Below are 144,179 nucleotides of genomic sequence, written 5' to 3'. Positions count from 1 at the left end.
AAGAAAAACCTATGCTTGGTAGATATCGCAATATAATCAATTGTTTGGCCAGTCAACAGCTGTATCGTTATGTAAGGCCAAGTGTTTTTTAGTAAACAGATGGCTCGTACGCTATATGCACGTGAGTAAGAAAATGGTATTGATTTCCATAACACAAAAAGCAAAAATCATTTTTAAGAAGATTTTATCTTTATTGCAATAGCAATATAGTAATGCCCCCACAAAACACCGGAAAACGGTAAGGAATAAATATTGTTGGACAACGTTAAAAGAAGGGTTTATGTATAAAAACTATTTGAATTGTAAAAGTATAATCGTACAATTTCTAAATGTACATGAAAGTTGAAAAAAGAAAATTTATGGGGGGAAACATGTAGAAATAAGACTGACTGCAAAAAAAAAAAAAAAGGAAAAATAAAAAAGGAAACAGCAAAAACAATTTTATGGGGAATAAATCAATGCTATAGTTAGCACAAATAAGTATAAATGTATCTGGAAAAAAGTGGGCTGCCGGAAAGTGGTAAGAAAAACGAAATAATTTTTAACTCCTATAATTCGAGATAAGTTCAAATATGAATTTATTTAGACAGATTTACCGAAAGAAACTTACCAAGTAATTTGTTGAAAAATATCTATCCAGAATAAGTAATAATTCGTAATGGATGTAATCTTGGAATTTAACTAAAAAAAAATGGAATATTGGAATGCGAGATGCTGTAAAAAAATTTAGAAATAAGATTGACTGCAAAAAAGCAGCAAATGTATTTTAATGGAAAAAAGAAACCTACCAAGGAATTTGTTGAATATCCAGAATCAGTAATAATTCGTAAAAAAATAAATAAAAAATAAACTGATAGAAACGCCTGTAACACGTGAGGGAGGAAAAAAATCAGGGGGGGACAAAAATGCGGTAAGTTTTTACAGCAAATAAATTCGATCGAAAAAAAATGGATGCTATTTTTTATTTATTAATATTTTAAAGAATTAAACAAATTTATTTTAGGTAGGCTTGGTTTTAATCAAAACATTTCTTGGAATTTAAATAAAAAAATGGAATTTTGGAATGCGAGATGCCGTAAAAAAATATAGAAATAAGATTGAATGAAAAAAGAAGAGCAAATGAATTTTTATGGAAAAAAAGAAACTTACCAAGGAATTTGCTGAATATAAGAATAAAAATAAAAAAATAAATAAAAAATAAACGGAAAGAAACACGTGAGGAAGAAAAAATGCGGTATTTTTTTACAGCAGATGAATTCGATCGAAACAATTTTTAAGAATTAAACAAATTTATTTTAGGAAGGCTTGTTGTAATTTAACTTTAAAAAAATGGAATTTTGGAATGCGAGATGCCGTTAAAAAACAAAAATGTAGAAATAAGATTGACTGCAAAAAAAAAATAGAAACAGGTAATGAATTAGTAAGAAAAAAATTAAATCCTGTAATTCGAGATATGTTCAAATATGAAGTTATTTAGACAGATTTACAGTAAGAAACTTACCAACCATCACCTGTAACACGTGGGGTAGAATGAAAATGGGAGGGGGGAAATGCGGTAAGTTTTTACAGCAAATGAAATCGATCGAAGCAAATGGATGCCATTAATATTTTAAGAATTAAACAAATTTATTTTAAGTAGGCTTGGTTTTAATCAAAACACTTGGAATTTAAATTTAAAAAAAATGTAATCTTGGAATTTAAATAAAAAATGGAATTTTGGTATGCGAGATACCGTAAAAATGTAGAAATAAGATTGAATGAAAAAAAACAGCAAATGAATTTTTATGGAAAAAAGAAACTTACCAAGGAATTTGTTGAATATCACAATAAAATTAAAAATTAAATAAAAAATAAACGGAAAGAAACACGTGAGGAAGAAAAAATGCGGTAAGTTTTTACAGCAAATGAATTCGATCGACACAATTTTTAAGAATTAAATTTATTTTAGGTAGGCTTGGCTTTAACCAAAACTTGTAACTTAAATTTAAAAAAAAAATGGAATTTTGGAATGCGAGATGCCGTAAAAAAATGTAGAAATAAGATTGACTGAAAAAAAAAAACAGCAAATGAATTAGCACAAATTGCCGGAAAGTGGTTAAATCTTGTAATTCGAGATAAGTTCAAATATGAAGTTATATATGAAAAAAAAAATACAGCAAATGTAATCGATCGAAGCAAATGGATACTATTTTTTATTTATTAATATTTTTAAGAATTAAACAAATTTATTTTATGTAGGTTTGGATTTAATCTAAACACTTGAAATTTAAATTAAAAAAATGGAATTTTGGAATGCGAGATGCCGTAAAAAAACAAATAAAACTTATTTTTTGATGGATGAAATAAGCAAATGACTTATAAATGTAAATTTTGGATAAACAAATTAAATAAAAAATGTAAAAATAAGAGATGCTTATTATACTTAGCGATGTAACACTGAAAATGTTGTCATGCGAAATCGTCAAATCGTAGTGAAATCATTCCAGCATGCATTCTACCGGAAATAAAATTTGACCACAGGTTCGCATTTAAGAAAAATATTTTTATTTTATTTTACATATTTTTATAATTTGGGATGTTAATTTATTTTAATAACATATAGACTGTCTGAAGCTTTCAAATAAATTGGTAATGTACAAATATGATTTTATTGATAACGAACGAACCCAGAATTACATTTCTAATTCGAAATTCGAAATTGTCAAATCGTCGTGAATTGACTTCAAACCGGAAATAAAATGGAACATAGTTCTGCATTTACGAAACATATTTTTATTTTATTTAATATATTTTCATAATTTGCGATGTTAATTAATTTTAATAACATGCAAACATTCCTTGACTTTACAGATAAATATTCTGAAAATTTCAATTAAATTGGTAACGTAGAAATATGGTTTTATTCACTTATAACGAACCAAGAATTACATTTGTATATATATATATATTTATATATATATATATATATATATATATATATATATATATATATATATATATATTTAAATTTGACCCCAATTTTGACCCCTTAACATTAATTGTATTGGACTCAACTTAGATTAAAATGTTTGATTATGTCCAAGTAAACTATATCTAAAATTTCAAGTATTTAGACCACAAAGTTGACCGAGGAGTTTGGTAAAGTCTGCAAAGGTTACGAGGGGCGTGGAATAAGTAATGCCCCTGGCCCACTTTTCATAGCAGTAGAGCAACGAAACTTGGCACCGTTATTAATCTTTCTTTACATAGATTCATGCATTTCTCCCATCGTTTGATGCAGCTCTGGAGACCCTTTTGTAGAACACCTCAGGTTAGTCCTGCAACCACGACATGACGTCAGAAATCAAGGCTGCATTATCTGGGAAACGATTTCCTTTAAAAAGAACTTCATGGCTGGGAAGAGGTGAAAGTCAGAGGGTGCAAGGTCAGGAGAGTAGGGAAGATGGCGGAGGATTTCATAACCACACGCCCGTGCTTCTGATCTGGCGACATGCGAGTTGTGAACCGGAGCGTTGCTGAACTTACCCCGCCTCTTGATTTTGATTGCTTTCCTTAATTCCCTCAAAAGTGAAGCATAATAGGCTCCTGTAATTGTGGTACCCTTTGCCAGGAAATCTGTCATCACTACTCCGTCCTGGTCTAAGAAGACTGTGAGCATGACCTTGCCAGCGGAGGTCTGCACTCTCTCCTGGTCCCAGAAGACTCTGAGCATGGCCTTGCCAGCGAAGGGCTGCCTTCTTTGAAGGTGGTGAGTCCAAGTGCTTCCACTACATTGACTGGGCTTAGGTCTCTGGATCATAGTGATGGGCTCATGACAGTCTTTTGAAAAACTTTGACTCATCTTCTTGGCACATCTCCAAATTCATCCTCGAGCACTCGACGCGTTTTCGCTTCTGGAATGGTGTGAGCAACCTTGGAATTCAACTGGCAGACACCTGCATATGCAAATGGTCATGAATCATAGTTTCCACAGACCCTATACTAATCTTAGCATCTTGGGCTATTTGACGAATAGTAATGCGCCGATCTTCCAAAATGGCAGCCTCAACTTGACGGAGAAATGCCTCATCAATGGGAGAAGGGACGCGACCAGGTTTGGGAGCCGTTTCCACAGACTTCCGGCCATGTTTGAATTCACGATGCCGGCATTTTACAAGGTCATATGATGGGACATTATCACCATAAGTTTCTTTCATTTCATCCAAAGTCTCCTGTAGTGTGCGTCCTTTCAAATACAAAAACCACAATTAGTTCAAAGCTGTAATTTATCACATGACCCGTAGAGATATAATTCATTGCACATGCAAAATGTCAGCTAGATCAGACAACTGGAAGTGGGTCAGGGGCATTACTTATTGCATACACCTCGAAACTCTTTTAACTTTGACATCTTGACAACCAAATGTTTGCCCAAAAGTAGATTAAAATCTTGCTGCACATCTTAACACACTGTATGTTACATTTCAAATGTTCAGACATTATCTTAATAGTTTTCAAGAAATATTAGCTTAATAGTTTGCTAAAATATTAGCTTAATAATTTGCTAGAAATATTAGTTTAATAGTTTGCTAGAGATATTAGCTGAATAGTTTGCTAGAAACCGAACAAAATTAAAAGATTTTGAACTTTGAGACACTGGAAGCCATATTTTCAGAAAAGAAAACGAGGAAAAAGTTTGTCGTATATGTAATACACTTTATGTAAAATTTTAAATGTTTAGACCAAAAATTGGTTGAGTAATTTTGTAGAGACCGAAGAGATCAATTTTGTTGTTAATTTTGACCCCTATAGTGACACGTTAGCATTTATTGTTTTTCGGTTCAAATCTAATTATAAAGTTGGAGTCAGGCCCAGGTGGCCTATGTCTAAAATTTCAAGTGTTTAGATCCAAAATTGGCGAAGTTATTGCGTAGGAAAATGTACACCTACAGAAACACACACACACACACACACACATACATTTTCACTTATATATATATATATATATATATATATATATATATATACATATATATATATATATATATATATATATATATATATAGGATTGCTGGTATTGTGGTTTCACGTCATACACATTTATCCTTTTAATATATTCTGATATTTTCATCTGGTAAAGTATTTGTTCTTCAATAATATAGAAGTTCCTGCATAAGGGATTGAATTAAACATATTATTGTTCACAGCTGCATAACTATATATGATACGATATTTCCAAAGCAACATTCAACTATATGTTCCTTGAAATATCTATAGGACTATTTTATTGCGTTATTATTGTCTGCACGAGAACTTGAATAAATTACTTTAGTGTCAATATTCAATGGTGTAAATATCTGACTTCCCTTTTTTATAAGGACATCTCATTTGATATTCAGTAAATTAATAGGTAGATTAAGGTTTTACATAATTTTCTGCCATAATGAATTTTTATTCAAGTTAAATTATACAGATAAATATATATGAATAATTATGTCGAATGAATGTAGCATTGAATTAAAGTCTCCCTTGACATTGAAATGAAGCCGTGCGTTGGAATTAAGGTTAAGTAAAATATGTCACCATATGCTTTATTTTTTGTTCTCTTTTCAAAACAAGAGATAGTATAAATAAAATAGAGAAGGGAATAAACAAACCCAACTCATCAGGAAAACGCGATATAACGAATTCAGATTTTGAGAGGCGCCGGTGTATTTATAAATGCATCTATCACAACTAATAAATTGCTAGGCATGTCTCGGAGTAAATGCAAGATTTGCAATTTATACATTTCACAATTATTTATATCTATGTATTTATTCTTCTTTAGCAAATGGCATGCTTCACTTTCTAAATTAATAACAGTTCGCGCTTGTCAAGAAGGTATCTCATTTTGAAAGAAATTATCCAACTGCAAATATGGAAATTAAAATATGGACAGACAAAGAACAGAATTCATTTTGCTTAGGATTTTTTATAAGTTTTTCCTGTCCATAAAGTATGGTAATTATATATAAATGAACAGAAAAACGGAAATATTATACCTCTCTGTTTAAGTTCACTGCGAAATTCATAGATTGATATTATTTTAATCGATAGAATATTTGGCATTTTGTGGAAACATGTATTTAACATTATTATATAAAGCAAATATTATGGATTTTATAAATATGTTTCTAATATTTTATGTAGTTTCAAAATATGGTATAATGTTAATGTCGAAGTGTATAGAAACGTAAGCTTTTTATTTTATGCTTGGAAGTACCGAGTTCTGATTCTCGCATCTTCCCCAACTATTTCTGTTTGTTTCATCATTTGTCCGTGTATCTCAGCATCTATCTCTCTGTATCTTTGTGTGTCTCTCTCTTCATTTCAATATGTCTCACTGTATTTATCGCCGTAGTTCAATCCGTATCAATCTGCACTTCACTTGCTTCCCTTCATCTATCTTCGCATCCCTCACTCTATCTCTTATACATATATATACTTATACATTTTTTGTATACATCTTGTTATCATTTAAATACCTGCCCCGGCCGTCGATTGCAACACTTTAGCTTGAAGATGTATTTCATTGCTTGTAACGTTTCATTTCGATATAGTATGCTAGATTCATTCAATTATCTGTAATATATATATATATATATATATATATATATATATATATACATATATATATATATATATATATATATATATATATATATATATATATATATATAGGAATAGCACGTCTTTCGGCCACATATATTTATTAACTTATTGCATGAACGATATTACAAAAACCTTCTAGCAACGAGACCCTAATAAAACCAGAACAAAATTTTGAAAACGACTTTCATGCGAATCGCTGCTAACTGCATTCGCATACAAACACTCTTGTTCACGTTTTACAAAAAAAATCCTTTCTAGGACGTGATTGTCATATTATAACATTCTCCTAGAGATCTCTCTTATTGTAGTAAAAATAAATCTATAGACACATCGAATCCAACAACACGCAATAAAGAAAAAAGCTTTGATTATTTTTCTCCCAGACATAAGGACACAAATGGCAAATCTTAATATCAAACAATTTGAGGAGAATTAATGGTTTGTATAAATAAATGGCGAACATTATAGATTTTCGATTTTAAAACTTGGATAATGTATAGCTAAGCACTTCAACAAATGATGATAATAGATTATGAGTTACCTTGGATTTCATTTTTTTCTATACAATATTTTAATGGAAAACAATACGAAGATAGAATGATGTCAACTAAATGTAAATCAAAACTTCGGAAACGTTGAATACCTGTAGAAATTGGAAAGTCTGATACGGCTTACGACATAGGAAGGAACAATGGAAACCAGCAACCCTCACTGGAGAGAGTAAAAATAAGACAGAGAAAAGGATGGGTAATAATGGGTAATAATAATGAAGCGCATATTCCAGGCGACGATTACCTACTATACGGACATAGTATAGAATTTAATGCAATAGGGAAACACGTAATTACGAATAATAGCTTAAAAGTCACAATAAAATATTTATAAAGCTGAACATTGAAACTATTGAAAAACTCTGAACATGAACATTGAAACTATTGAAAAAAACTCTGTTCCGTCTGCCTGCTTCCCACCTGACTACAATTTGGATGTCTTCAAGTCCAACGTTAACAAATTCCTAATGAACCTCCTCCTTAAGTAAACACTTCATCAAATCTCCACACTAACGTACTGTACTTGGAATTAACCCTTATCCCTGAGTGGCTTCCGCACCTTGATAAGTGGTGACCACCGTGTAAAAAAAAATCTTATTTTCATAAAGAAATCTATTTTAAATTTTGTTAGTTTTTGCAAACAAATCTCCATTATTTCGGCATATTTTGTTGAATTTGCAACAAAGAACCATGAAAAGTAAATAATCTCTTTGTAGTTAAAAACCCTCTGTGTCACCTTCACCAGCGTTAATAAAAATATATAGATAACCATAGATATATCGCAAATGGACTTCTGACTCTTTTGTCTGAAATCAAATGATGATTGAATCTATTCTTTTAAATCAAAAATAATATAACGATGAAACGTTGGCCATGCACAGATATCTTGCATGTGATTCTGTAACAACAGATCATCATATTGAACAATGTGATAAGCTGACTCGAATAGAACTTATAAATTGTTGCTTAATCATTTTTGGGCAATCAAATAATCTTGATCACTAGAAATAACATAATGGAATTTAATCAAATGCTAATCTATGAGTCATCTGATGAAATAAAAAAAAAACATCCAGACGAGAACAATCTTGATCGATAAAACAGGCACATGAACTGAGCACATAGTAAAATGATATAAACATTACGATATATTTTAGATATTTGCACTGAGTAGAGAATAGGAGAAACATTTTAGTATGTTCTGTATGTTTACGCAAACACCCTACACTCACTCATAACAGGCTCCTTTAGTCTGTGATAGACTATTGATTCCCCGAAGGGGTACCTGCCCGTGAAATGTTTGTGTCAGCAGGTGCGCAATCTCCAACCACACCTCTCCTGGGTCGACACTGTTAAATACCAGTTGCAAGGAAGTGTATGTACAAAACGACTGGAAACAAATACCGATATAAGCGGAGAGCACATACAGCGCGTAGAATTCCCAAATGGTCACCCATTTGGTACTAACCAGGCTCAACGTTGCTTAACTTCGGTGATGTGACGAGTATCGGTGTGTGAACGTGATTATACCGTATATATATTTTTTTCTCACCCTTTTTTTAACCAAGTAAGATCTGTAACTTACTTGTAGTTTCATTAAATACTTTTATATGCAAAATCCGATCCTGCATTTTGCTAATTCCTGCCCTCTGATTAGAAGGAGGGTATTTCTTCGAAACTCCGCGGATTAAGGACTATCCACTTATCTTGTGCTTCCTTTTTTAAAATTAAATATGTTTTAACTCTTTTTGCAAGATGTCTTTTAACATGTTTTATTAATCATTTGTTCATATATATATATATATATATATATATATATATATATATATATATATATATATATATATATATGCATATGAGCAAACAGTTAATAAAATATGTTAAAAACACTTTAAAATGAGTTAAAAACATATTTAATCTGAAAACGAAACGCTAGATAAATGGATAGTCCTTAATCCGCGGAGTTTAGAAGAAATACTCTCCTACTCATCAGAGGGTAGGAATTAGCAAAATGCGGGATCGGATTTTGCATGCAGAAGTATTTGATGAAACAACAAGTAAGTCAAAGATCTTACTTGAAAACAAAATAAGTTAAACAGAGGGAATATGGTAAAGAAAAAGGTGATTACACATGAATGGATAGTCTGGTGGAAGATAAAAAATCCAGTGACGGTAAAATCCAAATGTAAAACTTAAAGAAAGTTAAAAGAATTTCCATTTGTACAAGTAAAATCCAAAGAAATCCCGTAATTGGAAGAAGATGGTCCATAATAATCCAAAGGCAGAAATCCATGGAATAATTCACAAACATGTGTACAAGGGAAAAATATAATATTGCTAAAAGAAAAATAAGATGTTCTTTTCACTCTACTTCCGAGACATAACTATACATAAATATATGCATATATATATATATATATATATATATATATATATATATATATATTAAATGGTTGATACACTGTACTTGCTTATCATTATACTGAATTTTAATCAGCGGTTTTCCCCCTAAAGCTTTTCTTATATACATTTATACTAGATATACTAGAACATACAAGCTAAAATATAACTTAATTATTTGATTGACTTTGTATAAGAAAGAACGTTCCTGTTAATTATCATCAATTTTTTATTCGCTAAAAACAAGTCAGTTTTCTCTTCGCCATCTGTGTGCTGATCCCTCTCTTCTCAGTTCATGTTGATTCTTCTTTAATTTCTGTGTCTTTTAAGATATAGATTAATTCCTTTTTCAGCGAGCGATGCTATCTATTTTGCCTACGTGTGTCTATACTCATCAGAAATTTGGATGTAAATTAGATACAAAAACATCATATTTTTTTTTTACTTTATTATAAAATAATAAATAATAACAATACTTGCCGAGTTTAATGATAGTCATAGCAATACTTCCAATACTACTAATAATACTAATAGCATATGGTTAATCTATATAAATAAAACAATAGATGCATGTATACGTGTGTCGGCGCATCACAACCGATAAACACTTAATAGACTAGAAACAAAAAACTGCAATCAACAGAAAATAGTAATTATACACTAAGGATTGTTTATAACGAATAAAATCTTTGTTCAGATAGATGAGTAACGCATACAGAACTATACCATTTAAATTTAAATGTAAAATGCCCATTTTAATTTGCCAACATTTATGTATTACTTTTACGCATGCGCAATTTTAATCATAGCCATCAGTGGTTTAATTCTAAATATTATTTCTGTTTGTCTGGTAAGCTCAAACGGTAGGAATTGCGGTTGGAGCGCTAAATATTTTGATTTAGATTGTAGCAGATAATACCCATGTATTTAAAAAAAAAATCTTATGAAACACTACGTGTAATAGAGTTTGCTATGGGAAATTGGCTCTGTAATAAAAAAAATATGAATTTAAATATATTTAAATCTATTTTATGACAGAACAAGGCCAGGCACACCATCAATAGTAAAAAATAAATAAAAATACTATTATTAGGCAATAGACCTTTATAAATTCAAAATTAAACTAAAGTAGAATAAATAGTAATTGAGTGTTTAACCAATGGCCCACAGCTACGCCAAATATATAATTTTTTTTTTTACACAGTGATCACCACATATAAAGGCCCGGAAACCACTCAGGGATAAGGGTTATTGCAAGTACATTACGTTAGTGTGGAGATTTGATGAAGTGTTTACTTAAAAGGGCCGTTCATTAGGAATTTGTTAACGTGGGAATTGAACACATCCAAGTTGTAGTCCGGTGGGAAGCAGGCAGACGGAACAGAGTTCCACAGGCGTGCAGTTCTAAGAAAGAAGCTTTGTTCATGGAATCCATACTTATATGTCTGTTTGGGTAGATGAAATAAAACAGAAAGTTCTAAGAAAAAGATCGCATTCAGAAATCAAGTGGCAGCCTAATATTTCTCTTTTTTTAATTTGAATATCAAATACATCAAATATTAACTAACATAAAAGTAGCACATTGCTTGACACACATCACAGATAATAGAATAACACAACCCACAACTTAAAATAATTAGTTTAACAAAAGGCACTTTCAGATTTGTTTCTTCTAAAAAAAGATATCGCATTCTCCGTACTCAATGTTTATTCTGTTGCACACCTTTTCTGTCCTTATTAAATATATGAGTTTTCACCCTCACTGACTTATTAACTCTTCCCGTGACATGATTACCCATCATCATTATTCTCTCACGGGTAATCCTCATTTAATCCTAACAGTAATCTCCGCAATAAATACTGTTGGAGTTGTTTCGAGATATTATCAGTGCACTGGATTTAGGTCTCATACCAGAATATATGGCATGCGAACGGATTACATTTTCATAGTTAAAATATCCATCAAAGGGTAACTGGGTCGTAGGCAAACAATCTAAAGCTCAAATGATGAGGTTACAAATGAACAAATAAGTCTTCATGTAAAGTGTTGCAATTATAGTTACATACCTGGAACCTCAATTAAGAAAAACTTATATAATTTGAAGTCAAATAGTAATGTTTATTCAAAGCAAGTCTAGAAAACTAGTAAATAGGTCTCAGTATATGTTTGATTTATTTTACATATTAAGTTATTATTGGGTTAATATAATTTCGTACATTATTTTCTTACTAGTGTTTTATAAACAAGGAAAGCGGCTCAGTTCAGGCTTGGGTGATTATGGATACCCACTGAAGAGCACCTGCTTGTGAAATTTCTGTGGCATATGCTGCACAATCTCCAACAATACCGTTTTATGTATGTATGTACACATTAAATGCACAAATTTTTTTTTTTATTACACATAGAATTATACTAGCGGGGAAACCCGTCGTTGTCCGTAATTGAATGAGGATCAACAAATGTTCCACCTTGCCATACGTTTATTGTAATCGAAATCAGTGAAATCGTCATTTTCGACCAGATCAATTGACTACATACGCTAATAAGGGACATGCCTCACAACCGCAGTGTCACGGGAAGAAGATTTATATGCCTGTCTGTAGTGAATTAGTCGACAATACTTTGTAGTCTAAATTGCAATGTAAATAATCTACTAATGGTTTTATAAAATTACATTTTAACAATGGCTACACTAAAAGTTTAAACTGCAAAAGTCAAGTATTCTCTAAAAAGAAACATTCATTTTGAACGCGTTCGCATCTTATCAAAGAACCAACTGTTGCTTTCATGAAATTATCAGTATATTATTACGCTTATCGCTCCGTCCGTTATTATGCTGTGCATCCCTAAAAAAGGAAAGTGGAATATTCCAAATAAACCATGTCACCCTTGAAAAGGAAATTGAAATTAAAAAAAAATTGGTGTCGGTGTTAAGGCAAAGCTAATAAAAATGATTTGTCTTTCTTGGACTTTAGGCTAAAATCAAAGTGTAGTATCTGGTCTTCAGGTGCTACATTTCAATTTCTCTTTCAGTGGAAGAGAAATACTTTACGACTAAGAGAAGAGTTTTTATTTAAATGGTTTCTTTGTTTAAATATAAATGTACAACGTACCTTCTTATAAGTTTCCAGATTTATTTTGTACAGTCATTTATAATTGTAGTAGACGCTTAAAAATTTAGTATGTTATTGTTATACATCTTATGAGATGACTAGCCAGTTTTTATGATTTCAGGTTTAAATAAATATTACTAGAACAGGGATTGGAATAGACCTTAGTAAAGCCTGATTTTAACAACTGATGAGTTTTAAAACTGCAATGTGGACGTGATAGCACTTTAGAAGAAGAATACGCAATAAAAATTTGCTCAAAACTTGGAAAAATTCCGCAGAAACGTTTGGAATACAAAGACTGCTTTTTGGACCAGCTTACAAGAATCTAGCACCAGTTTGGGGGATCCAAGGAAGGCAAGTAGTCTGTGAGGCATGATGTGAGTGTGTGGGAGGGATCAGGAATTTATAACACCAGAGTTGATTGAGCAAATAATGAATTTAATGGATTAGGAGCGTTATGTGTCTACAAAGACAATAAGTGCACAGTTTGATGTCAGTGTAGGAACTGTACACACAATTATTCACGTCGAACTGAAGATGTGGAGGATTTGCCCTAATGCCGTAGCCACAATTACATCTTTGTCACAGACTATTTGACCACGATGGGCATGAAATTCCTCGCCCTTCCTAGACCATACCTATCTACTTGTGGCTTTTGTTTATGCTTTAAGGTCAAGGAACACGTTAGAGGTTTTCGTTATGAAACAATTTTTAGGAGATGAAAGAGGCTGTGACAAAGATAATTGACACGATCGCCCAAGAGGACTTCCATGGGGCTTTTCAGAAGTTTTTGGAACTGTAAAAGTGAATTGCAGCCGGAGGAGATTACTTAGAAGGAAATTTGAGTTTCATTTTTGTACTATCAATAACAGTGCTTACATGAAAAAGTCTGGAATCTTATTGAAGTCGCCTCGTATTTCATTGTAGTATAAAAATTAAGCTTATATCTCCGGTACTTGATTGATTCGTTCGAAAAATTACTATTTCCCTCTATTATTTGCAAAGGCACGTGTCGATTCTAGATAGTAGAAAATAATGAGATTATGGAGACGATCGTTTGTTAACTTTCCACGTCCAGAAACTCGTTAGGATTGCTGTTACAACTTTACAACTTCGTGTCCTTATCATTGAGATTGCCTATCAAGGTTTGATGAGTTATTATTACGATACTGATAATTATTTTTGTTAGTGCAATCCTGTAATGAGATAACGTGAATCGGTGTAAAAGCCTGATATCATCTGACATAGTTTGTATCTCAACGAATGCGTCGCATCGATTTTAATTTATGAGTTACCGGGAAATAAATGTCGTTTAATCTCCTTCTGTCACACGAAGGGCGACCAGCGTGCATTCCAGACTACCACAGGCCACTAATTTGCATGGCTTTAATTGGTTACAGCGATGGGTCCGAGCTAGACAATAACTTGTTTGGATAATTTCTTTGTCTCCAGCTCCGTTATTTAACCATGTAATCACCAATGATATGAAAAACTAGGCTCACCGCCATTTGTGCGGACTGTTAAAATAAGTTGGAAAGAAACGGAGGGAACGGGCGACAACCTCGTGTAGACCGATATAGAACAACGAAAAGGAGACGGGAATGGCGGGCGTTAGAAGTAAGAATGAAATATGATACAAATAATAATAACAAATGGACAAAAGGAATCATAAATACAAGAAATAAAAATTCATAGAGAATTGGCGGGAATAGAAATGAAGAAACATATTTTCGTGGATCCCGCGATTTATGTGTTATGATGAGAAAGAATCTCGTAACCAGGATAGAATACAAACCTTGAATGAATTAATTCAAAACCTATCTTAATAAATAACTGGAAATTATACTAATAAAGCAATACAAAAAATATTTAAAATTATTTTATTATTAAAACAAAAGTCAGAGTTTATTTAATCGAATATAGATTATTTCAAAATAACTATCATTACCCCTAATTTCTAAAAGAACTGTTTCCACATTTTCTTTATTTTCTCATCATGTATATCTCTGTAAAAATAATGAATTTAAGCTTGCCTACATAATATATGCTTATACTATCCAGATTATACACAAAATATATAATTTCATCCTGTATGAATCTGTGTTGTACTCTTTAATTAGAGCCTCAAGAGATGGAAATGCATCCTGTAATTAAATTGATGCATTTATTTTATTAATTATAAAAGTAATAATAAATAAAATAAAAAAAACAGAGAGACGTTTATATTTTTATAGAATTGCTAATGAACCTGGAAAACAAAGAAGTCTTCATCACGAAATGTATTTTTGTTTTAAATCTTAATGTTTTTTTTTAAGTTTCTGTAATAACACGTAATTATAATTCCATCATTTTGTCTATGTGGTTTTGACATTAAAAAAGGATGTACGAAAAATCAATACAAAACTGATTAGATTTGGCAATTGTAATCAAGGTCAAGAGCGATTTGAGATATGTAAATCATGAAATAACAATTACATCACTCATTTACAACGAAGTGCCAACTCGGTGGAAGATATGGTTTTGGGAAGAGACGCACCGGCCTAAGTGAACAAAGCAACCGATCATTGTACATACGAACAAATTAGGAGAAAAATTGGTATATATGTATATATATATATATATAATAATTTTTTTACTATAATAATTAAATACCTACAAACACTAGTGTTTCATCCTTTCGAGAATCTTCAGTGAAGGGTGTCACGATTAATACCAGTCGAACTATTCGAATCCGGCAACATGAACCGTCTGGCTCGATTAGCAGAGACCGTATCAATTCGGCTATCATTAACCGCGTGAAATAATGTTACATTTAAACATTTTTAATTTTCAATGTTCTTTACGTCAGTCAGACAGTGATCTATGCATAAGAGCTAAATTGACCGACTTTAATTCAACTGAAAGTGCTCAACGATAAGAAACGAGTTTCTTAAAGGGGCTGTCAATACTTTTATCGTCCCGTCCTATATATATATATATATATATATATATATATATATATATATATATATATAGGACGGGACGATAAAAGTATTGTATGACTTTCAAAAATAGATTCTATGGACATACACGCTCGATGAATAATCAAACATATGAAAAGGACACTTCCTTATCGTTATATTACTGGAAATTAGTTAGAGAAAATAAAACACCTAGTATAGAATGGAATATTATTAGAAGGGCCAATACTTGCCACTCATTGAACTCACCATGTCTATTATGCTTATCAGAAAAACTTGAGATAACTAGGTTTAAAGACCGAGAAAAATTATTGAATATTAAACAAGAAACTGCTATATCCTGCAAACATTTCAGAATACATGCACTTAAGGAACTCTAAATTAGGATAATCGAACTGCTATAAGTACAACTAACCCCCATCAAATACCCCCCCACAAAGAGGATAAGTGAGGTCGCAACTATAATCATACCCATATGGGTTACGTAAGTCACTTAATATTCTACTTCATCGAGCAGTTATGGTATTACTAGCCGAAATAAGTACCTGTATGAAGGTATATTTAAACTAAATGAGTAATAGATCGTTTTGAGTGAAGCTCGTAATAATGTATGCATATGGATATTTTTGGGTGTGTGCATGTATGGATATATGATCTTTATATACCCGGGTAGGAAAAATAATTTATTAATATAAAAAAAAAAAAAAAAAAAAAAATAGATGAAAGAAAGTAAGGAATGAAGGGTGAATGGAAGAGAAAGGAATAAGGGTTTTAGAGTGAATAAGCAAAGATGAAGGTAAGTACTACAATATATAAGCTTATATACTAGGTTTGTATAACCTAAATACTCTGATTCCTGTCATATGTTATTATATATTATTATTGTGTCGTGATACATCTTATGTATATCTGCCTTACCATCGAAAGAATCTTTGTTAAATATGAGGATAACCCTATGAACTTCATGCTGAATTCAATATAAATTTTTACGTAGTGTCAATTTTTACGGTAAAAACCTACAACTTAGGAAAGTGTAACAAGCGGATGGGGCCATGAAACATAACTAGACGTGTGGAATTTGATAGAAAAAGTGAATTTATATAGTAGGTGTATTCATGTCTGTTTCTACTTTAGATGTATCATTTGGTGGCACGGTACATGTATGCATGTATATATATATATGTCTATATTTGTGTGACTTTGGATATATAAGTGTATTTTACGTATGCATGTATGTTTGTATGTTTATATATATATATATATCTGTATCTATGTATCTGTGTGTATGTTTGTATGTGGATGTGTCTCTGTGTCTATTGTATGTAGATATATGTATACACACGTATATTTCTGAACTATTAGAATAGGCTGCCTCGTATAGAATTGTTGTAACAATATAGATTACAAAAATGTATGGATGTCCGAATGTTGTTTATATATATGTTATATATGTATGTATGTGTGGATATGTATATGTATGTCTGTTGTGTGTGTGTTTATATGTATGTATGTGTATATGTATATATATATATGTATATGTATGTATTTATGTATGTATGTATGTGTGTGTTTGTGTATATATGTGTATGTATGTGTATATGTGTGTATATATATATATATATATATATATATATATATATATGTATATATATATATATATATATATACACACCCGTCTGTAGTCGGGTAGCATAATATTGCATATACGAAGATGTTACCACGCTACATAAGTAAAGAAAAATACTATTATTTGTCTCTGTATGTCTGAAATGTGTGTGTGTATATATGCGCGGGTGTAGATAAATGTTAGACATTTATAAGTGTATTGATACACGCATATAGGTACATGTGGGGTTTAGATAACTTTCGGGTTTATATTTATTCACATTTTGTTGGTTTATTTGTTTTAATTTAATTTTATTTTTATTCTTATTTATCTTATTTATTTATTTTTTATTTTTTATTATATTTTTTATATATTTTTTATTTTTTATTTATTTTTATTTATTTATTTACCTTAATGTAACTTTTACTTTATCTTCTACGTAGTTTCAGAATCATTGTCTAGTTTCAGTAAATAAAACAAAAAGTGTTCAGCATGGATTCGCTTTTGAATATATGGATTAATGTGTGTATGTGTGTGTTGGCAGTGTCTGTGTATGGATGTGTTATGTGTGTGTTGCGTGTATGTGTGGGTGGAGGTAGATTAAAAAGGCACCGGTCAGTACTTGGTTGACCATAGCTAAGGTTATTAACTTACAGACTCTAAGACAAGAAAACGAAACCCTCAAGTACCCTATGCCATAAAAAGCCAAAAGTTAAGTTAGATGGGGGAGGGGGAAAAGAAAAAAGATGTTTATCATCTTCATAGACCTCACTCATCCTTTTACCGGTTTTTTTTTTTTTTTTTTTTTTTTTTTTTTTTTTTTTTTTGACTCCCACCCAGGTTGTATTTTTAACTTGATAAACGAAATAGAAAAATGTATTTGGTGGAAATGTCACTTTTGAAGGTAGTTCTTGGCCTGAAGACGTAATCCCCCAACGTGGGTGATTACAGAAACATGTATGCACATATGTAGCCATTAATGTTTGTATAAATAAAATTAATATATATATATATATATATATACATATATATATATATATATATATATATATATATATATATATATATAGGGCGGGACGATAAAAGTATTGACTTGATACAAACAGTTTATTTAAAGACTTTTATTAAAAAAATAATTTAGGTAACTTGATTATGTAATATAGTTCATAGTTATTCAATGAAGCCTCCTTCAGCCTCAAATACCTCATCGATTTCGGACTGGAACAAGGAGCCTGCCTTTTCCACAAGCGCTGGCGGAAGCTCGGCGAATACTCGACGGATTGCATCCGTCATGCTGGCTTTGATGTTGACGGAGGTCCTGTTGATGTTGTTCTCGCCGTACGACGAAACGAAATAGTTCAGCGCTTTAATGTCGAGGAGGAGGAGGAGGCCAGTGAGAAAAGGCTACAAAGTCGTTGCACTCCTTTTGAAGTCAAGCCTTTGTCTAATTGGATGTTAGTCGGCGCCGAGTCCTGCTGTCAAACCCAAGGTCTGCTAACGGCTACCTGATAGCACCAGGAATCTATCACACTCTTCAGCACATTCAGGTACACTTTGGTATTAACATTCAAGCCAACTTCGAAGATATGACGTGACATGATGTTGCTTGATTCTCATTTAAAAATAAAGTATAAGACTGGCATATCAGTTTGACACTTTCTGGCATTGGAAAGGGTCCAATTAGTTCATCGCAGATTATTCCAGCCTAAAACATGATGCGTCAACTTTGCTGTTGATGGCGGAACCGATAAGGGGTAGGGAATCCAAGAGGACTCAAAACTTTGGCCCACCCGTCTGGTATATCAAGGGTTGCTCTGGCCTCATCGGCGAAAAGAACATCTTCGAAGTGGGTTTAAATGTATCTCTGAACCCGAGTCAAACGTTTTTTCCTATAAGTTTAGTTTAAAACTATGGCTTAATGCTTCTTGCAATTTCGTTTAAGATATTGCAGCATGCCTTTCTGGACAAGAAAGATATTCCAGCCTTATAGCAGCATTGTTGCTGCTCCGCTGCTTGATAACATCACGAGCAGAAACTGACTTGTGTTTTTGTCCTTCTTTGATTTGATGCTTGGATTTTCGACGAATGAAGACACTGTTCTTCGATCTCATCAAAGCTCCTTGTCTAGATTTACGAGAGATAAACTTTCTGCAACGCCTGCAACAACACGTTCCTTTTTACTAGCTTTCAAGCATCCCTGTTTAGGCATGTAAGGACCCGCAATAAAGTTATACACACTTGAAATTACCATAAAATAGAAAAATTAGCATAACTTCTAAAATATTTGTTCAAATTCCACAAAAATCAGGGAAATAAGGCAGATTGTATGTTCGTCTAGTATATTCACTTCTCAGCGTTTCATATCAAATTCAACATTAAAATATTGACCAGCAATAAAGTGATACACGAGGTTGATATATATATATATATATATATATATATATATATATATATATATATATATATATATATATATATACAGTGTGAAACAATAGAATTATCGCCTTTGAAAAAAAAGACAGTATTCCATTTCCGTTTGATGAATACCTATTTATGTTTTTCTTTCAGACGATCCACTTATTGGTCAGTTGTGTACAAAAGTCCAAGAGCAATAGAAGCCTTCTATTATGTAAAAGTGACACGATGTTCGACAAGCGAGATCGATATTGCGCCACTGTAAATCTTATGCTCACTACCGATTATGGTTTCTGGTGTGGTTTCAAGTGAGGGCACCGTAAATTGATTTTTATGCACGACAATGCGCCATCCCACTCAGTCAAGGCTATGATATCCTACTTAAAGTCATTAAGCATTAGTGGAGAAAATCTGATGACATGACCATCTTGTCCTCCACATGTAACACAATTGAGCAGCACTGGGCAATAATAAAAATGAAAGTTTATGAATGAGATGTTCACTGTTTGTCGAAGAACTTTTGCGTAAGATTTTGGAAGTTTCTTATAGCATCACATCATCTTAAATCCCCGATTGACATCATCAGTTGACAAGAGCCTATTCAAATTGATTTTGAAGCATGAGAGTTATGTTGATAAATAAATATTTTCTTAAAAAAACTAATGTGAATTTCGTTTTATTTTTGGTTAATATTGTTACAGGATATACTTTTATTTCATATGAATAGAATATTGTTTTGTTACCGAGAATATATATTTTTAGACACTGTAAATAAAGTGATGCACACTTAAAATTACCAGAAAATAGAAAAATTAGTATGCCTTTAAAAATGTTTTTTCAAATTTAACTAAAAATCAGGGAGGTACGGCAGCTTTTCATGCTCTTCCAATGTACCACATTTCACTTCCTGCGTTTCCTAGTGCTTTCAAAATTTAAAACAATATTGAGCTGCAATAAAGCGATACACCGGTATATATATATATATATATATATATATATATATATATATATATATATATATATATATATATATATATATATATAATATATTAATCTATATGTATACGCACATGTATATATCTGTAAAGACGTACTGTTGTACGCAGCTTTCCTCTATAGAATGAGAGGTATATATCTATATATCTATAAAAGTGAAAGTGTCTGCCTGTCTGTCTCTGTCTGTGTATATTTGCCTACAAAATAACTATGTCAATTCTCAGTCTACAGACGTGTAATTTGATATACAGGGGATTGAGATTTAAGAAAATCTTTGTAATCCGTTTTCGGCCAAGAATTTGGCTGTGAAGGGGTCAAAGTTAACGATTTGACCTTTGAGAAATCTACCAAACTCCTCCGCAAATTTCGGGTATAAACAATTGAAATTTTAGATATAGGTTCCTTGGGCATGGATCTAACTTAATAACTTGATTTGAGCCCAAAACAATAAATGTTAAGGGGTCATAATAGAAATAAAAAAAATTGACCTCTGCGGTCTCTATCAAATTTATGGTCTAACAATTTGAAAATTTTCATAAAGAGTATTCAGAGATAGGGCAAGCATTTTAATCAATTTGAGCTACCAATGTATAAATGTATGTATGTTTGTTTGCATGTCTGCCTAAAACTTTTGATAGAGACGACGGATTTTCACAAGATCAGTATCGTTTTTAAGCTTTTCACAAGATCAGTATCGTTTTTAAGCGTTTTTAAATACATAGAATAATAATGTATAACTGTAAATGACAGAGTTCTCTCTGATTCTCTCTCCTCTGATCTCGAGCGCGTGGTTCAGTGGGGGAAGATGTGACTGGTTACCTTTAATGCATCCAAAACCAAACTCCTATCCTTACATCATCAACGCTCTGATCCCCATCTGGCATCAATTGTGATGGATGGCTCTCGTCTGGGTGAGGCCCGTGTTTTGAGAAGCTTCTGGGTTTGACCTTTGCTCCTGATCTGAAATGGAACACGTACATCAAGTCTGTTGCCAAGGTCGCTGGAAAGATGGTGGGATCCTTCTATCGCTCGAGAAGATATCTCACTACTGATGCAATTCTCTATCTATATAAAAGCCAAGTACGTCCAAGGATGGAATACTGTTGCCATATCTGGGCAGGAGCTGCCAAAAACAGCCTATCCTGCCTTGACAGAGTACAAAATAGACTTCGTGGCTTAGTGGGGGATGCTCTTTTCTGTACCCTGCAACCTCTCTCCCACAGAAGAGACGTTGCAAGCCTATCCTTGTTTTATCGTAATTTCCATGGCAGATGCTCGTCTGAACTCCAATCTCTGGTCCCCCTTCGCCAATCTTTCACGAAAAACACCCGTCTGGCTGAATCCACTGTGAAAAATTTCCCCCACTCTATATCTATGCCTAAATCAAAACGCGGATTCCATGAACAAAGCTTCTTTCTTAGAACTGCACGCCTGTGGAATTCTGTTCCGTCTGCCTGCTTCCCTCCGGACTACAACTTGGTTGTCTTCAAGTCCAATGTTAACAAATTCCTAATGAACCGCCCCCTTAAGTAAACATTTCAGCAAATCTCCTCACTAACGTAATGTACTTGCAATGACCCTTATCCCTGAGTGGCTTCCGGGCCTTTATAAGTGGTGATCACTGTGTAAAAAAAAGAAAAAAAAGCTCGACCCTTCAAACGACAAATACTGAAAAATTGGTTAAAACTTTTATTTCTTCACCCTCAGCTGGACACTTTTCTATAGTGGGGTCGCTTTTTTCACCGATATTTTCGAAATTAATCCCCACTTTTCGATTGTCTAGCCTTAATTTATACCTACGTCACTTCCGGTTTGGCTGTGGTCGCAACAACAAAGACGTCACGTTTTTTCTCGTTCTATTCCGACATTTGCGCTACAGGTTCGAGCCTACCTTCCTATTTTCTTATGTTTTTGCTCAACAGACATCTTCAATATATATATATATATATATATATACTTGTTTATTGTTATATAAACATGCTCACATCCCGCTGCTACAAATAGCCACTTGTTTCAATCAAACAACAGATATCATCAGGCAGCGACTTGACTATTCAAAAGTTCAATGAATAACCACCAACCGAGTATATATATATATATATATATATATATATATATATATGTATATATATATATATAGATATATCACATAAAACATTTACGAGTTCTTGAATGTACTAATAAGTTTGGCTGATTTTTCATAGTTATTACCTTTGCATTTAATTAAATACATAGAATAATAATGTATAACTTAAGGAAAACTTTCAGGAACTATTAAAATTATGTTCTAAAATTTAAACTAAATTAGAGAAATTCATTATTAAAAAGGAATTTTGAAAAGACGATACGTATAAATGTATGTTAGTTTGTAGTTGATGAAAGGAGAATAATATTTAACATTTGTTAGTTAAAAAATATTAAATATGAAAATATAATACAGAAAATTACTATGAAAATATAAATCCAGCAAACCAAGTTGATATCAAACTTATGCCAATTAATGTCATAATCGTCTGAACTAAGAAATGGTAAACATCTGCTAGGGTTACGGAAGTTCTAATGTGACATCAGCAAAAGTGTACTGAAAAGGAAATTTGAGTTCATTAACTAAATTATACATACAAGATGGCAAAGGTTATGAATTTCAAATAGTTTTTCTATCAGTTCAATTGATGTAATGATTTCATAGTTGGCCACAAACACAGCAGAGGGAAATACACTATTTTAAAATAATTTTTGGAAATACTGCTTTTATTCCACGCTTCATAACTTGTAAAATATGTTTCAACAGTTATGTCTTCTAAATACACTCCTCAAAAATCAAACGACAAAGACCTCACTTTCGAATATGAAAAAATAATTATGGAATGAATATATCTTAACGACTATTGATTTAATCACTCATGAATCGCTGATTCTTTGCAGATTTCTGAAATGAATGTATCTTGTACAAAATTGCAATTAATGGAATACATAACAAAATATACGGATATTCACCCCGATTTAGTACAACTCATTTACAGTCTATTCCTTTCGTGTACAATAAGGAATATCTATTAGTCGTAGTTTTATCGCCCTTTAATGATATGCTCTAAATGTGTAAAGCCAATTAAGAATTCCGCTAACTACTAATGTAACAATCACCAAACCATTCTCGTGAGCCATTAAATGTGTGGTGAGTTGCAACCTCATTATTGCATTGTCTATAAAAGACACTTTCATTACTTTCCTTGAATAGGTTACAATATATAAAGATGTAATAATTAGACTTGGCTGGTTCGAGAATGAGAATTTACGGTTAGTCATGATCAATAGTGCGCTCCGCCTATTGGCGTTAAAAACATTGGGATAGTTGTGGACCGATAGGAGTGTGATGTGAAGGATAAAGCTGGCTCAACAGAATAGGTCAAGAGAGGTATCTCTCAGATTTAATGAAATATTTTACGTTGTATTCAAGTGTGTATTCAATGAAAAGATGCATATTTGACATATGTCAATGAACGGCCTTAACACGAAAAATGTTGAAAAGCATTGGTGAAACATAAAAGAAAGTCTGAAGTTTGTTTTTTCGTACCAAATATTGCTAGATTGCCGAATTTTTCTAAATTGTATTACTGGGTGGTATTTTCGAGGAATTATACTATATGAATACTTACGCATAGGTATAGTTATTTAATTAAACTTATATATTATGTTCTATAATCTATAATATAGCTCTCACCTGCCTGTTTAAATATATGTAGTTATGTATGTATGTTTGTATGTTTAACTAAAACTTTCGAAAGAGGCGATGGATTTTCACGATATCGATAACATTTGTAAGCTCGACCCTTCGGACGAAAAATACCGAAAATTGGCTAAAAACATTAATTTTCTTAACCCTCAACTGGGCACTTTTTACAGGGAACGGTGCTTTTCTACGCCGATATTTTCGAAAGTCATTCCTTTATTTTCGATTGACTAGCCTTAATTTAAACCTACATCAATTCCGCTTTTGCGATGGGCGCATCAGCAAAGACGTCACTTTTTCACGTTTTGTTCGTCCTTCACTGAATGGGTTCGAGCCTGCCTGCCTACTACCTCTATTTTTTTTTTGCTGAACACACACATCCAAACAACCAGGCAACGCCGGGCACCCAGTCTAGTATAATTATAAATCATTATAATTAATTAATTAATTGTTAGGATTAGCATTGTTAATTCGCGTTAAAATCAGATTGTTTCACTTAAGTAACAGTGTATTTTATTCATCTGTACATTTCATTAATTTTAGTATTCACTTTAATCTAGTATAGTGGTTTCCACGATGTTGTCTTATCTTTGACAAGAAATTTTATATTTTTGATGATTTAATGCCGAACGATATGATGCATCGAAACTACAGAGTAGACCGATTAAATCATTGCTCTAAAAAAAAAAAACATTACTCCATTTCCGTTTGACGAAAACCGGTTTTCTTTTTATTTGTTGAAGATCATCTGCTGATTGGTCCGTTGTGTACATATACCAACAGCGATAGTAGCTTCTATCATGTCTGAAAGTAACGCAATGTTCACCAAGCGAGATCGAAGATGCGCCACTGTACAAATCATGATTTTTGTTATGACAACATGACCGTTGCCAACACCATAAAAATGCATCGCTGGATTGCAACGACTTACAGCGACGTGTCCACAGTCATAAAGACAAAGTTTCCTATCACGGTTGTAATCTTCGGTGTGGTTTCTAGTGAGGGCCACATCATGTCACCTCACATATTCGAAGTCGGCTTGAAAATCAACACTAAAGCGTACCTTAAATTTGTTGAAGAGTGTGGTTATCCCCTGGTGTTATCACCTTAACGCTGATAGACCGAAGGAGAGCTACGACTTTGTACCCTTTTCACTGGCCCCTCTCCCCCTCCGACCTGAAACAGTTTGACTAGTTCATTTGATCATACGTCGAAAACGTCAACAACATGACCGCCCAAAAAACCAAAGCTAGCCTGATCGCCACGATCCGCCGAGTATTCGCCGAGCTCCCGCCTGCTCTTCTGAAAACGACATGCTCTCAGTTCTGGACGTGTATCGAAGCGGCTGCATTGAATAAATGTCAGTTCTTCTACAATATAAAGGTAGTTGATTTGTATTTTGACAATAAAAGTTTTAAAATAAGACTGTAGTGTTGTTTTATTTAGGGTGACAACTTTATCGTTCCACGCTTTATTCACTGTGTCAACATTGTTTTTCTTTTGTACAGATAGCTGGTAAAACTACGGGTTCATAATTTAGTTTTACACGAGGAGTATCACAGATACGTAACTTCATGACTAGATTAGAACGCACGTTTTAACAGACGGCTTTGTCCGTTTATCCCCGCTAAAAAGTTGCCCCCCCCAATCTGCATGTCATGTCGCTATCTTCAAATACGTCGGAAAGTTCAAACATGGCATTCTATTGTTTTCATTTAGAGTAGTTGAACATTAATAATTGAGCAGAGGACGATAGATTACTCCCCAAACTTCTCCACACGCCGAGGTCCATTAATGAAATATTTGGTGATCGGCAACGGAATATAAACACGCTTTTGAATTATGAGCGCACGAGAATCTCGGCTATAACCATATATTAATGTCAAAGGCTGAAAATACAGGAAGGGAGCGTGACAAATGGTTTTGGCTTGACTATAGTTTTGTTTGCCTAACCTTGCTAGTTTTAATGACTTTTTCTTAAGGGCTTTATTCACTCTGGACACACAATAGGCAACAGACGTTCATTAATGTGCTAAAGATGTGTACTACATATATACACTGGAAGGCACATAAAGTTATATAAGTTATTCATAGTCACATACACATTCATGCATGCACACGCACATACATACATACATACATACATATATATATATATATATATATATATAAGGCGAGCGGGGAAAGAGAGACATAGAATGATATCAGACATAAAGTACTCACATGTACTGGGCGCGGTGACAAGAACAAATGTTATTTTTAAAAAGACAATTTCTGCTTACTGTATAAAACACATATATTAAAGTATATATATATGTATATACATATATATATATAATATATACATATATATATATATAATATATACATATTATAAATGTATATACACGTTATAGATACGTATATTATATTATGCATGTATATACATATTATATATGTATATACATATAGATATGAATATATGTATAAGCATATTATAAATGTATATACATGTTATAGTACGCAGCAAATAAATATCTGGCATAATGATTTATATATATAGCAGAGATTCAACATAAGGGTTTCCTGTACAATCGTTTCTGAAAAAAGTATATGTTTATATTGGTATCGATATTCTTCAACGGTATCGCGTATAAACGCTAAGTCTGAAGTATAAACAGAACATCAAGTCTCAAACGTAAATAATTCTAAGTTATTTATCAAATATATAGAGTGAGAAAGGGTTTGGATAATAATAATCTACTTCAAATAGTACACAGAATAATGAGATTGAACGTATAAAGAAGTACATAAAGGGTGATTAAGATTGTCCACATTATAGGTACAATAGAAACATACGCTATCAAAGACATTTTTGTAGAATTATATATTCTTCAAGAGAAAAATTCAACATATGAGAATGTACAGTCAAAAGATGACTTAATAGATAATATTGTCAAATTAATCGAATAAAAGAACAATCAATACTATATAGCATATCTGTATCGAAAAACAGTATTGTAAGTTGTAGTTTAATAATCGAACAAAGTAGAGTTTGCAGTTGACAGATAATTAAAAAATAATAAATAATAATAAATAACAAATATAAAATAAACAACATTTAACAAAATTAAAACAATAAAATATGTTTGCTTATTACACTTTCTCAAAATGTGCCTACACAGTGAGGATAGAGTTAATCAAGTGTTGCATAATATCCAACCGCGCTTTTACTCGATGCATGAGTCTAATGTTAGTACAAAATAAAGATGGATGGAAACAACGTTAGAAAAGTAGTACACGATCTAATAGTTTCGTTCCTCGAACTGCTAGACATTGGAATTTCTTTCCAGTTTCTGTTGCCCTGACTGTACGTGCATACAAAAGTTTAAGTGGAATGTAAACAGATATCTTGTTGCTTAACTCCCTACAAAGTACCTCTACAAATTATGTGCCAGATAGTGGTCTCTTCATCTTAGTTACACTGTACCTTATTTAGGGTGAAAATTCAATTAAATGAATCGTTATTCTGAAATATTAAGTACTTTTAAAGTTTAGTAAATCCATCTATTAGTTAAAGAAGATACTTGAATTAGTCGCTTTCTCAAAATTATTGAAGAAAACTCTTTGAAACAAATTTCATTCCTAATATTCCACGAAGATACTACATTCCTATATCTATTACAATACAACACACGTACCCGCATACGCAACTATATCTACTATAGAACAATGTTGTACATTTTTGTAAGTTCGTGTGTGTCTACATTCCTCTACTACTTGTGTCTGTCTCTCTGTGCCGTGGCTAATTACTATTATTGTATAAGGACACTATTTTAAATAGCGAGTATTATCTTTACATGCATAATGCCCCAAATTTTCTTTTTGTACATTGTCCTGTTATAAACACATTTTGACAGAAGCTTAAACCCAATTGAAAAAGTTGAACTCAGTAAGATGTGAAACATTTGTACATCGGACCATGTTATAAAATTTAACAACTTGAAATAAATTTCGATCATAAAACTTGAGTTTACTTTGCATGTGTAAGGTGTTCCTCGTCCTAAAACATAAAAGCTCTATTTTTACCATAAATTTAGCGCATCTTGTATGTCGGATGCAATTTTGTATGTACATTTATCGATCCCAATTATCTAATAGCACATCACTATTAGGTGCGTATCCAGAATATATATATATATATATATATATATATATATATATATATATATATATATATATATATATATATATATATATATATATATATACTAGAGTACTCGTGACCCGTTGGTCAGTATGTTATATTAGCTATGACATTAATGTATTAGCGTGACACTTGTGGCGTAAAGAAAATATTTTTTGTGACACAACGGAAATATTTCTATGACAGTCAATTAAAATTAAAAAAAGTATATATATATACATAGATTCCTATGAGTCGTTCTGTTTTTAATTGTTTATTTTTGAAAATAAATTACAGCCATTGAATTATAAGTGGTTTGCCGTACTTTTAGGTAAATGTGCACTGAACAGATACCATAATACTTAAAGGTAAATTCAAATGTTATATATCTTTTAATTTAAAGGCGAAAAAAAAAAAAACAATTGGGACGCTGAAAAATGTACACAGTAAAACAATACGTTTTATTGTCGCGTTGATTAAATATATATACATATGAATAAAATAAAATACGCATCAAGTGCGCTTGAAAGCCAAATCACCACGTAATATTTTCATATTTGTTGAAGACTATATAAGAGTTGGGCAGTTGTATACAAATCACTCGAGCGATATGAGCATTCTATTATATCTGAAAGGGATAGTGATCAACGAGCGAGATCGGAGATATGCCGTTGTAGGACATACTTTCTACGGATCCGAATTATGACAACATGAACATTATCAGTCATTTAGCATTGTCGGGCAATTGTCGGGCAAACTCGGGCAATTTAACGCTTGAGGACACAGCTGAAAGCAACAGACGATCACGGTTTAGGTGTTGTTTCTAAAAAGGATCAAACCATTTAACCTTACATATTTGATATTTTCTTGAAAGTAAACACCAAAGTGTACCTAGATGTGCTGAAAGGTGTGGTGATCCCCTAGAGCAATCAGGTGGCCGCTCGCAGACACTGGGTGTGGCAGCAGGATTCTGCGCCGGCCCACGTCCAAAGAGAGCTAAACTTGGTTTCAGAAGGACTGCTACGACTGTGTATTCTTCTCTCACGAGACCCCCTCCTCCCACAACCTCAACCCGCTAGACTACTTCGTTTGGCCATAGGTCGAGGACATCACATACATGACCAAAGCCAGCCTGATCGCCGCAATTCGCCGAGGATTCGCCGAGGATTCGCCGAGCTAACGCCGGCGCTTGGAAAACGCATGATCTCAGTTCCGAACCTGATGAAGGCGGTGACTGAAGCTGAAGGCGGCTACATTGAATAAATGTAAGCTATATTATCAAGTTAACAAAACAGATTTTTCAATAATTTTTTTAAAATGATAATGTAGTGCTGCTTTATTTAGGGCGACAATATTATCGTCCTACCATATCTATCTATCCTCCTATAAATTCGATTTTCTTTTGTGTGTATTGATATTCATATTAAAACCCTCTTTTCTATTAGTATTTATTTGCTTTCCCACCAAAGAAAAATGTGACACGAGGTCGTTTTTAAAGTGGGGTTAAACCAGCTCCCGGAAAAAAAGAGAAAGGGGCACTGCGGTTGGGTTCAATAATAGTAATTGTCCCAGTATAGAGGGTCCCCCCTCCATTGACTGGGACAAATTACCTTAAGTGCAGCATCTGCACACAGATACTACACTTTGATCCCGGCCCGAAGGCCAAGAAGAGCAGGGTACTTATTTGCTTCCCCACTGAGCAAATTAGGCACAAGGCCGTTTTTTAATGTGGAGAGTGAAGGAGAAATGGGGACCAGCTCCCCAACTCCCCAGTGAGCTGGATAGTGGCAATTGGTATGAAGAGCTTCCCCTACATTGACCAATAAATTATATGTGGGGTGGGTATTTATTTGCTCCCCCAACGAGCAAATTAGGCGCAAGGCCGATTTTTAATGTGAGGGGTGAAGGGGAAATGGAGACCAGCTCCTCGGGGAGTAGGGGAGCTGGATAGTGACAATTAATATGAAGGGTTGCCCCTACATTGACCAAGGTCTTATATGTGGGGGTTTCCCCACATATGGTCTTTGCTTGCAGTATCTGCCGGAACAGATGGTATTTATTTGCTCCCCCACTGAGCAAATTAGGCACAAGGCCGATTTTTAATGTGAGGAGTGAAGGGGAAATGGGGACCAACTCCCCGGGGAGTAGGGGAGTTGGATAATGACAATTGGTATGAAGGGTTGCCCCTACATTGACCAAGGTCTTATATGTGAGGTTACCCACACATATGGTCTTTGCTTGCAGTATCTGCTGGAACAGATGGTATTTATTTGCTCCCCCACCGAGCAAATTAGGCACAAGGCTGATTTTTAATGTGAGGAGTGAAGGGGAAATGGGGACCAACTCCCCGGGGAGTAGGGGAGCTGGATAGTGACAATTGGTATGAAGGGTTGCCCCTACATTGACCAAGGTCTTATATGTGGAGTTGCCCCCACATATGGTCTTTGCTTGCAGTATCTGCCGGAACAGATACCACACTTTGATCTTGTCCCGAAGGCCAAGTATTTATTTGCTCCCCCACCGAGCAAATTAGGCACAAGGCCGATTTTTAATGTGAAGAGTGAAGGGGAAATAGGGGCCAACTCCCCGGGGAGTAGGGGAGCTGGATAGTGACAATTGGTATGAAGGGTTGCCCCTAAATTGACCAAGGTCTTATATGTGGGGGAACCCTTACATATGGTCTTTGCTTGCAGTATGTATTTATTTGCTTCCCCACTGAGCAAATTAGGCACAATGCCGTTTTTTAATGTGGAGAGTGAGGGAAAAGGGGACCAGCTCCCGATGGGTGGGAAATGGGAGCTGGGTAGTGACAATTCGTATGAAGGGTATTATATGTGGGGTCGCCGGAACAGATGGTATTTATTTGCTCCCCCACCGAGCAAATAAGGCACAAGGCCGATTTTTAATGTGAGGAGTTGAGGGGAAATGGGGACCAACTCCCCGGGGAGTAAGGGAGCTGGATAGTGACAATTGGTATGAAGGGTTGCCCCTACATTGACCAAGGTCTTATATGTGGGGTCGCCCCCACATATGGTCTTTGCTCGCAGTATCTGCCGGAACAGATTGTATTTATTTGCTTCCCCACTGAGCAAATTAGGCACGAGGCCGTTTTTAAATGTGGAGAGAGAGGGAGGGGGAGGGAAAAGGGGGACCAGCTCCCGATGGGTGGGATATGGGAGCTGGATAGTGACAATTGGTATGAAGGGTTGCCCCTACATTGACCAAGGTCTGATATGTGGGGTTACCCCCACAAATGGTCTTTGCTTGCAGTATCTGCCGGAACAGATGGTATTTATTTGCTCCCCCACTGAGAAAATTAGGCACAAGGCCGATTTTTAATGTGAGGAGTGAAGGGGAAATGGGGACCAGCTCCCCGGGGAGTAGGGGAGCTGGATAGTGACAATTGGTATGAAGGGTTGCCCCTACATTGACCAAGGTCTTATATGTGACGTTGCCCACACATATGGTCTTTGCTTGCAGTATCTGCCGGAACAGATGGTATTTATTTGCTCCCCCACCGAGCAAATTAGGCACAAGGCCGATTTTTAATGTGAGGAGTGAAGGGAGGGGGAAGGGAAAAAGGGGGCCAGCTCCCGAGAGGTGGGAAATGGGAGCTGGTTAATGGTCAGGTATGTGGGGTTGCCCCCACATCTGGTCTTTGCTAGTCATAGCTAGTCATAGCTTGCAGTATCTGCTGGAACAGATGGTATTTATTTGCTCCCCCACCGAGCAAATTAGGCACAAGGCCGATTTTTAATGTGAGGAGTGAAGGGAAAATGTGGACCAACTCCCCGGGGAGTAGGGGAGCTGGATAGTTACAATTGGTATGAAGGGTTGCCCCTTCATTGACCAAGGTCTTATATGTGGGGTCTCCCCCACATATGGTCTTTGCTTGCAGTATCTGCCGGAACAGATGGTATTTATTTGCTCCCCCACTGAGCAAATTAGGCACAAGGCCGTTTTTAATGTGAGGTAAAAACCAGCTCCCCTAAAAGTAGGCAAAAAGGGGGCACTCTGGTTACCAAAAATAATAAATGTCCCAGTATAGAGGGTTTCCCCTCCATTGACTGGTACAAATTATCTTAAGTGCAGCATCTGCCGGAACAGATGGTGTTTATTTGCTCCCCCACTGAGCAAATTAGGCACAAGGCCGTTTTTAATGTGAGGTAAAAACCAGCTCCCCTAAAAGGGGTCACTCTGGTTACCAAAAATAATAATTGTCCCAGTATAGAGGGTTTCCCCTCCATTGACTGGTACAAATTATCTTAAGTGCAGCATCTGCCGGAACAGATGGTATTTATTTGCTCCCCCACCGAGCAAATTAGGCACAAGGCCGATTTTTAATGTGAGGAGTGAAGGGAGGGGGAAGGGAAAAAGGGGACCAGCTCCCGAGAGGTGGGAAATGGGAGCTGGTTAAAGGTCAGGCATGTGGGGTTGCCCCCACATCTGGTCTTTGCTAGTCATAGCTAGTCATAGCCAGTCATAGCTTGCAGCATCTGTCGGAACAGATACTACACTTTGATCCCGGCCCGAAGGCCAAGAACAACAGAAAAAAAGTTATATATGGGTTGTGGAATTGCATTCACTAGCGAAAGATCTAGCTAATTTGTATATCATTTTAAACATTCATTTTAATTAATTCCCTATTAGTTGCTTCGGTTTTCTAATCGGATTATCATCTTTAGTTAACTATTACGTTTAAATTATATTCATGCACATATTTTACATGATTTATACTTGCGTAATATTTGCGTTAAAAGTTTATAGTAAACACAAATTTGTTTCCATATATATTTATGTATACGTATATATTTTTGTTTAAATCAATTTTGCCTACGCAACTCATCCTAGAGTTTTTGGTCTACATACATGAAACTTTATATATAAGGTATTAGAATTCATGCAAAACTTTATATTTGGGTTTTAGCCCGGAAAAATCGGTGCAAAACTGTGAAAATTATAAAAAATGAAATTTGTCAGGTGAAGGTCGAACGCCGGCATTACGAATGCATAACGTAGTAGTTATTGGATCATGCTTTAATTTTTAGCCTTGCAGTAAACATCGTTTCATAGCCCAGTCATTTATGACAGACGCAAAATAAATCGTAAGCTGAACGTTTTGGTTTCGATTCTCGGTGGTGGCGCGTGAGTCTTTTTTCATACTTTTTACATCATTACTCTATATTGCATCCACTCTATCTTTCTATCTATCCATCTATCTATCTCTCTCTCTTTCTCTTTATATATATATATATATATATATATATATATATATATATATATATATATATATACTAGCAAATCCCACGGAGCTGCGCAGTGGTAACATTTGCAAAGTATGATATTTTAATTCATGCAGATTTTATATTTTTTATTATAGAGCAAAATCTCTATTGATCATTATATTGTACTCAATATATATTAATGTTTTCCAAACTACAAAAAGATGAATTCAGTACCGTCATGTGGAATCGACACCAAATCATTCGGCACTACTGTCAAAATTGTTATTTAGCGCTTCAGCTGGCATCATTACTGTTTTAACTATCGCCAGATTGATTAAAAATGCAAAAATTATTCGACTTCAAGCTCAAAATATTATGTACGCCTGTTCAGAACATAGTCGACTTACTCTTGCCAAGGTCAACCTCTTTGTTTTCAGTTTTGACGACTTATCTGCTATTCTTACAGGATAAAAAAAAAACAAACTGAAACTATTATTGATTTATAAATACCCTATATATTAAGTTTAAAGTATGTTGTCAAAATATTCAGAAAATAGTTAGGTAGAGACGTTTTGCACACACACAGACAGTCACACACACACATATACGTCTTTTGACGTATATCTTAAACAGAAGAAAATTAATTCGTCCGGTCCAGAGTAATCCTTTTTAGTTAGAAATTACCTACATTATCTAAACACTATGTGACGCCTTTTGCTGAAAAAGAAGCAGTACATTTTGAATTACGAATTACATTAGTAAAACCGATAAACCATGATAGTTACAAATTTATGTAAATTTACAGGTAATTAAAAAAAATGTCAATCTTCTACATTGGGAAAAGAATTGATTGTCCGACATGATATTGGCACGGGGGTGTACTTTGCCGTACCGAGTTCAAATACCTGTATAATACGAACACTTGTAATTAATCCATTGGACATCTTTGTGGTAGAAAATTGCCTCAATAATGAGTAAACTGGTGTGCTTAGCTAACTGTACATAACCCATCAATTATACTAAGTTGTACATTTCAGTTTTATAGACAAATATGCAATCAAATAAGCATTTAGACTCTACAATTGATCATTACACGAAACTAAAAATAAGAGGTTTACTCGGGATCTGAGAAAAAAAAACGTATTGAAACCGATAACCAAAAACTGCGTTATGACCAAAGTACACCTTATCACTCTTATTAGAGTTTTAGATTGTCTTTTAAAATGGGTTCGATTGTATGCTGTTCCAAGTGCAAGTCCGCTGATATATATATATATATATATATATATATAGAGATATATATATATATATATATATATATATATATATATATATATAGATAGATAGATAGGTAGATAGATAGATATATATATAGATATAGACAGATAGATAGATAGATAGATAGATATAGATATATATATAGATATAGATATATATAGATATAGATAGATAGATAGATATAGATATATATATATATAGATATAGATATATATAGATATAGATAGATAGATAGATAGATAGATAGATATCCAATAACGGCAATATATGCAGCCTAATCAGGTTAGCTGATTGCACCTTCGGGATACGTAACTTTGACAATGAAAAACTTATATAAACCGGTAAGTAAATGGGGGATAATATATTGTTCTTCCCTGCCGTCTTGGCTCCAACGTTGATCGCTCTGAAACTAATATACTTATAGTATACATTCGATATAAATAATAAAAAAGCTACGTCATGTGCAATCAGGATCAAAATAGATTGCAATTTTTGAACCGATCACAAGCATTCTAGTGGTAAGCCTAGCGAAGGATACGATTTCAACAGAAAATATACGTTATGTCCTATGGCGACGCAGTAAATGAACCATATTTTTTCAAAGAATTCATAGAAAGTCAAAATTTATGCATTAGTTTTCAGAAGGCCACATTTTAATATTTCTATATATTTGCGTTATTGAAGAGCAAACAAATTCTATCTTGTGGAAATTGAATTAGTGATTTAAAAAAAATTAGTCTTACTTTATTTTATGAAAACAAAACAATGATTTTTATGCAAAAAAGAAATTTGTTGGGGAGAAAAGCTAAATTCACGAAAATCAAAATATCGAACAGAAGAGGACTAATCTATTTTAATAGCAGGAGAACATGCCAGTCATGTAAACATGGGCCAAAATCATGTTTGGGTTTTACTTCTCTACATTAGATAGAGTATTGCAGAGAAACGTAGAACACTCAGAAACGATTTATTTGTTTGCTGGAATTGTGCATGTCGTATTACTTTTATCAGAGAAATACTAACAATATATCACATTTGAATAATATTAAAAGTTTAAAATTCGTTAAAATTTTGACCATTGCACATTTTACAACATAAAAATCCAAATATAAGATCAAAATAATAGAAGATGACAACAATTAAATTAAGTAGAACGTCCTTTTGATCCAGAATACCGAAAGTATTAACAAAACTGCGCCTTTATTTCTCCCATGATCGTAAGACTGATATTTTATTGAAATATCCAGAAATTTAATCAGTTTAAGTTAGACAATAACCTATATTTTACCCAAATGTGGTGATGACTGGTTACGCAATAAAGATAAAAACAAGCACCAATGAAAAACGAGGTCACATAATTAACGTTTCTAAACGGCTGTATTTGAAATTAAAGGCGCCTATGCAAGATGACCTATTATTTCGAGTTAATTCGCCTTCTAATTTTTATTTCGTTATTTTTTTTTCAATCTCATAACATCTCTTTACATATAACCTGCATTCATACAGAATAAAAATTGCTAGATTCATCATTTCGTTAGAAAATAATAAGTAAAACTACCCGTTTTCAATTGGATATGCGCAATTATCTTTCATACATTAAACATTTTTTCTTTTCTTTCCATATTTACAGTTTTCATAGGAGTAATACATAGAATCACTCACATCTCTAATGTGAGTTTTTGCGATTTCTTTTTCTTTTTCGTAGAGTACATTTAACGGTCGCACTTTTATTTTAAAACCAAGTAGAATATTTTTAATTCAATTCAACATTGTTAATGAAGGATGTGCGTTTTTTTCGCACCGAAAATATTAAAAATTAATTTTCGGTTTAATTTATTTTTCATTTGCACCTCCATTATTTTGGTAAAATTTTACATTGTAAAGGTAAAACTGGCCTTCGTTAACCCCAGCACTTACCTTAGTCCGAGTTTGTAATTAGACTTTAAACTATTTCGTCATGTTTACATTACCTTCGTGGGGCTATTTTCGTGCAGGAAATTTTATACCAAATAATTAAATAGTTCAATGTCGCGGCCGAGAACTTCAACCTGTTGAATTACTTTCCCGGTCAACGCTAAACCTCTGGTCCCGATAGTCGCCCCCCTACCCTCAATCAGTGGAGGAGAAATCCTTCATGACTGAGATAACTATCATCCTTTCTCCCATACCTGTACCTCTCTAATTGCACCCTCCCCTCTGGGGAACGAGCCCTTAAAAAATACACATTGTTGGTGTCCCTCCACATTTAAATATACCCTTTTCTCTTGTTGGAATTTCTTAACCTATATATATATATATATATATATATATATATATATATATATATATATATATATATATATATATATATATATACACCATCAAGATCTGTCTACCAGCCTTGTCTGGTGGAAGATGATACAACGCCAGAATAGATTCGTTACCTCAGTCTTCAAACACAAATATAACTATGATAATCTGGTGCATTATCGGAGACTCAGTATACTTTATTTTGTTTAATGATGTGGTCGGTAAGTTAGGAATTAACTTTCTCAATAATAATAAAAACAAATGTTAAAAAAAGCACGCAAGGAAACGTATTGAAAAGCGCATGCCCTCTTCTCGAATAAAAGAAATTTATGATTTAATGTTTACGAAGACATATTTAAATAAAAATCAAATTTCTAACCGGTGTAAGAAAATAGTAATAATAATAATAATAATAATAATAATAATAATAATAATAATAATAATACAGTTTTACTAATAACAGCAACAGACGAAATAAGAAGCCCTCAAAGCAATTATTGCCTCTGAAAAAAAGAGAAAATCCTTGCAAATGAAATAATAATATTAATTTTAATCGCAGTAGTAGTCGCGATCATCCAAAACAACGCTAAGAGGCGAAGTTGAAGAGACCCTCTCTCTACTTACCCATATAAACAAAATTCATAGAATGAAAGCGCATGTTGTATGTTTAAAATTACTTATGTAAGGGTTTAGAATATATGATAGCTTTTTCACTCCATTTGAATACGTGTTTCGCCTTAGATTAATTGCCACAAATGATAGCTTCGTTTTTTATTTGAAAGAATACAATGCATTTTCGGAAAACTGTCTATCCTGTTCTCTAGCTTCAAACTGTAAAATAAAGTTTACGTTTGAGTAGCCAATGAAATTGTCATTACAAGAAGAAAAATGCATGAGAGAGTTTTTTCATTTACGTAGGGGATGTGTTTTAGGTAAAACACAAAATCACGCAATCCCAAAGTGAAATAATTAAAATGGAGCGCTATACATTTTTACCCCAGTGAATCATGGAAGATTGAAGGGAGAAAATAATAAGTGAGTATGTATCCTGATAATATCTCTAAATATGATTTATTGTGAATAGCGAGTCTCTTTAGAACTATGATACGAAATTTTGAGAATGAATAAAACAACTGATAATACCTCAACACCTTTATTGCAAGGTAATGTAACGTACCGAATTTATATCTCGCCTCTATTTGCACTACTCATTTTTCTATAAAAAAAAAAATGGTTTACATTTTATTTATTATAGGGAAAGATAATAGTTGGCCAATAGAAACATATTACGGCATGGCATCTACACAAACACTTTAGTGTATACATTTGTAAGAAAACTATGAAGCTAATTAATACGATAAGCATCATAATTCAACCCAGTAAACGAAACAGAGTCGTGGGTGTAGCTTACTTGCAATTAGTACATTTTTCATGCTAGTACGTCACTTTAATCACATATTCACTATTCAACTTATTCCTTAATCAAATTGTATACAAAATGTATCAAATTATTTTATATTACCATATAACTTCATATACATCAAATGGTAATATATATATATATATATATATATACATATATATATATATATATATATATATAAACGTACGTTAAGAAACACAGTCTTACTTATAATGGTTATATAAAAAAATATTCTAAATTGCTACACTAAATTAAGCTCAATCAGAATACGGTTTCAGAGCATAGAGACATTTATTAGACATTTCAATGCCACGATAGCGTTCGCTTAAATCACATTCATATATTTTATTGTTGTCTTACACGTGATTTATTAGATGGCAGGAATATACCAAACAACTCATCAGAGACTTACATTAGTTTTCCAAGAAAATATATAGTTTTTTTTTTATTTGGATTGAAATGGATAAGTAATGTTAAATGAAATGTGAAACTTAAAAAAAAAAGAGAGAATAGATAAAACATTGAATGTAAAAATCTAATCTTAATCATTATTAAAATATACTTAAAACTACTGATATAAAAACGTATACATTAATTCAGACCCATGAGCAGATTACATCTATCAATGGAAAAATCCGTACATTTTTCCTGGGGAAATAATGTAAATCTCTGATTATTTGTATGGTATGTTCATGTCATCAAATTGTAAGACGCAGCAGTAAAACACTATTATTGTGAATTAAGTAATTATTTCTGTGACTTTTGAATGCTTAATAAAGCTATATATATATATATATATATATATATATATATATATATATATATATATATATATATATATATAAGATGAGATCGATACTTCTCAAAGGTAAGGTAATCAGTGAAATATAACGAGGTTAATACAAGAGTGGTCAATGCCGGGGTAGAGAAAGTTACACTTTCAGTTTGTCTTTATGTACGCATTAACATGTTGTTACACAGTCGTGAGCACGTTTCGGTCTTCTAGTGTTTAGTAGCTAGAGACTTCTTCAGACAACAACGCTTATATTCAAAAGCAGAATTCTTACACACACATACACACACACACACACACATATATATATATATATATATATATATATATATATATACACACATGCGTATACCTATTCAGTTATACACAATACATGTGTGTGTGTGTACCTGTTTGAATCAATTTTATTTAGACTGGCAACAGATTATATTGAAAAGAATGAATAATTGTTCTCGCCCTTTATTTTTTAAAAATGACAAGTTGGGTTATCCTCCCGGGTTTTGGCTGGTTTTCTTGATGCAGCTCTAAGCAATATATTAAGTGATCGGCGTTTGAGAAGGAGAACAGGGAATTTAGCTGAGCGAGTTATCCAGGGCCTGCCAAACTTTCTATTGTTGCAAAATAAGTATTTCCAATTCATTCATTTATTTTCGTTAACAACGCGATACAATCCGCCTTATTCTCCCTCCTCCTGACATCTGTTTTCCATACACGCTCTATCTCTTCCATGTTTCTTATTTTCCCGAATTCCAAAACGCTGTCTTGGGATGCTGACAACAATTGTCATTGTCATGTATCTTAATAAAAACTTTCTAATTTCTCCTTCATTCAATCCCAGTTTATTTATGACTTAGCCGTTTCGTTTTAAACCCCTAATGTCTAATTGAAATATTACCATGTTTCTATCCATTTAACAATTATTATCAGTAATACTTTTACTCCTATCACTACCGCTATTACATAAAGGACATCATTTCTATATTACTTAAAACTAAAGAGAATATTTCTAAAGAAATCGTTTTTTTATAAAATGTAAATTTTAATAAAAAATAATGTGAAAATAATCATTATATTTATATTCTAAACATTTGTTCTGATAATTAATGTTTGATTTTGTGCCATTGTATAGATTTAATGTATTTAAGTTGTTTTAAATTAAAAGTTTCGCGAATTTAATTGTCTTCCACTGTTCTTAAAGGAATTATTTAAAAAAACCCAAAATAACAGTAATGCACAAATTAAAAGATTTATCTGTCGATGTGACGTTTTTAATATGTATAGATTAATAGAAATAATCAATTAACAATGTTGGCTTCTGACAAATATGGTTTAACCAGTTAATTTAAACAACCAATGCAGTAATTTTATGAATTATACGTTGTCATACGTTGCCATACTTTGGGGCGAGTTGGCATAACAACATTTAAATCAACATAATATATTTTTGAGATCTGTTTTCTTATTAAATTCGCGAGTGTGAGGTGCTCTCGTTCTGACAGCGATAACTGGGTTGAAGGATTAAGTAATTGGAAATTACATTCTTAATATCAGCCGCATTGAGGATTGAACTTACAACCTCAAGAAAACTGTCACTTATAATTGACTGCTATTCGCACAATATTCAATACGCTACGGGTATTTACGAACAATCCTGGTATAATTTTAGGAGCCGTTAAGCTAATCTTATTTCAGGTGCGGTACTTATCAATACGGCATAATTATGTTGACACTCTGGTTCCCGTTAGATCATCGCAGCCTGGCCAATACTAAAATGAGTGACCATTTGGGAATTCCAGGTGCTGTATGTTCACTCCGCTTATCTTAGCATTGTTTTCAGTCATACTGGCCTTCTCCTTTTAACTGGACTCAAGCAGTGCTAAATAAGGAGAGGGGTTGTTGAGGATTGCGCAGCAAATGCGTGTACTTTATAAGCCTCACAAATTACCAGAAGGATCCATTGTCTTTCGATACTGAATAGAAGCATAAATAAGTACCCATCAGTATAGATATTTCTTATTGCTATCATCTTTGTATGCATATATATGACAAAATGCCAATCTTCATCTAAAAAAATAAAAACAGAATTTTTCCAGTGCAAATGATCATATAAAATGATTGGTATTAGGTCTGAGTCTGTCTGTTTCGACTGCAATAGATGTTCGTAAGATTTGTTTAATCACGTCGCATAAGAAACATTTGGAATTTTATTTGAGTTGTGGCCTTCCTGTTCCTGATCGTACAAGTAAGATAGGCTTTGGAAATACCCGTTTCGACACGTCTTGGCATCGACCATACATTAGCATTATGCCGTAGCTACGGAAATAGATATCCATTGGTAAGATAAATGAAACATACTTTCGTGTTTAACTCAGCACCCTGAGAGCAGCACTTAAGAGAATACATTCACACCTGACTTACAAAGGGCATGCAATATCTATAGCATTAATAAATAATATAATTTGTTTTATAAGTGCAAACGGAAGCCGCATTGACAGGAGATTATCCATTCCAAATAACGGCTTGAGGTAGTTGCTTGTTTAGTCGCACTGATGAGCTGTGAAACACCGAAACAGTACTATATATATATATATATATATATATATATATATATATATATATACTTGTACGCATGAGCAAATATACATTTATATGTTTACGTCGGGTTATTTTTAACAATTTCGCATTTGTTTGGTGATAGCTCACACGGTAACGGCTAAGGCTGAAACGCTAAATGTTGTGGTTTCGATTCTAGCTGATAGCATACAAGTCCTACTCCTTGTCTTGATAATCATTAGAGAATTGGCTCTATTATGATTAATACGAAATATGTATGAATTAAAATATCACATTTAAGCGCACTGATAGATACATACACACATATATGTATGTGCGCCTGTGTGTATATTACCAAAGTTATTAATTCTAATTACATGACTCCAAATTGTTCTCAATGTGTCTATGATTATATCTATTCAAATCACGCAGTCTATCTTTTTTTACTCAGCCTTGCAGAGTGCCATCAGAAAATATATATTTTGAAATAATATTTTATGAACAGAGGCTAATGAAGTTTAATTAAGCTTGTATTGATTTTGTACAAGCTTCCTTAAAAGTGGTTTCTCCGAAATGGTACAATATTCCTGGGAGAATAACCTCATGAAAATTGCTGACTTAATATTAATTTCTAGCATACCGAAGGCGATGCCATAAGAAGGACATGGGGTTACTATATTTTTGCCATTTTCTAGGACTCGATATATATATATATATATATATATATATATATATATATATATATATATATATATATATATATATGTATATATATATATATATACATATGTATATATATGCATAAATGTGCCATTGTAGTTTATAATATTTTATTTTCATGTAAGACTTGATTTGTAGGTATCTATTTGCTTGCCACGAAAGCAAATGTAACACAATATTGTTTTTTAATGTGGATAGAAACCTAGCTCCCCAAAAAGGCACTCTCAAAGTAGACAAAATATCCTGGCCTGTACCCAGTCTATCTGTGTTTATACAGTATTATTTTACTTAATTTTATTCATGGTCTGTCATATTTACACAGTTATATCAGTTTTTCTTGGTAATCGATAATTTTTTAATACGGCTATTTCAACTTCTTCAAGAGTGATGTGCTTTCTATGGTGCCAATCATGGTTTTCATTCGTACATCTTTTACTCTTTGTATCATTTTTTAGAGTGTTCCTAGTGCTTCCACTGTAGTCGATATCACAATTATCGCTTTGTCCAATATCTCTATAGGCTTTCAAGCAATCTCTACTTATTTACACGAGTTTTCTTTCTCCGTAATCTTCACCCTGCAGTTTATTGGGAGGTCAACATTTACTATATTTTATTGTTTCTGCTTTAATTGATTACTAACACGTATCACGTAATCTCCTACTTGGGCCCAGTGTTATTAATGCTGCGATATTTAGATAATATTTAAAATATTTTCTTTGAGAATAAATCCAGATGATCGGCACGCAGATCGTAGTATGTTGTACAGTCGCGACTGCCATCTATTGTTGGTCATTTTATATTCAAATGGTTGATTTAAATGCTGTTCTTGTATGAAATAGAAATAAATGATATATTTCTGTATATTTTCCGTAAGTATTGTATTTCGAATACATAAAATAACATTGTATGCACTGTGATATCACGTGTTTTGTTCTTATTATATCTAAGCAATATCGGACAATACAACAAAGATTGTGACTATCCAGAAATTAATTTGTAAAGTTCGATTATGCTATAATTATATTTTTATATACTTATCTGAAGCAAAGTGGAGTTTAAAGATAAAGTTCGGCCGTTTTAAGATTTTGAATAAATTTCCCTTTCGACTGTCCTCTCGGCATTTTGAAGAGTTCTGGCTTTTAATCAGATTTTTGGAACGGTGTCATTATGTACGCGCAATGCATCACAGTATAAATGCAAAAATGTACCTTCAGTTTGAGTGGAATCAGCGTAACATCGTAACGCTGAGGAATATCGAAATTTATGACGCGATCAAGTCTGTGCATACTTGAATTATAGGCCAATATGTTCCTCTTCATGGTATGGGGTCATCTTCTTGCTTCCTTCGTCGATGGCTACCAAACATACATTTACAGACTCTTATATATGAACTTAGGAGCATTATTAATCCAAAGATCATAAAGAACACACGTGGTAGTTCGCCATTTGATTCAGCCTGCATTGATTTGAACCGTGACTTCGCTGAAGTTGCTGCTTCTGTCGACAGAAAGAAACACTGAATCAGAGTCTTTCATGTTTCTCGCATGTGAGCTCAGAGTCATGGAAAATATAGCGTTATGAAATTTACATATATATAAAAGAAATTTCTTCAATTTTAAATCATAATTCATGACAAATTTAAAAAAAATGAGACTCCTACTATTTTCTGAGACAAATATAATTTTCTTATAAAAATCAAAGTTAATAACTGTATAAAGAAACACAAACAACACAAACTAAATTAATTCCAAGAACACAGTTGCATGGTAGCAAACCATAGTAAACTCGCATATGTACCTTAAATTGCATTTCTCTCAAACTGGTTGATGTTTGTGATTCATCAGCAGGTAACCACGAAATTCTGAATCGATACGTCAACTCAAGGCACTGTTAATTCAGCTGATGATGGATTTAAACCGTTTGGACAAATATCTTTCTACTGCTCAGTAAGTATTAAGTAAGAATACTCTATTCGATTGCATTATTCAAACATATTTAGCTATGTATATCGTTAGTATACTCAGTAAAACGATTTTTTGCGCTTAATATTTTAATTAAAAATATTACATTTAGGATAAATACAAATTGAGAATGCCCAAATACTTTGATTGCACAAACACACACACACACACACACACACACACATACACACACACACACACACACATATATATATATATATATATTTTCAGCAAGTGTGAGAGAATATACAATTATTTCTACAACGTCGAAACCAACGTCGCAGACCACAAAATTCAAGAAAGCCAACGGCTGTGGAAATGATTATATATTCTCTCACACTTTCTGAACACGATATTATTGATAAGGTAAGCTTATCGGGGTGACACCGTTCTTTCCAGTATATAAATTCCTACTGGTGAGACGTCGACTTGGGTTAAAGTTGGTTTGATCCCCCTTCCCTTGGTCGATATGAGGTAGGTTCTTTCCACTGTCAGATCTGTGCCATGGATGGCTTGATCTGTGTAAGTTAATAGACATTCTTGTGTGTGTGGCGTGTTTGCTCAGTTGGTGGAGGGCTTGCCTAGCATGCAAGAGACTCGGGCTTCAAACACTGAGTCCGGATGTGTCTGACTCATGAGTCCAAATCAGAGTGAAACTCGAGTCTTGGATTTCCGGTTTATTGGCTTTCATAGTTCTTGCGGACTGCGACGTTGGTTCGGCTGTGGAAATAATTATATATATATATATATATATAATATCAGTTGATAGTAATGATAAAATAATAACTATCAGTATATTTCAAACTGTCAGTAAAACTAAAATTGAGAGGATCATGCTTCAGGAGTGTATTTTTACATTTGAGAAAGAATCTGTACATTTAACATATATTTGTGCGTTAATCCTGAAAAATAACATATTTATTGTTTAATATTTAAAAAAAAATTGAACTCGGAACAGGCAATTGTATCGGAATAATGAATTTAGTATGGAATCGATAATTTTTTCGAAATCGGTATTGATGATAACAAACACACACAGACACACACGTATACACACACACACATACACACACGGACACACACACACACACACACACACACACACATATATATATATATATATTTGTAGTCGTCGACATACAGTCCTGTTTCCTTGTATCAAAACTCATCAGTGTCGCTAGACTAGGACCTTTCCCAAGCCGATCATTGAACCTAGAACAATCGCGTTGATAGTCATTAGTTCTACTGATTGACATACGGAATCGGTGCCCGAAAATAACCTCGCCAAATGTCTATTTAAACAAACATCCGTAATTAGTAACAAAATACAGTACAAATAACAATTAGTAACAAAATACAGTACAAATAAAATACACATGTATATAATCAAATAGCAGTGTGAATAACACCGTAAGGCGGGGCAATTACTGAAACCAGGGGCTAAAACAGAGTAATCCAACATCGTAACCTGTAAAATCCGTATCCTAGCGCACCACCGTTCTACTGCAAATATATATATATATATATATATATATATATATATATATATATATATATATATATATATATATAGAGAGAGAGAGAGAGAGAGAGAGAGAGAGAGATGCACGACAGGCCGACAGTGACAGAGACAGAGAAATATATAGATATATAAACAGATAGAGAAAGGGAGTTATAGGTAAATAGGTTTTCGTTTGCGCATGTGCTACCCATGACATCGTTAGGAATGCATCTACTATTTCTCTCGGTAGTTGCTTGATTTATTTAGGATTTTCTTATCGGCCACCATTTGATTACATTGGTTAGTCACAGAAATGTCAAAGAAATTTGCGCAATATAACTAACAAAAGGAAAGAAAAAAGAATCAACTTAATTTTGTATAGATTACCGACAGAGAGAATAAAAAACAAAAAAATGAGATATGAGGGAAGAAACGAAAGAAAGAGAAGTAAAAAGAATGATAGAAGCTGATTTAACTTCGAGACTTGACGAAGAGAGGTCAGATTTTTCTTAGAAAAACAAAAAAAAAAAAACCAGAATGAATCGACCCGTGTAAAGCGCCTTGGAATTTGGACAGAATGTTTCTCGCTTGCACCTCAACTGACGCTTCATCTCATTCTTTTTCTCTCCCTCCCTCTTTCTCTGTCTCTCCATATCTATCTATATTTCTCTCCCTATCCCTCTCTGTCTCAAAGCTGTCCCAAAAAGAACGCAATAAAATATAGACTACGATGTGTCAGAAGAATATTTGCCAATTACCCGGCTTCAAAGCCAGCTGCCCCGGCGACGATGCCATCGACACCCACAGCCTGTGATGCTGACAGGCTGGCCGAAAAAGGTAAAATGGACGACTTCTTATCAGCTGCCACTCGCAATTCAATTACCTCCCCTTTCAGTTGAAAAAGGCCCAAATGGACTCGTTCACAGATAAAAAACAACAAAAAAAAAATCAAGCCCCTTGCCCGAGTACAAATGTGGCCTCGGCCTGAATGCAACATGTAATAACTGAAAGATGGAGGGTGAACAACAATATCAAGTCTAAAAAACAACAACCAAAAAAAAAACTGTGAGAACAGAATTATAATTATTATGAAGAAAGAAACAGGAACGAAAACCAAGAGATATATGAGAGAAATATACACATTCTTGGCCTGAAACACCATCGATGATAATCCTTCAAACTAGCTCAACGATTTAGTTCATCCCGGGTCTTACTGACCCAAATCTCATTTGTTTCTCATCGCTAAGCTATAATAAAAAAAATCAGACGAGATTTAAATGATATTAGTTACATGTTTTCCTGATATCGGTTGTAACGATTTAACCACGCTTTGGCCGTTATATTCTTTTGCCTTATTTACATGCACTTAGGCCATTACTGTCTGGAAATGTTGATATGAACACGGTCATGCACAAATAGATCGGACACATTTCGCGTAATATGTTTTATGTTCATTTACAATACAAACTCTGAAATAAATTTCTCTTAAACGTCTTATCAACAAACCGCAAATTTCGAAGGTTAAACATTACACAAATCGACATTATTATGACAAAAAAATGTGTGTATGCCATTCTATGAAAGTGTTGAAAAAATATATAAATGTGACAAATTTCACTAAATATAAGATAGCAATATAGAGATGTAAAAATGAAACCATTTACCATTGCTGGAGGAAATAAAATTTATAGGTAAAGACTGACATTTCAGCATTACATGCCTCAAAGAAGTCTTGAATATGTTTAGTAAAAATGGCCCCCAAGTTAGCATTATGTAGAATTATACACAATATAAGAACAAATAATTATACATAGTAAATCAGAACACGGTTAATATATATATATATATATATATATATATATATATATATATATAAGATATATATATATATATATATATATATATATATATATATATATATAACTACTTCATTTACTCACATAAAATTAAAGACGAAAGTATAGATTTATGCGTAAAGTTTAAGTATTTACTTCAAAAGTGCTCAATACGTAGGTACAGCTAGTTAGTAATTTGTAAAATATATATGGCGATAAAGCTACACTGATTATTCGGCGTTTCATCCACTCTAGGACTCCTCATGCTTAAGAAGATTAAGAAGCCTGAGGAGTTCTAGAGTGGATGAAACGCCGAATATTCAGTGTAGCTTAATCGCCATATGTATATATATATATATATATATATATATATATATATATATATATATATATATATATATACAAGATAACAAAAAAAACGGGCCCAACTCTAATTAGGCCCCGTTTCTTAGTGTTTTGTCCGAATGAAATGAAACTTTGGTCATAAATAGTTTATTCAAAACATCACATCAAAACACTAGGGTCTTCGGTCTTCTTTTCTCCGTTCTACAGCATATGTTCTAGATGGCCTCCATTTTGCTTTTGTTTTTTTGGGTCACCCTGTATATATGCATATATATATATATATATATATGCATATATATATATATATATATATATATATATATATATATATATATATATATATATATATACGTATGCTTTTTTCTGCCGAAATATTTTATCAATTATTTTTCACTTTTTTATTTACAAATCCTTAAATAAAGAAGTTAAATGTTATTACAGAGAATATAAACAATGAATGACTAAAGTCTATATTCCGAATCTTATGATGTTTCTTTATATATATATATATATATATATATATATATATATATATATATATATATATATATATACACGGAGAAAAGGAGAGTATAGAAACGTATATTCTATGGCCGATATCTGAAAAGAGTCATGTTTACAACTGTTTGATTATTTACCGAAAGATTAAGATATTTTAGAAGGTTTTGATGGTTTTTAACAAAATAGACAATTAATTCGTCTATTTCATTGCTTGTATGAATTTACTTAAGGTTTCTAGTTGGTTATAGCATAAGATTATTCATGTGTGTTACAAAAGACAAGTAGCAAACACATAAGCTAGTAGATATCAGAGATGTAAATGTACTAATGACACCTCTGATAACACATGTCTCCAACAGCTGGAAAGTAGGAAATTGGAAGCGAGTTACACAGGCGTACAGTACTAAGAAAGACGTTTTGTTACTGGAATCTGCATTTAGGTTTAGGTACGGATAAAGAGTGTGAGACATTATTGAGAGTGATTTTTGCTGGACGAGTGTTTTTTGCTGGATGAGTGTTTGGCGAGGAGGGGCCATAAATTGAAACTCAGCTGAGCACTGACCATGAAAATAAGGATAAAGCATAGAGGGGCTCGCAACATCTCTTCCGTGGAAAGGATGTTGTAGGGAAGAGAAAAGGGCATCCCCCACTAAGCTACAAAATCTATTCTGAACTCGTTCAAGGCAGGATGAGCTGCTCCTTGCGGCTCCCGCTCAGCTGTGGTAACAGTACTCCATCGATGGCCGTATCGAGCTTTTATATAGGTAGATATTTGCATCAGGAGTGAGATATCTAATGAAGCGGTAAAAGGATCCCACCATTTTTTCAGTGACTCTGGCAATGGATTTGATATACGACCTGTTCCCTTTCAGTTCAGGAGTACAAGTGAAGCTCAGAAGCTTGTCAAAACAAGAGACCTCTTCAAGACGAGAGCCATTCATTTCAACCGATGCCAAATTGGCATCATAGTGTAGATGGTGTAGCGATAGAAGCTTGGTTTTGGAGCACTTTCTGATTTTCAAATAATTTTAATTTACCTATAAAATGTCTTTTAAGATGGGGCAATAAGTTTCCTATAAAAAATTCGCGCCGACCGGCGTAATGTACACATCAATTCAAACTGACTACTTTTTTCAATAGGAACTAACTTCACGGAAATCCTTCGCATCTTCACGTCCTCGCGAATAATTGTGTGTACAATTCTCACACCAACATCAAACTGTACACACCTTAGCTTTTATAGACACACGAAGCAAAAAAATGCCCGTCATGGACGTGCGTTAGATGCAGAAATGCGTTATTTAATTTCTGGCAAAACTGCATTGAGAATCCTGTTTAATATATAAAAAAATAATGTTTTTACTGCACAAGTGGTCGTACATATTAAGGTACAACTTCTGTGTTTGTAGCTTTTTAACATTGACTAACAAATAGGTATTTTTACATTTGAAACGACATTTATATGACAAATCGGTTTGCGGAATAGTAAATAATTATCTAGCTTTATACTTATTAAATAAGCAAAGAAATATAGATATAGAAATAGTGTAATCGAATCCTTTGTATTACGAGTGAGATACCTGGTTAAAATATTTTACAATTGAAAGATTACATAGGTTTGTTATAGATATAAGGAAAACTGTTATTTAAAATGGTTTTAGTAAGTGAATGCAGTTATCTTTAAAATGTAAGCGATATAACTCATTTCTCATCGGATTAAGCCCCTTGAAATCACCAAATAAATGATATGATTTACCAGGCATTCATTTCCTACAATATACATTAAATTGTGGCTAACCTACTAATGTTAAGACAATAGAGTGTCATTTGAATACTAGCAGGGGAGCCGATGCCGCCCAGATTCTAAGTATCAACGAATATTTTATCCATCCACATTTTCTTGTTATCAAAATTGGTGAAATCGCCCATTTTTCTATGAAATCAATAAATTTTCTACGCCAGTTGGGAAAGCATCACGGTGCATCGGAAGAAAGTTTCACATGCCTCCGCGCAGTGACCTATTCTACGATATGTTGTAGTCTATATTGTCCTGTAGAGCATTTGATGTTGATTTTAAAAAATTATTCTATATAATGGCTTGAATAAAAGTTAAAAATGCGAAGCTCATATATGCTGGTCTAATTTTATTACAAACAAGAAACATTAATTTCGAATACATCCATGTTGACAAAATAGGTCGGGTTTTACTACATGTGCTGTGATAATGGCTTGAATTAATGTTTACAATAGAAAAGTCAAGTACCATTGGTTCAATTGTGCTCTAAAACGAAATATTTATTTTGAACGCGCATCTGTCATATCAATATCATAAACATATTATAAAATACGTATACATATATAAATATGTATAATACATATACATATATAATGCATATGCATATATAAAATACACATGCATATATACATATTATAAAATGACATTGGCGAGAACAGACTTTGTGGAAAGTAAAATATTTCTTCCTAAACGCGTTTGTTGAACTGATCGAAACCGAACAATATGTTGCTTGATTTCTGCTGTGAAATTCCTTGATTTTATCTCCCTCTTCTTTCTCTCTTTATATATATATATATATATATATATATATATATATATATATATATATAAGAAGGAAGACACGACGTTGTCCGGGATTAAATGCGGGTCAACAAATATTTCGAACTCTCAGATTTTTTATTATCATTGAAATCGCTGGAATCGCAAAATTCTCAATAAAATTGATCGGTTGCCTATTCTAGGACTCTTAGCGGTTCACTGGGAGGAAGCCTTGCATGATCCCCGCAAGGACTTCGTCTACAATATGTCTTAGTCTACATTGTTCTGTGGAGAACCTGCTGTTGGTTTTATAAATATTTTTTTATATTTAATGGCTTGAATTAAAGTTTAAATGCATGATTCTAGTATCGTTGTTTAATTTTGTTCTAAACAAAAATATTCATTTTCAACGTGGCCCTGTCATATAGATGAAACCACTATTGATGTCTAGATTTTCGGCTTGTGTGGTAATAAACTTCGGCAAATGCACTTGTGATGTTAGGCTGTGTAAGGTCTTAACTTGGGTCAAAAGCGTCTGTACGTTATTTTATCGGATTATTACGAGTATCGATTATCGATACTTATAGATGTCATACCGAGACTAAACTATATAAGAAAACTGCCAGCCACATAAAGTACCTTCGTATGGAATTTCATGAAAATCGGCCCATCTGTTTTCTTGTCCATATGACACGAACTCAGAGGTACATGCGCACAAAAAAGGTCCCCTTTTTATAATAGTAGAAATGTACATACAAGTTTTCGATACTTAACTGTCATGTCGGTCTAAAAAAGTCAAGGATTGTTTTTATTACTGCAGTCACGTTATTTGCACAAAAAATTGTTTGTTATTAGAATTATAGATCCAACATCATATTAAGTGTTTAAAAACGATAAGTAGTTGGTTCTCAATAAAATGGCTACTTACCTACTACTACTACTACTACTACTACTACTACTACTACTACTACTACTAATAATAATAATAATAATAATAATAATGATAATAATAATAATAATGATAATAATAATAATAATAAATTGTTCACTGTTGCAGATGAACATGGAAAACTGGAGGCATCATAGTGAATGGAACTGCCCAACCAAGAAAGACAATGGAAGTGAACAAGAGCCATATATTAATATATATATATATATATATATATATATATATATATATATATATATATATATATATATAAACAGTCACCATAAAATCTGAGGAAATTAAAGAAAAGATCGGAGAGAGCATAGGAACTCTTAGTAAAGAAAAAACTCTATTGTAGAAATTTAATTAAATAAATAAATATCTAGGCAGTATAACTAATAAGATACTCTGAATTATTTATAGGCTTAATCAAATAACATCAATATCAGAAGACCAGGAAACTGATGATCATGAAAAATACACTACACTCCAAAAAATGATATTAAATGACTCTAATAAACTACATATAGTAATGATAATCTATTAATGTTGTAAAAGTATGTTGAAGAACTAAAAACTGTTAAATATAGAAATCTGTGTGAAGATACAAGCAGAAAATAAATAAATCAGGACACAAAATACTTATTAGCGTAGTAAAAGACACCGTCAAAATGCACAATACAGAGGAACAACGACACTAACACAAACGAGGAAATGTGGGAAGAGAAACGGTTCTATGGGCGATTCATAAGCATGAGAAGAGAAAATAATCGTGAAAAGCCTTGGGCATAACTGATAAAAAGGATACCTGAAAAGAGAAAGCAAATTACTATGGAGAGGTACATAGTAAAATGCGATTAGCACTCGTTACATTTAAGCCAAAATAGATAAATCCCAGGAAACTAGAAATGTTGACTCTGCGTACAAATAATGGAGAACCACATGATAAACGACCGTGTGGGCGAATCAGAACATTAGAAAGTCTACACACAACCGCATTTCAAACATGCAAACAAATAGTACAAATACAAATCGAAAACAGTACTGAAACAAAAAAAAGGCACCAAATTCTCCGAGACATGGAAGTACAAAGTGATAACCTGATAAAAGCAACATCATATATTATAATAATTTAAAGAAAAATCTGCCGAATTCTAGGTTTTACTGTTCCTGCAGATCACAAGGTGGACAAAAAAACAAAGAAAACTGAAGCAAATATGCTGAAATTGCCAGAGATCTTAACTGTATATGTAACATAAAGAAAGTTAATATAAAACCATCATTATTACGATCACAGTGAATCGCCCCTAAAATATTGGAAATAATACTAGGAGAAATTGAAATTCAGGGCAGGATTGAGACTATACAATGAACCTGCACTAATGAGAGAAGCTGAGCTCTTGAAAGCAAACTTTCGAATTCGGAATCTAACTCACAGACTAAATACTAACCAGTCACATGAGAACTACTACAGAACTAAAAAAACATTTAAGAAAAAACACATAAACTCCAAGAAAAATAAAATTCATATTATTGATGCCTAAAAGGCATCTGCTAAAACTGGTATACATGATGCCAAAACACAATTATTAATAATAATACAACTATTAATAAAGTATCAACAAATATGGAAGCACCGAAAAGGGTTAAAAAAGAAATTAAGTAAAAGAGAGCGAAGAGTGGTAGGAGATTGGGGAGGGTTTTTTTTCACCAAAATTCAAGTTAGGACCAATGATCGTTGCCAATGAAAAAGTAAAAGTTTATCGCAATAACGAAACACCACTTGCAAAGATAATCGAATAAGAAAAAAAAATAAGATAAAAACAACAAGATAAAAAAATCAGATAAAAAAATCAGATAAAAAATACTGAAAATCTGGGTGGATATATTGTTACTACAAGCGCCCGACAATATTTTTTCGGACACTTTAGTATTCGATTTTCCGAGTACCATACAGTGGCGAAGTTCCTTCAATAGAATAGCATAAATATATAAAGACAATACCTGTAATAAAAATGGAAGGAAATCGATTAGGTAAGGAAAAATATCTAATTTTCATCATTTTTTACAAAACACGCGACATTATTTTTCGAACATCTTTGAAACACTGTTAATAGTCTGTAATATCATCTTTCTTCTCAATAACTTTTATCAATCTCTCTTCATAATGATCAAACATATGCACAATAACATCTCTACGTGTTTCTATAAGTTGTTTTTTTGTCATCTAGTATTCGTTCCCATAGTTGAGTTGCTTCCGTTATTTCAGGTCAATCATAAACAAGTTGCGCAAGAATTTCCCAAACATTTTCTATTACATTTAGATTTGGGCTTTTTGCAGGTCATTCCAAAATAGTAATATTTTTTCATGAGTTTTGACACATGGGTGCTGCAATTGTCTTGCTGTGGAACTAAATCATTTCCCATCTCTCTTCTTATTCTTAGTAGGGCTTTCTCGTCCAGCAACTGTTTGTAGCTTTCGCTCTCGTCCTTTCAACCACTCCAACCATATATTTCCATTAGCAAAGATCATATCCCAAACCATAATTCCTCCTCCTCCCATCTGTCGTTTGTTCAGTACAACAGGCTCACCTCTTCTCTTCTAGAGCAAGTACCTCATCCATCGAGCCTATCAAACTTGCAACGCTTCTCATCAGTAAATATAACCTTCTTAAAGTCAACATGCTTTGTTAACCACCTTTTACCACTCTGCAGTCTTGATCCCTTGCTTTTCTTTGTTAGTGCAATTTGTTCTTAAATTTTACATATTAAACCAATCCTATGCAGCGCTCTTTGTACTATTCTGACGTTTACATCAAATTCAGATTTCTCCTTCACTTTTCTTCCTGTAACTTTTTCTCCAGATGTCAAAAGCCGTGTCACAGTCTTCTTCATTCTCCTTTCAGTCCTCTTACCAATTGATCTCTTCCCTCCTCTCTTTTTTCCGCTCGGCGTTTGTCTTCAGCGTGTATCTGATCGTTGATTTTGACAGCTTCAAATCCATGGCGATCCTTCTGATGCTGAGACCATCTTCCGGCTTCTTCCCTGCCAAACATAGTCACAAAAATAAAATTATTAACACCAGATTAATAAATGATTAGACTAGTAGTGGATTTTAACCCTTAACTACGTAATTAAAATCTCAAAAGGTTTTGGCGCTAGTACCCACCGGAAAGTACTTTTTTCAAAGTGTCTCAAAATATTGTCGGGCCCTTGCAAGCCTGTCTGAGAACTCCTAGTGAATAATATTAACTTTTATACTAATACTTCTCCTCCTCCTACGACAACAACAACAAAAACTACTACTACTAATAATAATAATATTAATAATAATTCTAAAAGAGTTTTAAATGCTGAATATCTAATGGGGCTATTTAGCTTCGATTTGCACATCGATTTAAAATATCGATACGTTGCAGTATACTTTAATAACATTAACAGATTATCATTACTATATGTAGGTTATTATAACTTAGTATGATGATTAAAAACACTTACTATGCAATCAACGCAGATGTAAATAATAATAATAATAATAATAAATATATATATACGCACATGCACATATATGTGTGTGTATGTGTGTAATTGTGTGTATGATGGTCGCGTCTATGTATGTAAACAAAAGAGAAAGTAATCAAATGCCATCACACAAGTAATGAACATAATCACGGTGTAATTATCATTGATTCCCTTTTCTGCTATTGTCAGGATTCTCAGTCTATAATTGTGTTTTCCGTTCTTTGTTTCGTGTGTTGTTAAACCCGCCATTGTATCACTGTCTTCTCTAATCAAGCGACATCAGGCTGATTTTATCTAAAATGAATCACCATCACAAATTATTCTTTCTTTTTTCTTTCTTAGTGGAGAGTCAACTAGGCGCCATTTTGTTTCGAATTCGTTGTCTAAAAAGCGTGTTTCTTTAATGAACTTCAACTTTAAGCAAATGATCATCCAGGATTTCCACTCACCAATTTTAGTCTTTGTTTATCATATATGTACATCGATATTGAATGTTGCAGGTTCTTTATGTTTGTATCCGTCTCTATTTTTCGTAGCACAGAAGGAAGGATCCTCGTGAATATACTTTTATCACATCGTGTGTACAGTATTGAAGAAAACAAGCACGAATATTCACTTCAAATATAATTTTATCTCATTGGATATCCACTTCCTAATCTCGGATTTGTTTTTGTTCTTTATGCTTTCTAAAGCTTATCAGCTTTTATCAAAATATCACATCACATTGTTCTTCACTAAATATAGTCTGCAACTAAAATCAAGGTATAGTTAAGAATATAGTAAATAGTCGATGACTAACGATACCTCCTCATATCATACTCTCTCTATATATACTCCTCCTTTATGCGTTTTTGCAATATGAGGTTATACGTTGACTTCGTACTGTTCGCATTATTGGTGTATTTTTAAATGCCTGTAAAACTGCACTAGCTATGCAGCAGAGGCAGGCAAGGAAATATTGCATCGTACGGTTAAGCTCTCCATGTTCTCAGATGGTAGATCAGTCTGAGTATTTTCCGACTTCACTAATCAAAATGCAACTTATCCGTCTGATTGCAATGACGAGGTTATTATGGGTAAAGTGCAGTTTAGAATGATATCAAACGTACCACCTATGGAATTGACGTGGACTAATTTCTAAGATAGAACTCGTCATCAGGCGCAACTAGAACGACATAGTGAAAACCAAGAACTCCATATTAAGGTTCGAACTAGAAATATAGCGGAGACTTACTGTCGCATCTTCAAGTCTGCTTTATTTGGAAATAGTTTCTTATAAATATGCACTTTCAAGTTTGGGAATACATTACCTATTGGTCACTACCTCATGCAGTAAATTCTTCATTTCTATAGCTACAAATATATGTATATATATGTATATATACATATATTTATATACCTATATATATATATATATATATGTGTATATATATATATTACAATAGAAAAATTCGGGAATGTTTTGTTAAACATGGAAAAGTAATGGACTAGTTGATAAAACTGGAGAAGGAAAGGACAAGATGGTCTAGGAAGAAATATGATAAATTCATAATTAAATATTGCAGCATTAAGAAACAGTTTTGTAATTTATACATAACATTTTTTAAAATTCTTAATGCTGCAATATGTTAAGTTATAAATTTATTATATATTTTACTAGAATATGTTGTCCTTCTCTTTTCCAGCTTTAACAACTAGTCTTTTACAATTTCTGTTTAAGCTTCACCATATTACTTTTCATGCTCGCATTTTTCTATTGTAATCTATGATTCTTCTAGGCTTTCAATAAATTCGTTTGTTCTTTGTTTAATTTCAGTCTTATTTTTTGCCCCTATATGTGATAACAATCTACGTCACTCGTCTGCTTTTAATAAAATCCACCCAATTATCTCCTTTTCATGTTTTCATTATTTCTGTTTCACGTGTAAATTCTCTTTTCGAACTAGTAACAAGAGTAGTCGCTGAGGCGAAGTGGTTGCTATGGAAACCAGTCATTAGAAGCATCATTCCCCTCATTACACATTTTCACGATTTTGAACACAAGGACCTTCATCATAGCTTTTGTTTTACTGAACGAAAATTGATTTTTTTTCACGATATAGCTTAGAATGTGATCTATAAACTGTAATAATTACATTTTTTAAATTTGATCGAAAAATGAGTTAGCGGTAACATTTTAATATTTTATGTCTACACGACTTACATTCCCCATTGCTATACAGACCCACAATATTGCAATTTGTCTATTTCAAATTATCTTTTCTTATACATTTGTAATGTATGACCTGGAAAAAAATCAAATAACATACCGGAACATCATATGCAATGTAAAAGCCCTCGCACACGCATATGTTTCGATTTGTATACATGCTGAAATGTGTATACATATCTGCGTATACGTGTATATGTTATTAGGTATTCTATGATTGGCTTATTTCAAATATATTTGTCTTTTCATAACTTTGTAATGTTCTCGATAGAGAGAATATAAACTCACTTTTAAAAGTTGCTTATATCTGGTTTTAATTAATTTAATAGTTCTAGTTTTGTAAACACTATTATGCAGGTTCTTGTTGCATAGCATATGTGTCCGATGTATTTTAAGAATTTCAGGTTTGATGTTTTTGTATATTACGGCTGCACTTCAGTTCCCATAAAATTCGCTTACGTTCAGAGAACTTGAGTCTAGTTAGTACTTAGATTTTTACCAACTTTGGAATATCAGATACCGAATAAAATAGTTGATCTATGTGATATCACCACACTGCGAAAACAGGGAAAGCGTTCTGAACAATTTGTTGTGACCTAGATTGACGATCAGACTTACCATGGTGATAAAAGATCGATTTCAGATGTGCTTTCTTATATTGTGTAAAGCTTCCCAGTGTGTATCTTTATTATGGACCCATTATGTGATGATTACTCCAGCTACTATACATATGCAAAAAAAAAAAAAAATTACACACAGACATGGAAACAATATCTTGACTCCTGACAGTAGTAAATGAACGAAATACCACGTACTTTTAAATATAAAAGAGACTCCTTCAGTCTTTGACAGACAATGGATACCTACGAATGGGTGCCTGCGCGTGAAATTTTTGTTGCAGGAAGTGTGTAATCTCTAACCACACTTCTCCTGAGTCGACATTGTTAAATGCTGGTGGCAAAAGAAGTGTATGTACAGGACGACTGGAAAAATGCCGAGATAAGCGGAGAGCACATACAGCGTCTTGACTTCCCAAATGGTCACCAATTTAGTACTAATCGGACTACACGTTGCTTAACTTCGGTGATCTGACGAGAACTGGTATGTCAACGCGATAATGCCGTATAATAATAATAATAATAATAATAATAATAATAATAATAATAATAATAATAATAATAATAATAATAGGGTTTTAAATGCCAATCATATAATGAGACAATTTTGCTTCGATTAGTCCGGGGATTTAAAATATTGATACATAGCAGTATACTTTAATAACATTAATAGATTATCATTACTATATGTAGGTTATTATTACTTAATATGATAATCCAAAACACTTACTATGCAAATATTGAATATATTGAGACAAGAATTGATATTCTTATTTATATACTTTAAAATATTCATTTCACATCAATGAATTGCCGGAAAGTATCGAACTCGTCTTATTTATTATCATTTCTTACGTAACTCCGTTTAATATTCTGTATTTTCATTCTTTTATATATTTAAAACATATCAATTTAAACAGAGATGCATTTGGTTCGCAGATCAGAATAAGATCTCTCACAGCTGGTTTGACTCATTTTATGACCCTTTTCATTCATTTTATTTCATCATTAATTTGTTTTATTTTTTATTTGAATTGTTGAATAATCTAAATGGAATTTTGCAAATAACTATCTTTAAGTTTTCACCCGAAGATGACGACCGTTGAACTAACCCGAGGATTCGGTTCTAAACGGCAGCTAATGACTGAGACATTTGCAGTTTGAAATCTTCCCCGTCTTCAGGCGCATTCAGCTATGCGCTGCGTGTGGTAGGAAGGCCTGCGGCTCGCAACTCAAAGCAGCGAACGGTGGAAGGAGCAGGAATTATAATTCACTTGTTTAATTCGTTCAAATTTCGAGTTATACTTTTTTATTATTTTATTTCATTATTCAATTTTTCTATATGGTAATTGTGTTTCCTATATTACCGAGAGGACAAATGCTCTAACAAAGTTTAAAAACAGATTAATAGCTTGCTGGGGATTACAGCGTATCAAAAAACTTACGACAGAGGCCATGGCTCTTGTGAAGAAACATATTTTTTTATAGAAATATTAATTTGCTTATAAATTATATTAAATACGCATACATTTCATATGAACTGTTTATCTTGCAGCCATCATATATTAGATCCGTTTTGTCAAGCATAAGTAGCATAGAATGAATAAAAACCCAACTAGTTGATATATCCGGCATTGACCGGGTGGAACAAATGCAAATCAAGTTTTTCTTTCGACTTTTTAAATAAACCAAAACTTTTAAAATGCAATTAAATATTGCTTTTCCTCTTCAGTTGTTGATTTTGTTATAGAATATAGTAAATATCATACAAGGCGTTCATTTTGCAGGTAAAATAGTTTTCAAGTGATATGAAAAATGAAAGAAATGATGTATAAAGTTAGTTCATCTGATATAAAAAGGTTATGTCTACTTGTCTGTCTGTCTCCCTATTTTCAAACTCTATCTCCACCGAAACTAATTGTCGGAGAGCTGTGCTAGGAGCCTCAAATGATTGGAATTTTTACGAACCGTACTTTTATGGGTCTTTAGCCGGTTAAAATACTTTTTTAGGAGTCAAAAGTGGGTTAAAATAGAAAGAAAAATCATTATATATTTTGTACATTCATCTTAGTTTATTGTAAGTTTGATCAGTTCATATACGGATCACCTTAGTACAGTGGTTACGTCACCAGCTTTGACTGCTACAATTTGGGTTCGATTCTAGCTGATGGCACTCAAATACTTTTTTTACTTTAAAAATCACGACTTTATAATAATATATGCGCAATGAGGACACATTAAAATTATCATATTTAAAATATTATATTTAAGTGTATTTTACGCTCCGCTAGTATAATATGAACATACTTTCATTCATAAAATAAATCGCTAGTATAATATGAACATACTTTCATTCATAAAATAAATCGAAAATAATGGAATTCAGACCTCTGTGATCACAATAATTCACATAATTAGGAAGGAGCACACGTTATCTAAACTGAACCTGGTGTAATAACGACTCAAAGTAAAACATAGTTAACATTACCTGGGACAATTATGCTAATGCATTGCATATTTGGATAAAAAAAACAAACTTTCAGCGCATTTAGAATTAGCAATGTACCTAAAACATTTTCAATTCAAACTAAAATAGATAAAATTTTATTTAAGTCAATAGCCATTGATATATTAATCGCATAAAATGCAATATATATATATATATATATATATATATATATATACATACATATATATATATAATATATATATCTATCTTTATATAATACACATATATAAGGTATATATATATATATATATATATATATATATTGTATTGGTAGTAATTATTAAGTGTGTCTACCAAAAGAGTGCTCAATGTTTAGACAGAGCCAAAATAAGTTAATTTAGTATCCAACCAAATGGTTGGATACTAAATTAACTTTTATATATATATATATATATATATATATATATATATATATATATATATATATATATATATACTGCAAGATAATTATTCTCCAGAGGAAAAGTGGCCAATGACATTTTACTAGGTTAATACAAGGATGCACAATACCGAAGTAGGGCAAGATATACTTTTTTTTTTACATAAACAGTAATATGTTGCTACACAGTCGTGAGCAGGTTTCAGTTAGTTATTAGTAACTAGACATCTCTTCAGGCGATAAAGTTTATACTAAGGAAATCTTCTAATGAACATATCAGGGCTTTCACATGGCATCTACTAAATTTCACCCACATTTCAACATCATTTGCATTAAGTGATTTAAGAACAGCGTGGTTGGTCGGTCACTGTTTTGTTTCAAGAATTTTTTCAAGACCAGTTGCAAGCCATTGTGATGGGTTGTCTTACACTATTTAAATATAGCAATCTGAAAAAAATTACAGGTAGTTTAAATTAATTATCAATAGCTGATCTACATTAATTACATAGTGCCAATATTAACAATTCTGCGCAATATCTGACTAACCCATGTAACCAGTTTTACTGCAACTCCGCATCAAATATGCTGATACAATTTCAATGACAAGACAGTTAGAGAAAGTCCAGGTTTAGAAGAAGAGTAAATGAGAGGAAGTTCAAATGAGAGGAAGTCCAACTTTAGAGGAAGTTGAGTTTTACTGTATATATATATATATATATATATTGATATATATTGGTTGATCTTAAACCTGTGCTTTCTTTTTATTCGGTCCATTGTATCTCTGATTCTTTTCAATTCGTATCTCAGATACAAAAATTACCTTTATCTAAAAATACCGAGTTCTTGGCTTCCTTTGACATTAATAGTCTTTTTACTAATATACCTTTGGATGAAACCATTGGTATTTGTGCTGACTATCTATACCGTGGCCCCTTAAAATCTCCACAATTTCCTGAACGAATTTTCGTTGAACTAATGGAACTTGCTACTAAATCAGTCTCCTTTAGTTTCAACAACATTATGTACCGTCAAATTGATGGGATATCTATGGGTAGCCCTCTTGGTCCTCTTAGAGGGTCAGACGATAAGGCCTTAAGGAAATTTTAATTTCACCTGCCCATTTCTTGTTTTTTTTTTGTATTTAAATTAAATTATGTTTCCTCTGAAATTTCTCCTTCCATTTTGCTGTACCAAAAATTTACTTACATATTTTCGAGGTCGGTACAACTCACAATTTATCAAAACGTTAAACAAAGTTATACGTATTAAAAATAAGTTAATCGTTTTGAAGTGTAGGATGGAATTTCTGAAATCTTGCCGCCTAAATCATGTTGCTCCCGGTTATATCTGCCATCGTATTTCTAAAATTAAATGTAGAAATACATTGGCAGTTCAACGTGTTTTCCTACAAGATGAAATCCTGTTTAATTCTGATACATATAATTCGTTACGTAGTAAACACCTTTTTCTTTGGGCCATGGTTTGGAAAGAACTATCTTTCTTTGATAAACTCCGTTTTTCTAGGTTTTTATCCATCGGCGATAATTTTACCCGTATTAAATGTACTTCTTCTTATGATAAATATTTAAAAAATTTAATTACTAAGAAGTTTGGGATTATAACAAATTTGGATAAACATATATTTAATTATTCTTCTCATGTTTTGTCCAATACAGAAGAATTTGTTTTATCTGCTGGCTTACAATTTTGCATTCCTCCCCCTTCTGTTGATAAAGTCTCAGTATTTAGTGAAATTGAATTATTGTTTATTCAATTAAAACACCATTCGCCTATCTCTACTGATGAATTAACTAGTGTTAAAATTCAGTTGGGAGAATTAGGTCGGAGGTTTTCTGCCATAAATACTAAATCTAGTGATTTTGTTTGGCAGAAAAATCATTTTGAAGCGGCAAAATTAATTAGGTCTAATCCCGATATTTACCTTTCTCGCCCGGATAAAGGATCGGGCGTTGTTATACTTAACAAAACGGATTATATCTCCAAAATGTTACAAATCTTGGACGATAAAAGTAAATTTCTCCGATTGGGTGATTTAAGCCATGATGATACTTTTCGTATGGAAATAAAAATCCAGAAAAGATTTCTTCAACTTCATAAAAGCGGATTTATTTCTAAGGAGATTTATGATAGAATCCGACCCATCGGTTCTCAAAGGCCTAGAATGTACGGTTTACCCAAGGTCCATAAACCCAACATTCCTTTGCGACCCATTTTATCTATGTTGGGTTCTGCACAACACGAACTTGGTAAATGGCTGGTTGATCTTCTTAAACCTGTGCTTTCTTTTTATTCGGTCCATTGTATCTCTGATTCTTTTCAATTCGTATCTCAGATACAAAAATTACCTTTATCTAAAAATACCGAGTTCTTGGCTTCCTTTGACATTAATAGTCTTTTTACTAATATACCTTTGGATGAAACCATTGGTATTTGTGCTGACTATCTATACCGTGACCCCTTAAAATCTCCACAATTTCCTGAACGAATTTTCGTTGAACTAATGGAACTTGCTACTAAATCAGTCTCCTTTAGTTTCAACAACATTATGTACCGTCAAATTGATGGGATATCTATGGGTAGCCCTCTTGGTCCTTCGTTAGCCAACATTTTCGTTGGATTTTTGGAAAACGAATTATTTTCCAAAATTACTAAGCCAGCATTCTACACACGCTACGTTGATGATACTTTTGCATGCTGTCCCTCTCGGAGCGAAGTTGAACAGTTTCTTCGTCTTCTTTGCAACCTGCATCCATCTTTACAATTTACTATGGAGGTTGAAGACTGTAGCTCTCTCTCATTCCTCGACGTTCGTGTTTCTAAAGTTGGTACTACGTTTGAGACCTCTGTTTATAGAAAACCTACATTTACAGGGCTCTATCTTAATTGGTTTTCTTTTGCCCCTCAGTCTAGAAAAATAAACCTCATTAGCGCTCTTACGCATCGTGCACTTATGATTTGTTCACCAAACCGTCTTGATACGGAACTTGGTGAAATCACAAATATTTTTCTTAATAATGGATATCCCATTAATATAATAAAATCTACTATTGAACGTAAAATTACTACATTTAATAGTGGTAAATATATTGGTCCATCACGTTGTCCCATTTATCTAAAATTACCATGGTTGGGTCCTGATGGCCTTCATATTGTTAAAAGGATTTCTTCTGCTACTCAACGTTGTTTTCCAGCTACTATGCTTAGAGTAGTTTACACAACTCGAACCTTTTTCTCTTCTTTTCGTAAAGATGTTTTGCCAACCATTCAAAAGAACTCTGTTGTTTATAAATTCGTTTGTCAGTGTGGAGCTGACTACGTTGGCAAAACATCCCAAAGATTAGAAATGAGAATATCCCAACATATCCCTCGGGATATTCGACTACACCAGGTTTCGAGAACATCCGGGCACTCCCAAGCTCATGAGTCCGCCATTGGTAATCACCTGCTGAGTATAAATAGGTGTGCCGATCAATATTCCGATGGGTGGTTTTCTGTTTTATACAGTGCTAGGTCGAACTATCATCTCAATATCATTGAGGCGTTAGTTATTAACAACTCTCGACCTAGCCTGTGTAGACAAAAGATTCTGAAACACCAGTTGGAGATATTCATTGATTTAAAACCACCTGAACAGTGAGAATTTTTTTTTCTCCACTGTTCTTCCAACTGAAACCAAAATTCCCCTCTTCCCTCATTCGTTTTCTTAGTTTTTAATTTATCATTCTGACGTTTCCTCTTAGAGGGTCAGACGATAAGGTCTTAAGGAAATTTTAATTTCACCTGCCCATTTCTTGTTTTTTTTTTGGTATTTAAATTAAATTATGTTTCCTCTGAAATTTCTCCTTCCATTTTGCTGTACCAAAAATTTACATATATATATATATATATATATATATATATATATATATATATATATATATATATATATTGTCTGTTTGGATTCTTAATCCGACAGGGGGATTTGATGCGTCTACTGTGTTAAGTAAAAGTCAGGGTTAAATTCATGCTTGCATGCCTTCTCGCTTTCAGCTAACACCGCTGGCTAACCTCACGATGAAAAGGGGGCAATATGCATAAGTCTTCCCTGCCAGTACATAGCCTCTCCATCAGAAGACTCCTACAGTGCCTCCACGTTGGCCACACACGGAAACTGGGCGCCTTGCGGCCCTAGGCTAAACCTGTAGGAGATCTAAGAGTAGTAGGGGACCCAGAGGTAGTGCGTTATGGCCCACCGATGTTTACTCTTCAGACTTTAAATGTATTGTAATGCTTTTATTGAGGTCGAACACGTTTTTCAGACGCCATATTACATTACTTCTTATTTAACTGCGAGGGCAGAAGTAGACACGGGGTCGGTTTTTTAATGTAGAGAAGCATTTATTACTGAAAAACAAAATAGTGAAATATAAAAGCAAGTTAAGCTAAAATAAAAAAGACACACACTTCCAAGAATTAAAGAAAGACAAAATTCAAATAAATTTCGAACATAGTAAAACATAACGAACAAGAAAATCAATAAATAATTGCAACGTAAGGCAAGATAAGTCAACGTAAAAAGAGTCAATAATGATAGAAGCACCTGTGTCACATGTTACATGACCTTACTATTCAGATTTTTAAGAACGAGGCTCGTCGGCGGTACCTACTTATCTAAACTGCACCCGTATTTATATACGTAGTGCGTAGTTGTACGAGTGCAGCTTAGATAAGTAGGCCTCGCAGACGAGACTCGTTCTGAAAAATCTAACACGTATAGATGCAGAAATTAGGTATATTTTTGTACTAACTGTACAGACTATACGCCCGAGTTCAAGTTAATTCAAAGTTACAAAATGAACGCAATAGTTTTTATATACGGCTCATTATGTGCATGTGTTATAAGTCGACAAGGTTTATTTATGTATTGGTTTGAGAAATGACATTTTACGTATATACTATTTGCTATTTGTTTTTAATTTAAATGATAGTTTGAATTTTAATGTAGTAAATAAATGCGTTCTGCAATTTCGTTCAATTTCCTAAAAAGCTATATATTATTTTGTATATAGATGTTTCTTTCTTCAGAGTGATTTACTTGATTTTAAACAAGTTCCAAACTATTCTTCCATGGACTTAGTTTCTAAATTTGGAATAAAATGGCGAATTAATGTCGTTTTCCTCTTCTTAAACTATCGTCATATTTATTGATATCGAAATTATTTAAATCTAATATCTATCTCTTTCAATGAATATATGTTAAAGAAACGTTTATGTAAATAATTAAATTTTAAATATATATTTGTCGGAACCGATCTGATTGTATCACATTAAATGAATGAAAAAAATCTTAATTAGAATTAAGGCAAAAATATAAATTCCTTGAACTATATGGCAATAATAAATAAATCAATCTCTCTCTCCCTCTCTCTCTCTCTCTCACACACACACACACATATATATACATCTCTTTACACAGACATATATATATATATATATATATAAATATTAAATGATTCATTCTCACCCGTTATATATATATATATTTATGTATGTATGTATGTATATATATATATATATATATATATATATATATATATATATATATATACAGAATGATTTATGCGGAGCAGTTTACTAATCAAAGAGAAGCAAACACCAAAATCAAATATAAATATAGTAATTTATATTTTAATCCCAACCAAATAAAAAAGCTCAATACATTCACTAAGGGTGGTAGAGCTTAGAATAAATAAGAAGAAGAATAGATTTGCAAAGTTGAGTTCTACAAACGGTTTCTATTGTTCGGTGGAATAGTCCAAATATGGGTGTTCCTTAATCTGCGGAGTTTCAAAGTATGCTATTTCTTCTCATCAGAGGAAATTATTAGCGAGATATCTTTATGTATTTGCTGGTAGTTACATAGTTTGAAACTTTAATTTTATGGTTTGTAGTCACAAAACTTAAAAACATAAGGTGTACATATATGGAAGTGTTCATATAGAAAGTTCATTGAGGGTTTAAATTTACAAAGAGGTTCCTAACTATATTTAAGGATGTCCGGTGTAGAGAAGCCTAAAGATTTGCCGTTAAGTTAAGCGACCTGTGTCCGTTTCAATGTTTGAAAAATGAAGAATTTGGTCGATCACATTTGTTTTAATATAACGTATTATTCTACCCTTGTCTAGTATCAGTGCAATGCCATGGTACAATGTTTACTCTAACAGTTATCCTACTTAATTCGTCTCGAAATTTTATTTAGAAAATTTAAATTTTATTCATACAAATTAATAGTCAGTGTGAATAAGAACAATAATCTAAATGGCCGATTAATAAGATGCCTCAACCTTTAAAAATAATAGATACTTATTGTTTTCTTGTTTGTTCACAACAGAAGAAAAAAACAACAACCGAATCTATGAATTGGAGTGTAATTTGACTTGGGAGGTGTTTCAGGCCAAAGGTAGACGAAACTAAAGGACTTTATATATCATCTCTACCACCGACGAATCCGGGTTCAGATGACCCTAAAGATATTACAATGGAAACATGCCTATGTTTTCTCCTAGGCAATGCTAAAAAATAATGTATCGGAGCGTGTCTTTTGATTTTTATCTTAGCTGGACAGACAAAGGCAACTGACTTTTATCTAATAGTGTATAAAAATTATAGTTTATAAAAATAATAAAAAAAATTATAGTTTATAAAAATAATAAAAATATATTTCTATAATATTAAATTTTTAATTATCATTATTATTTATAAGCAAAGCATGGACTCTTAGCTTTCGTATTTGCAAAATACTACAATACATTTTAAGAAAATATTTCAAAGAAATTTCATCTTATGTCAGCTGATCAGACTAAATATCAATGAACATTTGCGGAAGTTCATACTGTTTGAGCGCTTTTGTTTAAATGTAAGTTTGTTATGAACGACAAAGGAAGGAAAAGTTAAGTCCCTCCTTAATTTCTGAAGGAAGACAACACAGCGAGTGTTATAAGTCTACTAGGCATTCATCATCTTCTGAATATTAATCAAAAATGATTAATGTAGAAAGCAAAACACTAGCGAATTGATGAGTCTTAAGTCATATTTGGAACGTTCCCATGGACAGTAATAGGAATGGAACGCTACCAAAAACAACACTTGAAAATCAATTCTTACTTCCCTGCCAAAACAGCTCTTCGGCCAAAAGATCAATCTGAGATTCATTCATACTTTTCATATACAAATAATTACCAGAGAAATTTTAACACAATCAACTCGGATGATAGAATTCGATAAAATATAATGATCATCTCTAATCACATTTGTCCTTATAGAGAAAATGTATTAAACTAGCTGATGTATGCGACATTTTCACCAAGTCAAGTTTGAACGTGTAAATGGTGTTATAATTGAAAAATTGCAAAACATTATTGCGTGTAAGCTGGTCTAGCATCAATCGGGAAAAGGTTCTAACAGATGTTTATTCTATAATCGTACTCACACGGAAATTTCTTGTAAATTAATTTGGTTATTAGTTTCGATAAGTGTAATCGTAAGCGGAAATCGACAAGATCGAAGCTTGTTTTTTTGTTTGTTTGCTTTTCTTAAAACTTACACATCATTTGCTGCTACTCATGAACAACTGATAAATATTTATTGATTTTAAACTACGGCAAAACTAAAATCTATATATCCTGTATTTTCACGTTTGCGAAATATGTGCAGATATTACTTGGATTTTTACGATAATCTGAAAAGAAACACAAAACAAATACATTGCAAAATATTTTGGGGTTTTAGAAGAATAGCAATCAGTAATTGCACTAAAATCGAAAATTTAGAACGAAATCGTTAACCGTATCGGAGTGAGAAAAATTGGAATCGCTTCATCACTAATATATATATATATATATATATATATATATATATATATATATATATATATATAAAACAATGCATTTCCTTACATATAATATTTTATGGTAGAATTATATACTTTTAAAAAATTAACAAATTTATTTCTCAGATATAGGTTGATAATTCGTATTATTTGGATTATTCGAACTATTGTGTCCAGCTTATTTTTTTATTGTCACAAGGCTTCAGTCGATATAATCTCCGACTTCTGCAAGCGTATTTCATCCAACTCGGAAACCTTTCTGTCAATTTTCGAAAACTTTACGGAATTCCGAACAGAACCGTTTATTCAATTGATGGGTAGTGTGTTCTCATTCGGTAAACCATGACAAGATGAAAATCTTAATTAATTCACAATTATATGCTAAGAATCGTCCGCACTAAGAATTGAAGCTTCAACTTTCAGAAGAGTGTCATTTACAAACAATTTTACTACATACTTTATCTGTTATCTCATTTGAAACAAAAAAAAACACCTATTACAGACTAACTCTATCTGGGATATCAATTTGCCACTGGATATAAGCAATTCACACTAAATATACAGTTAATGGTTGTGCATCCCTTGCTTCACTATAAGCTCCTCATAACAGTCAGAGTTTCCAGAGTTTTTTTTTATTTCCTTTCGAGACTGATAAAAACATCATATATACTTTTTAAATATAGTGGTGATTTATAACATTGTCCAATATAACATAAGATGCTTATGCTCATTATAAAACGGATATACGTAAATATAGCAAAAGTCTCTATCGATAAATGAAATTAACATGCTATTGTAACACGAGTTATACAGGATTAGAAACGAAGTGTTTAATGTCGCAAAGCTACACAAATCGTATTAGTGAATTCGCTTGTATTACTAATTCCAAGCTTATATGACTTCATCAAAAACTGCTTTATTGCCAAATCAACTTTCTTATTCAATATTAGATCGTAAGGGAGTGGCGGCCGTAAACAGCACAAAAAAAAACAGTAGGATTTTTTTTTATCTCACAATGAACAGAGTACAATGAATAAGGCAAATGGCTTATTATTAAAGACTACTCTTGCTCCATCCGTTCGATCAGGCGACCATTCATCGGAGAAGGGAAAACAGTAATTGGCTTGTAAGTCAAAGTCGTCTCGCGGCTGCCAAGTCTACCACTATCGGGTGCAACTTGGCAGCGGTCCCTGATTAGGTCTCACCCTTATTAATTACGCAAAATAAAGAGAACAAATAAGCGACGGTAAGAACTGACAAAAGGCTACAAAACGAAAGCAGAGACTTATCGTTGGTGAGGGAGGAAGGAAGTAATTCGTATGATACATTATACTACATTATACTGACCAAGATATTATACTGACCAAGACATTATACTGACCAAAACATTATACTAACCAAGACTTTTCGGGAAGAGGCTGCGTCAATTAGATGAGATTTCGTTCATATAGTCGAGTATATACACGTCAGTTATATATCAGTATATTAAACGGTGCTGTTTCGATGCATTCCGTTTATTAGTTTCGTCTGATCTTTAAGCTGCTAATAGGTAAAACGAAATAAGAATACTTGAGATGTTTGCAATTTTCTAAACGTTATCAACCAGATTATAAGATTATGTCTATATAAGTGGTGAGTTGGTTATTTTCTTGGTCATATCTATTTATTTGTGTACGTGCAAATATATGTTTTATTTTTGGAAGAGATTTGTAAGTTTCACAGTTGTGTAAATGTGTGTTGATATTTTTATCTTATGCTTTTATAAACCACTAGCGGGGGGTATCCGGCGTTGCCAGGGTGTTTGTAGGTGTGTGTATGGAGGGATAAGTAATAACCCTGAAACGATGTTATAAAAATCGGAAAAAAACAACAAAAAAAACAGCGAAAAGAAAAACGCTGTGTGTATAAGGGTGAAGTAAACTAAAGAATAAGCGAAGTAAAAAAAATAAAGAAACGTTGCCCGCGTGTCTAAAGATGTAAAAGAAAAAAATAGTTTTGGTCGTGAGGCTGGATTGAACCCGGGAACCTTGACGCGGAGGTGAAACAAACTCCAATCACTTAGCCGTGTAAGCCAAGAGTAAGAGGAATTGATTATAGTGCTAAAATAAGGCTTATAAAGCGAGTGAAAGAGGTTTGATTGACAGATAACCACTAAATGAGGTAATCGCGGGAGCGTTACGAGATGACGTAACAGTATTTTTTTTTTGTTTTACTTCACATTAGCGTTTAGTAAATTACGTATTTCGTTTCCTGTCCAGGCATCTCTCTCTATCTGTCTGTCTCTCTCTCTCTTTCTCTTTCTCTCTCTCTCTGTTTGCGTTTGTGTTTCTCTCTCTCTCTCTCTCTCTCTCTCTCTTTCTCTCACTTCGTCTTCCTTACTCTAAAGACTGTTACTAAGAAAATGGAGTTTGGCTGTTTTTTTTGTAAAAACTTCGATCGTTAATATTTTTTGTAAGCGTATTTTTTTTACTTCATATTTTTGGCTTGTTATTTTTCGTTTAACTATCGTATCTAACTATTTTAATGTGCTAATAACTTTGGTAACGTTGTCATAGCGTAGAAGTTAATAGTTTAGCTTGTGTGAGGGTTAATTTTTTTTTTACCGATAACATGCTTTTTAAATTCAGACTGCCATTAGAGCTTGCTGACGTCAAGATCACGTTACATGACACAGCGGGTTTTAAATACAAGTTGACCCAAAATAAATGGGCCCGTGTATACTTTATGTAGAAGAGTTGGCACCCGTATTTTGGGGGGAAATCATAAATCGATTTAAAAATATGTAATGTCTAACATTAAAATGTCACTTTTTTGGCCCCCCCACCAGCAGAAAATCGATCAGTTGACGCACTTCTGGTGGTCCTTTTGGGCTAATTTTTCGATAATTGTCGTCCAGAGGGTGGGGCTTTAATATGCTACCAAGTTTGTCAATTCTTGTTCCGTCGGTCAAAAGTTTTTAGCAGGGACACAAACAAACATACATATATACATTTTCGCTTTTATATATATAGATGAGTAAATTTATTAAAGTGATCATGGTTTAGCTAGATCAACTTCTATATAGTTATAGAAACGTAATCACGAATAAAACAGAAAAAAAACTGTGTATGTGTGTGTTTGTGTGTCTGCGTGCGTGCGTGCGTGCGTGCGTGCGTGCGTGCGTGCGTGTGTGTGTATCATTATTTTGTCTTTATATGGCGAGGAAATTTATAACCAATTTTCGCCTATTCTGTCTACATTATATATATATATATATATATATATATATATATATACAGGGTGTCCATAAAGTTCGTGTTCACTCTAAAAAATTTTATAACTTCATTCATATTTGCGATAGAAATTATCTGTAAAAAATGTTATAAAGTTTCATGTATCTTGTTTTAAGTATAGTTATTGAATAATTTTTCACCACAAAATTCGTAACAATATTTAGATAAGTAAAAACTAAGTAAAAAAAGTATTTTGTTTTGTGTTTCAGAATCAATTTTATCGCAGGATCGAATGTGTTGCCTCTATAGAAGAATCTTTTACTGCCAGTCTAAGAAAGTCTCTAAGACGGGCATCATTGGAGCTCGAGCTGCCAAAGTCGACTCTGCATAAGATTCTGCAGGCAAAACTTCATATGAAAGCTTACAAAATTCAATTACATCGACAGTTGTTAGAAGAGAATTATTATGCATGGCTAACTTTCTGTCACCAGTTCAATGAAAAACTTTGGAATGATGATACATATGTGAGTAATTTACTGTTTTCTGACGAAGCAGTATTTCACATTAGTGGCAAGGTCAACAGGCATAATTGCCGAATTTGGGGAACTGAAAACCCAAATGAAACTGTTGAACATGGAATGGACTCTTAAAGTTAATGTGGTGTGCTTTGGGAATAAATAGAATCATAGGGCCATATTTTTTTAAAGATCGTGATATTAACAGTGACAACTACTTAGATATGTTGCAGAATTACTTTATTCAGAAACTTGAACAATTAAACTTGAAAGATGATACAGTGTTTCTACAAGATGGAGCTCTTTGTCACTGTGCTCGGCGTGTTAGACAGTTTCTAAATCAGGAATTTCCTAACAGATGGATCGGAAGGGGTGAACAATTTTATTGGTCTCCACGTTCGCCAGATTTGACTCCATTAGATTTTTTTTATGGGGACATGTGAAAACAATTTTGTATGCAACCAAACCTAGTTCACTGGAAGATTTGAAAGCTAGAATAGCTTATGTGATTTCAGGCATTACTATAAATCATTTGGCAAATGTTTTTCGTGAACTGCAAAATCGTATTACCCTTTGTATTTCTAACGATGGAGGGAATGTGGAAAGTTGAATGAAATTTCAATAAAAGCTTAAAAAATATAGGTTTACTTCTTCCAAATCCATTTTACAGATTATTACTATTGCAAATACAAATAAAGTTATACATTTTTTAAAGTGCACACAGACTTTATGGACACCCTGTATATATATATATATATATATATATATATATATATATATATATATATATATATATTGCGAAATTTCAGAGTGAAAGATTTTATGTCTTAGAAATCAGTTTTTCTAAGAGAAAAGCATCTGTAAATTTCAGATCTGTTTTATTTATGGAGGTAAATAGACGTCATCTATATGTCAATACTTAATATTTCCTTGATGGAGTCACCAGAAACTTTTCAACGAGAAAAATTCATAACTATGTAACAGGTAATATGCAAACAGACACAAATTAACTCACATCGAGCCCATTTACTGTAGAAAAAATTGTTTTGCTATTGCTATCTACTATTACCCGCCACTTAGTTTTAGGAAAACAATTTATATTATAAAAAAAAATTATGATAAAAATGATTATTTAATGATGTTCTATTAATTTAGTTTGTATTACATTTTTTATATAACTAACCTATATTGTATGGCAATATATAATATATACAGATGTAGACCCAACAAGTTACTAACTGATATGCATAAAATATTCTCAATTACAATAAAAATATAATTATTATGAGTAAGCACAGTCGTCAATAATATATGCATATATGTATATACATTTATATATACACATGTATATACATTTGTGCATATTTATTTAATTATTTTTTGTGGTTCAATGTCTATATCTCTATAAGTTGGAGTTTCTTGTCGTACTTATTTTAGTATTACCAGCTTACGTATATATTTAAAAATATTACAACGATTTCATATACTCAGTCATGTATATGTGAGCTTCTAAATTAAAGTTAGCTAATTTGAAGATTTTTTGAGAAGCTTACTTTAATTAGTTATCTATATTTTATGGTCTTATTGTATAATTGGTTTCATTGAGCTATTGCGCTCTATTTTATTCATGAATGATTTCTACATGAAGTATTTTATTACATTAGTTGAAGATTGTTCCCATGATCAATCACATATCTTCTGAAACTAGCAGTAGACTTGTAAACTTTGCTGCATATTAAACAGATCGTTTTGTTCGGACTAATAGGTGCAAAGTTGACCTGAACAGAAATTTTGTGCGACTTAAGGTGGTTGACGTAGCCAACGTTTGACAAAAGCACTCGCTCTCAAGTGTCGCATTTCCAGTTCTGTGTGTCACGGTTAAGACTATCAATTAAACCTTTGCGAAGTTCTCGCTTAAGATTGCTACGGGCCTGCTTTCTTTTCTCTAGAGCATCACAACTTTCACATACAAACTTTCGCACCTTCGGCCTTTGCAGAGTAAGTTCTACACATGTGTTGATGTCGACTTTTAAATTATTCTTTGTAGAGTTCCTGAACCTCTTCCTAGGCTTGTGCTGAGGGGGCTTGCCATTTTCTAGCTCCCCATAAAATTGTCTTGGCAGTCTACAATCTTTCATTAAAAACAGATGGCCGACCCAACGCATATAAAATCGGATTGCGCGGGTTTCAACACTAGAGGAACATGCTCTCACAAGGACTTCAGTATCGGGTATCTCTGCCAGACCTACAGCTTGCCACTTTATGTTTAAGAGACGTCTCAAGCATTTTTGCTGAAATCGTCCAATCCATTTTATGTGTCTTTGATGCAATGCCCATGTCTCTGATGAATACAACAGTATGGTTAGTACACAGATCTTGTAAAGGCAGATGCTAGTCCTTCCTGTGAGGCCACGATCAGACCAAACTCTATTCGCCAACCTTCAAAAGCTACAGATGCCTTCTGAATTCGTCTCCGGATTTAAGAGAGAAGTATCAAAGTAGACAAACGAATCAACTACTCCTAGTCTAGCACCGCATACCATGATGTTCGGCTCCACGTATGACTGGCCCGGTGCTGGAGTTAACATCACCTTTGTTTTAGTCAGACTGATCCTCAAACCACCTGCAGTGCAGGAGTCAGCAAAGCTTTCCGTGATTTGTTGTATATCAATGTTAGTGTGCGACAAAATCAGCATCGTCTGCATGCAGTAACTTCTCGAGTAAGACATGATGCAGCTTCGTTCTTGCATTAAACCTTCTAAGATTAAAAATACGACCAGGACACCCTTACCGCAATCTCGGAACGCATAAACAAGAACCCCAGCAACATATATAGAGAAAAGAGTAGTAGCTGGAATATCACCTTGTTTGACACCATTGTCAACTAGGATTTCATCAGACACTCTTTCGTTAAATACTCCCTATGCAATTCCTTGAATATTCTTACAAAGCTTGGAGGACATCCTACTTTCTTTAAGATCAACCAGAGAGCATTCCAGTTGACGGTGTCAAATGCTTTGGTCAGATGCACAAACACTTGATACAGCGGTATCTGTTGTTCAATGCATTTCATCTGGACATGTTGGCCTAAGGAAATCATATCCATATTCTCTCTGCCAGACCTACAGCCACTTTGTGACTCTGAAATAGCATTAGGACAAACATCTGTTTAATAGAAGTCTTGCAAGAACTTTCCTAGCAGCTTCCAAAAGCGTGATTCCACTGTAGTGGTCACAAACATTCCCTTTCCTTTAAACACGATCACTAAGAAACCATCAATCCAATCATGTGGAACAGGAGCACCTTCCCAGATTTCCTCAACAAAACTAAGAAAAGCATTAGCAATATTCACACAGCCAATATTAAGAAGTTCCACTGGAACATCATCCAAACCAGATGCCTTACACCACTGACTTGTGCAATAGCTAACTGAACCTCATCCAGACTAGGCAAAGATCCATTCTGAATATAATATCACATTGTGGTAGGCTATCATTTGCATCAGTTTCTACTGCTGAGGGATTGTGAAACACATCAATAAATCAATAAAGTGCTCTTGCCATCTTTTCAAAATATTTTCTGGATCCCTAATGACAAAATAACCATCTTTCGACACCTATATAAAGTGATCTTGCCTCTCTGTGTGCGATAAGTCTCTACCAAACTCTTCTTTGAATTTTTAGTCTGCAGACTTGAAACTTTATATATAGAGGATTTGAATCCGTGGAAGAATTTCCATTGTATCTTTACCCTTTATATAGCTTCTGTGATGAAAATTTACAAAAAAAAAAAAAAAAAAAAAAAAAAAACAGTTTACCTATGCAGTGTAGTTGGCAATCCTGCTATTACTTATACTCATGCTAAAAATTAAATATTCATAACTGAAAGCCGGTAAAAAGTTTCGTATCCATATATCGATAACTCAGACGGTAACATAAATAATGGCAAAAGCTATACATTTTGTTTTCGGTTCTACCGAATGACATCTATCTAATATTTTTATATAATTTTTGAAATCATTGCTATATTATTGGATAAAAATTAATAAAATATGGTTCTATAATCATGAATATGAAATTTGCATAAATTAAAATATTATATGTATGCGTATAGTACAACCAAGTAATGCCGGCAAACCTGGTAGTATATATATATATATATATATATATATATATATATATATATATATATATATATATGCATATATACATATATATATACATATATGCATATATATATATGCATATATACATATATATATACATATATGCATATATATATATATATATATATATATATATATATATATATATATATATATATATACGCCCGTATGTCTGTATGCGTGAATTATGTGAGATGAGTGAGAAAGTGAGTGGTTACTTCATTAAGAACAGTTAGACGTTTTGCTCCGAATGAAAAGTTCGGTGTGTTCCTGCAATAAATCTAGTCTACAATTTGCAGGATTAGCCGAGGAGGCACGGCATGGATTCTCTGCGAGTCAATTAGATAAATATAGATACTTTTGTGGTTTTCTCAAAATCACGAGGACTTATTTCTCTCTTTCTCTCTCTTTCTATTAATCAATTTATCTATCTCCCTCCAACTCTCTCTTTATCTCCCCCCCCTTTCCCGTCTCATTCATCTGGGCCAACGTATAAATCTTTGCCGATTATGCGAACAATCACTACGTGTTTCTACTAGAAATACACAATCAATAACTTTATGACATGCTGGATTATCTATGAGACCACGGCATCCACTACAATCAACGACACCATACACTACACATTCACATTCATACATAAGTACGCTGATATTTAATTACATAGATGTATATAGAAGTACATAATATATATATATATATATATATATATATATATATATATATATATATATACTTATTTGTGTATAATTTGTGCATACATCTATTTGTGAGTACGCATAATGTCTGGTTGTTTATAATGAATAGACAGTTTTGTAAATTATAAATGTAGATAAACAGTATTTGATCATATATAGAGAGAATGTTAAATGTATGTGAGTAACGTCAATTAGATAAACACACTATTTAAATTCTTATAAACAACATACGCATCATAATCATATCTATATATATGAATATACATGCATATATAGCAAATATACACAGATTGCTCTTATTGTATGAGTATCAACGAATGCCCCACACCTCCTATAATTTATTGGTATCATTAAAGGTAAAATAATCCATTATTTAATTAAATCGATTGATTGCTTACTATCGTAAAGAACCCGCCGTGGTGCACCGGGATGAAGATGCACATATCTTCCAATACTGAGTTAATCCACAGTATATTGCAGTCTACATGACATAGTAGAGAAACTACTGTTAATTTTATAAAATTGCTTTTATATAATGGCTTAAATTAAACTTTTAAAATGTATCATGGTTCAATTGTGCTTTCATCAAAAATATCGACTTCGAACGCGTCCTAGTCTTATCAAAGAATTACTGTTGATTTTTATGTGCAGAACCTATTGCTTGCGCGCTGATAAAACATCTCAGTTGCACTCGTGATTTTAGGTTGTGTTAACTTAGGTCAAAATCGAATTATTTATTCATTAATCGGATTTTTTCGATTATCGATCTTCAACAATTACCTGAGATATTCGAAAACAAGGCCTATATGAGAACATTCCAGACAGACAAAATATATTTGTGTAAAAAAAAACAAATATTTTAACCATTTCAAAGTTCATGGACACCGAACTGTTTTACATAAGGCCCACACACAAAGTGTTCTTGTACATATACACTTGCAAGCAGCCCACGTTTTCCGATCATAAAATACGCTTAAACATGATATTTTAATACATATATATTTCGAATTTATTATTACAGTACCTATTCTGTATTGATTAGTACATGGTATTTAATATATAACAGAAATTTCCAAACTTAATGAAATTATTCTGGCGCCATACAAACAAAAACATTATGTATTTAGCGTTATTCACTATGATCTGAGCTAATCTACATGTATACAGAAACTTTACAAATTAACGTACTTATAAGTATTAATGCATATTGGGCGTGCGTAGAGGTGCCCTTTGTGTTGACTTACAGACGCAAGGTTCAAATTGTTATATTTTGACTCCGTCGTAACTATTTTCACAGGCTAAAAACCAAATCGAATTTGGTAAGCGGGTCCAAGTTTGAAGAGTGTAGACCAGAAATTGACAAAGTACTTTGATAGAGATCGCTACGCACACACATTTGTACACAAACAGGTTCACTTTTATAATATACAAGCAGGCCGCTCCGCGTTGCCTGCTTGTAATGGCCGCTTGAATATCATATTCGTATGTATGCAGTTTCGTGTTTATTATCATAAAGCTTATTCGCTAGTGACTATTATACTCTCCCCTATATATAGTATCGATTCTAAAAATGAAGAACAGCATATAACTTGGATCCCGTCAGTTATTATGTTGGTGCAACAATAATGTCGTTTTTATCATTAAATTTACAGTAAAAAAACAATATAATTTTTGCACCGACCCAATAGAATTGACATCAAAACATTTAGCTCTTCATCCTTATTCTCTACAATCTGAGATAATTTCACGCTAATATTAAAACTTTACAAATCTAACGACTTTAACGTGTAAATATATATTTGCGCATGCGTAAAAAAAAAACATTAGTTCAAATTACTCTTGACCAGTCCCAATTTTTCAATTTTGGCCTATTAGAAATTTTGTCGTCTACGAACAAATCGATTATTTTCCACATGTCTTAATATACCATGTATAAATTTCAAGTCTGTAGTGAAAAAATAGACAGAGTAATTTGGTAGAGACCATTGTACATATTATATAGACAGTCACGTATATATATATATATATATATATATATATATATATATATATATATATATATATATTGATGTGTTCTTTTTTGTAGCGATATTTAAGTTAACCCTTTTCTATTTATTTAAAAAGAAAATAACATTTTGTTGTATAAGGGTTGTGGCATTGCATTCACTAGCAAACTATCTAGCTAATTTGCATATTCTTTTAAAGATTAATTTTAATTACTTCCTTATTGTTTTTTTTTCGTTTTTCTTTTAATGATTATTATCTTTAGTTAACAAGTACGTGTAATTACATTAAGACAAATATGATTCAGATTTGCGTAATATTCACGTCAAAAAGTTTTAGTAAACACCAGCCTCTCTACATATATTTACGTATGCGTATATATATATTTAAACTTAAACTCTTACCTATTAAACTCCTCTGTCAGTTTTGGTCTACAGATATGAGACTTAATATAAATGGTATTCGAACCGATGCGAAACATTATATTTGAATTTTAGGCTGGGAAAATCGATGCAAAAGTATGAAAATTAAAAAAAGCCACAATTTGCCAATGAAGGTCGAACGACAGGATTACGAATATGCATTTGCAACGTAATAGCTATTTGTTGATGTTTCAATTTGCTTACGATTTACTTTGACTTTTGCTTTAACGTTTACTTTGATATGTTTGCCATGCAGCAAACATGTCTTGCAAGCTCAGGCATCAACGTTAAAGGAAATCATAACCGAAAGGTTCTGGTTTCGATTCTCGGTGGTGGCGCACAACCCGTTTTTTTTAAATTCTTTTAAATAATCACTATATATAAACTCAAATATAATATAATACAAAATACTATATTTGCATTAATCAAAATATCATGCCATATTGTTTTTAACGACCGGCCTAGGCCAGGAACCTGTTAGTATATATATATATATATATATATATATATATATATATATATATATATATATATATATATATACATATCTCTCTCTCTCTCTCTCTCTCTCTATATATATATATATATATATATATATATATATATATAAGCCTGAGGAATCCTTGCGTGGATGAAACGCCGAATATTCAGTGTAGCTTAATCGCCACATATATTTTATAAATTACTATATATATATATATATATATATATATATATATATATATATATATATACATATATATATATGCACACACACAAAATATATACATATATATATAAATATAAATAAATAAATAAATATATATATATATATATATATATATATATATATATATATATATATATACTAGCATGGGTGCCTGAAGATGCCCAGATGTTTGGAGGTGTGTGTTGAGCAAAATAAAAAAAAAGTGGTAGTAGGAAGGCAGGCTCGAACCCGTACAACGAAGCAAGGCATCCCTGTACAAAAGTGCCCACTGAGGGTGAAGAAATTAATGTTTTTAGCCAATTTTTCGGAAAACGATACAGATCTTGTGAAAATCCGTCGCCTCTGTCGAAAGTTTTAGGCAGACATGCAAACATACATACATACATTTATATATTTGTAGCAAAAATTTTCGACCCAAACCGATAAAAAACTTTCTCTGTTTCTGAATACCCTTTATGTAAAATTTCAAATGTTTAGATACGAAATTGTCTGAGTAATTTGGTAGAAACAGCAGAGGTCAAATTTTTTAAACTTTGACGCCTATTATAACCCTGAACATTTATTGTTTTGGGCTCAAATACAGTTATAAAGTTAGACCCCCTCTATTCGATTGTCTAGCCTTAATTAATACCTGCGTCGCTTCCGGTTTGACGGTGTTCGTAACATCAAAGACGTCGCGTTTTTTTTCGTTCTCTTCCTCCTCCGCGGTACGGGTTTGAGCCTGCGTTCGTACTACCACTTTTTTTTTGGTCAACACACACCTCCAAACATTCGGGCAACGCCGGCCACCCATACTAGTATATATATATATATATATATATATATATATATATATATATATATATATATATATATGATGGCAAGCTTTTGTCCTTGGAAGGCTATGGTGTTCTGCATCTGCATCAAAGCTGGTGTACTGCGATCTCTTCTGTTGCTGTATAGTGGAAGGTGGAGTTACCTCTTTAGATGCTGGTCTTGTCGGCCAATAAAGAGACCTAGGCTTTCCTAGTTATGCGGGCTTCACTATCGGCGTCCAGAGGAGGTGCTGGAGAGCTATTGCAGTTCTTCACCACCAGCCTAGCGGAACTCCAAACACGATTTTTTTGTCCGGGCTTACTTTATCCTTATCAAGATAGTGAAGCTATTTGAGCATAGCTGGTGAAAAATTTGGAAATATTTCCAATTTTGACGAAAATAACGGAAATCTTCATCGTAGTTATAGCTGTATCAAAATAAAAGCGAAATCCTTAAGCGGTAATTAAAAAAATGATCCAAGCGAAAAAAACGCGAATATCGTAATTAGCAAGTTTGACTAAATATATCAGTTAAGTACCTGTATATGTGCTTACTTTTCATAGAAATGATAGACTATTAAAACAATTAAACATTATTGTCTTCAGAATACAGATGTTGGGCTTAATGAATCATAATATTGGGTATATTTGGTTTAATTCTGTTTATAGAAAAAAAGCCTCATGTGAAAATGTAGATGATTCAGATTATTGCGCAATTTTTACTATACGTGTTAGTTCTCGTTTCTTTGTCTTTTAACAACACACTGATAATACAAGATGTAGCACTTTGTATTATTTGTTCATTTTTAAATTTGAAAAACAGGCAACACACTGTTGTAAGGCACGATTCTGGTGAAAATATTTGTTTATGAATTTCGGAAAAATATTCAATTAAATTTGGAGGTAAGTTCACTTTATTTAGGGACGATGAGTGTTTTGTATTACTTATAATATCATCTTTGTATTTTCTTAACTCATATTTGTAATTGACCTGTCAGTTGCAAATAATGATTAATTAAAAAATTAACATGAATTAAAACAAAAAATTATCATGTTTCAACTCAATGTTTCGATTTTCAGTATTGACACACAAACGGGCACACACATACACACACAGATATGCGGATATATATAAGGGGAAAGCAAGTTAGTGAAAGAGACATACAGAAAGACAAAGAGAGAGCGGATAAAAGAGAGAAAGGAGAGAGAAACATGCGGGAGATGTCGAAAACAGATGCGCACCGTGTATATATATATATATATATATATATATATATATATATATATATATATATATATATACATACATACATACATATATATATATATATATGTGTATGCATACAAGTTTATTGGCACTCGTACTCACATATAATTAAGCGATTCTTATTTTCTGAATTAGGAACTAAAAAATCATCAACTCAGTAAATGGAACTGAAGACTCCATTACAAGATTAATTCCACAACAAAAAAGAGCTTATCAATTATAAGGCATTAACGGAAGAGTGGTTCTATTTCCGAGAAACTTGTGAGGCTTTCCAAAGTATGGAAGCTTTCCAATATACATCGCCTAATTGAGTTTGAGAACTGCACATTGTTTTCTTTCCCATGGCAATATACTTTTAGGTAGCATTAGAATGCTGTAACGAATATAATCTTTACACTCCCACATTTGATTACTGCGCATAATTTTGTTCATTTACAAATGAATATTTGATTTTCTTCCGGGGCAAATAGATTTACAAATAGACACACACATCGATTCAACATTTGGATATTGTGTAGTATTTTGCAACAACAGATGGCGAGTAATCAATGGAATATCTCTATAACTATTAGTTGAGACACTACAATGGTCCACAATTAATTTATTAATACATTATTTGTACAATATTAGACTTAAAAACGTCATTTAGCTGGACTTACTTGTAACTTTGTGGTAATATATAGACTAGTAAGTAGACATTAGGTTTATTTTCTGTATCCTGGATATTTCACTTTTCTTATTTTCTCTTTTCATTTTCGTATCCCTTCAAAGCATGAAGCATTGCTGTTTTCTGTGCTATAATCTATCTAAATAATCCTTATAATTTACTAAACGTTGACCTTAGAATGATACTTAAGCCACATACTACATCAAGAGGCTTTAAACTTGTTCGTAAGAATTTTTAGTAATAAGATTATCGCTAGATAAAATATATATTAAAACTGATATATTGAATACTATTTGATCTATAGCGGCGTTGGGTAATCTATATTAGACTGAATTGTTGAACGCTGTTCTGACAGTCTATTACAATATCTGGCTGTATAAACGGAAATGGACAGTAATCTCCCCTTTCTTGCCTCATTAGTGGAATTTTATTCTTGAGAGATAAAAAGTTACATGGCTTTGGAGATAAAAATATATTTTACCTGTTAATTCTCTGGAAATGAATGAAGAACAAGTAAATGTTAATAAGAAAAGAAAATATATCTATATATCTATAAAAGTGAAAATGCCTCTGTGTGTGTGTGTCTGTGTGTGTCTGTGTGTGTGTGTGTGTACATTTCCCTACAAAATAACTCTCAATTTTCAGTCTCGGAACTCAAAATTTAACATAAGGAGTATTGAGATGACGGAAAATCTTTTTAATCGGATTTCGGCTAGAGATTTGGATGTCAAGGGGTCAAGGTTCAATGATTTAACCTTTGAAAAGTCTACCAAACTCGTTCGACAATTTTGGTTTTAACACTTGAAATTTTAAATGTAGGTTAATTGGACATGGATCAAACTTTATAATTTGATTTAAGCCCCCCCCCACCAATAAGTGTTAAGGGGTAAAACTTTAAAAGATTGTGACATCTGAGGTCTCTGCCAAATTACTGCACCAATTTCTGGTCTAAACATTTGACATTTTTCATAAGGGTATTCATGGATAAAGCAGGCTTTTTAATCGGGTTGGGTCGAAAATTTGAGCTGCCAAGAGGTAAAAGTTTAAAAGATTTTACCTTTGCGGTGTCTAGCAAACCACTCAGCCAATGTTGGGTCTAAACATTTGGAATTTATACATAACGGGTGGTCAAACATTCGACAAGCATTTAAATCAGTCTTGGGGCGATAATTTGGTTGCCAAAAGGTCAAAGTTCAAAGAGTTGATCTTTGCAGATTCTACTAAATTCCTACGCCAATTTTTGGTCTAAAGACTTGAAATTGTAGATGTAGGTAACTTGAACATAGGCAAGACTTTTTTTATTTGAGATCAAAGTAATAAATGATAAGTGGTAAAAGTTGGGGGCAAAGTATATATATATATATATAAATATATATATATATATATATATAAATATATATATATATATATTTATACTCCTATAAATTCGTTTTTCTTTTGTGAGTATTGATATTCATATTAAAAACCCCCTTTTCTATTTATTTAAAATGAACTACAATTTTATTATATTGGGTTCTGGAATTGCATTGACTAGCAAAAGATCTAGCTAATTTTCATATTCTGTTAAACATTCAGGTTAATCAATTCCCTATTAGTTTTTTCGGTTTTCTTATGTGATGATTATCCCCAGTTAACTAATACGTGTAATTATATTCATGCATATATTCTACATGATTTATACTATCGTAATATTTGCGTAAAAGTTTACAGGAAACACAAAATTGTTTCCATATATATTTATGTACACACATATATTTTTGTTTAATCTATCTTCATATCTATCTATCTATCTATCTATCTATCTAATACATATATCTATAAAAGTGAACGTGTCTGTGTATCTGTCTGTCTGTGTATCTGTCTGTGTGTGTGTCTGTGTGTGTATATTTCCCTACGCAATAACTCTTTCAGTTTTAAGTTTACAGACTCGAAATTAGATATACAGGGTACTGAGATTTGGGAAAAAATCTATGTGATCGGTTTTCGGCCAGAAATTTGGCGACAAGTGTTAACGTTCAACGATTGGAGCTTTGAGAACCCTACAAAACTCATCAAACAATTTTGGATCTAAACACTTGAAAATTTAGATATAGGTCTCTTGGACATGGATCTAACTTAATAATTCAATTTGAGCTCAAAACAATCAATTTTAAGGAGTCATAATAGGGGTCAAAGTAAAAAAAAAAATCGACCGTTTTTTTTGCTCAGCATACACCTCCAAACACCCGGGTAACGCCGGGCACCCATGCTAGTATATCAATAAAAGTGAACGTGTCTGTGTGTGTGCCTGTGTGCGTACATTTCTCTACGCAATAACTATGGCAATTTTTAGTCTACAGACTCTAAATTTAATATACGAGATACTGAGATTTGGGAAAATCTATGTGATCGGTTTTCGGCCAGAAAATTGGCTGTTAATGGGGTCAAAATTCAACGATTTGACCTTTGACAACTCTACCAAACTCCATCGAGAGTTTTGGAAACACTTGAAATGTCAGATTTAGGTTACTTGGACATGGATCTAACTTAATAGGTTCATTTGCGCCCAAAACAATAAATGTTAAGGGGTCATAATAGGGGTCAAATTAAAAAATTTGACCGCTTTTTTTCTCAACATACACTTCCAAACACCCGGGCAACGCCGATCTGAAATGCTAGTATATATATATATATATATATATATATATATATATATATATATATATATATATATATATATATAAGTGTCTGTGTATCTTTGTGTCTGTGTGTCTGTCTGTGTGTGTACATTTCCCTACGCAATAACTCTGTCAATGTAAATCTACAGACACGAAATTTGATGTACAGAGTACCGAGATTTAGGAAAATCTATGTGATCTATGTGATCTATGTGATGCTAAAGGGGTCAAAATTAAACGATTCGACATTCGATAAGTCTACCAAACTCCGAATATTTCGGATCTAAGCACTTGTAATTTTAGATATAGATTCTTTGGACATGCATCTAACTTATAACTTGGTTTTAGCTCAAACCAATAAGGAGTCATAATAGGGGTCTTAGTTAAAAAAATTGACCTCTTTTTTTTTCTCTACATACACCTCCAAACACTGGGCTGAAATGCTAGCATATTATGTATATAAAAGTGAACGTGTCCGTGTGTGTGTTTCTGTGTACATTTTCCTACGCAATAACTCTGTCAATTTTCAGTTTACAGACACGAAATTTGATATACAGGATACTGAGATTTTGGAAAATCTTTGTAATCGATTCTCGGCCAGAAATTTGGCTGCTAAAGGGTCAAAGTTCAACGATTTAACCTTTTCGAACTATAGCAAACTCCTCCGTCAATTTTGGGTCTAAACACTTGGAATTTTAGATATATGTTCATTGGGCATGCATCTAACTTAATAACTTGATCCGAGCCGAAAAACAATAAATGTTTGCGGGCCATAATAGAGGTCAAATTATAAAATAAATTGTCCGTTTTTTCTCCACATACGCCTCCCCCCGGGCAACGCCGGGCTGAAATGCTAGTATATATATATATATATATATATATATATATATATATATATATATATATATATAAGTGACCGTGTGTGTGTGTGTGTATCTGTGTACATTTTCCTACGCAATAACTCCGTCAATTTAAAGTTTACAGACTCGAAATTTGGAATACAGTTTGTGAAGATTTGAGAAAATCTTTGTAATTCGTTTTCGGCCAGAAATTTGGCTGTTAGGGGTTAAAGTTAAATGATTTGACCTTTGAAAACTCTACCACACTCATCCGCCAATTTTGGGTATAAATACTTGAAATTTTAGATATAGGTTCTCCGGACATGGATCTAACTTAATGACTTTATTTGAGCCCAAAACAATAAATTTTAAGCGGTCATAATAGGGATACAAATTTAAAAAAAAATACCTCTGCGGTGTCTAACAAATTACTCAGACATTTTTTAGCCTAAACATTTGAAATTTCATATAAAGGGTATTCAGAGATAGGGCAAGCGTTTTACTCGGTTTGAGTTGAAAATTTTCAGTTACTAATATGTAAACAAGTAAGAAAAGCATTTCATCCAAGGCATGAAAATTGTTAAAGAAAATTGTTTTACTATAAACTTTTAAAATAAAGGTACAAGATTCAATTTGAAATTTTTTTATCTTAAAACTGCACTTTTATAAATTTTACAAAGTAAGGTATAACAATTTAATTTAAATTAAATCAAAAAATTGCCTTGGATTTATTTTTATGTAATGTATACTCTGTTGAACTTTAAAAAAAAACATTGAAAATTTTATATCTTTATCATTAATTGCTAGATGAAAGATAATGTTTTTAAATTGCAACAAAATATACTAATTATTATTATTTAAAACATTTTGTGTCCTGCTCTTTCGCGTGAGGATGTATGTAAGTGTGTATTTTTGCACGTCTGCCTAAAACTTTCGACAGAGGCGAGGGATTTTTACAAGATCAGTATCGGTTTGACGTTTAACATTTTAGACGACAAATATCGAAAAGTGTGCTAAAACATTAATTTTTTCACCCTAAACTGGGCACTTTTCTACAGGGGGTCGCTTTTCCCGATATTTTTGAAAATACACTTCTCCTGTCGATTAATTTAAACAAAAACACTTCCGGTTTTGCATTCGTCGTAACAGCAAAGACGTCAGGTTTTTTCCTGTTCTTTTCCTCTTTCGCGGTACGGGTTTGAACCTGCCTTCCTACTTCCACTGTTTTCTCTTTTTTTTTTGCTCAGCAGATACAACCGAACACACGGGCAACGCCGGGCTGAAATGCTAGTATATATATAAAAGTGAATGTGTCTGTGTATCTGTGTGTTTGTGTGTGTGTCTGTGCTCATTTCTCTACGCAATAACTCTGTCAATTTTAAGTCTACAGACCCGAAATTTGATATACAGGGTACTGAGATTTGGGAAAATCTATGTGATCATTTTCGGGCAGAAATGTGGCTGTTAAGACGTTGAAATTCAACGATTTTACCTTTGAGAACTCTACCAAACTCCTCCGACAATTTTGAGTCTAAACACTTGAAATTTTAGATATAGGGTCCTTCGACTTGGATGTAACATTATTATCTGATTTGAGCTCAAAACAATAAATGTTAAAGGATTATAATAGGGGTCGAATTAAAAAAAAATGTACCTCTGCGGTCTCTAACAAATTACTCAGAAAATTTCTGGTCTAGACATTTGAAATTTGACATAACGGGTATTCAGACATAGGACACTTTTTAATCGGTTTTGGCCAAAACGTTGGCTGCCAAGTGGTCGAAGTTCAAAAGATTCGAACTTGGCGATCTTTAGCAAACTATTAAGCCAATTTTGTGTCTAAACATGTGAAATTTTTCATAAAGGGTATTCAGACATGCCGAAAGCTTTTTCATCAGTTTTTGGGCGAAAATTTCTCTGGGCAGAGGTAAACGTTTACAGAGTTGACGTTAGGATACTCTTCCAAACTCCTCCGCAAATTTTGGGTCTAAACATTTTAAATTTCAGATGTATGTTACTTGGACATGAATTCAATTTAAGCCCAAAACAATAAATGTTAAGGGGTAAAAATTGGGGTCAAAATAAAAAAAGAATTGACGTCTCCGGTGTCTACTAACGTTTTTCTATTGTAATTTAGGAAACCTATTATATAGAAAGGCATTAAAATACATATTAACACTTTTTATATATACATATGCTCATGCAGTTATGAACAGTACATAGGGCCCGAGCAAATCCGGGCTGCCCTACTACTAGTATATATATATATATATATATATATATATATATATATATATATATAATGAGTGTATGCGTGTATATACATGAGTGCGAATGTTTTGTGTGTGTGTGTACATATATACACATACATGCATATACATATATATGTGTGTACATATATATACATACACACACATACACACGCATATATATGCCATTTCTGGAAGATGGCTCATCAGGTTTTACAAATTAATACATAAGTACATTAAATTAGGTAACTCTTGCTTAACGATATAACTCATTATTGTGTTATTTTTTGTCTGCACATTCCGACACCATGATGTTTAAAGATATTCAAAATTATTTAGAAAGTGTTAAATACATTGACACAGTCAGGAATTAGGAAACCCTTGCTTCAACATGAATTTCAATAATGTCGTGTTACTTTCCCCCCTCACTACCAAGACCATGACTTTTAGAGAAATAATATCATGTTCGGAATATGAATCAGCAAATTTGAAAAATTAATATATAAATAAATTTTCATAGTAAGAGATTAGGCAACATGTGCTTCGCAACAATTCAACAATACTGGGCTTCATTTTTCTGCCATCGACACTATAATTTTAAGAAAAATTATATCAGTTTTTGAAAATGTCTCAGCAGGGTTTAAAAATTAATACATAACTACATTGATACGGTTAGTGATTTAGCAATCATTGCTTCAGTATAAAATTCCACATTACTGGGTTTCATTTTCTTTCCTCAGTACCGTCACTATATGTTTTTGACAAAATATGTAATTTTCGGAAGATTACTTAGCTGGTTTTAAAAATAAATAAATAAATACATTGAGAATCTTAATGAAAAGGCAACCCTTGCTTCACTATAAAATTCCACAGTACTGTGATTTTTCATCCCCGATTACCGATACTGTCAATTTTAGATAAAATGATATACTTTCTTGAACAGAACTCAGCAGATTTATTTAAGAATTACATAAATGCGTTGACACAGATAGTGATCAGCCATCATTTGCTTCATCAAGATTTTCTATATTACTGTAGTGCTTCCCTCCTCACCAGCAAAAACGTATTAGCAAAATATATCATTTCATTTCTTGAATAATATTCCGCAGGTATACAATAGTATATATGAAATAAAGTAATTTTGAGATCGAAAACTGCTTCAGCAATTTCGGGGAAATACTTTATATGCCCTCTCTCTTAAAATATCTATGAAATATGAATGAAAAATATTGAAAATTCCTTCTAATATTTTCATTATTCTGATATAAACTAACTAGTGTTTAGGGTGTTTCCTACGAACCACATTGATATAGCCGTAAAACAAAATGCTGTTCATAGTATTGGTATATATATATATATATATATATATATATATATATATATATATATATGTGTGTGTGTGTGTGTGTGTGTGTGTGTGTGTGGTTGTGTGTGTGTGCGTACGTGAAAATCCGTTGCCTCTGTCGAAAGTTTTAGGCAGACATGCAAACATTCATACATACATTTATATATTGGGCGATCAAATTCTCGGCCCAAACCGATTAAAAACTTGCATTATCTCTGAATAGCTTGGCTGTAAAATTTCAAATGTTTAGACCAGAAATTGTCCGAGTAATTTGGTAGAGGCCGCTAAGTTAATTTTTTTCTAAATTTGACCTCTGTCATAACCTCTTAAACGTTATTGTTTTGGAATCAAATAAAGTTATTAAGTTAGACCCATGTCCATGGACCCTATATCTAACATTTCAAGTGTTCAGACCCGAAATTGTCGGAGGATTTTGGTAGAGTTTTCAAAGGTCAAATCATTTAATTTTAACCCCTTTAACAGCCAAATTTCTCAAATCCTTGAACTTTTACCCCTTTAACAGCCAAATTTCTGGCCAAAAAACGATCACAAAATTTTCCCAAATCATAGTACCATGTATATCAAATTTCGAGTCTTTATACTGAAAATTGACAGCGTTATTCCGTAGAGAAATGTACACACACAGAAACAGACACATACACAGACACTTTCACTTATATATATATATATATATATATATATATATATATATATATATATATATATATATATATATATATATACTATCATTTCAGTCCGGCGTTGACCGGGTGTATTGATGTGTCTGTTGAGCAAAATAAAGAAATTGGGTAGTAGGCAGACAGGCTCGAACCCGTACCGCGAAGAGGAACAGAACGGGGAGAATCAAAAACCTGACGTCTATGCTGTTACGACCACCGGCAAACCGGAAGTGACATTTTTTTTTTAATTTAAGGCTGGACAATCGAAAGGAGACAATGACTTTCAAAAATATCGTCGAATAAAGCGATCCCCCCCTATGCAAAAGTTCCTAATTGTAGGTGAAGATGTTAATGTTTTAGACTATTTTTGGATATTTGTCGTCTGAAAGGTCGGACTTTTAAACGATACTGATTTTCGTAAAATCCGTCGCCTGTGTCAAAAGTTTTAGGCAGACATGCAAACATACATTTGTATATTAGGCAGACAAGCAAACATACATACGTATATTAGGCAGACATGCAAACATACATACGTATATTGGTAACTAAAAATGTTCGACCCAAACCAGTTAAAAAGCTTGCCTATCTCTGAATACCCCTTTTCGTCAAATTTCAAATGTTTAGACCAGAAATTGTCTTAGTAATTTGGTAGAGACAGCAGAGGTCAATTTTTTTAAAAACATTGACCCCTTAACATTTATTGTTTTGGGCTCAAATCAATTTATTAAATTAGATCCATGTCCAAGGAACCTATATCTAAAATTAAAAGTGTCTAACCTGAAAATTTTCGGAGGAGTTTTGTAGAGTTCTCGAAGGTCAAATAGTTGAACTTTGACATCTTAACAGCCAAATTTCAGGCCGGAAACCGATCACAAATATTTTCCCAAATCTCAGTAGCCTGTATATCAAATTTCGAGTCTGTAGACTTAAAACTGGTAGAGTTATTGCGTAGGGAAATGTACACAGCCACAAACACAGACAGACAGATACACAGACACGTTAACTTTTAATGTATAAATATATATATATATATATAAATTCTCTATTGCAAACTTGACAGCACCTGTTTCGTAGCACAGAATCATCCATGTAATTATTATGTAAGTTTTTTTTAAATTTATTTCGCTTTTAACTTACTAGAAGAAAAGTAACATAGACTTTAAAAGCGATTAAAAGAAATATAGCATAATTACAAAATCATAAATTGAAAGATCAGTTGCGGTTATTTTTCAATCCATCACGCCGTCTGTAAATCTTTGGAATATAGAATTTTATGATTTATTTGCGTATACTCTTAAGTTACGTAGAGCTTCATAAATTAAAGCACTGATATAAACAAAAGGGGGAACATAACAGAATAAACATATTTCTCCATGAACGCTATATATATATATATATATATATATATATATATATATATATATATATATATATATATATATATATATATATACATGTGCGTGTGCGTGTGTATGTAAGGATATATCACGTAGTATATATCCGTTGTTTTGGGGTTTATAGGAGGGCAATCAAACGTACACAAAAAATCGGTGTCAGCATGGGCCAGCCTGTTTATTCAGATTTCACCTTAGCTTTTGTTCGGTTACAATGACGTTCTGCTACGTGGCTCAAGGAGAGAAAAAAACAAAACAACAAAAAATACTAACCCTCACATTAATATACGATATATAAATTACAGTTTCAAATAGAGATTGGAGAAACGTTTTCTTTTGTTCGTTTTCTGGTGTTGTTCGACACGACATTTGGACTTATGAGAAATTGAATGTATGAACAATCCACAACCCATATTTTGGTTGTTCATGTGAAGATAAAATTATTCCCAGAAAAAAAAGTAGGCATTAAAACTATTCCCAGAAAAAAAGTAGGAATAAAAATATTGATGATTATTATTTATTTATATAGGATACGCTGGTAAAATTCGAAATTAACCTAGAAAGTTTGGTTATTATTACGCCTAATAATACACACACACACACACACACACACACACACACACACGCATATATATATATATATATATATATATATGATATCTGGGTAAATCACATAAATTGAAAGTTATAGGCATTGATGAGTAGCAAAAGATTCGCATATATATATATATATATATATATATTATTTTTACGATTTTTCTAAACTTTTGCTCGTTAGAATATTTTTTTTTTATTTGCAAGAGTGTTTTTTCACAGCGAATATTCCATTATCGGACGGCATGCTGAAGTGACATGCGCAAATGCGATATATGATTTTAAATGTTTATGAAAATCGACGCGCTATACCGATCATTAAAATGATTATTTCTTTTGTATTTGAATTTGACGTTGTCCATGAAGACAATCGATTTCACGTTGTATAGAACAAGCACAAATGAGTTTGCATCTTTCCTGATGAAAATTACAATCTATGCAGTTTATGCTAATTTTTAGCAATATAAAGTTGTCTTTGCTTTAAGAGCGTTAACGTTGGATTTCCTATTATTTATTTGAAATAACTTTGTTTAAATGCATCTCTCAGTAACGAAAATGAATTGTAGGCTGGCAGAATTATCCGTATAAAACAAAGGCATTGCTCATACGGAAATTATATTTATATCAAGATTAGTGAGTTGTTTTATGCAAAACTAATACATTTCGGCATGAAATCACCGAATACGTGTGGATCTGCATTAAGCCAAGAATACGAATGCATTTTTGTGATAAACAAAATGAGCCTATTTTATATAATGAAGTCTTTATCATACCGGATTATTAAAAAGTGAGAAAGAAGAAGAATGACTAACGGTAGTACAGTAAATAGCAGGGATAACAGAAGTCAGGCTCTCACAAAATTCTGCGTTTATTAACTAATTTTTTTTGTTTGTATTCCATTTGAATGCGAATAGGGACAAAACGTTATCAGTCGCCTCAAACTCCTGTGCTATATAGGCTGAGTTAAATAATAACATAACATAATGACGGGCTATGTCTGTCTCCATTTTTGTACCTTTCTCTTAGCCACTATGATACATTACATAAAACAAATGTTAACTGTATATATGATTGCTGAAATTGATGCCGACGTACACTTTTTCATGCTTATAAAATCTTTATTTCGTGTTTCAGTTAATTGATCGAAGTCAAAAAACGACGATAATGCACCACATACGCAAAATATATTACTAAATTGGATAATCAAGATCCAGTAGAATTTGGTAAACGAGACAATAACAAAAACAAATAATATTTTAATATCAATAAGGTTAAGCAACTTTTATCCTTGCCAGTACCAGAGAGGTGATAATTTGGATATAACAGACGTAGTATGTAGGGAGGACACCAACGCCTCTCTGCAAGTACTGCAAAACTTTACGTTGTATACCCCCTTGATTGGGTTATACATGTGACTAACCTCCGATTATGAATTAAATATCCCCTAGAAACTTCCCCTGAAAAAAGAATCTCGCTGAACCCACACAGTATATATGTCTCTTCGTTTATTCTCATCATTTTTTTATTTCATAGATTTTCCCTTTTTTCCATGTCGCAATCAATTAGATACTCGTTGGATTTTCGCTTTTATTTTCAACATCTCTTTTCGCCCCGTTCCGATTAGCATTACTTTTATTTGTCGTCAATTTTAACTGTTATTTGCAGCTTTGTAATTGTTTTCTAATTTTATGTTTTCAAATTCCACTTTGTTTTTTAATGGCTTTTTTGTAAACTTGATGTTTTGCATTAATTTATTTTTTAACTTAAATTTAAACGGTCACAAATCAACGATTTTATATCTCCTATTTCCGCCTCATAAAGAACTGAAGGGAAATAAAAAATAACGAGAAAAGAAAATCTCACATAAATAGGTAGTTGAGGACAGCTTGAAGTCAACGTCGCACCAAAAGCCAAGAATTAGGTTCAAAACGTATTATGGCAATTGGTTTCATTACCGTGTTGTTGTTATTATTATCATTATTATTATTATTATTATTATTATTATTATTATTATTATTATTATTTTTATTATTATTATTATTATTATTTACTAAAAAGAAGTAGCCACATAAGCTATCCTCAACGAGTGTTCTTTGAAAAAAAATTATTATTATTATTATTATTATTATTATTATTATTATACAGAGACATCTTTTGACAATGTAAACTACATTTTATGAAAACCCATGTTTCCAACAACACGCTTTCTGCCACTTGCAACCCATGACTAAATGAAAAAAAAGGCTAAAAAAATCAAATAAAACGATAAAATAAATCACCGTTCTTTTTTAACAAATTTTAATTTAATGCGTATGTTTCCGTATGTAATTGCCAGTGTTGAGATGTCTAGTTGGATTAGTGGTAACGCTTGAGGCGGACACTGAACACCTTTTCTCTCTTTTCGTTTGTATTTTTTTCGATTTGTTTTGATATTTTGTTCCTTTCTACCGTAGTACACATGTCGACATTGCCCGGAATTGGATTGTAATATGCTTCGTTTGTTGGCCTTCAGTCACAGTTTTCGGATTAACCTTTATTTATTTATTCCGCGTTAGATCTCGACGAACCTTGATGAGAATAAAACAGCCACGAACCTTCGAGGCTTCTCAGCGATATCATGAATTTAACGCGCGAAAAATAAAACAAAAAAAATTAGCAGAGACGATATGGGGTGTGTTGGTGTTTTTAAAGCGATCAGGCAGACACTTTAAAAATTTATTTTATTTTTTCTAAAATTTGTTCTTAAAATTTTATATCTCTTCCTGAAGTGATTTTAAATTTCTTCCCCATCGTCCTCACGCACCAGTTTTGTCTCTTTCCACTTTTCATTGTCGTGCTCTATCTGCTCTCATCCTGGTCTCGGCGGTTCAATTGTATCTGTTTTTTAAATCTCTATATCTTTTTTTCTTCCGGTAGATGGTGGTGTCGATAATACCAGTGTAGGTTGACGATGAAGAAAGGGAAGGAAGATATGTTGTTTTACTGCAAACTCTCTCGAACAGCTGACATAACGAGTAAGCTCCAGTGTTACAATTGACAAGTAGGATACAAATCTACTCAACACATCCGGCAAGTCAACGAGAGAAAGATAGACATGGAGAGAGGTGTAAGCAGTTAGAGAGTAGCAGGGGGAGTGAGTTTGAAAAAGACATGAAAAGATGTAGAGACATAGAAAGAGATAAACAAGTGAGAGTTGGATAGAATGACAAAGGTAAAGAAGTAATAAGAACTAGAGAGAGAGAGAGAGAGAGAGAGAGAGAGAGAGAGGTAGGGAGATAGATATAAAGTTGGAGAGAAATACAGTGAGAATAATAAAGGAAGAGAGAGGTGAATGCAGTTGAAGGGAAAGCGCAGTGTTCGAGAGAAAGGGAAAAAGACTAAGTTGGAAAATGATAGGGATGCAGGTAGAGAGACAGTTGAAGGGAAGATAGAAAATGTAAGGAACGAGATGAAAAAGAAGTACAAAAGATAACAGTTGTCGAAATAGAGAAAGTTGAAACAACTTAAAGATAGAGAGATAGAGGAAAATATAGTGAGAGGGAAAACAAGCTGGAACCAGACATAATAAGCAAAATAGAGAGAAGGAAGGAGAGAGGAAAAGAGAAGTAGAAAGAAATAGATTTAGAGAGATAGATACATAGATGTAGAGACCGAGAGATACAATGCCAGATAGAGGAGTTGGAGAAAGAGAGTGTAGGCCTCACTGAGATAACAAGCAAAAAAAAGAATAAAAGGGAGGAAAAAACAACAAATGCAAATGAAGAAGTAGAGGGAGCAAGGGAAATCCGGAAGATGGCGAAAGCAAAGCAGGAGAATAAAAACAAACTGACCTAGTTGTTTATAAATGGTAGTAGAAATCACGGTATATAATAGAAATGTATGAATTAAAAAACATATAGGGAAGAAACAAAATAGGAATAAGTTAATAGAACAGTATGATTACGAACAAAAATAAGAAAAAAAAAACAGAAAATAAAAAGAAAACAAACTACAATAAACAACAATAATAACGATGAAATTAATAATTAGAATCGGTAGAAGCAGGGAGGTTAATAGTGGAACAAGAACAAGGAGTCTATGTGTTAGCAAAGCAAAATCAAAACATAAAAATAAGGAAGGAAAAAATAGTAAAACGAAGTAAATACTGATGATAGAAATTAATGTAAAAGAGAGAAAAGAAAAGAAAAATGTATAAAAATAAAAAGAAAACAAAGAGATAAAGAACAAAGAATAAAAATTAAAATTAAGTGCAAGCAGATAAAGAAGAAGAAGAAGAAGAAGAAGAAGAGAAGGGCATGAGAAAAATCGAATCTAAAATCAAAAACAGAAAGAAAAAAATGAAGAAGAAAAGGTACAGAATTTGATGAAGTAATGTCAGAAGAAATCACAGAAAAAAGACGAAAAGGATATAAGAGAAAAAGAAGTGAAAAAATATCATAAAAGTAAAAAACGCTGTATGAAATGTGGTGTAAAATTTAATGGTTATCATCCGCTATGGGGTAAAATGTCACAATGGAAAAGGCTGAGAGGACGATTGTGTGTGGGCACAGATGTGTCATAAAGGAAGCGATCTGAAGATGCCGAGATTCCGCTTGAGTTTTGAAAAACGCAGTTTATTCTTTTAAAACGAAATCAGCATTTTTTAAACAATTGTTCAGTTACAGAGTAAAATACAATGATTGACAAGAAAAAAATATTTAAATAATATTGTTTAAATAAAAAAGAATGAAAGAAATTATACAAACGTGCATTATAATCAAACGGGACAAAACCTTGCGTAAGGTTTGTTTAATTTGGCATTTTTGGCGCTTCAATGAGCCCCCAAAAATGTTACACCAGTATTGATCCAAACAGTCTTGGGAGTTGATCTATGGGTACATAATATAGTCTAATCGTCTCCTGTAGAATAAAAAAAGATATAATTTGCAATATGTTTAATTAAACTAACTAGCTCCCATTAAAGCAAGCCTACGTGAATTTCTTCATAAGGACCTTTACGCGTAAGCTTAAATATAAGACATTTTCTGGAAGCAAATTAGGTAAGAGATTGTCATCAACATTAAAATACGGTCTCCAAACATAAGGTGTAGTACCAATTATATCTTGACATACGCGGGAGAATATAAAAGACTTATATGTATGGCTGCTCTCTCCGGGACGGTAATTTTCTAGTACACACGCGCACACGTACATACATATACGCAGGTGCATATATACTCATATGCATGTGTATATACATATGTGATTATTTTTTATAATAACATTTGTTAACGTAATTATATAATAATAATGTATATAATTATAGTAAAATTATGTTATATAACTTAATATTTGTTAAAGTAATTATCCATACAATTTATAATTATATTTATTAACGTAATTATCCATGTACTTTATACGACCTACCATTAGAGTAGACCCATCATAGTTTGAAACAAAGATCAAGAGACGAGGTGTCAAGCACTGCCAGTGAACCAATCTCTCTTTGTACTACGCGTATCGGTTTTATGTAGATTTAGTTTATTTGTTTATTTGGCCGGTAATGAATTGAAACTGAAGGTGTTTAACCTGAATACTGAGTATGACTTATTTTCACTCACACTTATAGGAGTCAGTTTTTGGTCTACAGATATGAAACTTAATACATAATCGAATCCATGAGAAATTTATATTTATGTTTTAGCCGGGGAAAATAGATGCAAAAGTGTGAAAATTTAAAAGAACGAAAATTTTCCAGATGAAGGTCGAACGGCGGCATTACGAAAATGCATGTGTAACTTAATAAATATTGAGTTCATGTTTTACTTTCAAGCCTTGAATGAAACATGTCTACATAGCTTTAGCATTAACGTAAAAGGAAAAAGGAAATCGTAAGCTAAACATTTTCGTTTCGATTCTCGGTGGTGGCGCACGCGTCATTTTTGTAAAACTTTTAAAATCATATCTATATATACTATTATATATTATTTTTATATCACTACTATATATAATATAATAATATCTGCATGAATCTAATTATCATATTAAGTGTATTTATATCTATTTTAGGATCGGGCAATGCCGGGCTGCATGCTAATATATATATATGTATATGTATATATGTTTATATATATATATATATGTATATATATATATGTATATATGTATATATATATATGTATATATGTATATAAATATATATATGTATATGTATATATATATATATATATATATATATATATATATATAATAGTGATGAGTGTATATTTCCTTTCCACACTAATCTCTTCTTGTACGAATATTGCTTAATTTCGTGGTGATGCTGCGCCCATAACTCATGCAAAGTCGACAATAAGTCCCCTCTTTTAGTGAAATAACAGATTAAATATCTAATAACTAATTTTTGTCATCCATTTACTAATTTTTTTCTCGCATACATGCTTTCCATAGAACCAAGACTCATGATTTCACAAATGTACACAGTAAAACAATATGTTGCCAACGGATCAACGTTTATTTATTTGTAAGAAAATTGCGACAGTATTGTTGTTATACATCCCCGCCCTTCCAATGTTAAATAATAATTTCTAAATAATAACGTTAATATGCCGGTGCGCAGGTCAAATTTTGAAAAAGTAGCGATTTGTGTTTATTTGTTTACGCTGTTATGGGTTTATGTTCACAAGAGCCATGACAGTCAACGAACCGGAAGTCCAAGACTCGAGCTTCGCCCTTATTTGGGCTCATCAGTGAGACAAATCCGAACTCAGATTGACTGTCATGGCTCTTGTGGGATGCGACGTTGTTTGGCTGTGGAATTTATTATATAGTATCTCTCACATTCTGAAAATCATATCATAAGTTGCTCGCTTGGTTAGCATTGCTGGATGGCATTGTCCTTTCGAGTTTAAACTGCTACTTGTGAGACATCGGCTTGGGGTTATTAGCTGGTTGAATGACCGCGTCCCTTGTCGAGACGAAGTAGGTTCATTTCACAGTCGAATTTCAGCGCGGTTTGCTTGATCTGTGTTTGTTAATAGAAATTCCTGTGTGCGGGGCGTTTGCTCAGTTGGTAGAGTGCTTGCCTCGCATGCAAGAGGCTCGGGTTTTGAACAATGCTTATTTGTCATATTTGTTGTCTAATCTGCAAATTTAGAATGGTCTGACACTACAGATATGCACAATATTATGATGCGAGCATCCTTACAAGGAGGAGAAGGTTTTATTCATATATAGGCACATTTATGTTGGGAGAAGCTGGATTCAAATACCGTCTACGTGCACACAACTGCACAAAAGTTAACTGAAAGTTTGTAAACTTTTGTCAGGAAAAAACAATCCTCAAGCAATTATATATATATATATATATATATATATATATATATATATATATGTGTGTGTGTGTGTGTGTGTGTATATATATATATACGTGTGTGTGCACATCTGTTCAGCTATTTTTTTCTATGTATTGCAACATGTTTAAATCCGATGGGTTCAAAACTGGCCGCTTGAGGCACTGGTGTCAATAAAAATTTAAACAAAGCAGATACTGAAATATGGCAGCAGGTGTGAAGTGCGTTTGAACATGTTGACATCGTGTATTTTTGAAATTGCATTCGCTTTTTCCCATGTTTGTCTTTCACTATAGCTAGCCAGAAGAGTATTACGCATGCAGGAACATCGGAAAGGAAAGGCTGCCGAAAAAAAAAAACACAACAAAAAAAACAAAAAACAGAAAAGAACTAAACACATAGCATAGTCATCTGTTATAGAGAAGGGAAATACGCCTCTTCAGAGTAAAACGAAGGCGAGAGAAAGAGAAAAAGTGAGAGACGGCGCATTTGGATCTGTGTACTATAAATAGAAATTGAAATTTTAAAATAGAATCTCCATTTTTAAATGTGTCTCGGCGTTTCACTTAAAAAGGCGGGAACAATGGCTGACAGGAAACTGGAGAAGGAAAGTAATGGGAAAGGTGTTTTTTTAGAGGGGAAAGGCTAGGGCGGAGATGAGACCTGAGCGTTGGTGCCGTTTGCTGTTCTTAACAAGCGGTTACAGGCGACAAAGTGCGTATGGTGCTGGAGGTGGCGATTCCGTTACAGTTTAAACAGGCTGTCATCAAAAGCTGAAATCAAAGGGCGGGTTTCAACTTTACAAGCTGCAATAAAGCGGACATTTTCAAGTGACTTTTATTTTATTTCATTTTTTATTTGCACTACGTTTTTAAATGATTCAAAATACGCTGTAGCGTCAATATTCCCAGTGAATTTATTACGAAAAGTTGTTCGAACATAGTATGCATTTTTTTCGCCAACATGTTTCAGGTTATGGTACTTCATGAGTACCCAAATGATTATGTTTCAAGAATACTTGAGACTAAATAAACCATTTGCACTTGCGGTCTAGCAAACATCGAAGATAATTTACGGTGCCTGCAAGATGAACAATATAATGAACATATTACTTTTTATTTCCATATCTACTATTTGCCAAGCAGCGAAATGTAGTAATAATTTCAAATCAGAATTCTTGCAAATTGATTCCGATGCAAATCATAACGATCAAGCAAAGCAATGGTTTGATAAGTGTAATTTTGATTCTGGTTTATGGGAAACAACAATTACCAGATGGTATGCTGACTTTACACGCGTTCGAACAGACACAAACCATGCTGAATGCTCAAATATCCAAAATTCGACAGTTTTCCCGAAAAAATAAAATACACTATAAATTGATTTTGATCGATTGTAAATTCAAGTTGCATGAAATAGCACAAGAGAAGATGTCAGATAAATACATTCGTTATTCTACATGAACATTTGTCAATGATTCAAAGTATTCTAACTGGCTGCCGCGTTTGTTCTCAGTTGATCAAAAACAAGATTCAGAGCACTGCTCCTAACTGTTTAAACGCAATAAACGCACTTCTGACATTATATATATATATATGTATATATATATATGTATATATATATATATATATATACTTGATTTACTCACATAAAATTAATATACGAAACTATAGATTTATGCGTAAAATTTATATGTATATATATATATATATACATATAAAATTATAATGTGTTTGAAGACACTTTTCAATCTATATACTCAACGAATAATTGATATACAAACTTAAAATTTGATATATAGCATATTCAGACATGCGGAAACTTTTTTAATCCGTTTTCATTTGAAAAAAGAGTGCTAAGGAGTGAAATCGAAAAAAATATATTTTTATCTGTTTGCTAACTGTTTCACAAATGTGCCTGCGTGTATGGCTCACATTAAAGAATACTTATGTAAAATAATAAGTAGTCTTAAAACACCTTCTAAAGATCGAGTCACGCTTGTCTAATGGCTATCTGTCTTGGCGTTTTGGTTTCGATCTCAGCTCGAGTATTATTTCTTTTTTTTTTACTTATAAGAAGTGAACGGTTTAAAAAACATAATACTGGCATTACATGTCTCAGTTTCTGTATGTATTAAATATAATATTGATGCGTATTTTACGACAGGGCAACATTGGGCGGCCTGCTAGTATCTTATGACAGAAAACTAAGATCCTACTAATCTACACTTGGGTCAATCAACATTTGTGGTACTAAAATACTCACAAAGCGACCAACGACGCAAACACCTGTATGCAAATTTTACCTTTAAATACTGCGATTATTATATAGCAATCATGTGCCATTAAAAGAAAAAAAATATACAAGGAGCGTTCCAAAATAAAAAAGAAAAATTGTTATTTCTCCGTGTTACATATCGATCGCGTTAATGGAACAAAAAAAAATGCACTTCAAGTTCCTTCTGAATACATATTATTTTCCAAATCTGATCTACAGGATTAGTGAATGCTTGCAGACCTAAACTACTTCTCCAACGAAAGAGATTTGGTACTAATGAAAAGTGATATTGAAAATTCAAGTGTATTTTGAAACCAACGACAAATATATATACAAAGTAGCACCGAATTGTTACACACATATTGCAATCAGTTTATAAGCATATAAGGGCGCAATATTCATGAATAATATTGAATTTTGTCTCAAGGTTGTTGTTTTATTATTTATGCATAAGATGTATTATATTTGGATTATATAAACATATATTATATTATATAATATTTATATAATATTTAACAATATCTATACATCTGCATTTTGTTAACTTTACTTTCAGCCTTAAATTTATTAACAAACACACACACACTGACACACACACACACACACACATATATATATATATATATATATATATATATATATATATATATATATATATACGGCATAATCACGTCTGACACCAGTTCCTTTCAGATCACAGACGTTAAGCAACGATGAGCATGGCTATTAACAGATGGGCAACCATTTGTGACTTCTAGGTGCTGTATGTGCTCTCCGTTTATCTCGGCATGGTTTCTAGTCGTCCTGGATATCTCCTTGCCACTGGACTTTATCAGTGCCAATCCAGGAGAGGTGTAGTCGAGAATTACGCAATCCTTGCGCAGAATTACATAGGCAGTTGCCCTTATAGTGGGTATTTTTTGTCTTCCGAGATTGAACAGAGGCATCGAGCATCGACATATATATATATATATATATATATATATATATATATATACACATATATACATATATATATATATATATATATATATATATATATATATGCACATACATTGTCGGAAAAATGTCATTGAACTAGTAAAGCACGAAATGAAATATTATCTAAAACAAAATGTAGCCATTATTACGAAATCAGAACGAATTGCTGCATCAATGCAATCGATACAAACACATGTTTTGAAAGTCGAGGATAAAGACTATATATGAACAATGTGTGCGTAAATATTTTTTACTGGCAGGAAGACCTGATGTTGCCCGGGATGTTATAAGAATCAATAAGTGTTCCACACTATAATTTTCTTGCCAGCAGAATCGGTTACATTGCCCATGTTCCAATCAAATCAATTGATTGACCACTCTAGTTGGGGACCGACTGCCGGGCATCGGGAAAAAGCTTCACATGCATTCCTGCAGTAACTTAGTTCATGATATATTGTAGTCTACACTGCGTTTTAGAGAAACTATTGTTGAGGTTTCAAAATTATTTCATATAATGGTTTAAATTAGAGCTTAAAATACGACACTCAGTTATCATGGTTCACTTGTTCCCTAAACAGAGACATTCATTTCAAAAGCGGGTCTTTCTTATAAAACAACTGTTGATTTGATACGTCGAGTTCTTTATGCTTGTATGGTAATAAAACTTCTCAAAGACACAATGCTAGGCTTCATACGGTGTTAACTTTGTCTGAAATCGAACTGTTTTTTTAATTTAATTTTTCGATTAACGATTAATGATTTTCGGTACTTATCAAAGGTATTCCGATATAAAGCTTATTGAAGAACACTCCTAGACACAAAATGTACATTTGTGTTATATTTCACAAAATTCGGCTAAAGCATTTCAGAATCTATAAGAATGAACTAAAAACCAAACAAATTTCCATTTATATATAAGTAGAAGTCTTTTTATTATTTGGGATGTTCTGATATTTTATTTTGACTGATAATAAATACAAAACTTGCTAATTTCAATACCGAAAATATAGCATAATATAGTAAGCAACGTCACATAGTGTTGACATTTGCTCAAGCACAAGTGAAAATTATAATACTTTGGGCTTAAGAGTTCTTAAACTCGTTTTTTTTTTTCTGATGACCTTTAAGTATCGCATCCACGAATAAGAAAGTATTTTAAATAACTGCGACACTCCAAATGACTAGGCCACTTCTGTAAACTCAACTTTAACTCTAACTAAAATTATCTTTATGGTTATTGATCAGGTTAAACAATGACGTTCCCATCTTCACTCGTATTGAGTGTTCTTATGATTGCACAGGCTAATGTTAAATATAATTGCTGGTTTCATTTGGAAGTAGGGAGTATATATGCGCAGACTTATGACATAGAGAAAACAGAATGTAAGTAAAGCTGAACACCACTGCTTGTACAGAATAGAATGCCAAGCGATAAAAAAATTATTTAAAAAGTTCTATTCCACAACTAAACGAGATTGTAAGAATCTCATATAATCAAGTAATTATAGCATATATAATATTAGTATTAGAAATTTTACGTTATTTGAAAAATAAAAATACCGCATAATATGTAATACAAAATTCACTTCAACCACCTTATTGTATTTCTTGTTATGACGCTCTCATTCTCTCTCCATCTCTCTTTCTCTCTCTCTCTCTCTCTCTCTCTATATATATATATATATGTATATATATATATATATATATATATATATATATATATATATATATATATATATATATATATATATATATATTGTTTACGTAACCGACAACGTATGCCGCCCCCACAATGGTTTCTAGCCAAAAAAATAGTAATTAAAAAGCTGCCATATTTTCTTTTTTATGTGTTGTATTTTAATTCAAATCAATGGTAGTGCACTTCAAATTTTGTTTGACCTTATTTCAGTCATGTGGCCAGTCATTTTATTATTTATTCTTATCTTTGAGATTATTTGATTGATGCCACATGATAACCGATTGAAATACTTCGTGTAAATAACTAATAACAAGTTTTTCTTTACGTATCTGAAAATGTAAGTATCTAATAATTCTAACCCCATTCATGTTGAATAACAAACTTAGGATAGCTGATGCTTAGTACTCCATGTCATTTTTAAGGCTAATAACGCAATATATTAATATGTCTGAAAAGTTAAAAATCATATGGATTTGAATGTGAACGTATTAGCAAAATATATAAAATTTTCGTAATGCCTAGTAGACACTATCCTTGAGTTTCTACGGCCTTTCTGTACAGGGTTTTTCAGAACTACCTAGCATTAGCATACTTTTCCCAGCAAGTAAACCCTGACTTAATATTCAAAATCACATTTCGTATTCGCTGTCCAAATAACATCTCCTCATTATTACTTACTCACATTTGCTTTTACGAGGAATGGTGCACCTTCTCCAAGTGATATTACTTTAAGTAATAACACAAAGCTGGATATTCCACTAGACAAGATAAATACTAGTCCATTAAGACCAAGAGACCAAAACGAAAGATAAACTACAACATATGAAAATGGTTAATTGGGGAGAGGAAAATTGTGTTCTAAACTTCTTTACTGACTTAATATTTGAGAGATAAATAAGTTTAATGGAACATTCAGTTATCTATGTATCTCATATAGAGTGTTAGCCCCACGTTGTTTGCCCCTTAATTTCTGAGAACTTGGACTGAAATAAACTAAACAAAAAAAAGTTATCAATTTAAAAGGTAAATAGTTTATTTCATAAGTAGTAATGTAAGTATAAATTAAACGAAAATACGAAAAGTTTATCATTTCTTGAATTCAGGAACCGAGATTTATTTTTAGTTAAAGTTAAGTACTTCAGTAGAAATTGTATTAACTTTCTAGTTCTAGCTTTTATCTACATCCAGAACAACAGCCCTTGAACAGAAAATAAAATTTAAACTCTTAAAGTACTGAAAATCATGAATTATGTTAAATCATATTTCTAATTATCCTACAGTATGTCATTGATGAAAGAAAAGTAAATAAATTAGCATCGTTTATTGGATGGGAACACTTATAATAGCACTTCCGCTTTACTGGATGTTAATGGCTATGGAATAAATGAACAATAAAGAAATTAATAATTCATTACCACAATCGGAAGTTAGGTTTTGTTTTGGACTTCATCATTGTCGAGCACACGTCTGTCTTGTGGCTTGTGATCCACTAGACTGTCGAATAACTTGCGGGCGCATCTCGGCAAACAATCTCGATTCCAAAGAAAAAACTATTCAAACTCCACTAAAATGCAAGAATGTTCTATTACTATTAAGGAATATATTACGGTTGTTATTCAGCATAGTAGCAAAGACTAATCCCTTCCAAGAAATCAGTTTCCGTTGCTGACATTAGAATTTGAATAATTAATGTCACTAAACAATCAAATTGAAAAATGTGAAAATAGCGCGTCTTAAAAAAAAACCAATGCTGATCCGTTTATCGAATAAAAAGTAATTTACTTTATTTGCACAACATTGTTTGACGCTTTTTTTAAAGCATTCTGTACTTCTCTTCTATTTCTTTTGTTTTATTACGTTTTGCATAATATGCTTTGTTTTATATACAGAAAACTAGTTTGCGGCGAGAAGTGTTCTTTGTTATGTTTTCCTAATTGTTCCACCTTGTTCTTCACATCGCTGCCAGTGTAATATTTCTACACGATGAGATATGAACTGCGTTTTATTCAACAACTTTAAAAAAAGTTTGCAAAACACGTAACAAAAAGCAATGCCATCATAAATAGGATGCAAAGACATGCGTGAAACTTATAGCCCGAAGACTGAACATTGCTCGTCAACCTATCAAAACAAATGTTTGAAAACTAGTAATACAGTTTAGAAAAACAGCGATATTGCGATCTTCTGTTTTCAATTAAATTAGATAAATACCTGAATATAATTACTTTATTTAAACATGCGTTTTAAAGGTTTCCGTTTTATGTGGGTTAAATTGTTATAATATCGTTTTATATATCTTCTTACGTTGTGTTTGATTATGCAATCGATGATATTATAATACTTACCGTAGCTCGCAAATGTATGCTTATTCTGGTCGTGTAAAAAAAAAACAACGGAGATAATGTCTGGACCCACATTCGCAAATATCGCAAATGCTTCGGAAAGTGATACTATGAATAATAGAATAAAAGGAAGGCAAATGAAACAGTAGATCCTGCCGGAAAAGCTACACCTGTTCCCTATCATTTTCAAACCGACATAAACTAAGGGAATACATCAAGATAAACACCAAAATGCTTACTACAATGTGTCAATAACAATGAGACCTGATGGATATGACATTAGATTCCAAGAATAACTTGAAAGTAGCAGAGTATCGCAAGTTACTAATCTTCATCATGATAATAGAGGATGAATAAAGAAAACGGAAATCCTAGTTGCAGCTCGAAGTTCTGTGATTTGCTAGACGATCGTGAGATGTAAATTCTAGAATTGAGACAAAGGTGTAGAAGCAATTGCCGGTTTTCTGGATGTTTACACAAAGGAGTTCAGGGAAAAGGATAAATACCAACGCGAAAACTCAGGCTAGGTAGGTTGATGTTTGCGAGATACAGCCATCTGAATGGTGACCACGAAGGAAATGACAAGTTAGTATCTACTCTTATGCATCATTCTGTAGGGTAAACATCTTATCAACATAGAACATCGTCTTACAAAAGGTACAGAATCTTAATAATGTCAAATAGCATCTCAAGAAGGAATATTTTGGTCTGTGCTCAAGACGTTGCACAATACACAAATATTTATATTCTGGTCAAAATCACTCGTGTTATTAAATTTTCCTAAAACCATGATAATATTTGAGTGCGTCCATAGCGAAAACCACAAAATTCCGCCTCACATATGCGAAAAGCACTTAAACTCCATTTGCTTAATCGCATTCAGTTGCTGTCCACTGTTATTAAGCGTGGTGTTTATTAATGAATAGTTTAAATTTAAAAAAAAATACTATCTTGTTTTTGTTTTCATTTTATCTAGAGGGTGGCCACGGGAAGAACACATGTGTGGCAGCGGTACACGGCTTTGTGCCAAACTCTTGGTAAATGCAAATATATTTGTTAAACAAATATTTCCGACGGCATTAGTCCTAAGAACTGTCTCCCAACGACTAGCCTAATTGAAACCGTTTGAATTATTATTCATGGAGCCCAACAGAGAATGCAACACAAAAATGAGCTGATTGATGCAATCTATTCTGAAAACTTATGCTGTGATACACTTTGAATTATGAGAATATATCGTATTATGAAACAATGGAAAAATGTAATCAAACATGTAGCGGAGATACGTCAATAACACGTGTGTACTCTTCACAAATTATTAGAAAAGAAGAACTAATATACAAAACACTCTGCAATGTATGAATGCAAATATATCTAAAAAATATTTTTCTCATAATAATGTGGCATAATCACCTTTCCCTGGCAGTGTTGGCTACTAGGTGCTAGTCATAAAGATTAAAACTTGATGGATGGTCAGACCAAATGATAAGGATAGTTATTTTTTTTTTACTTCAGTTAGAAACTTCAAACAAATGAGAATTCTTGGTTAGTTATTAAAAATGAAATTGATCTTGGTAAAATGTCATTTCGGCTAGCTAGAGGAACTTACTTTCGGGTGACTTCGATGTACTAGCTGGCCGTGAGAAATCGAGAGAAATCGTTATGATCTAATTAATATGCATATATTAATTGTCCTGCCTTGATAGGATTCAAAATAGACTTCGTGGCCTGGTGGGAGATGTCCTTTTCTTTTCGCTGCAGCCTCTATCTCACAGAAGAGATATTGCGAGTTTGTCTTTACTTTATCTTTATTTTCATGTAAAGTGTTCGACTGAGCTTCAATCTATGGTCCCCCCGCCAAACTTTCACAAGAAACACTCGTCTAGCTGAACACCTATCAATAATTCCCCCCACTCTTTATTTGTGGCTAAACCTAAACATAGACTCCATGATCAAAGCTCCTTTCTTAGAACTGCACGCCTGTGGAATTGTCTTCCGTTTTCCTGCTTTCCAGCTATCTATAATATGGTTGTCTTCAAGTCCAACGTGAACAAGTTTCTGATGAGTCGGTCAACTTAAGTTAACAAATTTACCGAGCTTCCATTACTATCGATTACTATATTGTCCTTTTGACTGCTGTACACTCTTTGACCCTTATCCTTGAGTGACCTATCGGCCTTGATAAGTGATGACGCCTATGTAATATATATATATATATATATATATATGTATATATGAATAGTTAATATCGACTAATCGCTAAGATTGAGGAAATTGCTTAACCAGATTTTATTGGATATCGAAGAAATTTAATACGTTTTTTTTCTATATAATTGGGTTCACATTCAAAGTGTATCACAAACTATTGCTACTACTTGAGAATTATAAGCCTTTAACAAGATAACAAGATAAATGCACCCACTGTTTTCATTTTTTGTAGAAGAAAATTATTTTCATAAATAAATGCTTAACGTATTTTAATTATTTAGTTTATAATTTAAGCTGCTTTTATTGTCATATTTTGTTGTGTCCATATCTATTCATTCACGGAATTCCAGTTGAAAAGCCCACGAATATCGAATAAAAGCCCAAACTTAAATTTGGCGATGAAATCTCATTTAAAATCTTTTACAGATCCTTATAGAGAATAGAAAGTCGTTTTCATTTAGAAGCCGACGAGAATAAAATCAATAGATTTAATGAAATCAGTTTCATTTAACTGAAAGTATTTTTGCAGGTTGAATGAATTACTCTTTTATATTTGATTCTGTCGATGTATCACTTAATTTCAATCACCATTGAATGCATTTTTCATCTTAAATCCAAATAAATTTAATTGATATTTCGTAAAACCTTACAAATTTTAAACAATATATTCCGTTCGGAATTTGCTTCGTTTTAAGTGCGTTTGAGAAATAGAGTTTCTCCTCATATGAGTTATTAAATCCCATGATAGTATGCCAAATACAGCGAACGGAAAGAAATATTCAAACACTTGTCATTTAAGATCATGCTAATGTGTTGATTTTCTTCAACTTTACTAATCAGCATGAGTATACGACGTTGCTCGAGTTCACATAATAATACAAGTTAACTAGCACGTACATGTTTATCATATATAATATATATCTGTCATCACCATCTCTCTCTCACTCTCTCTCTCTCTCTCTCTTGCAGTCTCTGTGCCTTTCACTTTTCTACTATCCATTTCCCCCTCTCTTTAACGTTCTCTTATCTCCACCACCCAACCAATTCTGTTATATTTGTTTTAATATGTTGTACAATTACCATAATAGCGCACTTCATTTACCGAAGCTGTCCCTTTTAAATGTAATACTACAATCTTAGATTTATTACTCCTGGTAGAAAAAATACACATACACAATGGTATTCCTGAACTCGGAAACTCATCTCACCCGAACTGCTTAGTTGATAAAGATAACAGTTAAGAAAAAAATAGTCACGGATAACGCTGGATATATATATAAATAAAAAATGAAAACTAATAACTGAATAAAAATGCCTGAAAAAACTGACGGACGAAAATGAATATAGATCTGACTGGAAAAAAAACCTAATAAAAGAAAATAATTAGGAAATAATATATCACATGTAGTTTTGCTGACATTTAGACTTATAATCATGCAAGTACGACATTACGACACATACCAAATGTATTATTACTATTATGGGTTTCATTTGTCAATAATACAAAGGGATCTTTAGACTATACCGAGTATAAAGGCAATTTACCTTCTCTCGGACAACGCAAATTAGAACTAAGTATTCTGTTCACCACCTGATATATTGACCAAATATATAACTTTGATATTAGTATGAATACTATCACAGTTGTGCCAAAAGAACGATTAAAATGAAAGTATTAAAGCAACGATATTTATTATAAACATTTTGTTGCTCCAAGAAAACACAGAGTACAAAAGTTTCTGTTAGTACTCATCTTTACTTAGCAAATATAAAACTGTAAGGGAGCTTCCTAGCAGAGTACACTTCAACACAATTTAAGAAGAGATGTGATTCTGATAATGGCAATTCCATTGAGTATAACAAAGTTCTCTTACCGACTCACATCTAATTATATGAATATAAATGATGTCCATATACAGAAATATATATATATATATATATATATATATATATATATATATATATATATATATATATACCACTTATGTTACTGTTATATATATAACAAAGATTATCATGGAAAAAGTGGGTAACACAAACGGTTCCAGCCAATTCAAAATTTCTTGCCCCCTCGCTATTTCACAATACTATATTTAGTGATGTTAGTAATGAAAATAATCCTAAACAATTTAACTCATAGTAAGGTTGACATATATATTATTTAAATAGTATCATTTGGGAGGCTGCCATACCATAAAAAAACAAACATGAAAGTTACATTGAATACAATCTTGATTTCATATCCTGCCTATAAAACATACATTCTACGATGTGTATGTGTGTGTGTGTGTGTGTGTGAGTACATTTCCCTATCAAACTATTTTGTCAATTTCCACAATTTGACTCGAGATTTGACATAAGTGATATTGAGATTTGGGGAAATCTTTTTAATCGGTTTTCCGCTGTCAAGGGGTCAAAGTAAAAACATTTGACTTTTGAAAACTCTACCAAACTCCTTAGACAATTTGGGGTCCAAACACTTGAAATTTTAGATGTAGATTCCTTTCATATTGATTAAACTTTTTAATTAGATTAGAGCCCAAAATATTAAATGTTAAAGGGGTCAAAATTGGTTCAAAGTAAAAACAAAAGAAAATGACCTTTGCGGTCTCTATTAAATTACTCAGTCAATTTTTGGTCTAAACATTTGAAATTTTACATAAAGACAAAGTGTAAGGTTATTTTGGCAGAAAATTCGGCTGCCGAGAGGTTAAAAGTTCAAAAGATTTAACCTTTGCGGTTTCTAGCAAGCTATTCAGCCATCTTTAGTTCTTAACATTTGAAATTTTACATAAAGGGTATTCAGACATGCGGCAAGCTTTGTAGTCAGTTTTTTGGTTAAAATTTTGCTGCCAAGAGGTCAAAGTTGAAAGAGTTGTCCTTTGCACACTGTACCAAACTCCTCAGCCAATTTTGGGTCTAGAAAAATTAAATTTTATATGTAGGTTACCTGGACATGAGTCAAAAATTTTTATATATATACATCTGCAAATAAAGTTATTAATAGTACATAGGACCCGAGCAACGCCGGGATGAACTGCTAGTATACATAGGAAAATATAGGAAAATAGATTAAATAAAAACTAGAAAATGAACTGAGCAGTTGCTTAAAGTAAAAATAAATTGAAAGTACAACATTTTAAATCAAATAATATCCAATCAGATTTATTTACTGAAAAACACACAGCGCAATAAGTAAAGAGATAGGTGGAATCTATTTACATTACCAATGTTTGTCCAAAATCACATTAAACGGAGATATGGTAGTCATCGTAACGACCTCATTTACGAAGTAGTTGTGATATAAGGTGAGGAGTTAGTGTATCATTATTTGTTTGCTACGTCTTATATGCAGCTTCGTTTTAAAAAAAATCTCCTATAGTTAACACATGACACAGTGGACAGATTTACGCTATGAATGCAATTAAAAGGCACAGATCAATTTGTTTTACTCGCAACAGATTTTTAAGAAAAGCTGCTTTCTCTCTCTAGCTGTTCCTCTATCTTTCTTTCTTTAACTCCTCTCTCAAATCCTCTTTTTCTTAATCGCTGCCCATTCCTTGCTCTTGTTGTAATATGTTGAAAAAATTTCTATTATTTACCTAAGCTTTCTATTTTAAAAGTAATATTATAATCTCGTATTTATTGCCCAGATACAACACAGTAGAACCTAAAAGAATGCCATTCTTAACCATGGACTCTTCTGTTTCCGTACCTCACATTCTGGTTGTAAAAACTGTTTAACGCTTATTCATATTTTAAAGCTAAAATGTTGTTCAACGTATTCGAATAGGCAACGTTACGTTATCTCCATTGCCCAATTACATAAAGATAGGACCTTATCAAAAAGAAATGGAAAATGTCAAAATGGTACATACTTCTACAAGAGTGTGAAAAATAGATCATCATAACCTTGTAAATGAGGAAAGTATATTAAAAAAAGTATTAAATCAGTATTTATTAGTTAAACAAAACTGGTACAAAAATACCTGCATTTGTTGCGGACATCAATAGAATGGAAATATGTCAATACTTCCTACAAAATTTTAGAGAGCGGATTCCGTGAGTACGACAGCAATACACAACGAATAAAAATACAACAGTGAAAATCCACAGAGTCCCGCTAGTGCATATGTGACTATGTCTCTTCATAATTATCGCAAATCCTTAGTAGTAAAAAGTAAACGCACAGGTCGGAAAGGTATCTACAGAGAATGTTGAATGCCTTTGAAAATGAGTTGATATACGGTTGTAAAGGGAAGAAAGACATACACCACTGTTTATATAGGCAAGTGTCTGAAAGGGGATGGCAGGTAATACGTACGTAGTATTTGATTGCCAATATACACTGTATTTTAACATTTAATTAAATAAAATATAATCCCCCCTATTCAATCTGAAAACGGTTCTGATAAGTTATCACATTATGTTATAAAACGTAGTTAATAATTAATATTTGTTTCCAATAGAAAGATATAATATCAAAATTACTAACTGCTAAAACTAGTTGAAAATGCTGGATTAGATAAAGTTTCCTATCGAGTTTCTCAACATTGACTGGTACTACACATTCGCTCGTGTTTGCATATACAGACTACAGACACACACACAATATATATATATATATATATATATATATATATATATATATATATATATATATATCCTCGGCTGGGAAAAGGTGTATGTCTAGCCGCACTGATAAGTTGTGATACAACGAAACAGTACTGTGTGTGGATGGCTAATAACCCCCCTCATTGGGGTGAGCACGTTGTAAATATATTTTCACCCGACGCGTATGTAAGCGATTAAGCGAAGCCCACTGTTTGTCTGTAAACAAACTCACAGTTCGAGCACTTTGCGACGAGCAAATGCTAATTTAAGAGGATAAATATTTACGGGATTTGATTTTTGGTCCGTTGGTTACAGCCGCCGACTGACAACGCTATGGTTGTAGGTTCGATCCACAGCTGGAAAAAGGTGTATCTAGCCGCACTGATGACTTGTAATACTACGAAACAGTACTGTATGTGGATGATATATATATATATATATATATATATATATGTATATATTAGTTGTCAGCGTTCTTTACACGTAAATATGATTTATTTCTGATCTCATCTGAAGCCTTTGAAAATAACCTCAATAAAAATAACCTCAATAACCTTAGAGCGCTCGGAATTCAGTTGGTGACTCTTATCTCGGTGTATAGACAGATTCTATCTATACACCTGCAAAGTTGAGTTATTTTTTACCGCAATTACATTTATATTAATGTCCTACTTAAAAAAAACATAAATAAAACGAACTTTTTAATATACTCAATCATGACTATAAGAGCGTCTTCATAAATGTTAACTAATTTTCACATTCTTTTGAAAAACGAACTTTCAATAATTATTTATTGATTTTCTGGTTTGTTAGAAGACGTTTGGATTCATTTAATTATTACACTCAGTTTCATTTATACATATTTCTTACATATATACACATATACATATTCATATATATATATATATATATATATCTATATAATACTAAAAGTCTATGGATCTTGTATGTTTGCAATCAGATTTCCGGTTTTCAACATCCGGTCGCGCATGCGTAAATAGCAACGTCTTCAATCCGTTATTCCAATTCCGGAATTTTTATATCGCTTTTAATACAAACAATTTCATTTAATTTGATCAAATAGTTATTTATATATACAAATAATACATAGATTCATAGATACTTATAATATATATTATAAAATCTATTTATCTATGAATCTATTAATAATATGAAATATTACCCTATACAATTTATGGAAAGAAAACACCTCTCACTTTCCCTCTAATAGATTTCAACACTCCTACTCCCTCTGTTTTCGTTACGTACGCGAGAAATAGTTACGTGTATGTGTGAGAGACAGAAAAAGGGAGCGATGTAAAACTGGATAGAGTTATCCCCCTTAACTAATGCAGACCTTTTTACTAGAGGGCGTTATTACAAAAAAAATTATTTTTCTTCTTCCCATGTTTTTTAAAGTCGTCTGCTTACATTTCCAAACGGAAAGCTGAATCGGTAAATGCACACATTTCTATTACATTAAATAGTGTTTTCCTTTACACAATGGGTACTGAATGTTTGCTTAAATTAAATGAAAAAAGTTACATTTTATTTTCATTTTCTATTTAAAAAGCCATTATTAACATGTGGAGAGTGTTTTTTTTATTATTCTGTACTTTCAACTAACAATTTCATTTAAAATATGATATATCAAAATTTGAATTTAACTATAATAAGGATTATGATACCTGTTCACTGCATATTTACCTATAAGTATGACCAACCACTTATAATTCAGTAACTGTAATTTAAAAAAATAACAATTATAATAAACAGAACGACTCATAGAAATCTATCTATATTCTTTTTTCATTTTAATATACTTTCATAGAAATGCTTCTGTTATGTAAAAAAAAAAACTATTTTCTTTATGCCACAAGTGTCACGCTCATACATGAATTCCATAGCTAATATAACGTACTGACCCAACGGGTCACGGGTGGTCTAGTATATATATATATATATATATATATATATATATATATATATATATATATATATATACCTAAGAAGTTGAGATTTTTGTCGCAATGACATTGATATTAAAAGCCTACTTTTGTAATATTTTCGTGTAAGCATTTATATGGTAGCAGAATTACGTCACGAACTTAAATGCATATATAGTGATTAATATTTGAAAAGAAGGCGAAGGCTAGGAGATAGCAAGTAGGCTAAGTTATTAGAGAGACACATGTGAAGCTTCATCCAGATTTACTTCGGAGGGTTCCTGACTAAAGCGAGTAATCATTTTGTTTGTTTGCTTAATGTTCGATTTCACCGATTTCGATGATAATAAACAAATTAAGTATGTGATATTTGTTAGTCTTCATTTAATTCTGGACATCTAATTTCCTTCATAGTATACATGTACATACATACATATATATATATATATATATATATATATACTACCCCCTTATTTAAATATATATATATATATATATATACATGCATATATATATATATATATATATATATATACACTGCTGATTAAAAATTGAAGACTACTTAAAAATCTTTTTTTAAAAACTTGTTTTTAAGGACAGATTTTTAACTCTTTCGACTTAAGATCACCAATACAAACATCTAAAAGATTTTTAAACAAAAAGCTACATTCCAAATATGTATTTTGAAAATTTACATTTTTTATTAAACTAGGCTTTTTATAAGATCAGAGACAAACATTCTGTTAAATTGTACAAGAAGTCTATGAAAAGTGTATGAAAACATTCAAAAATCAAACAATAATGCGTTCTACCTTTTGATGAATTCAACATTTTTTGAGGCATGCTAGAAACAAGGGTTTCTATAAAGGTGCGAGAGATCCTGCTCCAGTTTCTGAAGATGGCTTCAAGAAGTTCATTCTTATGTCGAATATTGTTTGCCATTTCAGTAAACCTCTCTTGTCATCCATCCCCAAACATTTTCAATATGGTTCAAGTCCGGTGAACATGCAGGATGCCCCCACCGATGGCGTCTATTTTCTTGTAGAAAGCACAACATCCGTATTGAAGTGTTTATGGCAGCATTATCCTGTTGGAATAACCATCCATCCCTACACAAACGATTACCCTCTATCATCACAGATGCTTTTTGTAGCATGCTAACATAACCAGATGCTGTCTGATGACCCTGCACCACCTGGAGTTCGATCGTCCCTCTGTAATCAAAGTCATCCCATACCATCACGGACCCTCCACCACTATGATGTGTAGAAAAATTTCTGGGTGCATGTTTTTTCATGCCAATATCGCTGGAAGCTATGAGCACCATCTAAATTGAATTTGTTTCTCATCAGAAGACAGTACTTTCTTGCAATTCTCAACGTCCCAGGTTTAGTATTCACAAGCAAATCTTAAGCGGTCAACTTTGTGACGGTGAAGCAATCGAGGAATTTATTTACGTTTGTATTTACAATGCCTTTTTGTTGTAAGTGTCATCTGATTGTTATTGGCCTGCAATCAGAATCTGTAACCGCCTTAATTTGACTAGAAGTAAGTCCTATGTCATTCATAACAACCCGTCTGATTCTCCTACTCAATACAGAATTTCGCTTTTCCATAATGGTCAGTGTTTTTAGAAAGTTGCAAATAACAGTTTTACTGCGATTTCCATTAGCTGCTATCGCTCGTTGTAACAAACCTTGCTTATGGAATCCTATAATTTGAGAGCGCTCAACTTCGATTAGTTTTCTTGCTTTAGCCATGGTAAAACCTTTACACAGTGATTAGTAATCTCTAACTGAGGCAAAAACATAATTCTAACAATTTGTATCCTTGGTCTTATAATTTTAATCATGTGTAAAAAGCCTAATTTAATAAAAATGAATATTTTTAAATAACATTTTTGGAATGTACGTTTTTGTGTTCATAACCTTTTTGATTGGGGTATTAGTAACCCTAAGTCGGAAGAGTTTAAAATCTATTTTTAAAAAAGGTGTCTTTTAAAGATTTTTAAGTAGACTTACATTTTTGATAAGCAGTATATATATATATATATATATATATATATATATATATATATATATATATATATATATAATTGTAAAGAAACATTTTTTCAAAGGATATGTTTTCATAATACCCTGGCTAATTCAACATAAATAAATATAATATGTTCTTTTGTACATATGTTTCCGAAATTTATTATCTGTAATCCTATGATCAGCAAAATGAACTTTTTATGAATTCATTATAGGAAAAAAATAGCAGTTATACGGGTAAATGATAACATAGTTGTTGTGAGGTACAAATCACCCTATTTCAGAACTAAGTGGAATCAACAAGTCCTATGAATACCACTGGGTTCAGAGACTAAATGGAGACATTGATACCATGTTTAATCGCATGCTACGAACACTTTCTTCTCATACCACTTTAGTGGCTCCTGTATTCTTTATGATAAATACATATTATATTTTATACACATTACACTGCTTGTAGTTTCTTTCATTTGTGACCCCCTTGCACGGGGCTACAACAACTGGTTGACGAGAACGATTTAAGAACTTACCGGATCAATCTACAATAATTGCTAACAACAACTGAATGACGAACATTCGGGCAACGAATTCACTCTAAAAAACACAGCCATTTAAAGAACGCAGTTGGCGACCAAAAGGATTCAGGAAAAAAGAGCACACGCGGAGATTCGAAATAATTTCCCTACACACGGGAGAAACTCGAAACCTCAAGAGTATTTATTTTTCTAAAGCTCGTTGAAGAACGGGAAAAATATTTATCAACGTTGGGACAAAAACCAACATTCGAGCATAAAAATCCACAAACACAGGATAATGAACACTTCGAAAAAAGGACAAAAATTCTTTCTGAAAAAATGACTTTACAAAGACGTCGTCAAAAGAGGCTTATCTTGCTGTTAAAAAAGCTACTAAAACGTAAACGACGAGCTGAAACAGAACTCATAAGACGAACTGCGTGGAGAATTTTTACTACTGAATTAACGAGCCCCAGTTATCGGTAAGTACAGAAAACACTTTGTCGTTTCAAAAAGCATGTCTTGCTAATACGTCATATGGTAAAAGGCATTAGCGTTGGAAAAAGGAAACAAAACCGCTGCAAAGGTAAATTACATATTTTATTTTATTGGCTAAAGCGACTATTCGCACAAATTAAAAAAGACGTCGAGTTTTAATCCGGGACTGCACGTCGAAGAAGAAAAAAAATACTATTTCGATAAGCACGACAAACAAAATGTTAACGAGAAAAGGGCATTCTTTTTCGCACAGAAATCGAAAAGATTAGCCAATAGTAAATAAATGGTATAAAACCTTTACCACAGATAAGTAACTAATTTTCTTTAAAGAAAAAAAGAGGAAAAAAGGTGTAGGATCAAAAAAAGAATTGCACCCAGTACCTACATGTTAGGAATATTGAAAAATTACAAACGAAATCTATTGCTTTCTGTAAGAACACAAACGCCGAATTATTTTTTCAGACAAATTGCCACACGAGGAAATAAATATAAGCAAGAAATATTCAGTAAATAACAAGGTACAAATTTTGTAAAGTTTTTTTTCTATAGTGTTTGTAATATAGGAAAAGTAAATCAACAAATTGTGTTGTTTCTGAAAAAGCTCATTTTGTCATTAAGTAATTCAACACCGTTCGAAAAAATGGACGATTTTGCAAAGCACATTTTGGAAATGGTGAAATTCCAAGAAAATCAACAATTAGAACTTGAAAAAAGGTCCCGAGAAGAGCATTTGGAAATACAGAAACAAAACGAAGACAAACAGTTAAATTTAATAAAATATTTCGAGGAAAAACAAGGAACAGAACAAAAAGAAATGAACACAAAAATATTGAAAAATCAATTAAATTAAATGAAATTCTTCGAGAAAAAAACAGGAAAGAGAAAGGACACAAATGAATGAACAAATATTGTAATTGAAAAAAAATGCATTTAGAGCAAGAAAACAAGTCAGATTAAAAAATGGATTTGATAACGCAAATTTTAGTGAATAAGGAAAGCGAAGAAGAAACCAGCACGGCTTTTTCCCAAATTGTGATCTCGTCAGTAATTGATACATTTCACTATGCTCCTTAAGAGTACCTTACGTTTGAGTCATATTTCAGAATATTTGCAGACCTTTTTAAAATTGATTGTAGTACATGGACGGATCAAAACAAGGTTCGTTTATTGCTACGGAAGTTAGGTACATCCGAACATAACAAATTCGTGAACTATATTTTACTAAGAAAAAACAACGAATTGTCGTTTGACGAGGCAGTCAAACTGTTAATGTAGTTAAAAAAAGAAACCTTTTTGATAAAAGATCGAAATGCATAAATCTTACACGTGAGGAGAGTCAGGACTATACGGCTTTTGGGTCTATAGTTAATAAGCCATGTGACGATTTCAAATTGTCGTCATTAACGGCGGACAACTTCAAGTTCTTAATATTCACACAAGGTTTGATAGCCACAAAAGACGCCGATATAAGACGTCGTACTCTAAATAAATTGGAATTAGAACCTGGTTTGACGCTTCAGAAACCGGCTGAAGATTCCCAGCGGTTCGTAGCAATGAAGCAAGATTTCCGAAACATAGATGAAGTAAGTATCGCGCACACTTAAAAAAATACGCTTCAAAAATAAAGGACAGCCGCCCGTCAGCAATTACCAACGAAGAGGAAAAATTATGAGGATAGACAAAATTCTAGGACCCCTTGTAGCAAATGTGGAGGACCTCATAGACACAATGCGTGTCAGTACCAAAGGAAAATAACATGTGATCTATACAAGCGAGTAAGGCACAAGAACTTATATTGCAGAGCAAAAGTAGCAAAAAAGAGCTACGTAAAAACTGCAAAAATGGACGCTTTACCGACAGAGAACATAAGGAAATATGTTACAATGAGAATCAGTAATAAATAAGTAAAACTGCAGCTTGATTCAGGTTCGGATTTATCAATTATAAATTTTCCCACGTAAAAGAGATTAGGAAAGCCCAGGATAACAAAGACGAATAAAGTCGCAAGATAGGTAACTGGTGAAAAATAAATTTTGTGGGTGAGGTAGTTGCTAATGTGTGACTAAAAAGAATGAAAAAAAAGCTAAAAGATCTCGTTAGATGGGAAGGCAACGAACTTATTTGGGACCGATTTGATGTAGAAATTTGAATTATGGGACTCGCCAATGAGTGATTTTTGTCACAAAGTCGAAAATCTTACGGCCAAAGCCGGCAAACTAAAATAAGACCTCCAAAAATCTTTCCCAAGTGCTTTCTCCGAAAAGCTTGGATGCTGCACAAAAATAAAGGCAAGATTCGAATTACTAGCCGAATCAAAACCAATATTCAAAAAGCCACACAGCGTACCGTCTGCTCCGAGCGGAAAAATTGAAAAAGAATCGGAAAGGATTTTAACCCCTATTAATTGTAGTGAGTGGACAGACCCCACCGTATACATGAAAAAAATCTAAAGAGATTAGGGTATCCGTGGATTTTTCGACCGTATTGAATGCGGCGCCCAAGGACCATCACTACCCGCTACGAAACCCAGACGAAATATTCGCTAAGTTAAATGGCGGAAATATTTTTCCAAAATAGACTGAAGCGAATCGTACCTACAAATACCAGTAGATGATGATCCCTCGAAACTGTTGTGTATCTCAACACACAAAGGACTTTATAAATTCAATAGATTAGCATTTGGTTTAAAAGTAGCACCTAAAATTTTCCAACATGTAATTGATACTTTGCTCAGGGTTTGAGTTTCGCAATAGGCCATCTAGATGATATTCTTATGCATAGTTAAAATGTTGAACAACATAGAGATCATGTATTTCAAGTGTTTGACAGAATAAAAGAATACGGCTTCACATTGAAGGAAGCAAAAGCGGCTTTTTTTGGAACAAATTAAATGCCTGGGTCATATAATAGATAAGAACGGGATGAAACCCGATCAAGACAGGTCCACAGCTATAAAAGACATGCCAGAATCTCATAATGTAACTGCATTGCAGAGTGATTTAAGGCTCTCGAACTATTATCAGATGTTCATTAAGAACACGCATGAATTGCGTGCGGCATTGAATGTACTATTAATAAAGGACAAAAAAGGTTGGACGCCTGTGTGCCAGACAGGGTTTAGAAATAAAGATATATTAACGTCAGAGGTATCCCTGACTCATTTCAATCCGAACCAAGAGATTATTGTCGCAACTGACGCAAGCTCTTATGGGATCGGGGCGTGCATTCTACACAAGATGCCTGAGTGGCTTACTGAGCCGATCGCCCATGCGTCAAGACCTTTATTGATTGCCGAGAAGAATTAATTCACACTCGAAAAGGAAGCACTGAGGATCATGTTCGGTGTTACAAAATTCCATCCTATTTTTACACGGTCGTAGTTTTAAATTGCAAACTGACCATAAGACACCATCTTTGGCTCTAAAAAAGGTCTGCCAACTTACACAGCCAAAAGACTGCAAAGATGGAGGGGTATTCTACTGAATTACGATTTCAGTATGGAATTTCTTACATCTGCGAAGTTAAGTCACGCAGACGGTCTGCCCCGATTACTCCCGAAATCAAGGGAACTGTTAGAAGACAGTAATAGCGTCATTACGAGTGAAAAGGACTATACACAAATACTATGTAATACGATCAAGGAACGACCAGTCACTTTGGAAGATATAATAAGGAAGGCTGAAGAATATAGTTTCATCAAAGAAACGAAACAAAAAATTAAATCGGATGAATCGGCGGTGGAAGCTTATCTATGTGCAATGAGGTACTGTTGTACCGAGAAAGAGTAGTATACCCCCGCTCTACTACAAAAGAAAATTCTAAAGGATATTCATACGGGGCATCCTGAGGCTACGCGAATGAAGAGCCTCATGAGGTCCTACGTTTACGAAAAGAGTAGGGGCACTGATATAGAAGGCACGGTAACGTCGTTTAAGGCGCATTGGTTGAAAAAGCACCCTCATTACAATTTAGCCCATGCCATAAAGCAGCCATGACAACAAATATACGTAGATTACGCAGGCCCACCGGATGGAAACTATTATTTAATAGTTGTAGACAGCTTTTCAAAATGGCTTAAGATATTTAAATGTAAAAGTCTAACGACGGATTTTAAAATCAGTGCTCTTCACTAATTGTACGCTAGGTTTGGTGTGGTTTATTGTATAGTGTCAGACAATGGCAAACAATTAATTTCAGCAGATTTTAAAACTTTCCATGAGGATTTTCAGGTTAACCACATGATGACACCAACCTATCAAACCCGATCGAATGGCCAAGCAGAGACGTTTGTAGACACGCTGAAAATAGCCTTTAAGAAGGCTGAAGGAACGCCCTCAGAAAAGGTGCAACAGCAGATTATACAAGTTTACCGAATTACGCCAAATGAAAGCACTCCATCGAAGGTGTCGCCGACAGAGTTAATGCGTGCGAGGAAAATTAGGCCGGTCTTCGAGAAACTTTTGCCAAAATAGGTGAAACCGCCAAATACTATAGTTCCTAAAAAGAGGTATTTACCGGGTGAAAAGGTATTTTTCCAGGTATACAAAAATTAGATGAGGAAAGACAACCTCCTGCTGAACAAAAGAAATGGACCAAATATATGACACGTTCGACTTGGTAACACCATAAGCAGTCCAACAACGCCGGTCCTCCAGAAAAAGTAAAATGACCCACCCGATGGAAATCAACCCCGGGAAAAAGAGCAATACGATCATTCCAGGATAATGAAAAGCTCGGGAGGGGGTGTTGTGGGGTAGAAATAACCCCTATTACAGAACTAAGTGGAATCAGCCAGTTCTATGAATACCACTCATTTCAGAAACTAAATGGAGACATTCATACAATGTTTAACCGCATGATACGAACACGTTCATCTCATACCACTTTAGTGGCCCCTGTATTCTTTATGATAACTACATATTATATTTTATACACTTTACACTACTCGTGGTTTCTTTCATTTGTAACCCCTAGCACGGATCTAAACCAATAGTAAAACTTGCAAAGTCAAAAAAATTGGAAACATAAATTTTAAAGTTGATTCAGTGTCAAATATGTATTAAAATCATTGATTCAACTTTCAAATAAGGTTTACTTTGCATTTTTTTTAAGACAGCATAAAATAACGTATTATTAGAAATGTGTTCCATTTCTTGAAGGTGAAAAAATAATAACTTGGGCCTTAAAAATCAACATTAAAAACGTAAATGTGCAAAAGAAACAGGGAAACATATTCTGATGCTGAAGGACATTATGCCATTACTTTTCGATACGATTTGCTATGAAATTCATATGTAACTAGCTTACACTAGTAGAATTAATACACATCAGGGAAGATAATCGACATCAACGTGCCCCTTGATTTAATTATAAAATTAAATTTTCATGAAGATTAATGCTGGTTAAAAGACAAATATAAATACTTGTGTCGTCTGCAGAGATATAAAAAAGAAATCTATGAATATGATTTGGAAGTTACTTTGTGAATATCAGGAGCAGGTTTTACCTTAGAATGAACACTTAGGTTACGCCGGTGTTTAGGCTATCTTCTCCGGATTTTGTTGGCCTACATAATTAGATGCAAAAGTTTCCTAAGCTGTAATTTAAAAGTATCAGACCCTGGATTCCTGCATTACTTCCGCTAGTTATATCTTGCCTCAGATAAACACTTCGATATATCTTTTCTCTCGAAACGAAGCCACACATACATGCATATACACACATATGTACATACACATACATGTATATGTACCCGCATATATATGCATATATATATGCATATATATATGCATATATATAAATATATATATACACTCATACATATGGACACACACACACATATATATATGTATATATATATATATATATATATATTTAATTATTATTATTCCCATTATAACATGATTACATAGACATATTTTCCCATGCATTTGAACTTAAAAGGCTACAATAAATTTGAGATTGATTATTAAAATATTATGAGTAAAAAAGAAAGAAAGTTCTGGTAAAATTGATAATATTAGCCGCAAAACAGATCTGAAATCCTTATTCATTTTATTTGCTAATTACATCGTTTGCCTAATATCGTAAGGAATTTCCACTGTAATGTGACAAAAATATAGGACCATCAAGCGTTCATTATTTGGAGACGAATTCCTCTCGTTATTTCCTTAATCTATTATACATCACAGCCAAGTGAAATAACAAGATTTTCCTTTAGGCGGAATCTTCTTCTTATAAAAATTCCTAATGTCTGTGTGTGTGACACGGTTTATCTCAGCCTACAGGCAATCCATCCAGGCGAATAAGGTACCGAAATGAAGCTTATGACCCAGCGGATGTTTTACTGATATTCATATCCATGTTTGATTTATGGAAATGCACAAAAAATGCAGAACAAAATAACGATTTTCTAAAGAACGTTTTATTTACTGGATAAATTTCCGGTACAAGGACTCAAGTTTGCCCACCTGTGCTCTGGTTATGCTTAATCCATAGATGCCGACTCTAAATAAAAAGGTAACAATGAGAGTGATACGTTATTTACACATCATTGCCTTTCATAACCACAATATATAGTGGACTTTTAACCAAATATTGTCACCTCGAGGTGATTACAATACTTCTCTCTTTAGATTTGCATACATTATTGTTAATGATAATATTTTAATAGAAATAGTGTATATACATTATCTTGGTATTAGTTTCTAAATGTTTCTTTCCTTGTTCTGTTATAGTCGTGCTTGGATGAATTATTTTATTCCGTAAGTCTTATTTTCTGAAATGTTAATGTTTTAAACAATAATTATTCTCATTCCTCACATGGTAAAACTAATTGTCAGTTAAATATACTTTAATATACATTTAACTTGTTACGGGTGCCAGGTTACGGATAAGACAGGCAAGGTTTAATTGATTAGTCTAGCAAGTGAAATAAAGAAAAAAGCGGATTAAAATGTAACAACAAAATAAGATAAACTCATATGTAATATATATTTTTAAAAGTTTTTATTTTGGAGAAATTAATACAGATTTCTATTGTATTTCAACATTGAAAAGTTACGACTAAGACTACAACTACATGATGATGATGATGATGATGATGATGATGATGATGATGATGATTTCTCTTGCCGCTTATGGTGGGTTTCTGTTCCTTTGGTATCACTAAGGGAGTAGGTTTCGTTGCCAATGTTACTATCAAGCCCATTCAGTATTGGCATTGCAGGAGAAAAGAGCTGCCGCTGTTACTCCTGTTTAAGCATATGCTTGTCCTTAATGCAAAATCGATTCTAATGTTTTTGAAGTCATGTTTCTATATACTGGTATTAGGTCGCGGGGCTTTCATGTCACATGATACTATAAAAAAGAAAAATGCACAAAATGATACAAACTGTGTGTGTGTCTCTGAAACAGTGCCGAATAATGCCAAGTAGTAAAAGAAAATACAACAAAGCTCTCCCTTTCTGGGTCAAAAATAACATTAATCAGGGTAGGTTGGTTCCAAACAAATGTGTACACATGTTGGATGTGAATTTGCAAAGATGGTCGAAGCATATAAATGCGTTTACATTTAATTAAAGTTAGTGCTGCAATTAATTTTGCGCACACATCTCAACAACTAATAAATACAAAATCTATGAAACCTACCCTGACATGGAATTACATGTAAGATGATATAGGATTAGTCTTTAATGTCAGTAGAGTAAGTCTTACTTCAATATATATATATATATATATATATATATATATATATATATATAAAGAGAGAGAGAGAGAATGAGAGGGGGAGAGATAAATGCTCGCCGCAGATGTGATTCCTATTATAATATTGAATTTATATCACAATAAGTTTAATGTTATGTATAAATAGATATTCTTATATATATATATATATATATATATATATATATATATATATATATATATACTGCTGATCAAAAATTAAAGACCACTTAAAAATCTTTAAAAAAGAAGCCTCTTTTTTAAGGATAGATTTTAAACTCTTCTGAATTAGGTTAGTAATACTACAATCTAAAAGATTATGCAAACAAAAATGGTACATTTCAAAAATTTCATTTAAAAATTTGTATTTTTATTAAATTAGGCTTTTTACACATGATCAAAATTATAAGACTAAGGGTATAAATTGTAAGATTTATGATAATTCTAATGTTTTTGGTCCGGTTGGAGATTAGCAGTCACTGTGTTACCATGCCGAAAGCAAAAAACTAACACGCAACTTCGGCAAGCCATCTTCACAAACTGGAGCAGGATCTCCCGCACCTTTATGGAAACGCTTGTTTCTAGCATGCCCAAAAGAATTCGTGAAGTCATCAAAAGCAGTGGAGATAGAACGCATTATTATTTGATTGTTGAATGTTTTCATACACTTTTCATACACTTTTTGTACAATTTAATATAATTTCTGTCGCTAGTTATATAATTTTGATCATGTGTAAACAGTTTTATTTAATGAAAACGCAAATTTTAAAAATAAATATTTGGAACGTAGCTTTTTGTTTTCATAACATTTTAGCGTTGTAGTATTGGTAACCTTAAGTCAGAACTGTTTAAAATCTATCCTTTAAAAAGGTTTTTGAAAGATTTTAAAGTCGTCGTAAATTTTTGATCAGTAGTATATTCACATATATATGTATTGTGCACGCATATATATATATATATATATATATATATATATATATATACATTGTGTGTACATATATATATATCATATAATAACGTTTTAAATATATCCTTCTATGTTAAGTCTATATATATATATATATATATACATATATAGTTATATTTTATATACAAACATATGTGTTAGCGTATGTGTGTGAAGGAAAAGGGCAGAAATATTAGGTTGACAAAACGTTCTTGCGAAACATTTAATTTGCATTTTAAATGATGTATTTTAAAACAAGTTTTCGTTATAATATTTCTACCCCATATTCTCTGTGTAGAGAATTTTTTGCTCTATCTAATTGTTTAAATTGCAATCGTATTTAAACACCTGTCCTCTTTCAGAAACTTGAGTACAAGATAGAAAACAATCAAATTAGCACAACTCGCGATATCAACGAAGCTTTTGGTCTGGGAACCACTTCCGAATGCAGAGTACAATGGTGGATTAAGAATATTCCTGGCGAAGACGAGAGTTTTGCAGATGGTGAGAGTTATAGTAGCGAAAGAGTAAATCGGAGAGAGAAGTCCGAGTCGAGTTGACAGTTAGCCAAACTATTTAGAAAGCGGTCAGAAAGGGAAGAAAAACAATGCGATTTTGCAAGGCATTTGAATCCCTGATCACTTCATGTTATTTGTAAGCCTTCGTTTATCATCATTCGACTTGTGATTCGTCTTTGTAAAAGAACATTTATATACAACACCCTCCAAAGTGTAAACTGTTTGCCCCCTTTTTCCAAAGTGTTTACTTTGTCTCCATCATAAGGTATCTCCTCTTAGTGTGTAAAAAGAACTATCTACTTCACATATCTCTGACATCTATATCCCTGCTACCACTCAATGACTCTGTAACTATAACTCTGACTCGACTTCTGGCTATATTATAACGTCAAAATGTGCTCAAACATGTGATTCTCCTCACGTGGATTTACATATTACATATGCTTCCACACGTTTTCGACCAAACAAGAAAATTTCTAAATTGAATTATTCTTTCTCCTAACTCTCACGTAATTAATATATTTAGTTATTTCCAAACACAATTGGCAATTGGTCTACATTCCTAGGATTGCAATATGTATTATTTTCAATTTCTGGTTACTGAGTTCGGTTCTAGCTTTTATTTCAATAATTATCTTATTCAAACCTTATTTACTTTTACAATGAACTCAAGTAATTGTCATCATCATCGTTGTCGCCGTATATGTCGTTACATAAATGGTTTATCGTCTGTTATATGTCTCAGATGTGACCACCCACTATATAATACAAGAACAACCCGTTTCTAGATGGGGTTGTGACTTACAAAAAAGTGTGTTCTTTACAAAACCCAGTGACGCTCGGCTCAGTAGTCAGATCATTCTTACCATTGGTCTCATCTATTACAGTTTTTTGAATGGAGACGAAACCATTAATGCGAAGTACTGTCAGCAAATTAATGAAATGCATCAGAAACTTCGACAACAACACTCAGTATTAGTTAATAGAAAAGGCACAATTCTCTGCGACAGTGCCCGGCTACACGTTGCTAAACCAACTATCCAGTAGCTGAAAGAACTGGGCTACAAACCCCTGCTTCATCGGCCATAATATCCAGACCTGTCACCAACCGACTAAAACTTTTTCAAACATCTCGACAACTTTTCCGTGAGAAATGCTTAAAAAACCTGAATGTTATCAAGAACGCCTTTAGTGATTTCATCGCCATCAGAACGCAAGATTTTTACGTTACTGGTATAAATACATTTTTGTTGCGTTGGCGAAAGTGTTTTAATTATGCCGGTTCTTATTTCGATCAATATTTTTTGTTAAAACCGAGATATGTTTATCTGAATTGAAAAGTTAAAAACTATAAGATATTTCTTGTCAGCCTGATACATAGAGCGATACACATATAGATGCTGAGGAAGAAACTATTAGTGAGTGATCATGTGGGGAAATCGTTATGTGGATGATGCATGTTATTGCCATGTGCATCGCTTACAAATCTGTTATGATTTTTTCAAGGGATGTGTAAGTTTATATTACAAGTGTTTCCATTACCGTTGGAAATCATTCAACAAGAAATCGCACTCCAACGAGTTTCATAAATCCTAAATTATATTGTACATAAACTCTTCCTTTTACTCAGACAGGCGCTGACAATAAAACTTAATAAATAAGGAAGAGAGCAATGACAAAACAGCATTCAATGAAGTCAAGATCGTGGGAAATTTTGTGAAAAGTGTCGATTTCGGTCATGAATCAAACGGCGAATATTTTTGAGGTGTTCGTGGCAAAAACAAACACGTGTTCATTTTTTTTGTGACAGGAAGTGTAACAATCATACACCCTCACATACCCGCATTCAAACACCATGGCATACACGCTATGATGATTAAATCACACACACACATAGACCATCGTACATAGATACATGAAACACTCATTTACATACACATGTATATGCATAAAAAAATGTTTTTATGCTTCTCTTGTTGTTGATATATTCCTAGCATGGACTGCCTCACTCTTAGTACTCAGTAATTATATATGATGAAGAGGAATAGTTAATACAGTTTATACTTCGACCTTGTGCGATTAAGATCAAATGAAACATCTGATCATAGCAAAAACATAAAAAGATCCCCAAAAGAAGAATATTCCATTTTTGATTGATCTTATTTTATTGGATATCTATCAATATTTCTCAATGTAAATGGATATACATAATTAATAAAAATACATTATGAGTAAATATTTTCGAAAGAACGATCACATATATTAGGAAAAAATATGTTCCCTCAAGTCTTCTTTTCGCTAGTAAATATAATGTAAAGCTTGCCAATGAACAGCCGATAATGCTAATTTCTTTAAACAAACTCTCTTTATTGAAACAGAAGTTACTACCCATAACGATTATTGTTGATTACAGCATGCAGACATTTTCAGTAATCTCCTACGAACTTCTTAAGTGTGTCTTGTGTTATTTTATTCCATTCTTCGCACTAATTCTCTCCAATTCTCGCAGATTTGAAGGTTTTCTTCTATGAATCCGTAATGTCAATTCTCCCCATAAATTTTCTGTATGGTTGAAATCGGGAGATTGACTAGGCCACTTTAAAACATTCCTTTTAATTGAATTAAACCATTTTGTGTGAGTTTCATAGTGTGTTTTGGGTCGTTATCATGTTGAAAGATACAGTCTGATTTCAGTTTGAGCAACTTCACACTTTCTGTAAGGTTTTTCTCCAAGATACTCCTATAAAATGCTCCATTAATTTTTCCTTTTATTATTTCCACCTTTCCTTCAGCTCCTGCAGAAAAAAAAACAACCCCAGATCAGATTGGATCCTCCGCAAAATGTCACTGTTGGAATGATGTTTTTTTGGCCGGTGTTTAGCACCTTTTTTTCACCAAACTTTCGATGTTTTGGCAATGCCAAACAAGACAATTTTAGTCTCCTCTGACCAAAGCACGTTATGCCAAAAACTATAGAGTCTTTCTTGCATAGTAATTTGCAAAATCAAGCTTAAAAAGAAGCTGGTTTGACTTAGGAATGGGAGTTTTCCTTTTTGATCTAGAGAAGATGTCTTTAAGGTTGAGGGTTCTACGGATTGTGTCCTTGCTAACTTTAATTTCACTTTTTTCTATGACCTTCTCCAGCTCTCCAAGAGTGATTCTAGGCGAATTCATAACCGTCCTTGTTAATAACCTTTCGGCACATTTGGTTATTTTTTGAAGACGGCCTGATCCGGCCAAAGGCAGATTTAATGTGTGAGACTTTCAGTCCCGAATGATTTTTCTAACAGAATAACATTAACACCATCAACTGTTTGGATATTATTCTATATCCAAATCCACTTTGATGAAGACTTACAATTCGTTTTCTGAGCTCTTGACTAATCTGTTTATTCTTTCCCATGATGTGGTTTCTTACAATACGGTTATTAGATAAAGAATGATGCAATATTTGTACTAATTGCTTACTTCGATGTCTATTTGTTGTGGGGGTCAGTTGGGTCCACAAAGACGACACGGGAGAACACGTAGTAGGTGGCTTACAAATGTACTAAGGGAAATACAAGGATAGATAGAAATATAAAGATAATAGTAGTAGTTGCAGGTATCAGTAAGATCTCGCTCCCCGAGGTACAATATCCTTTGAAATATCGCTCCAACGTACCAACCTTAGGAGCTTATTATATAGGATGTGGACGAGTGCATTATGGGGTGAGATCCGGTTTCACAAAACTATCGCATATTCCGGAACATTCTAGAAGCTTCTAAGCATTTTATCATGATAAGCCGTCATAAAATTATTGAGAAATCGGTACTCTTGCATAATTTTACCCGAATTCTCATGAATCCCCGTCAAGCATGGAGCGAGCGAGATCGGCAATCATCGGTGTCAGCCGAGCCTTGTTCAAATGTTAAAACGCTAACTCAACTTTTTATTTTATTTATTATTTTTTTTTCTGTTATGTTTTTAGTAATTTTTAAGGTGATATTAAGGCGGCGGTGACTTTTTATTTTCTGATTAGTTGTTTATTCATTATTATTTTTTTAATTGCATTTTTGGGAGATTGATTAGCCAATGAAATAGCGCTATCTAAATGGAAGCAGACGACATTCAAATTGGGAGAAAGCGACTAAACCAACAACAAAAAAAGTAAAAATGACAAACAACTATTTTTATGAACTCACCAAACAGAAAAATGACAAAATGAGAAAATACATCTATACATATAAGAAAAAGAAATGAAAATATCGATGCAGATAATCTCATATTGTCAGGAGAAGAAATTGATGTTCCCAAATAATGAGGTGAAAAACACAAATGTTTACTTAAAAAAAAGATCGTTTGTAAAGGATTGTTTCTCTTGGAGATGTACAGTGCCACCAAAAAGAACTTGACTGAACAACAAGTCTTGAAAATAAAAAAAAGCAAGAAAAACAAATACGGTTACAAAAAAAAAAAGAACACACAACAAAATAAAACAAAAAAAACTTGTACTTACACCTAACAAGTATACGTTTAAAAATATTTTTTGGAAAAAAAAAACAAACAAACAAACTTTCTGTTGATAAATATTTTGCAAAAAAAAAATTAAATACTAAAATGAAATAAACATATTTACATTTTTCAAGGTAGTTTTTGTTGTTATTTTTTATTATATGCATTTGTATTTTTTCCGTTTTTTTGTTTTTTTCTCATTAGTCTTCGTCTGTTACGACGCTCATCTGACACCGATGATTGCCGGTCTCGCCCGATCCATGCTTGACGGGAATTTACGAGAATTCGGGTCAAATTATGCAAGAGTACCGAGAAATCTAATGAATTTGTTGTAAATTTTTGCGGTGCTAATAATTGAGTTTTCTCTTCACGTTGTGCTAAATTACTATTTTTCATTTTTCCCTAGAAATACAAAAACTGACAGCTTCAAATGTGTATTGTAAACTTTTGCGGGACATTGTATAATTCTGTTTTGTAAAGTAGAAATTATTCGCTAGGATTTTATTATTTCCCTTATTTTTATTATCGGTAGGATTTTATTATTTTTTTATTTTATTATCTCCCTTTATACTTATAAATATATATTTACACACACACCCACGCACACACACACACCCACACACACACACACATATATATATATATATATATATATATATATATATAAGCATAAAAATACACTGTTTTATATTGCAGGGAATTTTAAATGAAATCCTTATCAATTGCAAACTTAACTGATCATGACAAAAGAAAATGTTCAAATTCAAAAGAAATAATCATCTACCATTTTATATGTCCATAAAAACTATTAAAAGTCACTATTATAACAAACCTAATCTAGAAATGCATACTATGAAAGTCACATAATTCTATCAATTTCGTAATTGTATACAAAAAAAAAATCATCCTTTTTTCGAAATTATCAACACATGTTTAGCAAACCGAAAATAATGCATTGACTTCATAATATCTGAATCTCAGATGGAGAATGACCAAACTAGATCAGCATAATTTTATGTTATTATTTGAGATAGGTATTTATTATTATTATTATTATTATTATTATTATTATTATTATTATTATTATTATTATTATTATTTCTTTTTCTTTAGTTAGTTAGATTTTTTATAAAATCTTGATAGGACATACTAAAGTAACATTCATTATTGTTTCAATTGTAGTAATGTTATATAAGGTTATTGTTAATATTTGACAAGGCACGTAAACTACGTAATTTAAAGAGCAATGAAAATCATTACGGAGATTTAAAGTTTATAATACATTGAGCGAAATTATACAAACTAGAAAATGAGCTGACACACAAATTATATTTAAATACACCTTGTTTATAAGTGTCAAACTCAAATAATATTTATCAGTGTATTACTGCTGAGACACAACCTATATTGTAATCGATTCATTGCATTGATTAATCTAACAAACGTTATTTTTAATATCGAAGGTCCATATCGTTCATAAACGTGTATCTTCGGAAATGAATACAATAAATCGGAACATATTTAAAGTACGCATGGCTGAGTGAATTATATGGAGCGGTTATGATTATGTAAACCATGTATGACATGAATTGGTTTGAATTAATATCTTGATTTATTCATAAATGGCGATCACAGATTGCTTAATATAACTTGTCACATCTCCTTTGATATGTGATCGGCGACACACTCACTAGCGTCGATGGCAGGCAAAGGTCACGAAGCCGCATTACTAAAATAACTTATACTCATTTTGTTTGAAAGCTTCAGAACAGAAAAAAGTATAACAAGATTGAGTAGATCTCAACTGTATAAACCCACCTACAAAGACCGCTCTCAAGTCAGGCTATACGAAAAAGGTGTGCCATGCGAAATACAATATAATCATTAACATAGTTGAAAAGATGGTTTACAATCTTGTCAGTATGTCTTGTCGGTCTCTATGGAAAACGAGAAAAAAAACATGTAAAGAAAGGCGGTAACGACAGTGAGTTTTATAACGTCTTAAGAGCAATCGGTTATTTTTATAGTCTTGTGCTTCGTTACCCGCAGAACAGTGAACCTACTGTTACATAAATTATTTAAGACATATTTAGTTTCTTGTGCAGGAAGTGACTTTACCGATGATTACAATATGGAGTAACACGAAGTTGAACTATTTTAAGAGATTGTGGTTAGTGTAGCGAATCTCCACACAACGTGATGAATCTGCAAGTTATATTTAAATCACGTTGGATCTTTTGCGTTTTTCTCCTTCAAAAAAAAAGGGTTGTTTATTGCCGGTTGTCTAAGCCGCTTCTGAAGAGTAATAATGACCGGTTTGTTTTCACATATTTTCTTACCCAATCAGTGTAACCAAATAGCTCAGTTGGATACACATCTAACCTTGCAGTAGTTCGAAACAGATAAATAATGGATGCATCGTTTTTACAATTTTTTTTACACAGGAATCACCACTTATCAAGGCTGCGAGGCCACTCGAGGATAAGGGTTAATGGGTATACATTAGTCAATGTAATTATAGCGTCGTAAACATAAGTAGTAGGAATTTTGTAAATTGGATTACTTTAGGGACCCTTCATGAAGAACTTGTTTACATTGGACTTGAAGACAATAAGATTGTAGTCAGCTGGAAAGCAGGCAATTGCAAGAGAGTTCCAGCGAGAGGATTACTGACATTGATCAATGCCATGGATAATGTTATATTATTTTGGACGATCTATAACAGGAAATTTATGACAGGAATTTGAAGACGACCAATCAATGGACAAGTTTTGTATACATGTTTTCTACGACCGAAACTACTTTTAAAAATATGCGTCTATGGAAGATCCGCTTGTTGATAGGAACAAGAAGAGAGAAAAAGTCGATATTATTATTAGAGAAAGTAGTTCTTGTTTACAAAGCGAAGCCGAAGACTGAGCTCAGTCGAGCCACTTTTATCGAAATAATGGAATAGGAATATACTGTCAACGTATTTTATGTGCGAAAGGTATATGTATTCATATATATTGGAAAGGGTATGAATCAATGCTTCGCTCCAAATTAAAGTGAAAAAAATAATGTGAAGGAATCTTTTATACTATCTATTATCATGCTGCATACAATACCAGATGCATTGTAATACAAATCCAAACTTGAATATAACAAATGTAGTTTGACTATTCTTTTTTCACAGTCTTATTTTCTGATTTAAATAAACCTATCCTTATATCAGAATAACATGGGAGCTGTGATAAGCGAGGGTACCTTTGTTCAACAACAAATTCATTGATACAAAGTTGTCACAAAAATATCTAAAAATCTTTGCAGCTAGAAAATGTTCTCATCCTTAAAACGTTACGCTCTCGATCTCATACAGTGTTAACAACATCTCAGTACTTTTAACAAGTGATAATCTGTATGCAAAAAATCTTACATAAAAAACAGACAGCAGTTACGTCACTCGTACTGCAGCATCTTTTCTTTTCAAAATATATAGAAACCTACTCATTGTACAATCCCAGTTAATGAGACTGTATAATAGTGTTATATTATGTAACGAGAGTGTCTTAATTATCTGTTCATTTGTGTGTTCTCTAGCTGTGAATATCACTTTTTTATTTAACTCTCTTTACAGTCATTTATCAGGCCCGTGATCGTCTAGTTGATGTTTATTTAAACGATGTGCTCGCCTTGTCCTTGGATGTGGGTGTGTGTGCGTAAGAACATATAATACGAATATACATGACGACATATGTGTCTTCTGCTGCCTGTCTGGAAAGGATTCGCCGACCAACTTGCGGGAATTGGTTCCCTTACAATCAATGACGCATCTACAGATTCGAAATTTGATATAAAGGGTAATGAGATTTGTGGAAATGTTTGTAATAGGTTTTTGACCAAAAGTTCGACAGTTTGACCTTTAGGAACTCTGCAGAACTCCTCCACCAATTCTGGGTATAAACGCTCGGAATTTTAGATATAGGTTCCTTGGACATGGATCTAAATAAATAACTGTACTTGAACCCCAAAACAGTAAATGTTAAGGGGTCATAATGGGGTCAAATTAAAAAAAAAAATGACCTGCACGGTCTCTACCAAATTACTCAGACAATTTCTGGTCTAAACATTTGAAATTTGATATAAATGGTATTCAAAGATTGGGCAAGATTTTTAATCGGTTTGGGTCGAGGATTTTAACTAAAAATATATGAATCTATGTATGTATGTTTACTTGTCTACCTAAAACTTTCGACAGAGGCAACAGCTTTTCCCAAGATCAGTATCGTTTTGAAACTCGGCCCTTCAGACAACACATACCGAAAAATTGGCTGAAAAAAATAATTTCTTCACCGTCAACTGGGCACTTTTCTACAGGAACGGGACGCTGTTTTCGCCGATCTTTTCGAAAGTCATCCCCTGTTTTCGATCATCTAACCTTAATTTAAACCTATGTAACTTCCGGTTATGCGGTGGTCGTTACAGCAAAGATGTCACATTTTTTCACGTTCTTTTCATCCTTTGCGGTACGGGTTCGAGCCTGCCATCCTACTAGCATTTTTTTTCCTCAACAGACACTTCCAAACACCTGGACAACGCCAGTCACACATTCTAGTAGATAGATAGATAGATAGATAGATAGATAGATAGATAGATGGATGGATGGATGGGTAGATAAATATATATATATTTATATATATATATATATATATATATATAGATAGAGAGAGAGAGATAGATAGATAGATGGATGGGTAGATAAATATATATATATATATATATATATATATATATAGAGAGAGAGAGAGAGAGATAGATAGATAGATAGATAGATAGATAGATATTGAAGAATGCTTTTTGCCGGCGTATTCTGGCGATTGCATAACATTAGCATTTAGGAAGGATTATTGAATTTTTCGTATATAACTATCGAAAGGATTCTACTCCGTAAGCTAAACTAGCTTGCCAATAAGAAAGTGTTATCCACTGTTTAATTTTTTTTCTAATTATTTTATGACGGTTTAATATATTTTATTCAATATTTTTTTTTGCTTTCACCATTTTATTCATCTAGGTAGTAGAAATTTTTTTCTTAATTCCGTAAGGAAAATCAGCATCAATGTAAACATTATAAAGCCATTAATGATCCCGCCTGGAAATCCTGTGCCAATCTGCAAAAACAGACCTAAAAATTATACTAGGGAAGCATAATAGACATCCGTAAATGATTTCAATATAACAATACTTGACGAATGCTAGTATACATGAAAAATCAAGTACGAAGTTGATTGAAAATAACTATGGTAGAGCATTGATAGTATCTAGAAATGCTTTTAACATAGAATAATTAAAGGAAGAGAAGCATGCGTTGTACACGATGATTGTGCAGAATTAAGCGTAAACGGCTTGAGCGTTCTTTAATTTATCAAGTGTAAATTTCCAAGAATTTCAAAATTCGCATGCGGTATCCAGTAGCCTGTAAACTTGTTCAACGGAGATTTTACAGGATCAGTTTTACAGTAGGCTTGCAGTCATCATATATAAGGTTTAAACTTACCAAATACTCACCCATCTGCAATCGACAAAACTTAACGTCGTTTAACTTTATATATCTGGAGAAAATATATTTGCTAGCCTGATTATGCTGCATTAAAAATTGGATCTATAAAAACATCCAAAAATGTTTATATGATTAAAAAAGTGTTTATTAAAAATATATATATTTGTATTTTGGAATGTAGCTATACTGTTATATATATATACATATATATATATATATATATGTTGATATTTGTTCATTTTTAACGATTATCAAATTCGGCATATAGCGTTTTCTACTAGGAGTTCGAGGGAATGATCTCTCCTTACATCCGAATGATCACACATATTTTCAAACGTGAGACGGCGAACCATGTGTCTGTATATATATATATATATATATATATATATATATATATATATACATATATATATGCAGATATATTTATACATATACACATATATGTATATTTATACATATATAAACACATATATGTATATTTATATATATACACACACATATATATGCACATATATATATATATATATATATATATATATATATATATATATATAATTATGAAGCTATTCGTACAAGACAATAGCTACATATTTTTAAAGCAGTAGTTTTTTATGATGTCAATCCCGAATAGGAATCTGATCCAAGTGTAGAGATTATTTTTACTGCGTATCCGTGGCATAGATTTAAATAAATTTCCACGGCTAATTCATGTAAAAAACAGTGCACCAATAACTATAATAGGTTACCTGTTTTAATAGTACGCAACAAATTGACTTAAAATTAGTTCAACATGAATTATTTTTCCTTAAAACATAAATTCTCATGGTTTTTTCCAATAAGAACAATATATACTACTTGCCCTTTTCTGTAAATAGAAAATAACGTATTTTTTAAACATATTTCAAAATATAGTTTGTTTGTATCAGCTATAAAAGAAAGCTACATAAACGTGGCCTATTAACGTATTATATCAAGCGGTTATATGCTAGTATTTTATTATTAGAACTTTTATAAAGGAACGTTTTCAGGAAGACATGTTTATTAAGCACACTTTTGGGAAAATGCCTTAATGCTTTCCAAGAAGTCAGCTTTTTTATTTGACGTTAATGAAGAGCACATTACGTGAAATGCGCATTATTAACTATTCATAACTTCTTCACAACTTGGAAACGGTTTCTTACTTCATTTTCAAGTCGCGGAATTGCCCAAGTGCGTAATTTCTTCTGCGCGTATACTTATCAGGCTTTGATCTATTTTGGCAAAGGTGAAAAGAAGATGTGGCAAGAAGAATTACCGTTTAATGGTAGATACCTCAAGTTCTTATGATAATTCTGATGTTTATCATCTCTGGAACTCATTAATTAGTATATGTAGAGGTCGACAACTGTACTTTCTTGAGAAGTGGATGTATCTCGCCGCAAATATGGCACTGATCATTGTTTCATTGTCAGAACTAGCATACTATATGCAATATTCGTTATGTAAAAAAAAAAGAATCCAAAACGTCAAATAGATCCTACGTTAGAGCAGTATTTTTTAATAATCTTGTGAATCTGGATTTTTTTTACAAAGGAGTCAAAACTTATCAAGGCGCCGAGGCCACGTTAGGATAAGGCTTAATGAATGTACAGTACTGGGAAAATGTAACTGTGTAACTTACTTGCTATAATGATAAAATTCCATTTTATTCCAGATAATTTTTAACACCTAGCGTTCATCCTTTCGATTACTGCCGGTCGGTAGATTTGAACCCGGTGACGAAGTCATCTCCGACTTCATCAGGAAGTAACAAACGCCTCGGCCAACGTAAACCGCGAGAAATATAGTTGTACTATGACATTTATATGAAACGAACATGTCATTAAATGCTGGCTCGAGTGATTTTATGATTTTAAGGTCATGATATGCGCATGGGAGCTTAAGTTACTGATTTATTCTATTTCAACGAAAAACAATCGATAATAAGAGATTAGTTAATAAAGGGACTGACATAATTATTACTATACTCACTGTAAACCCATTAGCTTCAGTTGTGAGTGTACGTTTTAGTTTACACAGAGACTATTTTAATAAGTTATAGCAACTCCTCGGATAATTTATAGATGTGTCTTTCAATGTGCATTGTGAAGAATAGAGAATGTATCATCCTTGTACCCTTTAGTGCAGACTAGGCACTAAAATAGACGTTAACCAATAGTCAACGAGTGAAGACATTAGTTTAATACTTCTTCAGCATATACACAAAATATAACATAACAATATGTACTCAGATTTACAGGTAAGAAAATTATTTCTTGCAAGGCATAAACATGATTAAGGAAAACGTTTTAATTAACATTAATAATTAGAGTACAATAGTTAATTTAAAATGTACTTATATTCAAAGTGCAGTTTTATAAACTTTAAAAAGTAAGGTATAAACACTAATTTAAATAGAATCTCGAAGTTACTTTTGATTTATTTTATATATATTTTCTTTGCACTTAAAAAAGTAATATAAAATTCTCAACAAAAAAGTAAAATAAAAACACAAAATTACTATGTAAGTAGAAAATTATCTCACCGAAACATTAGTGTTTAAGTACATGACAAAGGTTATTAGCTAAAATGAGTTTGAATATATTTAATGTTAAATATATTTTTGCACGACATCTACGTAGGTGATATTATTTTCACCTGAAATACGTTAGCTTAAAATACTCATCAATCTACATCAACACTCCATTTTGTCTTGTAATTATTGTTTTGTTGGATCATTTTCTGTGATATTTAAAATTTATGCTAATCTTTTATATGACACGTTAGTACATAATAACATTTACACCTACTTATCTAACACTTTCAAGCAAAATATAACGAATAAATCAAGAGCATGTCCTAACTAATAGTGAAAAAATAAAACTCCCGATGCTCCAGAACGCTATTAAGAGCACTTCAGTGAGCAATGACAAAATCACAGCTAAGTGGTCTCCAGAGCGCCACGGAAAGCACCAAGTAAAAGTAATAAGACCGTCATAGCACTAATAAAATTGTTATAATTCTTTTCCTTTCCTTGTAAATGATTCAAATTTTAGTGTGTTATTATGGATTATAACGACTACCGGTTGTCAAATTTTCAGCTTTTTTCAGTTGTTATTTCTAACAAATATTAGGTTTTAAAATTTTGTCCCTTAGTTTCGAACGCGACTGTATATACACAAAGAACTTCTAAAAGAAATGGCTTCTATTTTTTATTCTGCTGGAATTAATAAGAGGGGATTTCAAATTGCATTTTATAATGACTGAACTTATTAATACCTGACCTAAAAGTTTAATCTCTTTTGCAGATGTTTACTGTGTAAGACCCATGAAAAAAACGCATCACATGGACGCACATGCGAGAAGAATATGCGTTAGCGACCTCCTGATAGAAGTGCATTGAGAAAGTCAAAATGTTGGTGACTGGGTAGAAAAACAAATTGTGAAGCACAAGGGGTCGCTATTTTTAATAGCACCTCTACAATCTTCGTAGCTCTTCAAATTTTAAGTTAAAAAAGGAGTTTAGGTTTGGAACAATCCTCGTGTATATATATATATATATATATATATATATATATATATATATATATATATATATACGCATTTCAGCCCGGGGTTGCCCGGGGGTTTGGAGGTGTGTGTTGAGCACAAAAAAACAAGTGGTAGTAGGAAGGAAGGCTCGATCCCGTACCACGAAGGAGGAAAAGAACGGGTAAAAACCCGACGTCTGTGTTGTTACGACCACCGCCAAACCGGAAGTGACGTAGGTTTTAATTAAGGCTAGGCAATCGAATGGAGAGAATGACTTTCAAAAATATCGACGAAAAAAACGACCCACCCTGTAGAAAAGTGCCCAGTTGAAGATGAAGATATTAATGTTTTTAGCCAATTTTCGATATTTATCGTCTGAAAGGTCGAGCTTCAAAACGATGCTGAGTTTGTAAAAATCCGTCAACGTCTTCTCCAGAGACCATGTTTGCGCGGAAAATACGACCAGTCTTAAAAATACAAGTGCCAAAATATGCAAATTCGGATAGCACCACTTATCTAACACTTTTACACCTTGTTTGGGAAACAATTATAATCAAGTTTCTTTAAAGCATACGGAAAAATACATCGTTTTAGCAATAAGGAACAATTGACTAAAGAATTGGAAACACAACCTACATCGTTCTAGGCCTACCACCACTCATAAAAGACACCTAAATCAAATTAGACGTCACCCTGACGATGGCAAAGACACAGCTCAAGTCGAGGAAGAAGTTAGGGATACGTTATGTGATATGTTCGTATCGAGCCCCCCTAAGCAAATCTAGAACAGCGCTGAACGACAAGGAAGAAAAAGGGTACTTAAACCCTTACCATCGATCCAAAAGCAAGACATTTTAACGTTTTTTTCCTGAACAAAAAGCGTGGGAGAGCTATCCCGGATGTCGTACAGAGACGACTCCCCACGGACTTACTAAACTTTTCTGTACCACTAACCCTTGATTGGTTATAAATTTTCTCCTTGTTCTCACGAACACTACAGACCCCATACCATTGCTTTGGGATCAAATTAAATTAAAATGTTTGATCCATGTCAATTTCAAGTGTTTAGACATAATATTGGCGAAGGAGTTTGGTAGAGTTTACAAAGGTCAAATCGTTTAATTTGACCGATTGACAGCAAAATTTATG

Source organism: Euprymna scolopes, chromosome 9, assembly GCF_053919585.1.
Source record: "Euprymna scolopes isolate OS-2025 chromosome 9, ASM5391958v1, whole genome shotgun sequence".
Taxonomy (NCBI): Eukaryota; Metazoa; Mollusca; class Cephalopoda; order Sepiida; family Sepiolidae; genus Euprymna; species Euprymna scolopes.
The sequence above is the reverse complement of the archived record's forward strand: the minus strand, read 5'-3'. Positions refer to the sequence as shown.